Genomic DNA, 122,909 nt, shown 5'->3' with positions numbered 1-122,909 from the left:
ATGTTGAACGTTAAACTAATAATAGTTGAGTTTGCATGGAATTCTATGTATAATTTGTATGTTTTAATAGACTAAATTGAAATTTGGGAATATAATTTGAATGTTACACCTTTCAAAATAAAAACCATATATGCATTATTTTTAGCAACTTATTTTAAATATATACAGTTAAATAATTAATTAATATTTATTTTTAAATAAGTTTATGAACTAAATTTTTTAAACAGTATCAAAACATAAACATTTAATTATACTATAGTATCTGTATGCTCTCAATAGATAGATTTAAATAGCTATCTTCACTGAAAGTATTTTCAAAATTTATTAATAAATTTCAATTTTGTTATCCCTTTTATTCTAATCTTTCTATTTTTACTTTTAAATTAATTTTCCTTTTTATATAAATATTTTATAAATCATTAAGAAAGAAATTTAAGTCCATAACCATAATGTATAGATTGTATCGTAAATCTCAAATAAAATTTATTCCAAAATATTTACTTACATAGAGTTAGGAACGCCGAGGCTATACTAATAGTACTGGGCAACGCCAAGAAGAAGCAGCATTTATTCACGTTTTTATTTTAAATATTAAAAAAATAGCTTAAATAATTTATTGCAATCCCTTAATATCATTTAAAAAAAACCAATGTATCTGCTTTTCACTTATTGCAAGAATATTTACTAATACTACAAATTTCCTGTATGTGCACTTGAATTTGTTTTGTTTTGTTATATTCTTGTGGGTTTTGTGTCTTTTATATATATTTTTCAGTTGTAGATCTGTTATTTTATTTTATTTTTCCTTGTTTTAAGTGTGTATATGAATTGAAGTACACCAAGTATTTCATTCAATATATTTTGTATTGCTGGTAAAAAAAATGTTAAAATCATGCGTAGAAGAATGGAAGAAGGATTTTTTTTTTTTTTTTTAATGTAAACTATAGGTTTATTATGTGTGTGAGGATCCAATACTAAAATTAATGCGAAAAAGATTAAGAACTAACCTTTAATTTATGAGAATTTTTTTAATGTATTTTTTCGTTTCAAATCATCACTCTCTAAATTTTGGTAGTATAGTATAACGTAGAAAAGAATATATTTGATGACCCAAAGCATAAGACACTTATGAAACTTGCACTTATATAGTAGTCATCTGTCCATCACAAAGTAGTTGCCATAATAAATTGTTGTCAATTAGATGATTGACAAATGGATAATATCTTTGGAAATAATTGACCATGTGAAAATATCATATTATCTCACATATCACATATTTGGAAAATTTCCAACATTCTCCCACTTGATTCATTTATCCCATTATTAATCAATACAATAAAATTGATACAAGGATCATGGTGACAGTTTCTCCAAAAGTTAGTATGATCTCCTATGTATCACAATATATAGTTTCTCATCAAAGACTCTTAACTATAATGAATAAATCATATGTTTATTCGGGATCAAACGATATTTCTCAAAATAAACAAATATGTGTACAACAAAATGAGAAAAACTGAATAAAAGTTTTATTAAAGTAAAAAATAATGATTGTCATAACATGAAACCAACTCCCATTTACACTAAATTTCATTAATGGCATGCCTTTAGTTAAAAGATCGACAATCATCAACTCAGTGCTAACATGCTCAATGACCATTTAACACCTTTTCTTATGGCTAAATATTTAATGTCAATGTGCTTAATTTGATTTTCACTTCTATTATTCTTAGCCATAAATAACGCAACAAACTTATCACAATATAACTTCAATGACCTAGCAATTGAATCCACAACAGTAAACCTAGATATAAAACTCTTCAACTATATACCATGTGAGGTAGCCTCAAAACAAGAAACAAACTCAACCTCCATACTAGATACTGGAAGTAGCAGTCAAAAGGTCTGCTTTTTGCTGCTTCAAAATATAGCATCACTAGTAAGCATAAAAAATAACCAAATGTTGATTCTCTAGTATTAATGCCATTGATATATGAGCAAGAAATCCTTTAGTCTGGGAAGATATTTGGTTACCTTCTTTGCAGCTTTCTAGTGGTCAACACTTGGACTACTTTGATATCTTTCCAAAACTCTAACTGTGAAATGTCAGGTTTGGGGCAAACCTGAGCATACATTAGATTTTCAACAGCTGAAGCATATGAAACATTCTTCATCTGTTCTCGTTCAAGGTTATTTTCTGCTCCAATGTTGTAATCTAATTATTGTAAATACACTTTATAATCACTAGAAATTGTTGATTGATCCTTTGATCTTTGTTGGTCTTCTTAATGTTGCTTTACTACCTTGATGAGAAACTTGTTGTTCAACTGGTTCCTTAGCAACTTGATCTATCTCCAACAATTTGTGGAACTCGAATAACTAGTTGTCCAATATGCTCTTGAACCAAAGGAGCATGAATGACTACCAGTCTATCATTTGATTTAGAGGGTTGTACTTCATTATGATTATTTTGATTAAATCACTCCCACTAATCAAGTCATTTACAAGAAACTTTACATTCCTTGATTCAACAATTCTAGTGTTATGAGATGGACAATAAAACATTATAACCTTTGGACTTTTTAGTATATCCAATGAAATATCGACTAATAAATATTCTTAAGTTCTAGTTTCTTCTCTTGTGGGTTATAAAATGTCACTTTAGATGGGCATTTCCAAAGGCGTATGGTGTCATAAATTGGGTTTCTAACCTTTGAATAACTCAAAAGGTGTTCTTAAAACAACCTTGGTTAGAACTTGATCCACTATACACACAATCGTCTTAAGTGCTTCAATCCACAAGAATTTAGGAAGTTTTGCATAACTCCTCATGCTTCTTCTCACCATATCCATTAAAGTTTGATTTCTTCCTTTTGCCACACCATTCTGCTCCGAAGAACTAGGCATAGTGTATTGGGCAACAATCCTATGTTCTTGAAGAAATTTTGCAAATGGACAAGGTGTTTGTCCACTTATAGTGTATCTACCATAATACTCTCCACCTCTATCTGATCTCACAAACTTAATTTGCTTTCTACATTGTAACTCTACTTTAGCCTTAAAAACATTAAAGGCATATAAAGCTTCATCCTTATAATGAAGTAAGTGAAGATAAATGTATCGTGAGTAATCATCTATCAAGGTGATGAAGTATCTTGGATTACTTGCATCCATACTTTGACAACAAATATTTGTATGAATAATTTCTAGTAAGTTTGAACTCCTTTTAGCACCTTTTTTGGACTTGTTAGTTTACTTACCCTTAATGCAATCTACACAAGTTTCAAAATCAACAAAATATAAAGTACTAAGTACTTCATCATTTATTAATTGTTTGATTGTCTTAATGGAGATATGTTCCAATCTTCGGTGCCATAACATGAAGGAATTTTCATTCATAACACATTGTTTAACCCAACAGAAACATACATTGAACTATAAGCAGTGTAATTTGTAATTTAATTGAGTAAAAACCATCACATAGTTCATAAAAGCCAACAAACTTTCAATTTATTCAACAAAGTAAAACCATATTCCATAAAATTAAAAGAAACACCCAAAGGTGCAAATCTCAAAATGGAAATTAAATTTTTATAAAAACGAGAAACACAAAAAAGACCTTTTCTAAACACAAAATAAAATCACTATTAAAAACCAAATTGCATGTCCCGATAGCCTCCACATTTGCATACCCTATATGGTATTACAAACATGGATTGTAGTTCCAGAATCAATCCACAATGTGTGATGATTAATACTAGTCATATTAAACTCATCACAAACAGAAGCAAAATAATTACCTTTCTTCACTCGCCAATTCTTAAACTTTGCGCAATCCTTCCTCATGTGTCCCTTCTTTTACAAAAGAAACACTTGGACTCCTTCTTTATAACTGGCTTAGCAGACATCTTTCCATTCTCATTAACTTGATTCTTCTTATTCTTAAGAGAAGTAGTCAAGTTTACCATTTGACCTTCTTCCATTAGTAACCTTTCCTCTTCTTGAACACACATGGTCACTAATTCATTAATAGACCACTTATCCTTATATGTGTTATAAGGAATTTTAAAAGGAGCATATGGATGAGGCAAAGTATACAAAATATAATGTACTATAACGAAATCTGACATAGTAGCCTTTAAGGCCTTCAGTTGAGCTGTGACGCCCTGACTACTATATTAAATAATTATTATTTGATAAAAAAGATATGGAATTAAATTTTTTTTACCATAAGATTTTTCTTAAGAGAATATTAATAATAACATAACTTCATATTCATATATATATATATATATATATATATATATATATATATATATATATATATATAGTTTACATCTCTGTAATTGTTTATGAAATATTACAAAAATATATATTTGTATAATATTAAGAGTATTACATCAAAATAGAAGATTATCTATATTTTTAATATCTCCTAAAGATATTAATAGAAATTATCCATGAGTCAAACTTCAGAAGATCCACCAATAATATTCCGAACAACTCTCACTGAGCAGGTTCCTCTTCTGCTCATGCAACAGGTACATATGAAAGAAAAATATGAAAGGAGTGAGGTCTTTATAAGCCTTAAATATCAATCTTAATAAACTCAACAAACAATACAAACACTGGGGGCCTAGATTTGGATCTACAACCACAAAACTCGATCTTGTTTTACCAGACATATGAATCCATATTCCACTTCTGATGATCCATTATGAACATCAAAAGTTACTTTGAGAGTGATCAGGTAGTTGAGTATTTCTCATAAAACATTGGTACAATCATCATTATTTCTTTCTCAAGAATATTAGTCATTCATCGGCTCACAAAAGAGATATATACTCACTACCTAACATTGGCGATGTCGAGCGGGTATCGGATAGTCCTAAGTTTGGCCTATGAATATCCTAGTCCGGTGTGCTATTCTGAACTATCCAGATATTCACCTACTTGGTAAAACTTCCTTAGACCCCACCATGGTCCCTGCCTTTCATCCCGCAGTGTACCAAACTGTGACTTCCCAAATACAAACACTCTGACACTAGTTTAATCTCAACTTATTGAAATCAGACTTAACTCTTACTTAACTGACATATTCTTGGATATTTTCAAAGGTTATAAAATGTGATGACTATCAAATCATGTCATTGTATAAACTATACACAAAGAATATAAAACAACGATAAAATGTACATGCAATTTTCTTCTATCCAAGCTCACTGAATAAAATAATATTTACTTTCACTTCACATTTATTTTTGTTTTATAAAATTATAAAATAATGATAAAATAAGAATCAAAGCAAGAACTTTAAATAAATAATTAGATAAGGATTATAGCATTATAAATAAATATAATAACAAAAATATAAATTAAACGGGACCCGTGCGTAACTGAAAATATATTAATTGAAATAAATAAACAAGACCAATGCATAACTGGATATAAATAAAATAAAATAAATAAATAGGACCAGTGTGTAATTGAAGGTAAATAAAATAAAATAAATAAATAGGACCAGTGCGTAACTGGAGATAAATAAAATAAAATAAATAAATAGGACCAATGCGTAACTGGAGATAAATAAATAGGACCAGTGCATAACTGGAGATTAAATAAAATAAATAAATAAACAGGATCAGTGTATAATTAGATATTAAATAAAATAAATATAAGAGGATAATAAATGAAAATAAGTTAAATGAAAGTAAATAGAATAATATATGAGTCAAAATAAATAAAAGATTAATATAAAACCCATGAGTTTATCAAGATTAATATAAAAAGAGCTTAACCTCGCTCCCCCTTACCTTATTGATTGAATGGCACACTAATAATATTTGTAGATGATTAAGATCTCTTTGAATCTTTGCTCTAAACTTTTTTTCTCTCTCCTTTCTTTCTTCTCTCTTTCTCTCTCTTCTTTCTTTCTTTCTCTCTTTCTCACTTTCTTACCTTCTCACTTTTCTTCTTATCTTCTTATCTCTTCTTGTTCTTCTTTTTTTTTCTATATTTTTTTTACATACACCTATTTAATAAAATTTAAATTAATATTTTTTTACCTAATATTTTTTAATATATATATATATATATATGCATATTTTATTAGTTTTGTTTTCTTCTTATTGTTATTCTTAATAAGTAAAAACTACATCATGATATAATATATTTTTAATGTTTAAACTACATCATAATAAAATACGAAACATTAGTAAAAATAGAAAATTTTCTAAGTGTTTTATTTAAAATAAATAATACAATTTATTAAAAATATGGATGTTACATGAGCCACAATGTCTCTTATGCACATGATGTGATTATGTAACTCCCTTAATCTCAATGAACTCTAAAGATGAAAAATACATGATAATAGTGCTGGTAAGAGATTTATCATATGTGATGAATGGTTTATCATTAACCTTTAGTAAATCTCTCACATTGTCATGCTAATCAACAAAATCCCGAATACCATAAAAAAAGTTAGTCTTTATTAACATCACAAGGTGACAATTAATTAATCTCTCCCACTTTTCATAGAGATCAACAATATATTGAGTGCTGGCTGGTATAAGTAATAACCATGATTATAGTTTTCTAATAGCATAATCAATGTCCATCCAACCCAAAAGGAGAAGAACTTTTTCCTTCCAAAACTTATAATTATCTCCTTTCTAGTTTGGGAATACCATGATCATCATGATGGATATTAGAAATATTTACAGATTGAGAAACTGCAATTTTTTTTATAAAAACATGCTCATTATCATAATTTGAGACTATAACAAAATAATATTTTGTCAATGCAAACTTGTCTTAATAAATGAATCTTAGTGATATAAAACTTGAATGTGGGTCAAAGTCATACTCAACAGAACCAAATGCTATTATGTTTTACCGATACAAACATGTATTAATGAATGAATCTAGTGACATAAACTTGTCTGAGTTAAAGTCTTACTCAATTAGACCCACATCACCAAATGATAAAACAATTATACTATTATGTTATACCAATGTAAACATAAACATGCGTCTTAATGAATGAATCTAGTGACATAAAACTTGTTTGTGGGCTAAAAAGTCTTACTCAATTAGACTCACATCACCAAATGATAAAATTATGAACTATTATATTTTACCAATGTAAACACGCGTCTTAATGAATGAATCTAGTGACATAAAACATGCTGGTGGGCTAAATTCTTCCTCAATTCATATATAACCAAATGATAAAACTATTAGACTACGTTTCTTCTCTCTTAATCCTTATGGGCAAGCTGAGAAATATAATCCAATATTCCATTCTAATTAATCATAAAGATAAAGATGTAAGAAAATTCTTGTAGGTAAAAATTTATCCCATCACATATAATTAATTACAATTAATGTTTATTACGTGATTATAAATATCAATCAATCACAGATGTCGTGACCACTCTCTAATTCATTAAAAATATCCACCATTTAAACATTTGAAATAAATATTTGCATTAACACTGTTTATAATGCAACAAAAATAAATAATAATGTTCAAGTATTTAAATTAATCATACAACATATAATTTACATTATCCTCCTCTTATGGTGCAGTCAAGAAATGAATCTATAGCTTCACAAAATAATTGTGTCAAACCATATGATTTTATACTTTATCATTGGTTTCATAAAAAAACATATATTATGTACAATAGCTTATAGTACGTAGAAAATCTTATAGTACGTACAAAAATATATATTACAAACAAAAACTTATAGTACGTAGAAAACCTTATAGTATATACAAAAACTTATAGTACGTAGAAAATTTTATAATCTTATAGTACGTATAAAATCACTACAAGAAAAATGTAATTTATCTACAAATATTTACATACAAATTTAAATTTGTATGTAAAGTAGATATTACATACGAATTTGTAAAATTGAATTACATACGAAAAAATTTGTATATAACATAGAAAGAATTTGATGTGTTAGAACTCAACTTTTCTGACTTTTGGGAAAGATGACATCGGTAAATAATGATAAAGTATCCGTAAATAAGTAAAAGAAAATACCTCCTAATTTTATACACATATTTAAAATTAATTAATTATTAAAAATTAAAACCAAGTTTATTCTCGCATTCTAAATTTTGTTACTTATTCTAAAAGAAGAAACTCACATATCAGATAATAATAAGCTCCGAGAAGAAGCTTAAGAAGCTTAGTCACAGAGAAGAAGAAGTTCACTAGAAACCCTATTCTTCCTTCATCTCGCACTCACTCTCCATTCGTTCTCTGCCACTCACACTAACATAGAGGATCATTGATCCAACGACGAGGTCAAAACCCTAGCATCACCACTCATGCCTCCTCTGGATTGGCCCGACCCTGGGAGCACCTTCATTCAAGCTCGTTGTAGGTTACTTGACTTTTAGAGCTCGCACCCTTGCTGCTGCATCACAAAACTCTCACCCTACGACCACCACCATGTCTTCTCACCTCTAACGAGGGTAAACAACCCATTCAAATCATAAAATGGATTAGTGTTGTGGATAGATATAAAACCCATTTTTGCTCTACGTATATTTTGGATTTTGATTGAATTGAAGAGACACAATATGTGGTTTTGTTCTGTCCATTGAAGAGACACAAGAAGGGATTTCATTGAGGTCTATTTCTGCATAGGGTTTATAAAGTCCCTTCTTTACCTTACACTCCAGGTTTCTTTGCTTTACAATTACCAAACTTTTATGAATATCTATAGTTCTATCGGTTGAAAATAGAAAGACCTGGTTGCACTTGCTCTCCAAATATTTTAATTGTGCTATGAGTTGTGCCATTTGGGTCTCTTAGTTATTCATCACAAATGTGTAGATTTAGTTCCTATTTCCATTTAGCTAATTAATCTACTAGTTGCAATTATGTACTAGATGGTGCATTGAATCTGCCTAGACTACTCCCGAGGTTTGAGAAGCTTTTTTATCAATTTAGGTGACTTTAATTTCTACTACTAACCGCTATCTTAAAAACCTAGAGAATGTTTTGTAAAGAAGCATGGTGTGTTGTGGTTTTTTAAAGAAGCATACTTATTTATAAGTCTAAGTCTATGGAATAGATGTGAAGCATGTTTGTGTAAAGAAACATTAATTTTCTTGTATTTGTATCCGCAAGAAGCTAAGGACCTATTCAATGAGCCCTTGTTATCACTTTGTCATCAATAATTATTATATTATTATCCTATTATACTAATTACACTTAAATATATTTTTTCTATTTAACTTTGAAGTTCTATTAATTTATTATTATTTTTTATGCACATCACATCTGCATATAAGATTCGATTCCTCGTCGTGTGTTTTCAGTTATAGTGTACTGATAAGGAAGGAAAATTCAATTATACAAAGTGAAATTAACTCACTTTGATAATGAATAATTTATCAAAGATAAAATAATAATTGTAAATTTATCTCATAAAAATTCTTAAATACGAAAGATTTAAAATAATAAGTATTGGAAAGTTGTTTCCAAATAAATGTTCAATAACAGGTTTCTTAATTTTATTATTAAGTAAAATAAAATTTGTGGATATATATATTTTTTTTAATTTGCATAGGAATGAAAATGTAAGTTTGAAACTAAAATGAGAATTATTAAAAATGAAAAGTGGGTAGAGACAAGCATATGCAGGCAGATGCATTAGTGGTAGAAGGTCTGAATTTGAATGGGCTCGTGCAGGGTGAGGATAATAGATATCAGTAATTGGACATTGTTGGTAGAGGAAGAGATTTCTCATGTCTTATGTAATACATTGCAGTCTCATAATTGAGCCCGGTAGTGTAAGGTGAATCTAAGATGGGTTCTCATTAAATGTTCTCACCCTTTCACACTTCACCAATAATTCTAACACCTAATCTAAAATATATCACCAATACGTCACTGAGAATTACATACAGAACAATCGGTATGTAAATTATATACAAATTTTAATACTTACGAAAAATTTTGTATGTAAAGTTATCGATGTCTGGTTTATATACAAATTTGTTTTTGTATGTAATCTATAAATAATATCTAATTACATATGGATTTTGTTCATTACATACAGATTTTGTCCATAGAAAAAATCATTTTTTTGTAGTAAATGTTAGTTATAATACGTACAAAAACATACATTACGTACAAAAACTTATAGTACATATAAAATTTTATAGTACATGTAAAATCTTATAATACGTACAAAAACATATATTACATACAAAAACTTAGTTATAGTACGAAAGAAACTTTATAGTACATACAAAAACATATATTACGTACAAAAACTTATAGTATGTGCAAAATCTTATAATACGATCTTCTTCCGTCTTATATATAGGAGTTTATTTGATCAAAAGAGGTAAAAGGAACAATCATATGTCAATCCTTAATTAAGTCATGTAATTCAAATAGAAGCATTACTGAACCATCACATCATACACCATCGAATATTTAACAACGTTAAAATATAGATATAAAATAAAGTTATATAGTCCTCATTATTTTCACAAAATAAAATGTGTCTTTTTAATTTATCTTCAACCTCAAAATAATCAGCATACTCACTGTCCAAAAATGGTATCAATTGCCAGAAGCAAGTGACAGTGTTTTGCATTACATGAGTACACAAAACAAATCTCGAATTCCTAGAGTGATTCTGGCTAAGCGTCGAAGGGTCGCAATGTGATGCTCCTAGCTCTTTTATACCCATAACCCAAGGCCCAATAGTGGCGGTTGGGAATATGACTACATTTATTATTCTCAAGCCAATTTTTCCAAAACTGAAGGAAACACTCTTTTAGTTGTCAGTTTTCATTTTTAAAATATCTCTTTTTATTACCTTTCAAAATCAGTTTTATAAATTTATTAGATTTTCTCCACAAAGATAGGAAATAGAAAAAGCAGTTTATATATATAGAAATATACTTTACCAAATATCAGAAACGAAATTGGGGTTTTCCTTTTACGAGACAAACGAAACATTTTCCTTCCTCTTTTTCATTTTTTCTGGGCATTGAGAGTCTGCAGTTCCAACTCCTTCCACGAGTGCACGAGGGTAGGAGGTGTTGTGTTAACCTTGGGGAGCGAACGACGGTTTCACCTCGGCCATGCCGAAATTTTGCTTTCACGACAGTGGTTCTTCCACGACACAACTGTCTTGATTTCTGTCTTGATAATCTGTTGTATTGCTAACAATCTGCTGTTTTGATTTTTCTATTTTGCTAACAAGCGTCACCTCATCAATAGTGACACCTTCAACGCCGATAAAACTATGTTTCACGACATATTCAAACAAAAGGCAAAAGGTATTTAACCTTACTCTGATACCAGATGTAAAACTAATGCAAAAAGAAGGATTAAAGACTAACCTTCAATCATATTCTCACTATCATGAGAATCATTTAATGTGTTGTTTTATATATATATATATATATATATATATATATATATATATATATATATATATATATATATATATATTTGTTATGAATTAATGATTGTCCATTGATTTGATACATTTACTCATATGATTCATTACTCTTTATGGTAAATATTTGTATTAACTAAGTTGATTTGTTTCCTTTATGGATTACATATTGTATATATAAATAGTACTCTTCCTATCAATAATAATAGACAAGATGAGTTGCTCCCTATTCTCTCATTCTCTATTCTCTCTTATTTTTTCTCTTCTCTATTATCTGTCGTCATTCTCTATGTTATTAACTGTATTTCATAACACGTTATCAGCACGATGCTCCAACCAATTGAGGACTAGTGAAAGCTTTTTCTCTATAACGACAGTGTTATGCGTGTCTCAATCCAAGCTCTTTCTAATCCTTTCTCAAATTATAATTTTATCTTATATTCTTCCTCTTGTGATCAAAACTATTTAACTTTATCAATTTTCATCTTCGTCTTATTATTTTTATTTTTATTTTGACGGTGATTATTATTATTATTATTAATATAATTATTTTATGTGCTAGTTCTAAACACACGAAATGTTGCAAAATTTGGATTTGTGACCCTTGATAGGAAGAATTCCTTATATTGGATTTTAACTGTTGAAATATATTTAGATGCAATGGATATTGGGATACCATTAAATAAAGAAATAAAGCATCTAAGCAACATGACAAAAATATTGTGAAAAGAGATTTCACAAATATTGTGAATTTATTTCATGCCTATGTATGGCTGGCTGGACAAAGCAATAAAGCTTTTGATGAAAAATCATGAAATCCGCCTAATATGCTCCATTCCCAGAAGTGAATGCAGCAATCAATATTATGAATTTCTTTCATGCCTTTGTATGGCTGAACAAAGCAATGAGCTTTTGATAAAAAATCATGAAACCTGTCCAAATTGGTTCTGCTCCATTTCCAGAAGTGAATGCAGCAACATTTTATTTATATTTTCATGATCGATCATGATCTTGATTTTGGACATGGTTATAAAGAAAATTTTAAAGACACATTTTGTCACCAGAAGTGGCACGATAATGTAAAAAAAAGGAAAAGGAAAATGTGAAAATATTGACAAAAAGATGAAGGTATATATTATCATTACGATGGTAAAGGCCATTTGAATTGTACTTATTGTACACCAGAGCATCTTACAAATAATGAGAAGAACATAGAAACACACTTTGCTTATGAAGATGGTTATTCTGATTATGGTCATATGGATGCTACTCATCTTAATATTGTTATTTTCTTTGCTAAAGCAAATGAAAGCATTGATCACCTAATTGATTATGAGAGTGTTGAAAAAAAAAATCTCATATTGATATTTACGTTTATATGAAAAACGAATGTTTTGCACTAGTACCAAAAGATATGTGTCTTATTGATAGTGCAACAACTTATACAATTCTCAAGAGTAATAAATTTTTCTCTTGTTTGATAATGTGAGACATCGATGTTAGTATTATTTATAGTACTACAAATATATTTGAAGACTCTAAAAGAGCTACTATACTTCTACCAAGAAGTTGAATAGAAACTTATTAAGTTTCAATGATATTTGTCTAAATGGATATTATATTGAGACAAACAATGAAAAAGATATGAAATATCTTTATATCTCTATGATTGAGTTGAAAAAGAAAATGTATTGGAGAAATTATCAACATTCTCTTATAGTTTGTACTACAAGTTTATTAGTACAATTTAAATGCATGTCATGGTAAACCAGAAGTTTACAAATCAAAATGATTGCCTTATTTGGCATGATCAGTTATTATGATGCGAAAAAAAAAGGTTGAAAAACTCATGTGAACACGTTTGAAGCGTTGTAGACTTATTGGTTCCAAAGATAAAAACTCTTGAATGAGAAAGGAGGCTAATATGCAAAATAACCTAATCGAAAAGGTTGAAATCCCAAAAGATTCATTTGACATAATTAATGGTTCGGTTCCAGAAGAACCTCAGGTACCTGAAATGGTTGAAAATGATGAGATCTCAATAAATTATGTCATGAATCATATAATATGGAACCAAAATGAAGTTAACATTGACGAAAATTTTACTTATAACATAGCGATGAATGCTATGAATGACAATGAGGATCAATAAACAATGATCATTGAAGATTGTTGGCAAAGAAAAGATTGGCCAAAATGAAAATATGCAAAGAAGCATAATTATTTGTTTGCTAAACGAAAGGTTTTTGGACGTATAGTTCGCACTCCTGAAGTTGTGAAACCCATTGGGTACATATGGATTTTTGCGCAAAAATCAAATTAAAAATGATGAAATTGTTAGATACAAAGCATAATTGGATGCTCAAGGTTATTCACAAAACCTTGTATTGATTAGTGAAAAAACATGTTCACTAGTATTGGATGCAACAACATTGCAATATTCGATTATCCTAGTTGCACAACAAGGTTTGCATTTACATCTAATGGATGATGTTACAACCTATTCGTACGGTTCTTTTGAGAATCATATTTATATGAAAATCCCTGAAGGATTTTATTTGCCCAACAAGACAAATTCTAAAAAGGGTTATTCAATAAAATTGAACATGCTCTTTTATTGATTAAAGCAAGGATGTGTGTGGTATAACCATCTTATTGAGTTCTTATTAAAATAAGGATATGGAAATTATCCTTTTTGTCTTTGTATTTATATGAAAATATTAAAAATCAATTTTTCATAATTATTGTTTATGTAGATGACATAAACATCGTTGAAACTACTAATGAGCTCACAAGGCAATTGAAAGAATTTGAGATGAATGATCTTTGAAGGGCAAAGTCTTGTTTGAAATTAGAAATTGAGTATTTAAATAAAAGTATTTTTATACATCAAGAGGCTTATATGATTAAGGTGCTTAAAATGTTCTAAATGGACAAGTCATGTCTATTATGCACTCCAATAGTTGTGAGGTCGTTAGATGTTGATAAAGACTCTTCTTAGACCTCAAGAAAATGATGAAGATCTTCTTGGTCTAGAAGCACCATATCTTAGTGTCATAGAAACACTAATGTATCTTGCGAATTATACTCGATCTAATATTGCATTTGCTATAAATTTGTTAAGCAAGATATAATTCTTCAACTACAAGAAGAAAATGGTTTGGAGTAAAACATATACTTCGTTACTTTAAGGGTACTACGAATATGAGCTTATTCCATCCAAATGATTCAGATTCAGACCAATGGGTTATGGATATGCATGTTATTTTACATATTCTTACAATGTCACAATGGTTGATCACAAACAAGATGTTTGTTCACATGTGGTAGCACAATGGTTTCATGAAGGTATATGAAACAAACCATAGTAGCAACATCGTCTAATCATACAAAATTACGAGGAAAGTTGTGAATATGTTTGGTTAAGGTTTATAATTCAACATGTGCAAGAAACTTGTGACTATCCCCGAGAAAGATGGAATCAACAACCATATATGAAGACAATAGTGTATTGTTCAATTGAAAGGATGATATAGATATCCAAAAATTCGTTCATCTGAAAATATGACAAGTCTATTTGTAAAGTTTTTGCCAAGAAAAACTTTTGAGCAAATGACTCACAAATTCGGACTCTGTCACCTTAATGATGTAAGTTTACATGAGGGGGAGAAATAGAATATGTGATGAACAATATTGTATTAAAGAATACAGAATTTTGTACTCTTTTTCCTTCACTAGGTTTTTTATCCCAATGGATTTTTCCTAGTAAGGTTTTAACGAGGCACATTCTTTATCAATGGACACTCAAGGGGGAGTGTTATGAATTAATGATTGTCCATTGATTTGATACATTTACTCATATGATTCATTACTCTTTATGGTAAATATTTGTATTAACTAAGTTGATTTGTTTCCTTTATGGATTACATATTGTATCTATAAATAGGACTCTTTCTATCAATAATAATAGACAGATGAGTTGCTCCCTATTCTCTCATCCTCTATTCTCTCTTGTTTTTTCTCTTCTCTATTATTTGCCGTCATTCTCTATGTTATTAACTTTATTTCATAACAATATTGATATAAAAGTATCTAAAAGTTAATATCACTCCTATTATCAAAATCTAATTTAATCTTTATAAGAGTGAGATCTTAATATGAGATAAGATATTCATATAGAAAAAAAAAATTAAAAGTGAAAATATTATTATATACAACTTTATATTCATTTTAGTACTCTTCACTATGCTCTCTCTTCCTTCTTTTATTGAGAAATATCATACATTATATATTTTTATGATAGAGTACCTTATTTTATTATACTAACATCTCACTATTTTTTATCTTATAGTATAAATCCTTATCGGTATGACATATCTAGAGCTCAAAGTTAGCAAATGAAACTTATATTAGATGATGTATTCTCGTTTTTTCAATATTAAATATTTAAAAATAAATTATAATTATATAAATTATTACACAATTATACATTAATAAAATTTCAGGAAAATCCCAACCTCTATTAATTTTACAAAGCTTAATAATACAAGCTTGATAAAGTTGAAAAATACTTTTTAAAAATTATAGAAAAAATAAATATTCAAGTTTAATAATATTTCAAACATCTTTATACTTCCTTTATCTAAATTATAATGAAATATCTTTTTTCTTATACACTACTAAATATTATAATACACTAAGTAATAATAATGCAAATTTTAAGATATCAAATTAGTGAGAGGGTTGAGAAATAATGAATATTGTTACCACAAGTTTTTTAAGTGAAAAAAAGATTTAAGGATTAAAGAGAATAAAAAAAATAAATTTTTACATTATCATATGAATGAAGGGTTTACGTGAAGAATTGAAATTGGGAGTCAAATATTAAAACATTTTGTTAGGCCCAAAGGTGTGGAGGCCCCAAAAACTTTTAAAATTTAATGTATATATATTGGCAATTAATGAGGATTAAATTAAGTAAATTATTAATTTATTTTATAAAGTATAACATTTAATTTTAATAAATAACAATTAATAAATAGTTCAAGATAAAATTAAATATAATAAAGAATAAAAAACTTATTCAGATTTTTTCCTCTTGTCTTTTAAGTTACTTTCCGTTTGTTTACATCTTTCACCCCTCCCACATGTCATATTTTGTTTTTGAAAGAAAAAAAGTTAAATATAAACTATTTTTTTTTTCTCATTTTTCATTTATAATGTTTCATTTTTGAAAAAAAAGAAAGGAAGGTAAATCTCTCTTGTACTATCACTTAATACAGAAATATATTAGTTTCATTTTTTTTTATATCATGAGTATTTTGCATAATAATTTTTTTATAAATATTAAAGGAAAATTTAACTATTATGTGTTTTTTTATAACCTATCCTAAATTTTACTTAATTATCATATATTTTTCTTTTAGTAATTATTTTGGTCTTAATTAAATTCTGATAGTTTATTTTGTAATCTTTTAAAAGGGAATGTTAATTGGTGTCGATCAATATTTAATGTATAATTAATGATCCATGATTCCATGCATTTAGGTTGAAATCTGGAATAATTAACTTTATTAATTAAATTAATATAAATTCATGTTACAAATTTTCTAAAGAAAAAAAAGTATAATTTTTGTCTTTTATATTCACAATGGTCTACTAGCCCTAAAACAAACACTTTAAAATTTTTTAACGTCTCCACAAAGAACCAAGCAAAAATATCTCCCTAACGATTGAAGACAGTCTCTCAGTAAAAACTTGAATTGTGAAGGCTTGAAATCTTTAAAGGGTCGACTTTTAACTTTTGCAAAACAAAAAAAATTCAATTATGATTTAATTATTTTTTAATTATTTTTTTGTGTGCATCAAATAAATTATCAATTACAACTATATAATATTTAGGGAAATTTTTATCCTTTAAATGAAGTAAAACTACATTAATGATTATTGAGATCATAATTCATTTAATGTCATAATTAGATATGAACTTTGATAAACTCAATGTTTATTAATTATTCTTTATCGATGTACATGGGACACTAGTTAGCATGACTCTTTTTTTATATAAGTGTATCGATGAAGAATAAAATAATATATTATTTTTACAAATTGATAAAAAGAGAAACTACACATGAATATAAAAACAATAAAAGTTCAACTTTTTCACCTATTTTGGAACATGATATAAGAAAATGTCCTTAAATAAAAAATATCTAATGAGTCAAAGAAATAAAATTAGAAGAAAGAACTTATTTAAAATAGAGTGTATATCAAATAAAATTATTTTTCTAACTAGAAACATCAATAAAAAATAGCTGACAAATTCAATCTCACGGATGATAATTCAAGTATTTGAAGGAATAAAGACAAACATTTAAACTTATATAATTTCTTTTATAATTACAATTATATTAAATTATTTTTTTATTTTAATTGTATTATAGTCACAATAATTAAATACATAATTTTAAATATATTATTTTCACTTCCCAATATATATTCATTCCATTTTCACGTTCAATTAAAAAAATCAAATATTAAAAATATAAGTTTATTTGTCATTCGTATTAAAATATATATGTTTTTCTTTAGAAAAATTAATAAAAATATCATAAGAAGTTGTGATCCTAATAATTATTATATTTTTCATTATCTTATTATAATTAATTTTATCTTTCCATATTAATTAAATTAAAATTAATTATGTTATCTTAAACTGTTAAGTAACAGAAAGGAACAACCTTTTTTTTATCTTCTAGAAAAGTCGGCCATTAAAGAGGTGCAAACGTAATTGGACGGTAGTTCTCGTGTTTCCGTTTTTCATTTTGATAATTACTGTTTTAGCATAATAACATTTATATATTTTATTTCTAAACATATAAGCTAAAATTTAAGCGATCTTGAAGCATTGACGGTTTTAATACATTTTTTCAGTTATTTATACATTCTACATTCATATATACACGAATTTCAGTATCTATATTTGTTTTCTAAATTTATTTTCAAAATTAAATGATTATTTTATTAATTTTACTGATTATTTAAATTTATTTTTTTTAAAATTTAATATGTTTTAAATTTAACCATCTTCTAATTATAAAACTAAGTGTAAAATAAAAATATTTATAATAAAATTATAAAAAATATTTATAATTTCATAATTTTAATAATTTTTTTTAATAAAATAATAAATAAAATAAAGAAAAACAATATGGTTGCTTCAATCCATATACAAAAGTAGAAAGAAGAAAGAACAAAAGAAAATAGAAAAAGGAAAAAGAAAAAAAGTCCAAGAATCAACATCCTCATGTATACCTCTCCTCTAAAAGCAATCAAGAAAAAACTTCCTGCGATATGTTACAAACATACACTTTCATAAACAATAACAGAAGCTCAAATCTAACAATCCTAATAAAAATCTGAACTAGTCATAATTCTAATGACGATAATAATAATAATAATAATAATAATAATAATAATAATAATAATAATAATAATAATAATAATAATAATAATAATAATAATAGTAATAATAATAATAATAATAATAATAATTAGAGCGGTCAAAATGGGTTGGAATCCGTGAGTCAACCCGACTCACCACGGGTTTGGGTCAGGTTGGGTTGGAAATTTTTTATAAATTTCAATACAGGTTGATTTTTGACCCGGTTCACCTAGAACCCAGCTCAGTCGAGTTGAACACGTGCTGAGCTGGGTTGGCTTACCAACTCGCAATTAAAGGGTCACACAAGTATTTTTTGTTAAGTTGAACTTTGTGTTAGATTATTTTTTTTAGCCAACATATATATAATTTATATTTTTTGTGATTTTGATTTGTATTTGGATTGTATTAAAGTTTATTTAGATTTTAATTAGAATTATAATCTAGTTTTGACTCAAAAAATAAATAAAAAATTTTATTGTTCCATTCAAAGGAAAATAGAAAATTAAACACAAAGTCATTATTTTTTGTCATTTCTCACTTATTTTGTTCCATTCTTGATGGAAAAAAATATATAACTTTTTCTTGCCCCACTTGATAATTAAATATTCATTTCATAGTATAGTATTTTTTGTTTCACCTCATGAACCTTTTGTGTATTATTTCATAATAATAAAAAGTTAACTGGTAATTATATGTGTTTTCATGACCCATTATTAATTGTGACTTTATTATCATGCCCCTTAACATTTAATTAGATTATTAGATTATGATCGTTTATTTATATTTATGTCAATGTTTGGTAAGAATAGAGAAGTCAAACATATTTTACATGATTAATAACTTAATTTGTTTTATTTGTATTTTTCCTATTTCTATATCAGTTTGTAATGAAAATTATAAAAATAAAATTGTGAAATAAAATAAAAGATGAATTTCTTGCAGATAATATAATTATTTACATTTAAAAAGAAATAGTTAAAATTTTTAATTTTAATTCAATTATTAATGAGTTAGAAATTGGAAGAACGAAAGATATTTGTGATTTCTTTTATAGTTATATTTGTACTAAATTTTATCCTATTTTTGTTGTATTGGTAATAATTATTGATTAAATTTTAAATGTATTATTTTAGTTAGTCGAAAATTATTAATGAAGATTCATCACTGCTTTTTTTTTTTAGATAACAAATGATGATTGTAGGTTGTGACATAAGATAAATAAACTTTTGAGTAAGTACGTAGGATATGGAGAAAACTTTTATTGATGTAAATGTGGTGTTGAACAATGTTTCGTTCGAGCTAATTTGTTATTATAATTTTTATGTGATATTTGTTATGAAGAAATTTTAAATTATTAACTTATCTTTTTTGTAATTATGTTATGGTTTGTGTGTCATAATCATGTTTTTATGTGAAGCAGAAGATATAAAAAGTGAAAATTAAACTGGAATGAACTAGTGCAAAAGATATGTTATATATTTTAGTTTATATATAAATGTCTTTTCTTGTTTTTATAATCCATATAGATATTACTAAAGATGAAAACAAATAATTGAAAATACATAGAGAGAAAAAGAGATAAATAAATATTTCGTACATGCTTGTTTTTTTTATCAAAAGGTGTTACAGAAAGTAGTTAAAAATATTTTAACAATTTTTACACTAAGAAAATATTTAAATAGCAATCAATTTTAGAGACAAAAAATAATTGGTCATTATAGTGACTAATTTAGATACTAATTTATAAACTAAGAAGTATCGATCACTAAAATAGTTATGATTGTGAATAGAAAAGTATAACTAAAGTTTGTGAACTATATTTTAAATTGGTCTCTAATTAAGGATGACAAATAAACTCGCTCATGGGTATTGTCCGAATCCATTCCCATTTTGAGGAGAAATCTTCGCATTAACTGAGTATGTGTATGAATATCGAGAATCCCCGACTTTTTTCAATTGAGTATGAGAAATCCTCAACTTTTTCAATTGAATATGGGGAATCCTTGACTTTTTCAATTAGGTATGGGATGTACATATCCACCCCGTTCCCATACCTGCCATAATATCTGTCTCCGTCATATTCACATTCTCATTTAAATTATTAAAATATTCATAGTCAATTAAATAACCTTATATATATATATATATATATATATATATATATATATATATATATATATATATATATATATATATATATAATGACCGCGACTTAAGATTCAAGTATCGTTGAAAAGGAACGAACGGGGGGAATGACTACCTGTAATAAAGCACAGGCTAATACGAGCCGACCAGAACTTAGATTACCAGATCCTGGACACAATCTTCCTAGAGATGGAGAGCCCCGCCTTTTCTAGCCTCTCCTTCTTGCTGACCTAGCTCTTGTCTTAGTGACTCTTCTTCTTTTCTAGGTTTTTTTCTGATAAAAGAAAAAAGTCGATTTTTCATTTGCCAATGAATTGGATCCGCCCCGATTCGATCAATAATGGGATTCTTGGCTAGAAGAAAGGTTCTGTGACATGGACGCCCAACAAAACTCGGTCGGTTGGCCTACCTAACAGATGATAAGATTCCCGATCGATTGGATCGAATTTTGAAAAGTCTTTCTCATTATTCATGTTTATATTTTTATTTCTTCTAATTTTTTAGTTTTTTCATGAAATTCATTCGCATCTCCAATATATTTTTCATGTTGTCATAACATTTATGCAATTATGTTCAATTGATGTATGCCAATCAAATATTTTTTATGTCTCACATTTTAATATTTTTATTCATTTTTAATATTTTTCTTTATTGTATATTTTTCTTTTACGTGAGAATGTTTAACACTCTAAATTTGAGTATTCAATAGCATAAACTTTTCATTTGCTAGGTAATATAAAAAATTTATCTTCTTTACTCTATTATTATTAGTTTTTGTTTCATTTGAATAACTCTTTTGTTTCACTAAAACAATTTTCGTTATTTCTCAACCATTAACTATGTTGATATTTGAAAAATTTTCTTAGATCTTTAAGATATTTTTCGTCTTATCATAACTTTAATTATATATTTGTTTTTTTTTGTGCGATTTCATTAAATAATCTCTCAATTTGTTTTTAAGACACACATTTGATAATATTTAAATATTCTTATTTGTTGTTTATTTTTGTCATATAGAATACTATTTTGGTATATTTTATATAATTATTTTTTATTTTCTAACTCATTATCATACTATACTTTTGTCACTATAATTGTATAAGTAAATTTTATTTACTATAATATAATAATTAAATGTAATTGTCATGATTTTTTTTTATCACCATCCAACATATATTGAAGTTCTAAAGATACAAGATCTATATGTTAAAATTTTATTATTATTACAACTTTTACTAGTGTATAAAAAAGAGATTTATTAGAATTTAAACAAATAGAAGTAAACAAACATTTAAATATATTTTAGTTGAATATTTGTTTTCCTTTTATATTTTTTTTAAAATATTTTTAAATATTATCAACTAGGTTTCATTAATGTTTGTAGATTTAATAAATGTTTTAGTTCTCGTGAGATTTTATTTGATATTTTAATTTGAAAGGTATACAATTATAATTTTTTTTTCTAAATATTTGATATTGAAGAAAAAACCTTTATCTTAATATTGAATATTTGATAATATTATATTTCTTTTACCGTAATTTTTTATTATTTTATAAAATATAATTAATTAATATACAATAATTTTTTATTATTTTATAAAAATAGTGAATTAATATGGAAACCGTAAGAAAGCGGGTACGGGTATGAGTATAAGTATATATACCTGTTTCCTTATGGAGATGTGGATGAGATAAAAGTTTGATACCCATTATGTTTAAGTATATGAATGATGATGAATTTTTTATGTGGGAATGTGTATGAGAGAGCGAAACTTGTCCCCGCCCCGCACTGTTGTCATCCCTATCTCTAACATTAGTTAGCAAAGAAGTTGGTCATTAATATTAATTAGTGACTAATTTAGACATTAATTCATTTGACAACAAATTTTGGTAATTAATGTTAGTAATTAATTTAAAGTTTAATTCAAAAACTAACTATAATTTTTTTATAACATTGATTATATTATTGACAAATAATTTTTAGTTTATAAATTAATATATAAATTAATCACTATCGTGACCAATTATTTTTTTGTCTCCACTACATGATGTTATTTAAGGTTTTCTTTTTAGTGTTAGTATTTTAATTTTGGTTTTATTTCTTAAAAATCAATCAATGTATATTTTTTCTATCAAATTTACAGGGATGACTCTTCTATAATAATTCATGACATTAGTTGTTTGGGTATCAATTTCAGCAACACCTCACAAATGTATGGTTACTATTAGATATTAATAGAAGAGACTATATTTGTTTAAAAAACAAAAGTGAAATTAGAAGAATACCGAAATAAAATTGAAAATTATAAAAACTATCGAACCATCATAAGTACAAAAATAATTGTTCTTTAATATCTTTTTTTTTTTAAATAACAACTTAACGATCTTATTTTAATATATAATAAGAATATATATTAATGTTTTAAGTTAGAAGAGAGAAAAATATAATTAAAATTTGAATATAATTAATTGTACTTCTATGAATGAGTGTCAAAATATTAAAGTTTTACAGAAAACTGTTAAGATGAGTTTAATGAAGAAATATAAATGTTGGCAATAAATATTAATTAAATTTCTCTGCTTGTTAAATAAATAATCATAAATACAATGTTAAAAGAATTAGTTTTTATTAACAGTTTTAATGCATGCATTTATGTTTTCGAGAGACAATAATGATGCCATTAATTGAATTAAAAAAATTATTTAATTACCAGCTCAGTTATTTAAAGAAAATTTACCAAACTGACTGGACTGGATACAAGAAAAAAAAATGCTGGTAAGACTATTAAAAATGGACAATGATATTTTGACTACTAAATTTTGATAATTTCTTTTTATAATATGAGGTAATATCTTTTAAGCGATTTTGAAATATTGAAAATGAGAAAATACAAAGATGAAAAACCATTTAAAAAATGAACACCTACGATTATAAGAGAAAGTTATTTAAATTTAGTAATCAAAAATTTATTTTCCATTAAAAAGAAAAATAAAGAAAAAACATTTAACACGTATACACAGCTTCACATTTGAATTGTATATTACAGGCAAAACGATCAGCCCAATGGAAAACAAGAAACGTTCAAACTGCTGTTGTAAACAATGCAATAAGTGAAGCTTATTTTTAAATTAATATAACAATATAAATAAGAAAACAATTAAAGCTTGTAGGCTGTAAAGATGTAATGCTTTAATATTTGAATTTGTTTAAGATAAGTAATTAATGAAAAGATTAATTGTTTTCTTCTTTCCATTCATTGGAGGTGCATATATTGTTAAAAAGAAAAAGAAAATAAAGACAAGAAAAAAAAAATATTAGATTTAAATTGTAAAATTTAGTTAAATTCAACTCAATTGAAAAAAAAAAATCTCATTGTAATTTTTTAAAAAACTAGAGTCTGATATGAATTTTTTAAATTAATTTAAAAAATAATATAAAATATGTTAAGAAAATATTAAAAGAAAATTGGAAATTAGTTTGATGTGAAAAAAGATAATACGAGATATATTAATATGATATTAAATAGAAATTAAAAGTTAATCTGAACGTTTTTTTTGACAATGAATAAAGAAGAATGGGAAAAATGAGTTAAACAGAAAGAAAAACGAGTATCTGCATAGGAAAGAGAATTTGAATAAATTTTTGATCCAATAAAAATCGATGTTGGGCAACACTGCCCTGATCAATTCAGTATATAAATAAGGTTGTCTTCACTCTTCACTTCATAGTCTCAAAGGATACAAACCTTCTTCTCAGGACCCACCCACCTCTGCTTATCTACAGATCCATTTGGTATCCTCTTCTTCATCCCTCTCTCTCTCTTCTTTATACGTCATTTACTCTTGTCATGGGGTATTTTTTCTCTTTTTTTTTTCACCCTTTGATTCATGATTTCATTATTATTATTTTTTTTAAATGGTTTTTTTTTTGCACGTATGTGTTGTTTCAGACCTCACTTTTGCATGGTTTATTTTCATTGATCTTATCATTCCTCGTATCTTAAAGATCTGATTTTTTTTTATCCTTCCATGCATCGATGTCCTAAGCTTGGTATTTCAGGGCTTTCCGTTTGTAAAAAGTATTGTTTTAAACAAAGTAGTTTTTATTTCTCAGAGTTCAGTGGCCACTCCAATTCTTACATATTAAAATTCAATTTCAAAAATAAAATCAAGAAAGCAAACTACTTTTTAAGCCCTGTTCTTACTTTTTTTCTCTATTTTTTAATCCAAATTCACTTTTCCCCTTTTTAGTAAATCATAAATATATATATATATATATATATATATATATATATATATATATATTAAATGATGTGATTTTTATTTTTAAATAATAAAAGTAAAAAAGAGTGCACGTGAAATTGAGGAATATTTATAAAAATAAAATTATATTATGAATTCCATTTTCCAACTCCCATTCTTTATTTCTTATAGTTTATTCTTTATTTCTCGACGTGATTTATGGTGGGTCATTAATTCTTTAAGAGAAATGATAATAATTAATTAATGATTTACATTAAGTCACAGAAAATAAAGAATGAGAGTCAAAAGATAAAAGTGATAATATACTCCATCATAGGGCAGAACAAAACGTACATCTTTTGTACATCTCAACCGTGATTTTATGTTCCGGTCTTAAGAAATTACTGAAATGTGAGAAAAATGTTTTTCATAAATTTATAAGGAATAAACATTTACTTCCATTTACAGGAATGAAAAACCATATTTATCCATAGTTATGAATTTATTTACTAGAATTTATATCCAGTGATGCATTTACCATACCCTAAAATTTTCATTAGAATACACTGGTGGTTTACGTTTCCACTTACTGCAGAATAATATTTTCTTTTGACAGTAGAAACCGCACAACACAACCTGGTCCTTTCAATCTTTGGCATTCAGACGCAGATTTAGGAACAATGAATCCTCAAGGTAAGATAATCCGTTCCTCTTTGGAATACTTATTTGTTTGAAGCATTTATGTATGAGATGAGGATTTTGCAGAAGGTGACTCATCTGGAACGAGCCCTCATCTATCGATTGAACTCCTGGAGAAGCTGCTTCCTTCTTTTCTCCAGGCTACGGAAAATAGGCAAGGGTCTAGAGAGCTACCTTTGTTTCCCACTCCTAATCTTCCTCCTCGTGAAACTTTCGATGGAGTATTCGGATCCAACGTTCCGCTTTCTAGTTTCCATGGTGGAACTTCTCAAAATCCTTCCACCTATGTTGATCTGTCACTGAGGCTAGGCCCTCCCAATCAAGGTGCAGTAAGATCTCCAGCTATGAATTCATGTAACATTTTTGCTGCAAGAAATGCAATGCGAATGCAGGGCATGCATGGACAAAACAAGAGAGGGTTTCCTGACTATGGTTTTGGAGAACATCATGTGGGTAACATGGGTCAACTAGCACTGCTGGCCAAACGACGTGCTACTGAGTCTCAGATCAGTGCAAGCAACAATTTGAACGCATCACCACCATTTTCTCAGATGCAGCAACTATTTAACAGAACTGCACCAACTTCACCCGTTCAAGGTAGGTGCTGATCCCTTTTTCATGCAAGATATATATATATTTGCTTTCCTAATTTGCACTAGCTAATGGGTCTGCTGGCCCAACCAGGTTCTTTCTCTTCATTGCTCATCATCATCATTTTAAGATCTTTCCTTCATCTTTATGTTAGACTACACCATGCACTTTCAGCTGTATTTAAAAATTCTTATCACTGTTAATTGGAAATTAAGATTACTACTATCTCCTAATTAAAGATGCAAAATTTCTTACTGAAAGACTAGATCACATCGGTAAGTAGAAATAAATTCCTCTTTTGGAATGAAAATAGTAATAGTATAGTGATGCTTCTAGATTTTAGATGTGCTTGGTCATTATTATTTTTACCTAAGAAGATAATTTTCAGACACACGTAGGCACCACGCATAAGTTCCATTTACATGATGATTTTTCAATTCACACTGACATAAACGTATATAGATTACTTAGTGCGCATTTAATTTTTTATTTATGAGTCATAATTTTATTTCTAAAGACATTATTGATGTATTTTTAATGTATTAACATATATATAGAGAGAGAGTTGTAACGAAAATATATATAGAGAGATTTACTTATGTATGTATATAAGAATTAAATTTTTTAATTAATACATTTGACTTCATAATAGCTTTTAATGGGCTTTAAATTTTATTTGATAACTTAAAGTAAAAATTAATATATAAATAAATATATTATTATCATATTAGAATATTGAAAACATTTTCAAAAATTGTTCTTCGACAAAAATGGTTTTCAAAGTTTTTCGTTAATCTGAAAATTTTATGTTTTTTTATTACTTTATCTCTTCTGTTTATCCTTGCATCTAAATTGAATTTTAATATTTAAAAAAAAACATCAGTTGTTAAAAATAACGTTGGATATATAATATACATAAATCTAAAAAGAATTTATATGTTTAAAATATTTATTTACACTAATAAAATTGAAAAATAGAGTGAGAGCATAGTATTAGCATGACACGACATTACTTGTGTTATCCCCAATACTGATGTTCCTGTAGCGTCAACTAGACTGGTACCAGGTATATGTCAATTGTGAAAAGTCAAGGTTTTGATAACAGCATGTCAATTATTATTCTTTGTTAATAAAATCTAACCAAATAATAGACCTAACATCATGGGTTCCATTATAATCAATTTCAAAACCCTCAATATGGGTTCCATTATAATCATTGCATAGTTCCATGTAGCTTTACTAATCAATTTCAAAACCCTCAATATGATATACACTAGTGAATTAGCTGATACATATTACATACTATATTTTCTTTCTTAGCACTTACAGTAGGAGAAGGAGGTGTAAGAGACAAGGGAAAGGCAATTGAGTCATCATCATCATCATCATCAAGCCACTATCGCCCGATAGGGTTACCTGCTCAAGCTTACATGCAAGAGCGTCTCCAGCATCGTCCAATAGGTTATTCACCATCGTTTTACGACCTCACTCATGGACCACCACCTGTAACACCAGGCATCCCCATGATGCCAAAGCTATGCCCTTTTTTATTTGAGCAGAAACTTGACAACGAGAACACACAGAATGCTCAGAATGAGAACGCTCAGTTGCAGGCAGACACGCTTTTGAGTGACTCTGAGAGTGAGGAAGAGGAGGAGGAAACTGATGAGGAGGACCAAGAGGATGATGACCAAGATGGACAAACGGAGGATCTTCTTGATGATGAAGGAAAGTACATCATAGAACCTGTTGGGAATGGGTAAGTTCACATATTTTCTGTATTTGTATTTGTTTAGAAAACATTTGTGTTCATTTTTTTTTTTTGATATTTACTTCTGATCTTCTGTAGCTGGAGTCCTGCACATCGAGCACATGATGCCATTAATTATGTCATTCAAACCCAGTTCCGAGGTGTCTTCCATTCCTACGGCATTATCCCATTAGCTGATAGACAACAATGGTTTCGCGTGTTCAAGGTAATTTAGTTCTGTGAAGGATTTTACTCATTTATAGATTACAATATTTCTTTTATTCACACAGTGATTATTTCACTATGAATGTGTAGGAAAAATGCACTTGGGATGCTCGCCATGAGCAACATATCCAGATGAGATTTGAAGCACATTGCTCAAAACATCTCGGAGACATCCTTTCACAGGTGAGGAACACTAGGAAGAAGCCGCAGTGGATGAAAGTGGAAGATTGGATTGAGCTTCTGGCCTATTGGGATACCCCAAGCTTCAAGAACATTTCCGCCAGAAACCAGGCCAATCGGACCCCAAACAGAGGTATCACAGTCAACACTGGGGGCTACCAGGATTTTACTGATGTGGCCAAAGATTTGGTATGAATCTACTTACACGTTTTTTTAACGAAGTTTGTTTTGTTTTCCAATGTAGTAGTATTATATTTATACGCTAATAATCGTTTTTGTCGCCTTTCTTGTTTTGAAGGCCAAGAAGTTTGGTCGAGATCCCTACCCTGATGAGTTTTTCTTGGCTACAAACAAGTACAATTACCCAGGCCATTGGATGGATAGCTGCGCTGCGAAGACATATGTGAGTTATTTAAATTATATATATTATGTTGTTAAGAAAATATATTTTTGTTACAGATATATTAATTTTTGGTTTGAACAGGAGGAGTATCAGCTTCGTCTTTTAAAACGACAGTCCCAGGTTGGTGAGGCCTCCTCCTCCAGGGTAACACAGGAGACCAGGGTGGACATATTGAGTGAGGTTGCTAAGGGAAAAACCAGTGGTCATGTCTATGGCATTGCAGACAAAGCTGTGAATGTCCCTACTAAGGCGTCATCACTGACTCAAGAGTCTGGTGCTCCTCCTTCGCCCAGCGAAGCTTCTGAGGAGATAGATAAAGCTCATCAATAAGCTGCAAAAGCTTAGCAGCAAGCTATGAAAGCTCAAACGAATGCTGCGTTTGTTAACAATGATGAAAAATAAGGCTATAAAGGGGCTTAGGAGCATGCCATGCCCTAGTATGCGACAAATTTGGATATTATTTTACTGTTTTTACTTTTGATCATTTCGACTATTGAATATGTTTGGATGATAAGGATTTATCATGATATGGCTTTTTATTTATTTATATTTATTTTAAGTTATATATTATAAATTATAAATGATATAAATTAAATAGTTAGAAAATTATAGATTGCAGAAGATGTAAGAAGTACAGACATCAAATTTCCAAGGCCGAGGGTAGGCGAGAGGCACCGAGGCACCCTTTAAGGACCTATAAAACTAGAAAACCTAACCTCCATCACTACAACCCAAGAAACAAAACATAAGCAGCGACCAAAACAAAGTATAGAGGATTCCCACCAGCAAGATAAGGCTACCGAACTTCATATATGAGCCGCGTAGGCAGACATTGTAGTAGTTGAAAGGAATATATTTTGTAGTTGTGTGTTCTAGTCCAAAAGTTAGTATACATCGGTTTTACTTATAGATCCCATTTTACCCTGTAGAAAATGATAGTCACAACCACTTACGTAGAATATTCTAGATTTTTGCCTATCTAGATGCTATTAATTCTTTTTATTTTCTATCTTAGGCTTTTCTACATTATTCTAGAATTTGTATTTCACTTTAATATTCTTCTTTCACACAAATTTGGTAATTTTAAAGCATAGTGTGTAGTAGTTCAAACATTGGTCTTAGTAACACCTTTGTAAAAATATCTGTAATTTGGTCTTTTGTTGGGCAGTATTCGAGTCAAATCTTCATATTTGTCTCTACTTCTTAGATGAAATGATATTTGATTGTTATATGTTTTGTTCTACTATGATGCATTGAATTTTTCATCATTGCAATAGTTGATTTATTGTCACAGTTAATTATAGTAGGTCCACTTTGTTTTTCTCTCATATCTTTGAGTATCTTTTGAAGCCATATAGCTTGAATCGTTGCTTCAACAACAACCACGTATTCTGCTTTAGTTGTTGATTGTGCAATTGTGGCTTGCTTCTTTGACGCCCAAGAGAACATTTATGATCCAAGTGAGAAAGCATAACTTGAGGACCTCTTCGTGTAATCTACCTACCCTACCCAATCACTATTGATATAACCAAACAACCTTGGATTGCCTGTGCATTTATTCCATATGTCGTATTCTTTTGTTTCTTATAGATATCTTAAAATTTGTTTCCCTACATCAAGATGTATTTGACTTGGATTTTGCATGAACCTTGATAAAAGACTTGTAGCAAACATGATGTCTAGTTGTGTAGCTATCAAATAGAGTTGACTTCCAACTAGACTCCTATATCGATAGCTTCTAGTGCTCCATCCACCTTTTGTAGTTTCTCATTTGTCACTAGCGGTGAGCTTATAGTTTGCCTCCATACATAAAATTATTCATAAAATCTTATGTATATTTCTTTTGTGAGATGAATATTCCATCATTTCTCTTACTTACCTCTATACCAAGGAAATAACTCAGCAAGCCAAGATTAGTCATCTCAAAGGTTTTCATCATATCTTCTTTAAACTCCATCAACGTCTTTGTATTGGTTCCAGTGCATATAAGATCATTTACATATATAGAGAGAGAGTAAGAGGGTATACTGACCTTTGGTCTTGATGTATATTGTTGGCTCACTCCTACTCCTCCTGAGTCCTTGATCAACGAAATATTGGTCAATTTTGTTGTACCATGCAACGAGGAGCTTGTTTTAAGCCATATAAAGTTTCTTCAATCTCAACACTTTGCCTTATTGGAATTTATATCAATATCTCAATGGTTACTCTATATAGATCTCTTCTTCAAGGAAACCATTGAGGCATGTTGACTTGACGTCTGATTGGTAGATGTTCCATCCTTTTTGTATTGCAAGGGATATTAAAGCTCTTATTGTGTCTAGTCTTACGAGGACGCAAATGTTTCATTACAATCTACTCTTGGTTGTTGTGAATAACCCTTAGCTACCAACCTTGCCGTGTACAGTTCCATTGGGGTTTAACTTTGTTTTGAAGACCCATCTAACTCCAATGCTATCTTTATCTTTTGGACAATCTGCTAGCCCCCAAGTGTAGCTTTTTCTTTATTATCTTTATCTCTTCCTCTATTGCCTTGATCCATTTTTCTTGTTTTGCGGCTTCTTCAAAGCTTGCAGGCTTTAGTATGGTCAAGTTGCAAGATTCATATATGTTTGTTGGAGATTTGACTCGTCTCAGAGTGGATTCAAGTGATGATTCTTCTTGATCTTAATTTGATGTTGGAGTTGTAACAAATTATGGAGTTACAATGGTATCTTCTTGGCTTGTAATCGGTTGATTGTTGGGCATATTGTCTTCCTCTCAATTCGTTATTCTTCCTAGTTCCAAGTCACGCTTTTATCTACTTCAATGTCTCTGCTGATAGTTAGCTTTTTATCTGAAGATTGTGGATTCTATAACCTTTTGATTGTGTATTCTATCCCAAGAAGATACCTCGTACGATTTTGTCTTCTAGTTTGTGTCTCTTTTGGTCGAAAACATGAATATAGCAAACAAATCCAAATACTCCTAGATCTTTAGTTGATGGTTTTTTCCCATTCCATGCTTCGATTGAAGTCTTGTCTTGAACTGCTTGAGTAGAACATCTACTAAGTAGGTAGACTCTAGCGTAGATTGCTTTAATCCGGAATGTATTTGGTAGTCCTTTCTCTTTAAGCATTGATCTCACTATCTACATGGCTATGCGATTATTTCTTTCTGACACACCATTTTGTTGTAGAGCATATGTGACTGCAAGTTGTCGCTTATGCCTTCGTCTTCCCCATAGTTTGATTCTCAAGACAACTAAAGAGAGGAGAATTGATTCACCACTCACTAAAATCAATTCTCATCACCTTCCCCATAGTTTGATTCTCACCAAGCCTCTTTTGCCTTTGAAAAAAAAAAGGATTCTCATGGTTATAAACTGACAGGCTAGGGATTCCAACAACACGAAAGCACATCAAGCTTTTTCACCAACCAAAGCTACCCACCCCAACACATGAAAGACTCTCAAGATACATGCAGTGAAGCTACCAAAACCAACAGTCAAGTGTTTTTAATGCTGGAATTCAAATCTTCATCTACTCCATGGTCAATGAGGTCACGAATCTTCACTATTGCAGATGTCCACGACATGGCAGAAATCTCTACCGATTTCTTGCATGAGAGATGCAAAACACATTAATAGCAAAAGCGAGAATGCACGGTACAGTGAAAGTAATAAGTTAAAATAGAATTAAATAGAAGTAAAAGGAGGGTATCAATATAATTTCATGCATGATGATGTGCCTTTCTTCGCATATCTTTTCATTGGAGCAAATAACTCTTATTACAAAAAAAAACTTCATTAGTAATCAAATGTAGTGACCAAAAGTTGTTAGTCACTATAGTGACCAATTTAAAAAATAAAAATAATTGGTTACTAAAATAGTTATTATTATAAATAAAAAATTATAATTAGTCACAAAATTTGTTAGTAATTAATTAGAGACCAATTTAGAAACTAAGTCATTTTGGTAGCTAAAACCAATGTATCTAATTTGTAGTGACCAATTTCTTTTGGTAGCCAAAACCATGGTAGTTAATTTTAATGACCAATTTAGTAACCAACTATAATTTTTTATTCATAATAGTGACTATTTTAGTAACCAATAATTTTTTACTTTGTAAATTGGTGTCCAAATTGGTCACTATAATGACTAATAACTTTTAATCACTAAAATTAATTACTGAAGAAGTATTTTGTTGTAGTGTCTAGTTGTCCTCTCCCTCGCATTTCTTAGCCTGTAAATCCCCTCTAAATCTAATTGGTGGAAACAAACACAAATAGTCCTCGTTTTCGTTCTGCTTGAATAGTAAATAGATCAAAATAAAAATAGACTAAAGAAACCTGTAATAAAAAAGTTTAAGCATCTTTTATCTTTCTAAAACTACTTGAATAAAAAAAAAATTCAATCTCGCCAACCAATATCATGCACATTAATTACAAATATACACACACACACATATATATATATATATATATATATATATATATATATATATATATTCAAAATTATTACTTTCCCAAAATATTTTTACAATAGAGTTCATAAATTTCGAATTAAATCTCAAAGATATGCTTTATTATACTAACATCAAAAAGTGTATTCCACATTCTCAATTATGTTGTCCTAATATTTCTTAACATTCTACATATATTTCATGTTTGCTAAATTATAAATCAAAAGAGAGCAATATTTATTATTCTAAATTGAACCGTATTTTTCATAATACCGCGTTTCTTATTCTGTTGTCAATAAACAGTGTATAAAAGAAATTAACAAATAATTTCTAAAACAAAAAATAGGATGTTACATTGTTAAAGTTACAATTAACCGGCCAGTTTGATTTTCTAAAAAAACGGCACAAATATTTGAATTCGTAATAGTATATTTTACATGTATTAGTATATTTTCCTTTTTCGGGGAGCTTTATGTAATGATTGGTCAATTTCATGCATTGGAAGATAAAAGTTTGTATTTCCACTTTTAACAAGAAAAATATTGTTATTAACAGGGGTATAGTATGTAATAACTCTGTCAATTACTATTTTTTTAATTATCCATAAAAATTAAACACAGATAAAAACTTTTTAATCATATTTTTTATTTTAAAAATTAAAAAAAAAAACTTATATATTCAGTTTCACCACCATTTTCAAAGACACGTCACACGTCCAAATACAATAAATGCACTGTTTACTCTACTAATCAGATTGATTGATGAAAGATGAAAGCATCATTAAAAAATATTAAATATCAATTAATTTTAAAGATTAAAAAAATATTTGATATTATAATGACTAATTTAAATGTCAAATTATAAACTAAAAATTATGTATATTTATTTTTTTATAAATAAAAAATTATAACTATTTTATAAATTATACTTTAAAATAGTGTTTAACATTAATTATCAAATAATTAATATTGATTCTAAATTAAATTAATAACTAATTTAGACACTAATTTATCGTATCTAAAATATTATCTAAAATATTAGTAACTAATAATATTAAAAATCAATTTAGATTCAAATTCAATAAATAATTTTTTATTTATAATAAAAATTATTTTAAATATTAATAATTACTAGTTTATAAATTGGTATATAACTTAGTCACTATAATTAAATATTTTTTATTTTTAAAATTAGTTATTATTTAATGATTTTTTTAATGCATTTTGAATAGATGAGACATCATGATATTTCCTGAAATTTTATGTTTTCAAAATTTTAATATTTGTATATAATTTATTGATACTAATTTTTTATTGAAAATATTAATAAATAATTATATTTTAAAATCAAATAATATATAATTTTTAATTTATATAAACTCTATTTTATTATTAATTCATACTTTCACTCATTATATAAATATTCTATTTCTTTTTATATTCCTTATTATAGAAATAATCATATTAATTTTTATTTTAAACTAAAATATTTGAAATTATTTATTTGGTTGGTAGTATTTTTATCATATTTTAATTTAAGAAGCATAGATAATTGTATTTAGAAGAATTAATTAGGTTTTTTTTTGTATATAATTTTATTATGAATGATGTGAGAATTAAACTATTTTTTTATTGTGATAAACTGATGAACATTATATAAATGGTTGATAGTTTAATATTTTAGCACGCTAGCAAATATTTTCTTTTTCATATCATTGACCTGCCATACTCTGATTCTTGTGTATTTTTTCTTTCATTTGCTATTTTTAGTTTCTGAAACATAAATTGCGTGACGCTCCAACATTTTGATAAATTCAAATATATAGATACAAATGATAATAGCTGAGCTTTACTTTAACCTAAATTTTAAATTAACAAATATTTAGAATTTTTACAATGCAAAGGTTTTTAATTTTTGTATTTTATTGTAAAATTTTATCTATATAAAACTCTCCACTCTAAAATTTTAATTAAAGATTTTGATTGTTGTTGTCCTATCACATTTTCTTTTAGATATTGGAAGGATATTATATTTTCTTGATTTTTTTTTTTAAGTTTATCAATTCATACTAAAGTTTAAGGTCTTTTCTTCTTTTTTAGGTAATTTGCGTAGAAGAGACATTATCAATGTAAAGTTTAATATTTAGGAACTTATTTGGATTTCTAAAATTGTTAAGCAAAGTTTAGACACATTTTGTTGGAAATAGTCTAAGTGTGAGTCAAAAAGAGTTAAAGTTTCCATTGGATAGAAAAGACAAAGTTAAATACTATATAAGAATAAAGATCCATAACACCATTGTCTTAAGGTTTTGGAGTAAAAGTGATGTCAAAAGTCTTATATATGTAAGACTAGTGTCATATAACCATATAGAACCATAATCTCTCAGTATGACTATAACTATAACCATATACCATATATGAAAAAATATATATAACCCAACAGTGGTATCAGAGCCGATGGTCCGGAGTGAATGACCGCATAAACACATAACCATAACAAAAAAGGGGTCACCGAAGTGACTGACCGCATAACCATAACCAAAAAGGGATCACTCATACACCTAAAGGAAAATATATCATATGAAAAGAAAAAAAAAAGAAAAAAAAAACAAGGGACTCACCCTTGATGGGAGATTGTTGGGAATAGTCCAAGTGTGAGTCAAAAAGAGTCAAAGTCTCACATTGGATAGAAAAGATAAAGTTAAACACTATATAAGAATAAAAGCCCATAACACCATTGTTTTAAGGTTTTGAGGTAAAAGTGGTGTCAAAGGTCTTATATGTGTAAGACTAATGTCATATAACCATATAGAACTACACTCTCTCAATATTATTATAACTATAACCATATATGAACAAATATATATAACCCAAACAATTAAAGTAAGGAAAATTAACAATTACTTGTATTTATGAGTTACGCAGCCCTATGCATAGTCGAAATTCATTAGTTTTTAGATCAGCAGGTACTCCTACATATGAACCATATATAGAATATGCACTTAAAGATCACAATCGGATTTTCTCAAACTATCTTTTGGATAAATAGGTACTCCCGCATGCGCAACATGTCTAGACTACAAAGTTAATATATATATATATATATATATATATATATATATATATATATATATATATATATATATATATATATATATATATATATATATATATATATTCAGTAGTACTCCACTTGAATAATAATCTTGAAAATATTCTTTAATCTTCAAAGATTTCTTTTATCTTATAATCTTGGAAATATTCTTGAAATCTTTAGGATTTTTCTCATAATATGCAAAATATAAACCAAATACTTATCTTTTTCAATTTTATTAAATAAAACCTAAAATATCTAAAAAGATAATAATAAAATAACAATAAAAGATAAAAATAAAAAATAAAAACATGCTTTATAATTTAAAATATTATTTAATTTTAAGGGTATTAGGCATTGGTTTCAGTAATAATTGAAGCTTAATCCCCTTCTTTGTTTATTTTCCATTATTTATTCATGGTTTCATGCATCGATTATGGGAGAATCGAAGCATAATATGAAAATTTATGCTTCAGTTTATAATTGAAGTAAAAAAATCACCCTTTTACACCTCGTATGCATATGCTTCGGTTGTTGAACTGAAGTACAATGTCCAAAATAATCTGTGTCAAAATTCTTTTCTACACCGGTGATGATAAAAATAAACAAATAAAAATATTAAAAAGAAGTAAAGATTATTAGATGTATTTTAGAAACAATTTGATACACCATTGAACAAAATTACACAAAGGAAAACAAATCATATTTAAGGATACGATAAAATGAAAAAAACTTTGGAGATCTAAGAAAAATTTTCAGATATCGAATTTGTCGAACTATTGAGAAATAATGTTTTTTTTTTTTTGCAAAACAAAAGTTTTTCAATTAAAACAAAAGTTAAGGATCAAAGAGAATAAAGAAGATAACTTTTGTAAAATTACTTAGTAAATAAAGGGTTTATGATATTGAACAATTACAATTGAGAGTCAAATATTCTCATAGGAGAAAAATAAATAATAAATAAAAATATTAATAATGAGTAAAAATAATGAAATGAGAGACTTAAATTTTTTTTTTTATACCCAGTAATTGATAGTACACCATTGAACATAATCACACACAAGTTGTGATAGAAGATAAAGTACATTAGATATGTGAGTGAATTCTGTAGATATAGAACAAGCCAACCAATTAGAGTAAATTAGAAAAACTGCATTATGGAAACTATGGGAATAATTTTACAACAAGATTATAACACTATGAAAAGAACTTTCTATTATATAACTATTATCAACAACTCCATTGATTATCCTAGATGATGTAGAACTTTTCAAATTATGTTATTTTCATCAACACAACAAAAAAAAAATTATATACACACATATTAGTAACCATATATATATATATATATATATATATATATATATATATATATATATATATATATATATATATATATATGGTTACTAATATGTACATACCATCACTATCTAATTTCATATCCAATTGAAAAAATAATATTACTCATTTTTGTACTTGTATATGACAATCAAGAATTCTGGCATGTTTGAACAATATTCATAAAAATGAATTTATTTGTCATCTCTATTTTTGTATTTCGACAAACATGAAGAAACAACAGTTAGTTAAATTAAAATAAAATACCTCTTCAAACATTCAAATAGGCAAAAATAGAATTCATTTCAAATTCCAATTAATTTAGAAGTTATATCAAATTGTTTTTTTTTTCTCAACTCCCTTCAATTCAAATTATTTTTTTAATGAAAATCAAGTACATAGATAATAGTTTTGTTTGAAATTTAGAATACAAATAATTAGTTCAATGGAGATTAAAAAAATGTTCAACAACTTCTATAAAAAGTGTTTAAGGGGTAAAATTGAACTAATTTGTCAATTTTTGCTTCATCTATAATTTTATAAAAATGAATTAAGATAAACCAAGTGACCCACAAGTTAAGAGTTTTGACCTACCACTACAAAAAAAAAAAAAAAATCTTATTAGTGACCAAGTATGATGCGCCGATACTTTAACTGAGGTCACGTATCTGTGTCCAACACGTATCCGTATTCGATACTTTATGATACTTTATCGATACTTATTAGTGAAGTATCTAATTTGCAAAATCGTAGTACAATATAAGAAAATATTTGAATAATGATCAATTTTAGTAACAAAAATATTAGTCACTATATAGTGACCAATTTTAAGTATCAATTTAAAAACTAAAAATTATTGGTAACTAAAATAGTTTCAAAAAAAGTTATAATTAGTCTCTAAATTGATAATTAAAATAATTTTTATTATGAATTGATTTCTAAATTGGTCTCTAACATTAACTATCAAGATTTTGACTACCAAAATAAATGGTTTCTAAATTGGTCACTAACATTAGTTACAAAGGTTTTTTGGTTACCAAAATAATTAGTTTATAAATTGGTTTCTAATTAGGAAAATGGTCTCTAACATATTTTTTGTTACTAAAATTAGTCACTATTTAAGAGTTTTCATATAGTAGTACTTTTATGATGACAATAATTTATATTTTTTATGTAGATAACTTTAGTACATATAGTTTTAAGGTACTGTAACATGTATATATAGGTTGTAATTAAGCTTATTTATTAAGTCTCAAATGGAAGATGACGAAATTGGATGATTTTAAAAAATTGGGGTACTAAATTGAACCAAAAATTTAAATTGGGGTACTAAATTGAAAATAACTATTATACTGCCACGTGTCATGATTGTAAGCTGCCACGTGGCACGATGATAAACTGACATGTGGCCGTTTTTAAATTTTTTGAAAAAAAAATATTTTTTTTGATTTCTTTTTTTGAAAAAAATAAATAAAAAAAAAATAAAAATTTCATGGCTTGACACGTGTCCTGTACGAACACGGTGTTAACTCCAACTTAACGGAGATGACCAAATTGAATCTCTTTAGAAAATTGGGGTACCAAATTGAACATTCCTAAAGTTCGGGTACCAAATTGAACTTTCCGAAAAAGTTTGGGTACCAAATGTGTATTTATACCTAGTTTTAATTTGGATTAACACAATAACAATCATATATTTATTATGTTTTTAAGAATTCTTGTACCCATTTTTCAATATTCATATATTGCATATCTATCACGTATGGTGTCCTATTATTTCCAAAATAAACGTATCGACGTACGTGCATCATATTTAGAGATGGCAAATAAACTCGTCCCTGTTTTGACAGGGAATCCCCGCATTAACTGGGTATGGGTATGGGTATGGGGAATCCCCGACTTTTCAGTTGGGTATGAGGATAGGTATGGGGATGTACATATCTCCGCCATAATATCCGTCCCCGCCATATATCCATTCTCGTTTAAATTATTAAAATATTCACAATTAATTAAGTAACCTTATATATATATATATATATATATGTATATATGTATATGTATATATATATATATATATATATATATATATATATATATATATTCTATTTTTTATTTATTTTAATTATTTGGTTTGTCATGAAACTCATTCGCATCTCCAATATATTTTTTATCTTATCATAACCTTTATGTAATTATGTTAAAATGATGTATGTTAATTAAAAAAAATTTATGTCTCACATTTGAATATTTCTATTATTTTTTTAATATTTTTATTTATTATATATTTTCCTTTCACATGAGAATGTTTATACTCTCAATTTAAGGTAATATAAAAAAAATTTACTTATTATTATTATTATTATTAATTTTTGTTTAATTTGAAGAACTCTTTTGTTTCATTAAAATAATTTTCGTTATTTTTCAACCATTGAGTATATATGTTGATATTTGAAAAGTTTTCTTAGTTCTCTAAGATATTTTTCATCTTATCATACCTTAATTATACATTTGATTTTCTTTATGCGATTTCTTTCGATAGTCTCTCAAATTATTTTTAAAACACACATTTGTTAGTTTTTTAATATTTTTATTTATTGTTTTTATTTTCATCATGTAGAATAATATTTCGATATATTCTATCTAATTATTTTTTATTTTATAACTCATTATTAATCATACTATAATTTTTTTTACTTTAAATTATGTTTGAAGTGGTTAAAATTATATATATATATATATATATATATATATAATAATAATAATAATAATAATAATATTTAGGAATAGTATATGATAATTCACTACAAGAAAAACATGAAATAGTGATTGATTTAGTCAGTAACCCATATCAGTCACTATTTTTCGTCATTAGTGGTTTTAGTTGATTTATTTCTGAATCAATGATTAAATTAGTGACCGATTCAATGATCAAATCGGTACTTGATTTAGTGACCAATTTAATTACTAATTTATTTGTAATTTAATGACAAATTTTTTGGTCACTAATGATATTTCTATTTAATTTTAACCACTTCAAACATAATTTAATAATTAGTTCTCTAAGGTATTTTTCATCTTATCATACCTTAATTATACATTTGGTTTCCTTTGTGCGATTTCTTCAATAGTCTCTCAAATTATTTGTAAACACACATTTGTTAGTTTTTTAATATTTTTATTTATTGTTTATTTTCATTATGTAGAATAATATTTCAATATATTCTATCTAATTATTTGTTATTTTATAACTCATTATTAATCATACTGTAATTTTTACACTTTAATTGTATAAATAACTTTTATTTACTACAATATAAAAATTTAATGTAATTGCTATGAATATTTTTTTGGTCACTATCTAACATATATTGAAGTTCAAAAGATACAAAATCTATGTCAAAATTTTATTATTATGTTTATTCTTTGTTCTTTGTGTCATTTTGATCAAGTGATGTATTATCACTTTTATTAGTGTATAAAAAAGAGATTCATTAGAATTTAAAAAATTGAAGTAAACAAACATTTAAAATATATTTTAATTTGAATATTTGTTTTCCTTTTATATTTTTTTGAAATATTTTTTAATTTTATCAACTAAGTTAATCAATGTTGTAGTTTGCAAATTTAATAAATATTTTGGTTCTCATGAAATTTTATTTGGTATTCTAATTTAAAATGTAGACAATTATAATTTATTTCAAAGTATTTGATATGGAAGAAACAATCATCCTCCTAATATTGAATATTTGATAATATTATGTTTTCTTTACCGTAATTTTGTTCTTTTATAAAAATTAATATTGAAGTAGTTAGAACATGGGTACGAGTATGGGTATGAGATTATACCCGTTACCCGATGGGGATGAGGATGAGACAAAAGTTTGATACCCGTTGGGTTTGGGTATGGGGATGAGGATGAATTTTTTATGCGGATGGGTATGGGATAGCGAAACCCGTCCCCACCCTGCTCCGTTGCCATCCCTAATCATATTTGGTGACAAAAATTAATTAGTCACTATAATAACCAATTTAAATATTAATTTTTAAATAAAAATTATTGGTGACTAAAATAATTTTTAAATTATTCTCTAAATTATTGGTCACTAACATTAGATATCAAAGTTTTAGCTACCAAAAAAATTGGTCTCTAAATTTGTATTTAAATTTGTTACTAATAGGATAACTTTAGAAACTAATCTTTTTTTGTAAATAAAACCTTAGTAGCTAGTGACTAATTTAGAGACCAATTCATTATAGTGACAAATTTAGATATCAATTTCAAATTATTTTAGTTATCAATAATTTTTAGTTTATAAATTTGTATTTAGTCATACTTAATTATATAAAATTTAACTCTAATTAGATAAATTTATATAATTAAGTCGCTTAATTTGTAAATATTTATAATTTAAATTATCATATTATTATTATATATTACAAAATGGAAGAACTACATTCCAAAATACGAACCTTCATCTTGATTAATTGTGTAGGCGTCATTAAAGCCACTCACCCAGTTTTAAACAACGCATAAAGTCATAAATACAACTATTAATGCTTGTGTCAGTTACTATCAAACAGATTAAAAATAATATATTTAAAATTGTTTAATAAAAGAAGTAACTGAGTATATTTATTGCTTTCTCTCAATTATTCATCGACCATATTTTCCTGAAAAAAGAAACGAAGAATAGGGAGAAGTTAAACTCCCTTTCACAAACCACCAAATACAGAAAAGTTAACATGCAGCGGAAAGAGGGAGAAAGAAAGGTGACAGATGCTTCACATTTGTTCGTGAAGCCAACAACTTCATTTCCATATCAACGTAAGAAAGAGAATTTCTACAATAATCCAAACTCACACTCATCAATTCTCATTATAAATGGAAGTGGTCTCAGCCTTCACTCTTCACTCTTCACCCATACACAGTGAACAGAGCTGTCAACTTTTGCAGCAGATCTACTGGGTATCCTCTTCTCTCTATCCTTTTTGATATGCCATTTACTGTTCTATTGGATCTCTTTTCTCTTTTTTTCCCCTTTCATTCTCGATTTTGTTGACTCTTTTTTTTTTTCCTTTTCAAAATGGGTTTTGAGATGTTCATATGCATGCTTTATTTTCTGTTGATCTGGACATTCATCGTGTCGTGATTTTAAAGATCTGATTTTACTGATAAAAGAGCTGATAAAAAAAAATCCCTTCCTTTTAGTTTTTCTATTAATCGATTATGTGGGGTTTCCGATTGCCAATCATGTTTTTTAAAGCTTAAACTAAAGTTTTATCGCTTAGAGTAAAGGATAATATAGATCTATTATATATAGATCAAAGTCGTATTTCAAAAATAATAAAATTTAGATCAAACTACCCTGATTATTTTTTTATGCTTTTTGTTTTTCTTATCTATTTTTAAAGAGAAGTTCTCTTTTGTTTCAATCTAATATCTTAGAGATTTTAATTTTCTTTTTATAAATGATATGATTTTTTATATTTAAATAATAAAATTAAGTAAAAGAGACTCTATAAGATGGTGAATCAGGATTGCGCAATCTGACTCAATTTCCGAAGAGGGATTTTCTACTGTAGGAGAGAGAATAAATTTTATGTTTTGATTTTTACAAAAATTTAATAAAATGTAGTCATTGAATCATGACTACAGGGTTAAATGAGATTGGCTTATGATCTTATAAGTACATGGGTGAAAAATGTTTCTAATCCGAATGATCTAAAAAATTATGAAATTAAATTTGTCACATAAAAGTATTGTTGTCTAAATTGATACTTTTTTTTTATTTGATTACACAAACATTAAAGTTAAACCTGTCTGAATTACAGGTTTATAAATACGTGAATTTTATAAAATAATAATTATATTTTAAAATTAAAATTAAAAATAATATTGTATATTAAAACATATCAATATATTATATTTTTTTATATCAGATCATTAATGTGCTTTTAATGATATTGAAATAGAATTAGGGATGTCCAAAACAATATACTCGCGGGTATCCACGAATAAAACTCATAATATGTAGGAAATAAATATTTTAAGTGGACATGTGTAAGTAATGTGTATGAGTATTTTTTATTTTTGCATGTTAACGGGTCAGGTATGGGTATTATAGTATTCGTACTCATGGATACCCGTATCCGCTATACTCTAATTTAAATTAAAAGTAATTAAAAAAAAGTATGATTAAAACATTAACACATTGATTTTGATTAGTTTTAAAAAATCGTCATTTCTTTGCAAACTTTCATCAACACTATTTAAATGAGTTATTTACACTTTGTTTGAAATTTATGAATGTTATACATGATATTTTTATTTGAATGTATGGTTAAAATATGTCATTAAAAATTAAAATTTTCTTCTGTAAATACCGCGGATATATGTGGATATTAAAAAAATATACGAGTACCCGCATAACATATACCCAAAATGGGTACAAGACAAATATTTATCTAACGAGTAGGGTATCAAGGAGCTACTATGTGGGCACAGGTTTGGATCGAGTTGGGTTGAAATTTTTTTACAAATTTTAATAAGGTTAATTTTTGATCCTATCTACCTAGAACCCGGCTCACTCAGGTTAAATTTGTGATGAGCCAGGTTGACTCAACAACCTGCAAATAAAGGATCACACAAGTGTTTTTTTTATGTTGGGCTTTGCATTTTGGTTAGATTATGTTGTTTTTTTTAGCCAACACATTGATATATTTGTAATTTTGGTTTGTAGTTGGAGTTTAACATTCTTTTGAATTGCATTTGAATTCAGATTTATTTAGATTTTAATCAGAACTATAATTTAGCTTTTTTGACATTGAAGAAAAAAAGTTATATTTTTTGAATCAAGTGAGTCAGTGAGTCAACCCATTTAACCCACCAACCCGTGGTGAGTTGGACCGAGTTTGAATTTGTTTGGTTCGCTAATAAGTGAATCGAGTTAAATTAGTTTACTAAGTGACCAACCTGTGATGGATCGAACTAGATCGGGCTGATTACCCATTTTGATAGCAATGTTATAGGAAATATATTATTACTTGTGGCAAGAACATATTCTTCTTCATATAATTGTAGTTGGATATTTCTATCCATACGCTGCCTCACCTTCAATTATTATTCAAGTTAATTGAAGATCGATAAAAGATGCTCTCTTTATATATACCACATTTAATCATATTTATGATTATACTAAGAGCTCGAACTGGTGTTAAGAAGATTAAAAATACTTTCATTTGGGCATTGTAGTTTATAGGTTCGTTCGTCTAAAAATATATTTGTATATTCATTGTTTGTTACATACCACATTTTTGGTGAAATGTGTTGGGATATCATTTATCAGGTGGAAACGGATTCAAATTCCCTGTCCTTGTTTCTTAAGATTTTTTTAATTGGAGACATATCTCTTTGTAATTCAATTGATTATAGGACTGCGTATTAAATAAAGCTAATGTATCCATAGCTATTCTTATATTTACAGGAATTTAAAATATATTCAACTCATTTTCAGATTTTTTTTCCAGTGATGCATTTAAAATAGCTTTTTTATTTTGAATAGGATAAAATGATAGTATTTAAAATGCTTTGCAGTGCCACTTATAGCAGAATCGTCAAATAGGTTAAGAATTTTAATAGTATTTTCTTTGGACTCTTTATGCAGGTGTAGTAACTTTGAGAAGTTCATTTCGGGGCAATGAATCCTCCTGAAGGTGAAGTCATTCCTCTATCGAACATTTCTCTGTGAACACTCTTTAATAATTTGATGTTCTTTGTGTTGAAGGTGACGGCTCAGTTGGAGAAGCGAACGAAAACAACAAGAATGAGGAAGGGCTCCATGAAGAAGGGCTTGCTGAGACAGAAGTGAATCTCCCTGAAGAAGGAGACAACAACAACAACAACAACGATGTTCCTCTTCATGAAACCCTTAATGCTGTAGCACTGGATTCTAACATGTCCGCTTCAAGCTTCCACGTTGGAAGCAGCTCGAACACCGTGAACATTCCAAGAAAAAGAAACTTCGGTAGTTCTGGACATTTTTATCAGGGTGAAAGTTCAAACATGGGTCAACAGCAAGTGACAGGAGAGGCTAAAAGGCTTGCTACTGAGTCTGAGGGTGGAGCTAACAACAATGTGAGCCCACACAATGCAGGAACACCTATTCCACCTATTCCACCACCACCCAATGCCGGTGCTAACAGAAACGAGAATACTGATACCGGGAGAAGAGCTTCTTATGCTACACTACCAGGCCAAGCGAGTCTGTATTTCAACGGAGCTTCAACACATCCCGCTCAGCATCCTCTCCAACGCATAGGTTCTGTTCAGCCATTATCTTTTCAGGGTAGTGCATTCATGCGCAGTGCTACCTCCACTGTGAACAGCGTAACCGTGAGGACTACTCCTCCCACCCGCTGTCCACACCCAAGAGTTGATATTATAATTCCCTTTTATGAACATGGTAGCTCTTCAACCCGGCCTCCGCCACAGGCCACACCAAGAATCAACCATTCTGCTGCAGGAAACAGTTCTGCCACTCAGAACAATCAAAATTCTGCACTTCCACCCAATTTTATTTCTCCTGAATTGAGAGGAAGACTTCCATCTGAGGTACGCTCAATGCTTTTACCTTCTTAGCTAGCCCTAACTTTCACCCTCACCTGCATTTCTCAAGGTAACGATATAGTAAACAAAATAACTTTCACATATATATGAAAAACGAAAAATGAAGGTCAGGTTTTTCACTGAAGGTTTATAAATTATATATCGCAAACATGCAATTAACTTAATACCTCTTAGTTTATTTATCACTCTGTATTACTTACTATATCTGTATATATAGTTCTTTATTGTCATTCTTAAGGTGTTAAACTTTAGTGTCAATGCATGTTTATCCTGTTTATTACTGTTAAAATTCTTTCTGAATACAGTGAGATGATTTAGTCATAAATTCTCAGTGCAAATTATATATACTGCACTAATTTAAAGCGATATTTCGTCGATCCTAAGCAAAATAATGTATATATGACATACAGTTTGTGTGTGCTATTTTGACAAGGCATATTGAGTCCTTATGAAGGCTTATTATACTGAACTTCTAGATTCTCCAACAACTAGTCTTATATTTCTTTATTTATTTTTTCTATAAAATCCATGACAACAAAATTACACGATCGAGTTTCCTTAATTCAGCCAAGAAAATTTCTCGTATAATTAAATCAACCAAATTTTGATGCATTAAAGTCGTATATATATATATATATATATATATATATATATATATATATATATATATATATATATATATATATATATATATATATATATATATATATGTTGACTGATTATTACACATTTTGAACGTACTTTTAAATTGAAAACATTATCACTCTTTCACTTTGGCGGTTGCAGATTTTTTTGTTTGTTTGTTTACCGTATTAATGTATTTGGTAATTTTCTTAGCTTTCACTAGTAATTTTCATATATATATTTTTTTTCCATACAGGTTCAATCTATCTTGGATTCTCTGAGCAATGGCCGCGGTCTAATCTTTGAGGTAGATTTTCGCACTAATGTATCTGCATGCTCTTACAATTTTATAATGAATTTTCACAAATATACGATGGAACAAGTTTAACCTTAAGTATATCTTGTGTTAGAACATCTTATAATGATTTAACCGAGCCACCTTTCAAAACCAATTTGAATTATGGATGCTATAAACCTAACTTATCATAAAAATAAATAAATATTGTAGACTTGCTTTTTCATTTTTACACCATAATTTCTATCATTTTTGTTCTTTTCTCACGATATATTTATCTCATCTATCACATTCTGTTTCTACTGATTTTTTTTCTCTTTATTTTCTCTTTTTACTCCTCAAATGTGCATTGTATAGTATCCTGATGAGGTCATGAATATTCAATGTGTTCAGGGTTCATAATGTTATTCGATTTGCTTTTAATTTGTCACTTTTAATAATTGTAATTGAACAAAACATGTCTTATTTCTATATCTTCCGAGACTTGATGCTCCTTTACCATTCGTGTTACAGAAGTTTGAGGTAAGAAATGGAGTCATTATTATATCACGCTTTCTTTTTCTCATCTATTTTTAATCCCTTTTCTATTTTATCTCATGTCATATCTTCATTTTCATAACATATATTTCCCTCTTAATTTTTTTTCTTCTTCCTATTTATATATAGTTTACCATTCCTACATCATCATAGTATAGGTAGTAGCACTTCTCATTCCATAAAGTTTGTACCCCTGCTATTTTTCGCTATTCTTTTCAACCCATTTAGTCAAAGAAATTCGAAAATTAAAGTCACTTGTTATCTCAAAATATATTTTAATATTTTGGAATTTTTTTCGTGCTTCTTCAAATACTTCCATTTCGTACATACATCCATAATTTGCCTATTTTTAATAAATACATAAACAATTACTTTCTCCGTTACTTTCCTACTTGCTAAAGCCTTTGCTAAAAATCTCATACCTGCGGCCTATATGAAATTGGTCTGTGTTCTTCAATCCTTTGAATTCTCCTTCTTTAGCACCAAATAAACAAAGGGGAATCACTATTTTTCCACAATTCCTTTAAAATCTTCCAACACTTTTGAATAGCATTTTTTAAATTCTAGTTTGAGAGGAAGCAATGCATTTTCACTTATTTTCCTAGTGAGGAGTAGATTTCATTGTAGTTTAGAATAAAATATTTGGCACGATTATTGCTCTAAAAATTGTTATTTGAAGCAGATAGAGAACTCTGAACCATCTACGGCGGGACTAAGTCTCCAAACGATCATGCAGCACATGGAGCGTGAGACTTTGGTGGATGTTGATGGAGATGACCCAGTAGAACATCAAAAGAGATGCACCATCTGTTTGGTGAGTCCTGATACATTTCGACTCATAATTTTTTTTATCAGTAAAACCAAATTAAATTAATGAGATAATTATGTTACCTCAATCCATAAAAAAAAATATTAACATTTTATGGTGTCATCTCCCATATTAAATTTACTGTGTACAAATCTTATATTCTCATATATCACAAAAGTTAAAAATTATGAAAAAACATAATCAACTTCTAAAATCTTAAATCACTTTTAATCAAATACTAACAATGATTTTTTTTATGTATCAACCAGTTGATACTTCGTTCCTAGTCACATTTTGATTCATAGTTATTTGAAGAGATGAAACTCTTTAATGATACATGTGAACATAAATTTTTCCGTATCTCATTCTACCATCGTATTAACCAGTTAGAGCCTTGGATATAAATAGTATTTTTATCTGCTTAGGTCATTGTTTCCTTAACTCTCCTTTTGGTGGAAATTATTTTCATGTTCACATCTTTTAACCTTTCTTTTACAATTTTGTTTCCATCTATAGGAAGAATTTGAAAACGGATCGGAAATCGGGAAGATGCAGTTATGCGATCACAAGTTTCACTTTGATTGCATCAAACAGTGGCTCGTGCAGAAGAACCTTTGCCCCGTGTGCAGAAGAGTTGCATTGAACAGGCATCTGAACGGCCCAAACAGAGAATATGGTTATTTCTTTATCTAATGGTGTGTTTGGAACATATGGAATTAATCAGAATGGAAGAGAAGAAAGTTGAAATGGGTCGGAAGAAGAGACGGTTGTTTGGAAGAATATAATAATTATGAATAGATAGAATAAAGTGGATTCTATGCCTAAAACTTTCACCAAGTTTGATGCTGGAAAATGAACAAACCTTTTCATTCGTTTATATATGAAACATTTCATTATCAATGTTCAAATTTTACTTATTGATAAATTTGATATACATAACGTGGGCTGTGGTAGTTATTTTTTTATCTCACTTTTTTCACTGGTCTAGTTTCACTCATACTTATGTTTTGAAAAAACAGTTCCTTCGAACTATGTTACTAGCTCAAATATTCTGTAAAATTCTTTTAAAGCTATTTTTTTATTAACAAAGAATATATATTTTTAATAGAATACTTAAGGTATTCTAATCCATTTATACATACATATATATATATATATATATATATATATATATATATATATATATATATATATATATATATATATATAATGTTTCTGAATTGCATTAATAGTAGTACTATACGCAGTTATTTTGCTTCGATCTTATACTCTTGCTTTTCCTTAAACTGACATAGCTAAACTCCCGTTAGCTTTGTAGTACCTGGTTTGATACTTTGTTTAGACGATGATATTTTGATAAATTTTTTTAATAATCGGACAAAATTAGTTTTTAACGTACACCAAATTTTCTTTTTCTTTTTAAATCACATTAAATATTTCTTTTATCCATCAAGGTGTTACTATATTGTCAAAAATTTGAGGATAAAAGTTTGTCAAAAAATAATTTTTTCTTTGTTTTTACTAATCTTGTTTTTCTAGGTTTCCCGTGACATTTTTGCTCAGTTTCATGATCTCTACCACCACAATTCATCCTTTTTATATAGTTCACGTTTAAGTTCCTCCACAATCCATATTTAAAGTCTAAGACATTCTTCGTAATTCTTAATTTTCCACCCCTAATCTCTATTTTCCCTATTGTTAATAAAACCGAGTTAAACTTTTCAATGTAATTTTCCACTTTCATTCTTTGATTTACTTAAGTTCTTTTTAAACCGAATTTTGTTTGCAACTTATTTTTCTTCTCTTATATTCTTTACTACTAAACAACAAATTAAACAAATTTTTATTTTATTTTCATCTAAATGATCTCTTTTTCCTTAAAACTCTTTTTTTTTTTTTCATCTGCGTACCTTGTTTTTGATCTCCATTTTTTTCCTTCTAGTAAACAGATTGTAAGAGTAGAAATTTTGTCTGTTATGTGTCGGGATAAAATCAGTGAACTGTGTGGTAGATTGGATTTTCATTTCGCACACATTACACTTAATTCTATGAACACTATAAGAAAAATTTAAATTAATTTTCAAATATTAGTGTCAGTCAATTGCTACGTTATTAAAGTTAGGTAATACAACTTTAACACATGAAAAAGGTTAATTTTTTTTAATAAAGTTAAATAGCATAATATTTTTTTTAACTTTTTCAATAAATATTTTTTTTTGTGCTACTATAATAGAGTTTGTTTAACGTTGAATACTAATAGCCAATTTTAACCAGACAGAAATGGTACATTTTTTTTTTAAATATAAATTAGAAATTGTAAAAAAAAATTATTTTCTTAATAAATAAATATTTGTATTAGTTTCAGGGATTAGTGTTGACTTAGTTAATACTAATATAGTCCACTTAATGTTGAACATTGTTAGAGTCAACTTAATCAATGGTGATGCTAATTTTTTAAACTTTTTTAATAAATAAAAATATTGATGTCAGTGACTAGTGGTTATGTAAAACAAGCATTAAAAATAAATAAAATTAGCAATGCTAAGTTATATGTTATGAATTTGTGTGCTGCATTACAATGAATAGGAATCATTTCTTATTTTTAATGTAAAGATTTAAATTTAAAGATAGCAAATTCTATTACTCAAAATTTTTCTTTCATTTTCTATGTAAATTTTCTTATACTCATTCACACTTATAAATATTTTCATACTCATTTCTTTCGTTTAGATCTTTATACTCATCACCATAGACTAAAACTTTTTAAATGATGCCTACAAGTATCTCAAAATTCACTTAATAAGATCTTATCATTTAGAATTTAACATGAATTTGCTAACAATAGCTACAATATATATTATGTTAGATAGTTATAATCATTGCATACATCGCACAACCAACAAAGTTTGCATTGGAATCACATCCATATAAGTCAAATCCTTATTCCCTATAGAGATCGTTGATCAACTATTATAATGATAAGCCAGAGGAATGGAAACATGTTTTAAGTTTATGATACAAAACTTTTCAATACGTCTCCTCTCATGAGACAAATATAAATAATTCAACTCAAGTCGTCTAATAATCTTATTTCCAAACAGGTTTTTAAAAACTCCAACATCCTTCATCTCAAATTTATCATTCAACTCAACCTTGATTAAATTTATTTTAAAACCAAAAGTGACTTACTATGTTACTTATAAATTAAACTTACATACTAAACTTATTATGATAGTAAAATTTGATTTGTGTACTATGTTGATTTAATTAATAAACGGACGCCATAAATATTTTTTTATCAATGTGATTATCTACCTAAGGTGAAACATATAAAATGATTAAAAGATGAATTCCTAAGGTTATTTAAATGTCGTATTATGATGTAAAATTTTAACAGGTATTTTACTATGTTATATATACCAACGGTAAGCTTGCTAGTTAGGACAAGCTTTTATACAAGTCAAAAAGGATTTATACTCATCTTTCATATTTTAACTAGAGATCCTATCCTAGTCTACCAAAGTCTTTGACTCAATCTCTTTCCAAGCTATATCTAACAATGTTCTCAAGATACAAAGATCTTTTGGTATTGTTTTTGAAACAAAAATTATGACACAATTAATTAAAATAGAAAAGAAACTCTTGTAAACCAATTTACCCTTAAAGTTATTAAAAGAATTTGACCGAACAGTTGACTAACAAAGGAGAAAAATGCTGGTAAAAGATTGTTTAGAAGAAATAAAAGAGAAACAGCTTTTAACCTATAGGACTAAATATTTTATCGTTTGAAATTTAAAAAACAGAAAAATGAACGAGCTCAACGGACAACAAGGAAAAAAGTTTGCACCTTCTTCCTGTAAAGAAATATATAATTAAAAAAAACGCAGTTTTAATTGAATATAAAAAATACAGCAATAAATAAACTATTAATTGCTTGTAGTAGGAAGTTAAATTAAACATAATAAAAATAGTATATTTAAATTTATTTTACAGAAGAAATAAATGAATAAATTAATGATTTCTTTCTTTTCTCATTGACTGAATTTTCATGACGAAAAAAAACAAATTACAAAAGTTTATCAAACCAGCAAAGACTGAAACGTTGACAGGTAGCAGAGAGTGGGGAAAATTTGAGTGTGAAAGAAGAGTAGAAAGGTGACACGGGGATGGCTCTTGGCACAGTTTTTCAATTATGCTCTATGTCAGCACTCTTCAAATGCGTTTCTGAAACTAACGCGTTCCATTTCTATATAAGTGAGATCAACGTAACACAGAATTTATATAAATGAAGTTGTCTTAGCCTTCATTATTCAGTGTTCAAATCTGTCACAGTTCAGACATAGTGAGAGAAATTGCGTGACAGACCAACTGAACAAAGCTGTCATCTTTCGCTGCTCAGTGCCCTAGTTTCATCAGATCCAGTGGGTATATCCTCTTCTTCTCTCTCTCCTATTTTCTCTGTTGTTTTTTTTTTTTCGAAATGGGTTTATGATTTATGCATGGATCTATTTGTTTCAGACCACTTTTGCATGTTTTATTTTCGTTGATCTGAACATTCATCGTGTCTTAAAAGATCCGATTTTACTGACAGAAAAAAGATCGGATTTTTCAATTCTCTATAAACTGGTTTGCCCTAAGCGGTTTGGTATTTCAGGTTGATGGTTGAGGAAAATGCTTTATTAAAGCAAAATAAAACTTTACGGCAGGATAAAGGGTGCTCGAATTCTTATATATCTGTATTTCAAAAATAAAATTAAGATCTTATTACTCTTTTTTTTCAATTTTACCTTTTATTTTACTGATCTAATTTTTGAAAGAAATTCATTTTTTTTTCTTTAAGATAATATCTCAGTTAATTTTTTGTTAATTGTATACTTTTTAAAATTATAAAATTCAGAGTGAGTCTAGGATTTTAAATTAAGAATTTGGACAATTCGAGTTCAGTTCCATTTTTTCTGCGGTAGGAGAGACGAGGCATTTTTTATCTCAATTTTCAATTTTATGTTTCAGTTTTTACAAAATTAATAAAAACGTCAGAAGAAAAAATTTTGGTCATTCAATTAAAACTACAGGGTTAAACGAGATTGGAATATGTCCTTGTAAGAAAAAAGTTGGTATGTTATAAGTGAGGTTTGGATTATTACTATAGTCCGAATGATTGACCTCTTTTTGTGTCCTTAACATCGTGTGTGGGTGATATATATATATATATATATATATATATATATATATATATATATATATATATATATATATATATATATATATATATATATATGTGTGTGTGTGTGTGTGTGTGTTATATACTTTCGTGATTTTTTTTTATCAAAAAGGGACTATATTCTTCATATAAACATTTTGGTTGGGAATTTCTATCCATAACTTGTGCAAGCTTCAATTATTGTATTAGTAAATGAATGATTTGTAAATAGACGTCAAAATATATAGATATAGATATGTTTGTATTTATGTATATATAGATATATAAGGCAGATTTAGGCATAATTGTTATTACACTAATGACATTCACCAGAAACATTATGTGAAAACTTTACTTCATAGTTTTTTCTTAGTACTATAGTGTTATACGTGTATATATGTTAGTCACTTGAAACATTATGGGAAAACTTTACTTTATAGTTTTTTTCTAGAAGATGATTGATAGTATGTTGTTTGGGAATTTAGGTTTAGTGAGTATTGGGCCTTCAGAAGTGAATTTAGCGATGAACCCTCATGTTCAAGGTGACTCAGCCGGAGAAGGTAATGCAAGCAACCAAAATTACTATAGGCCCCGGCTTTCTAGTGAAACACAGGAGAGGGTACTTCCCTTATTTCCCCTCTTTGCCACTGAGGAAGCGTTTCCTCAGCTAGATATGAATCTCCCTCAACCAGGTGCCAACAACATTAGAGCCACAACTGATGTTCCATTTAATATTGTAGCACCGGAATCAAACATTTTTTCTTCAAGCTCCTCCCGTGCTGGAACTCCTCCAAATCCAATGGAAAATTTAGACTTGTGTCTGAACGTTGGCTTAAGCCGTAGTCACGGTGCAGCAATATCTTCTGCTGCGATTCCAAGTTCCAATCCTGCACGTAGCGTGCATGGGAGCAGCTTAAACTCAGTGAACATTCCAAGAAAAAGATCTGTCCCTGCTCATGGTTCTGGAGGACTTCATCTGGGTGAAAGTTCAAGCATGGGTCAAGGGACAGGAGAGGTCAAAAGACTTGCTACTGAGTCTCAGGTGAGAGGTAGCAACTATGTGAACCCGACACCACCATCACGTTCTGTGGTGCAACAACAGCATCAATTCCTCGGTGGCCGCCATGTTAATCCAAACAATGCAGGGACACCTTTTCCTCCACCCAGTACTCTTTCAATTGGGCTGACTAATACTGATGATGAAAGAAGAGGTTATCATGCTCCGATTCCGAGCCAAGCGAGTTTGCCTTTCAACGGAGCCTTATCACATTCCCAACTGTCTCCTCTCCAACCCTCACATTCCGTTCGGCCTCTATCTTTACTCAGTAGTTCATTCATGTCAAGTTCTGCCCCCAGCGTTAACAACCAAACATCCTCTCCGTGTCCTCACGCTAGAGTCGATAATATTAATATGATTCCATCTTATGAACATGGAAATGACATGTTTGGTCCGGTAGTTACATCCACTCATCGACCAAACAGGTTTTACTTTGATACTGATCCAGAGACTGCTAGAATGGCTCTTTTATATGGTCTCCCCCGTCAGTTCGGTGCCCCGGAATCGGAACCACTGCAATTTCTACCTGGAATTGCGGGCAATGGTGGCAGAGTTACTAATGCTGGAGCGAATACGTACCACCCTCTGAGTGCTACAGCATGGTTTCTTCCACAGGGCTCAGGAGGAATGAACCCTTCTGCTACAGCAAGTAGTTCTGGCACCCACAACCATCATAGGCCAGTACCACAAATTCCTTCTGTTGGAGCACTAAGAGGGTTTCCATCTGAGGTATTCTCAATTCCTTTTACCTTCACATAATTAAGTGATACAAATATTATTATTATTATTATTATTATTATTATTATTATTATTATTATTATATTGTAGTTGTTGTTATATCCATATATGAATGTGGGATCAATATGAACTTTGCTGATAATATTCATATATATTTTGGTGGCTTCAGTTGTAATTAAGAAAAAGGATCTGTCAATGTATGTATTTACATCCTATACTACAAAAATGCATTTGTCATACACTTCTAAATTCTTTTTATCACTTTTCTTATCACTGTATATTGCTTATATCTTTAGTTCATTATTTTTCTCTTTATAAGGTGTTGAATAGTGATGCATATGTCTATCCGTGTTATTATTGTTGAAGTTCTTTCTGAATATTGCGATCGAGATAATTTAGTTAAATTATCTTATTTCGTTGAACTTTCTTATTAAGTTCTTTGAATTTGTTGTGGACTTTGACAATATTTGTGGATGAGTTATGTGATGGAACGTAATGTAACATATTTTAATCGTACAAATTCATGCAATGGTTTGTAGCAATGTGGATCCTGTCGAAAACAATGCATACTTAGTTCGACTACGCCATTTTGATCAGATATAAGAGTCTAGGAACGGTCGTTGAAAAATTTGTAAATAGGAAAGATAAGAACATTAATCTCTTTTAACTAGTGTCATTTCTTTCACTTTTATATATACCCTCTCCATGACAACAGAAGGGCGCGATCGAGTTCCTTCAGTCCAAAACAATTCTTGCTCAATTAAAGTGAACAAAACTTTGATGCATTAAAGTGGTATACTTGTTTTATTACAAATTTTGAAGTATGTTTTAAGTTGCAAATTTTATGAGTCTTTGTGTCGCAGTTTGATGCACAAATTTTTGTTTGTTTACCATCATAATTTATTTGGTAACTAATTTAGCTGTCACCTAGTGAACTGTTTGGAATTCTATTTTTCATACAGTTTCGATTTCTCCTTCATTCTCTTAGAGATGGTCGCGGTGTGATCGAGGTAGATTTTCATGCTCTTACACTCAAGTTCTAAATATATATATATAGACGATGATGTCTTGTAATGATTTAAACTAGCAATTCTCTTAATTATAATTTCAATAATTTATGTTCTGAGAATAACTTTTGCAAAGTTGCAGCAACTTACGTTTAGTCTGAAAGGAAGCAATGCATTTTGAGGTCCTATCTAAAAAGTATTATTTGATGCAGATTGAGCACCCTCAAGCATTTGGAACGTCGCAAGCATTCACGGGACTGAGTCTGGAAACGATAATGCAGTTCATGGAGCGTGAGATTTTCTTGGTTGTTGATGGAGATGACTCAGAAGAAACTAAAGAAAAATGCCCCGTCTGTCTGGTCAGTGCTACTTCTTCATTCATTAGGTTTCCATAACTCTCTTATAGTTAGAGATGTCAAAATAGATTTCAACCAGTGAGTCAACTCGGCTCATCACGGATTCAAACCAGATTGGATTGAAAACAATTCAGTTTTTTTAAAGTGAGTTGAACTCAACCCGACTCATTTAACCCACAGGTTAAACGGATTCGAGCCGGTTTGAAGGTGGATTGACCCACTTAACCCACCAACATATTTTTACAATTTTTTTTAAACAATTATTTACTACTCCTAATTATATTGGTTCACAATTTCATATTTTTAAATGTTACAATGTTGTTCAATAATATTTGAATAGTTTGAATTTTTAATTAATTTGATTGTGAAGTTATATACGTTGATACTTTAATCTTTAACTATAATCTTTATAGTCAATTACTCAAGCAACCGTCTTACAAACAAATTTTTTTAATTAGCATGACAAAAATGTGTAGTTTTTTTTATATATATTTTGTTGAATAGCATGACAAAAAATGTGTACCATTAACAATGTTTTCTTAGACTATATGAACACTTTCTTGAAAACAATTCATATATTGGTGATGAGCATGATGAAGACATTGATTCTTGATTTTTCTATGATTGTCATCTCATATATTGCTTAAAAAATTATTTAAATATTTAAATACTTAAAAATAAATACATAAATAATTTTTTATGTGACTTGGTGAGTCAACCTACTAAACCCACCAATCTGTGGTGGGTTGAGTCGGATTATAAAATTTCTGACTCACCATAAAATGAGCCAGGTTGGATTCACATATTTTCAACGGACTCGTGATGAGAGTCAGATTGGCTCACTTTGACGTGTGTCTACTTATATTGCTGTATTAATTTTTCTTCTACAACGTGTTTTTCCTTCTATAGGAAGAATTTTGCAGGGGAGAGGATATTGGGAAGCTGCATTTGTGTGTGCACAAGTTTCACTTTGATTGCATTAAAGAGTGGCTCATGCAGAGGAATCTTTGCCCCGTTTGCAGAAGAACCGCGTTGGAAAGGCGTAATGACCGAAGAATGGTATATATACTTGAATAAGAATTCAGAAGAGAGAAATAGATATTATGAGCTTTTACTACTTCCTTTAATAAATAATCATCTTTACGGTAAGTATGGTCACATGGACACCTAAATAAAATTTACCATACTCCAAAAAGATATATATTATGTATGAACTTTTACAACTGAACAAATACTTTCCAACTTTTATATATTTGGTTCGTAGGATATATATATAATTTTAATTAATTACTTATTAGTTTTTATTTCAAATTGATTCTATCTATATCGCATTCCATATACTTGCTTAGGTAACATCTTAACCCGAAAGCCCCACAATTTGAAAAAGGAAACTCCGATATTAATCATGATAATTGTTTTAGTAAAAAGACAGAGATTTTAAGAAAGTGTAAAGAGGTTTGGAAAATATTTAAAATCTTTAATTTTTCTTTTTCTCTTGTATCGACAGAGGAGGGTGGTTAAGACTATTTATATATAACTTTAACGTTATTTATTTGCTTAAAATTACTTTTAACCGAATTATTTTAATTTTTATTAAAATTCATGGAGAAGTAACATTTTATTTTACCTCAAATGAGAAATTTTCATATTTAACCAAAATTATAACATTTTGAAATCAATTCTTTATTGATGATTTCAGTTATACTTCTAGATGAAGTTCATTAATTAGTACAAATTATATAATTAAAAACAATACTGCAACTAAATTATAACTCGCTCTTAAAACACCTAAACTTCTTTTTTTATCGGCAAATATATATATATATATATATATATATATATATATATATATATATATATATATAATAGAGTATTTGGAATACTCTAACCTTTATACACACATACATACAAGATTATTCAAATACATAATATAAATATATATGGAAGGCCTTAAAATTTGTACTTAAGCAAAAAGTCTAGTCTATGAAAGTTTTTCTTTTACAAAATAAAACTACCACAAACTATAGTATATAACCAAAACCTACCAAGAGGAGAACACAACACTATTGATCTACTAAGATACTAGAGCAGAACACAAATCCTCCCTTAAAAGCTCACTTCACAAAAATTGCCTTCTCTATAATGCTTGTAGAGAGTTTATCATCTTATTTAAACAACTACAACAACTTTCTTAATGATTCTAGCATGAATGATGTTGCGTCCATGAAAGGTATCTATAAGTGAGTCTTCCTTGGTAGAAACTGAACACTACACCTACAACAAAAGAAAGCACTCTAGACCACAAAATGTAGTTGATAAATCATAAATATCCCTTTACAACAAACATAATCTTCATTATCAAAGCATATGCTACTTATATGCCACTTGTTCAATGACATGTATAGATGGGATTGATAAGATCAACTTCTAATTTATGAGTTTTAATTGATAAAATTAAGTCATTTAATTAAAAGTATTTAATGAATGAAATGATAATAACTATTCTAAATAACATAAAAGAAAACAAATATTTAAATTTTATTGTATAAATAATATTTATGTTTTTGAATACATTAATAATTTATTATTCAATTATAATTTTATATTTTAAAAAAAATCATAAACATTTTTGTAATTTCATTTATTTATTTTTAAAAATTACGTATATTTATTTAATTTGGAAATTTCGTTTTATTTAAATTAATTAATTTAATTAATATCAAATATTGTTTTTATTCATTTTCATAAATTTAAGATATGTAAACAACCCAATCCGTTGATTAATTGTTCATGTGGTTGTTTGTTGGTAGAACTTAGTTCACATATTCGATTGTGTGTTTGACTATTTCTTAGCTCTAACTAAAAAAGCAAATGTGTTGGTTTATACACACAACAATAGATAGGAGTTAGATAAATTTTATATGCACAACACATGAACATGAGAGTAAAGTAGAACAATTTCTTGAATATGCAAAGATGAATGTTTCGAACAATAATGGAATATTCTATTGTCCATGTTAATTGTTTAAATGAGCGAAAACTACCCCTTGATATTTTGGTCTGGCTTGTCTAGCTTGATGGTCTATTTCTATTTTGTATTTATTTGTTTCTATTTTTTAAAATTAAATATAATTGAAAATATTATATTTTTTATATTATGTTTTTGTAAAGATATAAATATGCAACATTATTATAATTTAAATTATTAACACTTATAAATTAAGTTTCAATTATTAGTTATAATACAGTAATTTAACATGTAAATGTAATAATTATTTTAATTTATCCAATTAAAAGTATTAATTAATCAATTAAAAGCTTAGAAAATATTTATATGATTAAATATGTCTTAAATATTCATTTATAAGTATATATACAAACAAACTTTATAAATTAAATTTAAAAAGAAAAGTGGCAGGTCAACCTGCCAACCCGTCGGCACGCCCTATGGTGGGGTGGGTTGTCATTCCTAGTTTGTTTTCAGTAGTGAGCCAACCTATTCCAGCTCACTTTTGACGGGCCAAAATGGGTCAAATTAACTCGTTTTGTCACTTCTAAAATGTATAATAAAAGGTGATGATAGATGAAAATTATCTTAGAAATCTGAGAGAACTTTAGATATCAAATTAGTTGAACTATATGTAATGAAAATTGTTTTAACAAAACAAAAAGAGTTATTCAAATAAAACAAAAATTAAGAATAAAAGAATAAAGAACATAAATGTTCTATATAACCTAGTAAATAAATGGTTTATGCTATTAAACATTTAAATTGAAAGTTAAAAAATTCTCATGTGAGATAAATAAAAAATAAATAAAAGTATTAAAAAGGAGTTAAAATTATTCACATATAAGACATAAAAAAATATTTAATTACATTTATCATTTGAACATAACTTCACAAAGGTTCTAATAAAAGAGAAAATATCCTAAAGATGTGAATGGTTTCATGTAATTAATGTTTAAATTAATTATTAATAATTAATTAATAATCAATTTAGACATTAATTCATTTGGTAGTCAAAATTTTGATAACTAATGTTAGTGTCTAATTTAGAGTTTAATTGGTCACTAATTATAATTTTTTATTTATAATACCGACTATTCTAGAAACTAATAATTTTTAATTTATAATTTAGTATCTAAATTAATCATTATATAGTGATTAATTATTTTTTATTATTAAAATTGGTTGCTATTTAAAAGTTTTTTGTAATGTAATTTTTTTCTACAGCTGTCCACTTCAATTATAGACAAATATCACCGGATAAAAAGGAAGAAGCACCCAACGTTCAAGAGATGAATGAAATTAAAAAGAAAAAAAAACAGTTTCAAATGACTATAAAAAGAGCAGAAATAAATAAACTATTTAATGCTTGTAGGCAGTTATAATTAAAACAGATTAAAAATAATACAGCATTCATTATTAACTATGCATTAATAAATGTAATAAATGTTTTAACTTTAATACAATATTTATAAACATTTGTCTTTTCTTTTTTCTAATGTTACATTAATTAAAAATTAAATAAAAGATTAAACATATAAATAACAAAAGTTAAAAATGAATTTAAATAAAAATTTTAAAACACGACATTTTGAAAGAGGAGTGGAAAGAAAATATTCAAAACTCTTTAACAAAATAAATAAATGAGTATATTTACTATTTTCTTTTGAAAAAGAGGATTTAATGTTTACCATATTTTATTTATTGACTGCATGTTTTCTTGAAAAAAGAAATGAAGATTTTCAGCAAAATGTTCACAAAACTCCAAAGCCTAGCGGAGCAGAGTGGAAAAGGTGAGTGAAAGAGTGAGAGACAGGACGATGGCATCTGGATATTTTGTCGGTAGTTCCATCTGTCAGCATTCTTCATATGCGTTTCTCAAAATAATAGCTTCCATTCCATTCATGTAAAACCAACGTAAGAATCAGAATTCTATATATAATAACCCAAATTCTGCGTTTGCAACACAAACCTCTCTAGTTATGCTTAATCAAACAAACCTCACTCTTGATTATTCAGTTCAACTTTTCAACATTCAAAGAACTTCCTCCACAGACTAAGTGACGAAAAAAAGTCCATGGGTACCCTCTTCATTTCTTCCTCTTCTTTATACAGATCTCACTTATGCTGTTATAATGGGTCTCTTTTCTCCCTTATTTCCCCCTCTGATTGTTGGTTTTTTTCTCAAAAGATGGGTTTTTGATATGTGTGTTGATGTGTTATTTCAGATCACTCATGCATGCTTTATTTTCGTTGATCTGACCTTTAATGTCATAAGAGACCCATTTCTTTTTTTCTATTAACAGATTTGCCCTAACCGATTGGGTTTTTAGGGTTTTCGTTTGTCAAAAATGGTTTTTTGAAGCAAAATAATTTTTTATGGCTTAGAGTGCAAAGGGTACTCTAATTCTTATGGATCAAAATTGTATGTCCAAAATAATTATAGCATCAAGTATTCCTATTGATTTTTTGTTTTTAAGTTATGCTTTTATTTTACTCATCTATTTCTTAAGGGAAATTCTCATATATTTTTTTCGTTTTTACCATTATTACCCTTTTTTATAAATGATGTTATTTTTTAAGTTTAATTATTAAAATAATAAAGGAAAAATGAGTTGTAAATTAGGTGTTGGCACAATTTTGCTCGATCTCTGAGGAAGGATTTTTTGCAGCCGGAGAAAGAAGAAAACTTTAAACTCTCAAGTTAGATTTCGTAACTTTGAAGTCCAACAACGAAAAAAGGTACACCCACTTTTATTGTTAATTTACATGTATGATTATGAATTTTAATGTTAATTATTTAATGTATATAGAGCCTTTTTAATTATCTGCAATGCAAATTTTATTATGATCATGTTTGATTAATAATTCCTGCTTGCATGTTCTTTTAAGTAATAGTTAAGCCTTCTTCTATCTATGGTGTGTACAACAGTCAAAACGTTTTCCTTTTTTTAATTGTCAAAATGAGTCGGACTTCAAAAAACTTACGAAAATGTCAAGGTGGCACAATTTTGTGATGTAATCGGATCATATCAAGGTGTCATAACTTTAGTTTAAAATATTTTTAAAGTTGAAGTTGTAAGTTAGTATGAAAATTTGTTATATTATTTCAATATGAATATAAGTAATATTCGATTTTTTCAATTGGGTATGAAGATTGAGATGAATATGTATATATTCGTCTCGTTCATGTCTTGATAACCATCGTAATATTCATTCTCGTCCTCATTCACGTCTCCGTTTAAATTACTAAAATATTCATAATTTATTATATAATGAAAATAATTTTTAGTCCTTAATTTTATAACTTTTTTTCTTTTAGCTACATACTTTTTTTTCTCTTTTCTAATTGTTTGACTTACTATGAAATCAATTCACATTTCCAAGATATGTTCTATCCCGTTAAATTCTTTGTGCAATGATTTATGTAATATTTATACTCCAATAATATTTTTATTTATTATTTTTTTCACATGATAATGTTAATTCTCTATTTAAGTGTTCAATAGCATAAATTCTTCATTTACTAAATTTGTTATCTAAAAATTTTCTTAGATCTCTAATATATTTTTCATCTTATCATATATTATTAATTTTATATTTGTTTTTTTTTTTTGCGAATTCATTCTAAGATGTATCAAATTGTTTTGGGACACAAATTTGATTATTTTCACTTCTTTTTAATATTTTTATTTGTTTCTTATTTTCATGTAAAATAGTGTTTTGTAATTTTTATATAATTATTTTTATTTTCTAATTCATTATCACAAGTGTAATTATATAACTATAATTATATAAAAAAAATATTTACTAGCTATAATATAATAATTTAATGTCAGTGTCATAAATCTTGTTTATCATCATCTATCAGATACTATAGTTCAAAAGGTGAAAAATCTATGTTAATTATTATTAGTTTAATTTTTGTCTTTTGCGTAATTTCATTCAAGTGGTGTATTATAATGTGTACTAGTATATAAGAAAAATAATTATTAGAACTTAAAGAATGGGAGTAAAGAGAGACATTTAAAATATTTTTAAATTTGAATATCTATTTTCTTTTTGAAACTTTTAAAAATTATTGTTAAATTTTATCAAATTTTTTTCGTTAATGTTTACAAATTTAATAAATGTTAAGTTCTTATGAAAATTTATTCGGTACTTTAATTTGGAATGTATAAAATTATAATTTCTTTCTAAATATTTGATATTGAAGGAATGAGGATGTATCATTTCGATATTGAATATTTGATCATATTATGTTTTCGTTGCAAAAATTTTTATTTTATTTTAACAAAATTAATTAATTGATATTGAAATAGTAAGAAAGCGGGTATGCATATGAGTATTGATGTATACCCGTTATCCAATACAATGAGGATGAGACAAACATTTTATAACTCATGGGTTTGGGTATGAAAATAAGAATAAATTTTTCCTTTTTAGTTCACTTTTAGTAGAAGTCGTGATAAGTTGGCATTACTTGAGTTTAAAATGTTCTCACTTAAAACTACTTCAATTTTAAAGTTATTTTGAACTCAAATTGAAACTACTTCAATTGACATGACTTACCCACTTTCCTAATTTTTTCAAATTTGTTACATTTCATTAATTTTAAAAAATAATTGCACCAAAATAATGTTTTTCCAATGTAACATATTTAACTATTTTTTTTGTCGGCAAAAATATGTATACATATATAATATATAATATATAATATAGTATTTAGGGTACTTTGAGCCTTATAAACGTGTAACATATATAACTATGCCTGTTGATTCTCTCCTTATACAAATGATTATTGTAACCCGGTTATAGTACCCTTGTATTTTTACATTGCACTTCTGATATTATAATTGATGAAGTATAATATCCTCTAGATTAGGAAGATTCAAATTACAATCTTTCGAACGACTATTCTAGTTTGCAGCTTTTTCATTCATATGTATAAACATATCTGCAACATTCACAATGTGTTACATATATCATTATAAGTATTGAGATATAATTTATCACGTGGGCAAGGATAAAAATCACTTGTCCCCGTTCTTATGTTTATTACTGGAGGGCAACGATAAGCTAACAGGGAAAAACAACTATAGCCTCTCTTTTTTTTTCAATCATATAAAATTCCTCTTAGATTTTTGGTTTGATACCATAAATTGATAACAATTAAACATTGACTTCCATTTTCAGCAATTAAATAACAAATTTATCCAACATTATTCATATATTTACAAGACCTAAACTTATTAATTCTTTCCTTTCATATATATTATTCTGAAGAATAATGATATTTTGACTACTAAATTTTGATATTTTTTTTATAACATGAGGTGTCATCTTCTAAGTAGTTTTGAATATTGAAAATGAAAAAAAAAAATGAAAGACCATTTAAAAAATGACACTTAAAATTATAAGAAAAAGTTATCAAAATTTAGCAGTCAAAAAATTATTTTGGGTGACACCGCTGGGTGACACTGCTGAGTACATTGCCAGCAATGACAAATAATATTTGATCAGTGTTTTGAAATAATATTTTCTTATGTCTCTCACGCAGGTTTAGTGAGTGAGTACCTAGTTTTCATCACTGTCTTTCCGATCTTCGGTCTTCAGAAGTGAATTTAGCAACGATGAACCCTCATGGTGAGCTCATTCCTCTGTCGAACATTTATTTGTGAACACTCTTTAACTATTTGATGTCCATTTTGTTGAAGGTGGCTCAGCTGGAGAAGCTAATGCAAACAACCAAAATTATACGAGGCCTCACTTTTCTGGTCATTCACAGGAGATGCCACATCCCTTATTTCCCTACTTGGTTATGGACCGCACGTTTCCTCAGCCAGTATTGAATCTCCCTGAAGAAGGAGCCTACAACATTGGTGCCACAACTGATGTTCCACTTCAGGAAAACCCTAATGTTGTACCACCTGAGGAAGAAGATGTAGACAGGTATCTGAACTTTGACATGATCCCTGAGGTTGCAACAATATCTCCTGCCATGGATCCAAGTTCAAACATTGTTGCACTTGGCGTGAATGAAAGCGACTCAAACAGCGTCAACAACATATCAAGAAAAAGAAGCCTCCCTGAAAGTGCTTCTCGACAGATAGAGGAACCCAAAAGGCTTGATACTCGGTCTCAGGTGAGAGATACCCGCAATGTGATTCCACAGAGTGCAGGAACAACGATTCCATCAACCAACATGAGAGCTGACTCCATGGATAATACTAATCATACAACAGGTTCTCATGTTCAACCTTATACTTCAACACATTCCCTTCACTCATCTTTCCAACCCTCACACCCCGTTCAGCCTCCATCTTTTCACAGTACTCCATTCATGTCTAATCCTGCCTTGACCGTAAACACCATGACCGCCATGAATGCTCCTCACTCAATATCCTCTCCCTTTCCACACGCTGGAATGGATATTATAGCTCCAATTTATGAACGTGGGAGCTACATGTTTGGTCCGGTCGTAACATCAATGGGTAATTTTCCCACTTATCGACCAAACTGGTCTTACGTTGATACTGATAGAGATACTGCTAGAAGGAGTCTTGCTTTTGTTGTCCCCCATCCGTTCGAACCCCCGGAATTGCAAGCAGTGCAGTTACTGCCTGGAATTGTGGGCAATGGTGGCGGAGTTAGTATTGGTGGAGCGAATACTTACCACCCTCTGACTGATCATGCAAGCTCTTCAACTTGGTTTCCTCCACAGGGCTCAGGAGGAATGCACCATTTTGGTGCAGTAATTAGTCCTGCCACTCAGAATCTCCAGAGTCTTATGCAAACATCATCACCTGCAATTCCACCCATTTTCATTCATGAACCCGCTTTTCCGCTACCACAATTTCCTTCTGAGGAAACCAGAAGAGGACTTCCAAATGAGGTATTCAATCCTTATAATTACAAAAATCTGGTATTTTTCTTGCTAGCACTCCTTTTTAGGCTCAATTTATTCCCTGACTTGCATAATGGTAGTATTGAATATATGATAGTTGTCAAAATATATATATATCTATATATATGTAATGTGTGTATGGTATTATATCCATACTTCAGAAACATGCATTCGACATACATTCTTAATTCTTATCACCCTTCTTATCATAATAACTTACTATGCCTGTAGCTCTTTATTTTCAATCTTTAAGGTGTTAAATTGTATGATGCATGTTCATCCCTGTTATTATTGTTAAAACTCATTCCGAATGGTGTGAGAGGATTTAGTCATGAATCCTGAGTGGAAAATAATTGTTGTGGTGCCGTGTGTTTAGAAAGTAATCCTAGTCTTCCTATATATAGCATACGTTTTAGTAAGCTCACCACTTTCATTATGCATTTTCATATCTTTTCATAGAAAAAATATCTTTTCTTTTTAGTCAGAAAGAATTTAAATATTATAAGAGGCACGAGTATCAGCCATAGTTAGTTTGTAGTTAATATAGAAAGATTTAAAAAAAAACATTGAACTTAATTGTAAAATCTTCTATTGTACATATATTATATATAAGTTAAATTTCTCAAGTATTCTATGATAATTATATAGCTTTTTTAGCTGATAAAAAAAATTACAGATAATTTACCATTTTAATTTATTTGGTAACAAAATTTATCTTTCACTTAGTAAATTTTTTAATATATCTTTTTTGTTTCATACAGGTTCAATCTCTCCTTAATTCTTTAAGCGATGGTCAAGCTCTCAGGTTCGAGGTAGATTTTCGCACAACTCGACATCCTTTTGAATCTAATTTCAACCGATTTGTTGTAAAAAACTTACTATAAAATTAAATAAATTGGTAAACAAACTTTGCACACCTTTTTTTTTCAATTCTAAAGTATGCTTTCTATCCTTTTTCTTATTTTTCAATGACATGTTTTTCTCGTCAACCACTTGCTCATTCTACCTTTCTTTTCTTTGGGTTATTATACTTTAACACTTCAATTTTTCTCTTACACTCAACTCGATCATACCTTTATAAGTTATTATTTTATCATAATAATTTATTTTTATTATGTTAATATAATATTTTATTATAAAAGCCTATCGTCAAATAGATGTCGAAACAAGAGATGGTGTTAATTAATATTTTTTTTCTTTTTGTTTTTAATCCTCTGAGTGTGTATTATAATATATTAGTATCCTGATGAGGTAATTCTGCTTATAAATTCCCATCTTACTTTTATAATCATTGTAATTAAACATGTCTTATGTCTATATCTTATAGGAGTTGATGATTCTTGACTACTCACTTGTGTTACGTGCGTTTGAGGTATGAATATATTCATCCATTAATTTTCTCTTCTATTTCATCGTCACCTTTTCTTTTATCTAACTCTATACATTTTTCATCATATCTTCTACTTTCTCTCTTTTTTTTCTTTCTTCTTCCGTGTAATCTTCCAAAACTTTAGATAAACTTCGAAATTGAATTAGGCCTTGACTTTGGGGACGTTTATACCTCCAAATTGCCTCCTCAAATCTATCAAAATCAAACATCGTTTCATTGACCATCTCTGAAACTCCTCTTCCTTCTAGAATTGGTCTTTTTTCCATTTATTTTCCGAGAATAAACTTAAAAAGTTCATATACAAGTTATGTTTGGTATTTTCTTAAAGTCTAATCTGAAAGGAAGCAATGCATTTGCATTTGTTTTCCTAGTTAAGAGAAGATTTTCAATCTAGTTTAGAATAAAATATTTGGCTTGATTATTGTTCTAAAAAGTATTAATTGAGGCAGAGAGAGCACCCTGAACTATTTGAGACATCATCGCGATCCACTGGCCTGAGTCTTGAAACGATAACGCAATACATGGAGCGTGAAACTTTCTTGGTTGTTGATGGAGATGATTCAGAACAAAATAAAGAAAAATGCATCGTTTGTATGGTCAGTCATACTTTTTCATTCATTATTTCCATAACTCCTCTTGTATGGAATTTGTGTGCATGTTCACATCTTAGTGTTGTATTAATTTTTCTATTACAATGTTTATAGGAAGAATTTTGCAACGGAGAGGGTATTGGGAAGCTGCATTCTTGTGTGCACAAGTTTCACTTTGATTGCATCAAAACTTGGCTCAACCGCAAGAACGTTTGCCCCGTCTGCAGAAGAACTGGGTTGGAAACGCCTAATGACCAAAATGTAGAAGGTAAAGCTGCAGATGCAGCTGTGGTTCACGATGAAGGTCACAGTCAATAGTTCCTCACTGAAACTTCTAAAGACTGTGATTGCAGAGAGCGCGTATTTGATTCTTGATCACAAATGAGCTTAAACGCATGCAAGACTATTTTTTCTTTTCTTTTAATGGATTTTTTATGGTACTTGGACTTGGGATGATATTGGTGTAATGAAAGCACTTAAAGTAAACAATTTACGTAGCAGAGAAAAGTTCTTCTATTCCATGAATGAAGAATAGTAAGAAATCTCATAAAAAGAACGCTGCAATCCAGGACAAACTGTTTTCCAAAACAGAGGCACAACGTAACAAAGAGAAATGCAAAACAGAGAGAGAAGCAAAACGTAACAGACCAGAATAATATTCCCCCCCTCTCTCCTAACGGTTATTGCCTTTATACTAATGAATACCCCATTCAAAATCTTTCAGCCTGGTGCTTATTCTCTTGGATCGTGCGCCTTTGCCTCTCGTCATGCTTTTTGTGCCTCCCACCACGTGTCCATCCGTGAATTTTCCCTCTGACCCCACACGCGAGTCCACCTCTTGGGCTTTGGTATCCCTTTTCCTTACATTTCTCCCTCCATCGAAATTAACCTTGTCCTCAAGGTTAAAGTGAGGATAAGTTTGAGCAAGCACCGCATTATCTTCCCAAGTAGCATCAGCAGCTAACCCATCTTCCCACTGAATGAAGGATTGTGGAACTTGTTGATTCCCTTTGAGTATCACACGAGACTTTAGAACAGCAACAGGTTGAATGACAGGAGATACATCTGAGTCACAAATGGGCAATGGCACATAAGGCTGATCATGGTTTCCACGACACAATTTCAGCTGAGAAATGTGGAATACTGGATGAATTTTAGTTGAATCCGGAAGCTTCAATTTGTAAGCGACGTGTCCCACCTTCTGCATGACTTCAAAGGGACCAAAATATCTGAGACCAAGCTTTTGATTCTTCCTCAAAGCTAATGACTGCTATCGATAGGGTTGCAATTTAACCAAGACCAAATCACCCACTGCGAACTGCATATCTTGTCTTTTCTGATCAGCATACTTCTTTTGAATCTGTTGTGCTCTTTGCAAATTCGTTTTCAACTTTTGTAATAGGATGTCTCTTGTCAACCACTGTTCTTTCACAGAAATTGGATCATTAGCATTAGGGACATATTTCAATAACTGGGGAGGATCACGACCATACATAGCTTTAAAAGGTGTCATACAAGCACTTGTATGATAGGCTGTGTTATACCAATATTCTGCCCATGGCAGAAACTTGGACCATTCTCTTGGGGAATCAAAAGTAAAGCACCTGAGATACAGTTCCAAACACTTATTGAGGGCCTCAGATTGGCCATCCGATTGCGGGTGATATGCCGATGACATTTGCAATGTGGTGCCACTGAATTGCCACAAATATTTCCAAAATTGATTGGTGAACACTTTATCTCTATCCGATACAATGGATTTAGGAAATCCATGTAATTTCACTACATTTTTAAAGAAAACCTCTGCTACTACTTTGCTCGTGTAATCAGTTTTCAGTGGCATGAAATGAGCTGCCTTAGATAGTCTATCAACCACCACATAGATCACAGTGAAGCCATGAGATGAAGGTAGGCTAGTAATGAAATCCATGGCCAAATCTTCCCATATTGCATCCGGAATAGGTAAGGGTTGTAACAAACCCGAAGGTAAGGTAGTAGCACTTTTAGCCTGTTGACAAATCAAACACTGTTGGACGAAAGACGTGATGTCCTTATGCATGCATGGCCAATAAAATTGAGCCGAAATTCTAGCTAGCGTTCTAGCAAAACCAGCATGTCCGCCAATTAAGGAGCTATGAAACTCTTGTAATATGGTCTGTAACAGAGCATGGCCCACAGGTATCACAATTCTATTCTTCCAAAGTAACAAGCCTTGATTGATGGAGTAATGTGGTTTAGTGTTTGTATAGAACAAGAATCAAAGAGTCGTTTTAATTCTGTATCTTGTTGTTGAGCTTCCTTTAACGAGTTTAACAATTGAGAAATGGGTTGAGACCATGCCATGTGAAATGATCGCGAAAGAGAATCAGCTGCAACATTCTCTTTACCTGGTTTGTATTCAATCGTGAATTCGTGCCCCAGTAATTTGTGCAGCCATTTTTGCTGCTCAGGAGTTTGCAATTTTTGATCCATAATAGTCCTCAAGCTTTTCTGATCAGTTTTGATCACAAATTTATGCCCCAATAGGTAGTGCCGAAACTTGGCTACTGCTTCAGTTACTGCATAAAATTCCCGAACATAAGCAGATTGATTTTGCATGGAGGAAGTCATTTTCTTTGAGAAAAAAGCAATAGGATGCGAGTTCTGGCTTAAAACAGCACCAATACCTACCTCTGACGCATCAGTTTCCAATTCAAAGGGCAAGGAAAAATTCGGTAAAGCAAGTACAGGAGCTTGGGTTAAAGCCTCCTTTAATTTTGCAAAAGCCCGAGAAGTCTCCTCTTGCCAATGGAATTTATCTTTCTTTAAGAGCTCCGTTAATGGTCCCGCCAGAGCTGCATATCCCTTTATAAACCTTCGATAATAACCTGAAAGGCCCAAAAACCCTTTCAATTGTCTAACGTTTGTAGGAGCAGGCCAAGCCAATATAGCTTGTATCTTGCTGTTTTCCATAGCAATGCCTTTGCCAGAAACCGTGTGTCCTAAATATTCGACTTGGTGTTGACCAAACGAACACTTAGAGAGCTTGGCATAGAGCTTATTTTCGTGCAGCAACTGTAAGACCATCTCAAGGTGTTGTAAATGGGTCACCCAAGTGGGGCTATAGACCAATATATCATCAAAAAACACCAGAACACATTTTCTAGACAGCTTGTTAAACACCTCATTCATCAAACATTGAAAAGTTGCCGGGGCATTTGTTAACCCAAATGGCATAACCAGCCATTCATATAGACCCTGATGAGTACGGAAAGCGGTTTTATGCCTATCTTCCTCCTTTACTAAAATTTGATGATAGCCTGAGCGAAGATCCAATTTGGAAAAGTATTGGGCACCATGAAGCTCATCCATCAATTCATCAATTGTGGGAATAGGGAAGCTATCTTTCACTATTATAGCATTTAAGGCCCTATAATCTGTGCAAAACCTCCAAGTGCCATCTTTCTTTTTCACCAAAATGATAGGGGAAGAGAAGGGACTATTGCTTGGAACAATAATACCTTCCTGCAACATATCTTGGACCATTTTCTCAATCTGCTGTTTCTGACTAAAAGGATACCGATAGGATTTAACTTTAACAGGATTGGCACCCTGTATGAGAGGTATCGCATGATTGTGGGATCTAGGAGGAGGTAAAGCAGAGGGAACATCAAACACTTGTTGATATGTGTGCAGCAACAAGGCTATTTCTGGCTCCACATCAGTAGGCAGCTCGAGAAATTGATCTTGAAGGACTCTGGGAGACTGAATATGTACGGAATACATCTCTGCAATGGAATTAGTGGTATGCAGTCTTTTAAAATGATGAAATTGAGCCTGAGTAGGGAGCTTGATATGATCTCCATGTAGAGTAACAAATTGATCATTCAGCAAAAATTTCAATGTCAGGGTGCTATAGTCAGAAATATGGGCTCCCAAAGTGGCCAGCCATGACGCACCAAGGACTAAATCAGCTCCGGATATGGGAAGTAAGTATACTGGCAGCATTAAGGAATGTGATTGGATGGTGACCTCGAGATCTTTGATGAATCCTTCAACAACTAAAGTGCTACCATTACCTACCAAGACATTGAAATTATGTATTGGTTGGATCGACAAATTCAGATAATTGGCAATCCTTGGTTGTAGGAAGTTATCTGAACTCCCACTATCTAGAAGAATTTGAATAGGCAACCCATTGAGAATTCCTTGAAATCTCATTGTTCCAATCCCAGCAGAGCCCTTTAAGGCATTAAATGACAAATGGGGTTCACACACAGGTGGAATCTCATCCACTGCATCCTCAACAGAAGAGTTGGGTTGATCAGTAACATCATGTTCCTCCTCTAATTGCAGCCATAGGTACTGTTTATTGGGGCACCTATGAGAGGGAGTGAATTTCTCATCACACGTGAAGCATAGACCTTTCTCCCTTCGTAATTGCATTTCAGCGGGAGACATTTTTTTCACAGTAAAATTTTTGGAAGGATGTGTTGACGTAGGTTTAGGAAGTAAGGGTGGGAGGGTACTAGACTTAAGGGACTGGGAGGCTTGGCTAATATTTGTAGCTTGTGTTTGGGGTTTAGGATGGAATTTGTAACTTGTGTGTGATTTATGTCCATATTTTTCTTCATACAGTTTGGCTAATGAAACGCATCGCATTAATGTGGTCGGGGCCTGAGCTAAAACATCACGACGAATATCCTGTTGTAAGTCGCCAACAAAACAATCGAGCAATGCTTCACCGGTAACACCTTGCACACGGTTTGCAAGAGCTGTGAATTTCACGTAATAATCATGTACGGAGCCATCTTGAGTCAATTTAAACAAATCTGAACGGGGGCATTCATATGGTGAAGGGCCAAATTCAAGTTCAAGAGCACGAGTTAAAGCAATCCATGTGTGAAAAGGATTCGTTCGAGACTGCATTTGGAACCAAGGAACAACGTCCTTGTCCATGTGAACTGAAGCAATAAGTAGTCGTTGTTCATCCGGCGTTTTGTAATAATCAAAAAACTGCTCAGCTTTGAAAATCCATTGCAAAACATCTGAACCATCAAAGCGAGGAAAATCTAGTTTCACATTTCGAACCTGAAACGACGAGGACTGATGAGAAAGACGAGATCCCGATTCAAGAGCAGCAATGGACTTCAATACGTTGTCCATAGTCGTTTCCAGCGTTTCAAATCGTTTAGAGTCATCTTTATGTCGATCATTTAAGGTTGCGATTAAGGCCTGTAAGTGACGATCGGTTGCAGAAATTGACTCTGAAAGTTGCTTTACGTCAACAGTAACGTCCTTCAGACGTGATAACTCCATCGAAATCTCCTTCAAACGAGTGTTCTCTGCCATGATGCGATGAAAGCACCAATTGTAATGAAAGCACTTAAAGTAAACAATTTACGTAGCAGAGAAAAGTTCTTCTATTCCATGAATGAAGAATAGTAAGAAATCTCATAAAAAGAACGTTGCAATCCAGGACAAACTGTTTTCCAAAACAGAGGCACAACGTAACAAAGAGAAATGCAAAACAGAGAGAGAAGCAAAACGTAACAGACCAGAATAATATTCCCCCCCTCTCTCCTAATGGTTATTGCCTTTATACTAATGAATACCCCATTCAAAATCTTTCAGCCTGGTGCTTATTCTCTTGGATCGTGCGCCTTTGCCTCTCATCATGCTTTTTGTGCCTCCCACCACGTGTCCATCCGTGAATTTTCCCTCTGACCCCACACGCGAGTCCACCTCTTGGGCTTTGGTATCCCTTTTCCTTACAATTGGGCACAGTCATTCCAAGCTCCAACGGATAACTATTTGGTTGTTGCTTTGCAGTTTGCAATAATTTGTTCTGTACCAAAAGTATCGACTACTTTTAAGAGTCGTAGAAACTGGATTTGGTTGATTCTGGTAATAAATAACTGTGAACTGTTTTGAATTAGATCATTCGACACATGCACCTCTTTCTTCTCACAAAAGTTAACACTGTTTTTTCAGTTTGTGGTAGTTTAGAGGTGGTGATAGAACACTTAAAAATGGGATAGGCCTTGGTTTACTCATAAATCTAGAAAGTAAATTTTCAGCAAATGTAATCTCTCTTTTTCTATTTTTTTTTTCTTTTGAGATCATATTTTTCGAAAATGATCTTTTGTCGTTATTAAAAAAAAATTGTTTGCGTTGTATCGTGTACCAATAGCTACATGCCAACCCCAGTTTTTAGAGGATTGTATGTGAAGAAATGTGATGGGATAGTAGGTTCAAATCCAGTTAATTGGGCTTTAAATAGCTACGGGCCGCCCAAGCCCAATAATAGTGGCTTCCTTATTTCCTTCCGACGGTTGCTTTCTGCACCCCTCGAATTTCAACCTGCACCCATTTAATATGTGAAATATCAAAAGCCAGACCCTTCTTAGGGGTGCAAAAGCATAAGTAACCAAAGTCAATTTCTTCCTGCACCCCATCAATTACTTATGCTTTGCACTTCACGTGACTTCCTTGTTTTATTTTGAATCACCCCAGTAAGGCCTTCGTTGCATGCTACATAATTAGTACAGCCTCACCATTTTGTGAGATTTATATTTCATTCTATTAAATGCATGCTCAACTATGGCACCCTCCTTCATTGCTAATTAGACCCTCAAGATGTTGGTATTATTTATGTTAACCAAAAGGTCCCAAGGAAATAACAGATAACTACTTCTAATTCCTTTTACATACTTTAATAATTTAATAGAATAGAAGGAATCTTTTGTATGGGCATGCGGATCTACTGTGAGTTTGTACGGTGAAAGTGAGTTGGAGATAATCGCTGTTATGGCGCGTGGAACTGTGGGTAGTGTGAGCGAACCATACTTTGGATCCGAACCAGTTCACAATTCCCCATGTTATACGTCATATCCTTCCTTTCTAAAACCTTTGGTTCTTTTCTTTTCCATGGGTTTCTCAAACTAGCCACCTCCATTACCCGCTTTTACATTAACAAACACAAACATAAACACTTGCCTCTGCAACCCACACCCAATCCCCAACAATCCAAAAAGAAAAGTGCTAACGCTCCTTTGACCTTTTCTCTCCTTCCTTAAACCAAAACAATACAACATTATTTTCTACAAAACAAAAAGGGATAATAACATGTCTTCTTCCTCCTCTTCCACACAGGACCAAATCTCCCTTCCCCTTCCTCACACGCTTCTTCCTTCTCCCCTCACAACCCCCCAGGGTAACCACCCACGCAATCCCATCTCCATCTCCATGCTTGGCTTCTGCACCTCCAAAACTGCACTACGAGATGGGATCTCGGCCTACAAGGCTTCTTCCTCGCTGCCACTCAATACTCAGAACGAAACCGATGACTACGACTGCGAGAGTGAGGTGTTGCTTCCACTTTCTGATATTACTCGTTCTTGGATAATGTTTATATTATTCTTCTTATTATTAGTGTAGTTTTGTGGTGTGCTGTGTGTGGTTATTATATGAATATTCTGAATGTAGGAGGGTGAAGCGTTGGTAGAAGAGGTTCCAATTCCACCCAACTGCTTTCGTTCTGGGAGTTCATCCAAAAGAAGCAGAGCGGCGGAAGTTCATAACTTGTCTGAAAAGGTTTGAATTTTCTTCTCCTAATTACGTTGTAAAGTGGGGCGGGGCAGCTGCACTACACCTGCATTGCACCCCCTAATATAAGAAACCTCTTCACGTAACATGCTTGATGTAATGCCCAACCAAGGTTTTATGAATATTTATTTCATTAATTTAGTCTCCGAATTTGTCAAGGTTACAACAGTTTTGTCCTGTCAATTTTGTAAAGAAGTCAGTTCCCAAATGTAACAAAGAAAGGACTAATTTGTCAAGAATTTGCTAGATTCGGGTAAATGCAACTGCAGCTCCAATAAAATCATCTGCTTCTGCTACTATATGATGGCTATTTTTTGCGTGTTTGGGTTTGGGCTTTTGGTCATGGCTGAGTAATTTTCATTTCTGGCTTTTATGTCTGGTGCGGGGTTTGTTGAGAGCAGAGGAGGAGGAGTAGGATCAATGAGAAATTGAAGGCTTTGCAAAATCTAATTCCAAATTCCAACAAGGTACACTGGTTTCTTCTACAATATTTGATTAGCGAGCTGCAGGATTCATTGTTCTTTGACTGTGGAGGATTGTTGTGTGGCAGACTGATAAGGCTTCGATGCTTGATGAAGCTATTGAATACCTTAAACAGCTTCAGCTCCAAGTACAGGTCTGTTTCTCTTTCCGTGTCTTTCATTATTATTCCAATTCCTTTTCTTAGATTATTGAACATTCTTTCTTAGATTGCAATTACATGAAGTTACAAATCATGCGTAATGATATCTTAGTTATTTGTTTTTATGAGAAACGTTGGATACTTGTGTGATCATGTCTTGTTACTAGATATGATTGCAAGGTTTAGTATCACACTATTTTAAACCTTTGAATCTTGAGGTATGTCTGTAATAACAACTGGCATACATTATAAGAACTTTTGGAAAGGACTTTTATGGAATCTTGGGGAAGATACCTTTAATAACATCCTTAAAGGAACTGAAGAAATTGTGATGCATTTAGTTACTCGAACACATACTAAAATTGACGCTTTCACTATAAATTAGCTTGATTATAACTAATATTCAGTTAAAATAAGTCTATAGCTTTTAATCTCTATCATATCCCCAAATTTAAATATATATATATATATATATATATATATATATATATATATATATATATGTTTCTAACATGGTTTTATGCTGATAACAGATGCTGTCAATGAGAAATGGGTTGAGTTTGCATCCTATGTTGTTTCCAGAAGGTTTGCAACCCCCGCAATTTTCTCAGATGAGGATGGATTCAAGTGAAGAAAACAGGTGTATCCCTTCAAACACTACTACTACTCTCCCTATGCAGCAAGAAAACACCATACCCTATTCATCCAATTTGCGTAACAAAGAAATTGTGGCAGATCAGCCATCCATGCCCACCCCATCATATATATTCAACTCACAAACTTCCTTTAGATTGGAATCTCATATTCCTGACAATTTAACATCATTTCAACTCAGAGCTTTTTCTGAGGTTAGCTCACTTTTTACTTACACATTTAGTTAAAAGTATAAAGATATTCATTTTTACATTTTTCCCCTTTTAAATTACAAAACAGATATGCAGAGAAGACATACTGCAGCACCAACATTTAAACGCAAACCATTCAGATACCAATCCATTAGGTTGTTCTCAAGGTGATAATTTTTTCTTTCCAGAGAAATTATCGTAGCTGTTTCATTGGGAAATAACAATCTCGAACTAATTGAACTGTTCCCTCCTTACAAATTGAATTAGGCACATTGGCTACTGCATCATCAGTTTCCTTTGATGTCCAAAAATCTGCAGTTAAAGACAACAGCTCTTTGGGAAACTGCATCCCTGGAAGTGATCAATCTGAACTACTAGTCTTGAGAAATAGTGAGCCCAACATTATTCTGACCCAGCGGTTAAGTCGGTAATTGGAATGTTATGAACTGTAAATCTCAAAAGTTTTTAAATTGTTTTACTGGTATGAGATTTTATAAGACTGTAGATGGGGGCAAAACGCCGCAATGATAACTGGTAACAAGACTGAAAAATCAGATTTTAGTTTGAAGTTTCAGATTTTCATTGAAATTTGAATAGATTCCCAAAATAGAGTATAAAAGCACCAATGTGTAGGTATAATTTATTATTTAAATGTAAAATAAGTGTGCTAGAGAAAATAGTAAAATCAATGAAGTTATTCATTACACCGATTTTATCAAATTAGTAGGGGAGTTTTTCCGTGCACTTCCAAAAATTTCTTAAATTCTCACTTTGTCTTCCATTAGAAATAAATACATTTTTTTTTATCTCTAATTGTTCCACACCAAATTTTTTTTCTCTTATATCGACATTCCGATACTTTATTTTTATTTTTTAAATTTTTTTCCCGTTATGGATATCAATATTTAGTGATATATTTTTTTTATTTATAGAAGTCTGCATCCGGGGTTTGGTTTTGTTTTACAGATGTTACATTCGGTACTTTTTTATGTTAAGGATGTCAACATTTGGTGTTGTATTTTTTTTACGGATGTCAACATTCATAAATAAATAAAAAAATAAAAAAAAATAAAGTACCAGATATCGACATCTATAAAATAAAATCACTGAACATTTGTAGATGAAAAAATATATAATACCCGATATGGATATATATAATGGACAAAAAATTAAAAAAAGAAATAAAGTATTGGATGTTTACATATGTAAAACAAAATAAGGTATCAGTAGAAGAAAAAAACTTGGGGTTATGAACATCTGTAGAAGAAAAACAGTTGGGGTTATGACATTGTAGAAGAAAAAAACTTGGGGTTAGGTTAATTAGAGAGAAAAAAATGTATTTACTTTTAATTAAGAGTCAGCAAAGTAGAAATTAAAAAAAACTGGAGGAGGAGAAAAAAATATTTGGAGGTGCAAATAGAAACCCCCTTGGAAGGGTTCTAAACTTAAAATTGGGCTATATTTAATATTCTGCTGTTGAAATTTCTTTCAAGATCTGTTCCCTTTCCTTCTCATATGTTAACATGCAATTTCATATAACTTAACTTCAAACTAAAGCGACTTAAGATCTAAATTCGACAATACTTATATTATAACCCACAAACATATTTTACAAACAATCTTAACGGTTGAAGAAGAGTTCTTTCCTCTGACACTAAAGTCAGTTATCATAATAAAAGTGTGGATAATATTTGTAACTGTGACTCTTGTATTACACACTTCCTTTATAAGAATATTTATTTACATTTACTGAAATTCATAAAACTATAGAAAATAACCACTGAAATTCATAAATGATAATGTCTGCATATAATGAAATGGATCTATGTGAAGAATTTCTAAAATATTATTATTATTTCTATAAAGAACGGTATTTAATAAAAAATTGGAAAAAAGTTAATTATTTTCATTTACTTTTGAGCACTCTTTTATTTCTTGATATTCAAATGAACTTTGTTTCCTCCACTGCACGAATTTAAAGAATTTAAGACTTTTATGGAAACTGAAAACTACATGAGGTAAACATCCCCACCAATATATAGCAGTATTAAGAAGATAGATTCATAAAATTTTCTTAATACCTTCTATTAGAATTATAATATATATGCTGTGGTAGTGGTACCACTAATATATTTGGTTTTCTTGAATTTTAAGAGGTGTATAGATGAATAATAATAAATAAATAATAATTATTGGGTTAAAATAATGACTCTCTTGTATTCTCTGGTCTTGGGTTTATCATTGTTACAACCATCAGGAATGAGTATATAATGATGGATAGATATAATGGAAGGAAAGTAACAATGTACCGTGGGTTAAGGAAACAAATCTCTTAGTATTATTTACTGTTGTAAAAGAAAGAAATCTAGGAGAAAGGTTACTAATAAAAGCAACATACATAATATTATTTAGGTTAAAATACTTTTTTTTTTCCAATTTTCGTCAAGTTTTGTCAAATAAGTTCTAATTTCGGTTTTGTGTTCAAATAAATCTCAATTTTCGTTAATTTTGTTCAATTGGGTCTTTTTTTCTAACATCGTTTAAATCATTAACGGTCATGATCAGTGACTGTCACATGTTACTTCGTAGTTTTTATTTTATTTTATTTTATTTTATTTTTTTAAAATGTCCACGTGTCAACCTAGTAGCGTGCCATGTGTCAAAGTCAATGTTCTATATTCAATTTATTCCCTATATTTGTTATTTTTGTTCAATTTAGTCCTAATTTTGTTTAAAATTGACCAATTTTGTCCATATCGAAGATGTGACCAAATTTAATTTTTATATCAAAGTTATGATGATGTGAATTTTAATATAAAAATTAAATATGGTTTCAATTTAGAGAGAGACCAAATTGGTTCATGTTAACAAAAATTGAGACTAAATTGAACAAAAATAAAAAATATAGGGACCAAATTGAATATAAAATATTGACTTTGATATGTGGCACATTGTTGGGTTGACACGTGGACATTTAAAAAAAATTATAAAAAAATTATAAAAAAAAATTAAAAAAAATCATGAAGTGACACGTGACAATCATTGTTCATTGTCGTTAATGATTTAAACAGTGTTAGCAAAAAAAAAGACTCAATTGAACAAAATTGACAAAATTAGGACCTATTTGACACAAAACCAACATTAGAACTTATTTGACAAAGATTGGGACCAAAAAGGTATTTTAACCTATTATTTAGTATTGTAAAAGAAAGAAACCTAAGAGAAAGGTTGCTAATAAAAGCAAAATACATAGAATACGAAGAGACGATATAGAATAGAGACAAAATTCACACCCTTTCCTTGTGTTAATAAAATATAAGTTTAGAGTCAAAAAAAAAAGTTTTGTTCCACCCACGATCGGACCGCTAACGGATCACTCATTTATAGAATCACACATGAGATGTTTATACCTCGACGTGAGAGGGGTATGTTGGAAGTCCCACATGGATTAGAGATAAGACAATTTCTATATAAGTGGAGTGCAAACCTCACCTTACAAGCCAGTTTTGTGGAGTTGAGTTAAGCTTAAACTCCACTTCTAAATGCCATCTGATCCTTTTATCAAACTTCATGCCGACAAGGAAACTCTTCTACCAGATCCTTCTTCCTTTCGGTGTCTGATTGGACAATTACTTTACTTGACTAACACTAGACCTGATATTAGTCTTGTTGTCCAACAACTTAGCCAATTTGTCTCTTCTCTGCGTGAACCACATATGTAGCAGGCTTTACATATCATTTGGAACTTAAAACATGCTCATGACTATGGCCTTTTGTATAAATCCAACATCTCTCTTATTCAGACTTTTTCTGATTCTGATTGGACAACATGTGCCACTACCTGACTTGTTTCACGATCTTCTTCTGAGGCTGAGTATCGCACTTTTGCATCCCTGGCATATGAACTACAATGGATTCAATACCTTCTTCAGAATTTGCATTTTTCTGTTCTTACTCCTTACACTGTCTTTTGTGACAACAATTTCGCTATTCACATTGTCAAGAATCCCACTTTTCATGAAAAAACCAATCATATAGAACTTAGTTGTCACATTATTCGATAAAAGCTTGTTGATGACCTTATCCACCTTCTTCATGTTTCTTCTACAAAAGCTTGGGAACTTTGATGGCCTTGTTGATGTCACATTATATATCTTCTGCTTTTATTTATATTAATAGAAATATCATATATTTTATCCTCTTTTATTATTATGAAATATTTTGTTTTATTAGGTTTTATTTTTTCCTTTTATATGATGGAACATTATACTCTATATATTAAACAAGATTCTAATAAATCAGTAAGTAAATTCTCTTTGAGTTGTTTTAACCAAACACCCTTTGTATATATTTTTGTACACATTCTTTCTTCTCATAGTCTATAAATTAACACATGTGATCATGTGTCAGCTGTATCGATGTTTTTTTTCTACTATTAGCTTCCAATTTTATCCTTGTCTCCATTTCTGATATAATAACACAGTCTCAATTATAGCCAAAACGCAGTAGTAGAGATTACCAAATGTATTAAGAAACTTAAGAAAAAATTGCAAACATATATAGCATAAGGAGATAAATTAGTTGCGAAGTCAAAACCCAACATTGTATGTGGAATGGTATTAAAATAATATTAAACTATTAGAACATAAAGTAGGATAGTTAACCCAAAAGCTTAGGTTATTGCGATTTTTGTTACCCTTACTTCTTTAAGTTTCAATGTAGCATTGAGAGGGGTATATATATATATATATATATGTTGATAAAAGTCTTGTGGTCCGGTTGCAAAACTTGTACAAGGTAGTAAACATGTTGGTTAACAAGATAGGAATTAGATGTGGTTCCGTAAAATGAAAATTAAAAAGAAAGTAAGAATACCAAACTTATTAAGAACCTTGACTTGGAATTAAAAAAGAAAAATAAGCAAATAATGGTAAGGAGAGGCCCCATCTTCTAATACTGCAAATAATAAAGATGAAGAATTACAAATAGTTGAGAAAGAAAACTCGTTACATAATATTCAATACCAATAGTGAAAAATAAATTAATAAGATCATGAATATTTTAAAGTAATCTTGATTAAATCAACAGGATATAATTTTATTTATTTAGGTTTAATGCAAGTTGCAACAAAATAAAGTATAGATTAAGAGTTGATCATCTTTTAATCATTAAGCTTAATGCTAATTGTTTTGTTAAGTTACATAAGAAATTAGGGCTTATAAAAGGAATTTAGGTTTTTTTCATCTAAGAAATCAGGGTTTTGGATAAATTTGATGATTGATGTTGAAAGTCGAAATATTTTATTGAATATCAGAGAAAGATGTTAGTGAAGTCTCATACTTGAGGGGATTGTTAAGAGTGTGGGTCTAAGTCTCGTATTGTCTAAAAATGAAAAAGTATAGTACTATATAAGGATAAAGACCCATAAATTCAATGTCTTAAGATTTTTGATTGAGAATGATGTCCATGTCTTATATGGTTAGACTCAAGTTTCATAGGTATTATATCTCCCAAACGAACTTCTTCCTCTTTAAACCTATCCCTCAACCTATTTGTTTACTTATTTTTTCATATTTTAATTTCATAATTAATCTTAAAAATTACAAGCATTTTATATCAAAGTTTTATAGTTTAATTAGTATATATAGTAATAATTTGTTATTGCGCTAGTCTTTTAGAAAAAAAATATACTTAAACTTTTCATTTTATATTTGTACAATTTGCCATCTTTGTCAAAGTCTTAATAGTCAGAATATTAAATCAATCTTACTAAATTTATTAGTGAATTCAATTTAGATTTGATCTAATTCAAATTAGATTAAGAAAAATCCAAATCTAGTTTATTTAATTAAAATAGATATGAAGTATAGATTCAATGTATTTATTGAATTTAGATAGGATATAAATTGAATTTTGCAAAATCTCATTATTCATGACTACCTTAAAATTTAGATATAAGAGGAATAGATTTAGATATATTATATCAATAGTTACCGAACAAAGTTACGAAAAATCTATAAAATCATAATTCCCTCGTTATTCTCCAACTACTGCTCAGATATTAAATACTAATAAAAAATCACTTTATGATAGATAAATAGTGGATTAGAAAAGATTTCAAAGCTATTTATGTTAAAAATAAAAGAGAATAATAGTATTTTTCAACACTTTCTATAGTCCAACCAAAACATTTTCAAACAAAATTTCATGACTATTTAATCCGAAATGAAAATAAACTTATATTTCTTTGATTTGTTTTCATATTTAAAGTTAATAATAAAGGTTTTCAAATTTAAATTAATAATTTTAATAAATTTGTATGTCCATTAGATAAAATAATCTATACACACTATTGAAAAAATTCATATTTTCTGTCAATTTTATTTTAAATTTTTTTAGGAAATACTTATAAATTTTATTATGAAAAACAATTTGCAGAAAATTGGTGTCAATATTTTTTGTAAATTTTTTTGTATAAAACATTTTTCATAATAAATTTTGTAGAAAATACTTACTAATTTTATAATTGTGTAAAAAATAATTATTTACGAAGAAATTACTTGTCAATTAAGATTATTAAAAATAATAGCAGAAGATTTTTTTTTCTTACAAAGTTTTTAAATAATTTTGCAAGAAAAATATAATGTAATATAAAAAATAGTAATAGTAACATGTAAAATATGAATGATGAAATTATAGAACGAGAGTATCTCCTCAACGAGCTATAATAATACAGCCAACCAAACAATTAGAAATAAATGCTAGTACATATTTGTTGCATTTGTATCATTATCGAGTGTTTATTTTAGTCTTTATATTTAAAAAAAAAATGGATCTTTTAAGTTTCCATTCCTACAACTCCATCTCTTGAAAGGCACAATGAAGAATTTATGTTGTGCTGCGCCTACCCTTGACATTCTCCATTAAAGAACTGGAATTGAATGTAGGGCGTGTTTAATGCGATGAAAGGACCAAGCAACTCTGACACGAACCTAAAACTCCGAATTCAAAAAGCAAGAAAAAAATGCAAAGGAGATATAATCAATGCAATGGGGTATCAGAATTTAGAAAAAACAAGAAAAAAGTTTCAAACTTTACTCTATCTTCTAGTCTTTGGTGGTGCAAATCTTTTTCAAGTCTTTATCTTCTGATCACAACAAGTCGAAAAAGAAAACTAATCATTTTAACTTTTCTGTTTTCCATCTATTCAACTGTCTTCTTGTTAAGACGTCCCAATCCCTAACAAACGTTGCTCATAGTCAATTCAATACAACTTATTCTTTTCTTCTTAATTATTTGCCAAAAATTTTCTTTTTACCTAAATTTGACGGAAAACATGTTTACGTGTAGAATAAGGTTCAGGTTCAAAGTTTACTACAGCTAATAATATCATGCACTTTGGACAGTAAGGAGTCAGTTCTCGAGGGGTGAAAATGGCTTCACCTAAATCATATATTTGAAATATTGTTTGTTTTAAAAGTTATGTTTTATAACAGTTTTATTGTTAAAAGACATTTGGTAGAAGGAAGAATAAAGAAATATGTAAATTTTCTTAGGTCTTCACTTTGTGAAATTATTAGATATAGTAGAAATAATTTTTGTTTAATTTTAATTCATTTAACCATAATACTTTCTAACTTTTATTTTCTTAAATATTTTTTTCAAATACTAGTACAAGTAAATTTTTAGAGAAACCATGAGATTACAAATCCAAATTTGGAATTAATTTTTCGTTCTTTTGATTTGAAAAATTCTTGTTAAAACTATTCTGTTCAAATATTTCTACCTAGACTACTAGAATGAATACATTAGAAAAGAGTAGAATGTCCTAGAATGCATCTGAAATTGAAATAAATTATCATCTAAATGGTTTATAATTGTTAGTTGTATAAATAAAAATCTCTAACAATAATTAAAAATGGACTAAAATAAATAAATTTTAACTCTATATCGATTAAAACATTGGTTTTAAATTAAAAAAAAAAAAACACGAAAAGTGATCTTAACTAAATTTGAAAATGCTAAATATTTTTAATATTATTTTGGGAATAATGTATGCTTATTCTCAAGACCGGATACAACTTAGAGGCATCTAAGGATGTCTTTCTTTGAGGTATGGATTTGAGAGAGAATATGAAAATGAATTTGTTTGGATTTAAGTGAATGAATTTGTGTGTTTTTTTGAATGGATTTAGAGGATGAAGTGAGTGGATTTGGAAATAAGTTGTATGAAAGTTAGTAAAAGATTTGATTAATGTGATAGATAAAATAAATAGAATTAGAAAATTACCAAAATACCCTTGATGAAAAAAGAGAATGATTTTGTAATTTGATGTTATAAAAATAATTACAAATAATTAATACGAATTAAAAAAATAAAATTATATGAAATTTAAAAATAAAAAATTTAAATTTTTATGAATATAAAAAAATTATACAATTAAATTAAAAAAAAGTTATATAATTAAATTTCAAACAAAATTATACAAAAAAAGTTAAAAAAAAAACAACACACACGACACCGATTACGTAACCGGTATCACTTTCCTCTTTGCACAGGCACTGGTTACGTAATTGGTACCACACACACACAATGCATCCCGCACCGGTTATGTAATTGGTGCGCATCCATTCCATGAGCCCACATCCACCACCATGTTACTCCGTCACATCTACGACATTACTCTCCCACCACACCCCACCACGACCACCATCTTCCTCCCTCACCACCCACACCAGTCCCATTTTTCTACACTACTCATAAGCCCACACTACACACCGATGCATTCAATTCATGCACATCCCATATCTGTTTTTGTTGTTACAGTGAAGTAACACCACCACACCTTCAAACAAATTAAACAGCACGGTGGGTGGAGCAACTCACGTGTTTAAAAAATAAGGGCAAATCACTTCTAAATCATTTCAGTTTTGGATGAATGGATTAAACCTCCCATTTCGCAAATCCACGCTCGTAATTCACTCCATATCACATAAAAGGAACACGGTGAAAATATCAAATCCATCATCCCAAATGCACTTAAATAGTACCGTCGCACAAAACAAACAGTGCATTAAACTCAAGCCTATGCATAGCCACAAATTATACTTAAAAATAGATAAAGAGATAATTCACATAAAATAAAATACAAACTACTCATATTTCGAAACTAAGCTTGGATAGCTAACTGAACTTGACACACATAGAATATGATTAAGATATCTTATGAAAAATTTATTAATGACAAATTAACTAATAATGACCTAAAGATAAAAGCCATATTTACTTCTATTTTATCTCCATTATGATATTTTATCTCTACCCTCTATGACAGAAATCACACTGACCCAATTCACCAAAAATATGCAGAAAATGTCTCAAAAATCTTTGACCCCGGCATTCCACATCAAGAGAGAAAGACATGGGACAGAAAGGAAATATGTTTTTGACAAGCACTTGTACCGATTGACAAACACTTTATGATATTTTGATTATTAAAAAATTAATTTTTATATTTATAAAGAAAGAGAAAGATTAAAAAGAAATACATTCGATATCAAATATTTTTAAAAATTTATTGGTTATCACAATAATAATAGATAAAAAATAATAAAACCTTTCAACTTAAATAGAGAGAAAAAAGAAACATCAATCAATGGCTTATGAGAAGAACAACTGCAACCTTTTCAAAAACTGAACCTGTACACAAATCTTTAGACTAAAATGTGACTGAAACTTGTTGAGTTTAGGAATTTTACAGCATAATCTTGAAGAAAAGAAAAACAAAGAGCTTGAACAATCTAAAACTGTGTTTTTTATTTTTTCTTGAGGAGACCGAAGAGAAGAGGTTGAGGAAAGTAAGAACCTAGAAAGAATTTGTAAGGATGTGGAACTGATTTTCCCTTGCTGTTGTAGAGAAATCATAAAAAAGAGTGATGAAATAGAGGGGTGGAGTGGAGAGAAAGAGGAAGGAAACCAAGGAATAAAAAGAAAAAAAGCTTAATTACTCGAAATATACGCCATTTGGTTCTAAAATTTCAAAATGATATTTTGTTTCAATTTAGTACTCAAATTTGAAATTGTGCATTAATGTAGTACACTCTGTTAATTTTGTGCAAACGCAGTTAATGGTATCACGTGTCAACATTTGTTTTTTTTTTTTAATTTTTTTAATTCTTTTTTAATCTTTTAAAAAACAAATTTTTTTTTCACATGTCAAATTCTTGGTGTGACACATGGCATTGTCCGTGACATGTGGCAAGGTACATGACAAGTGTCATTGTCTTGATTTCAATCTAGTTCCCACATGTGTCTATTTGTTTCAATTTAACACCCATATATGTTTATTTGTTTTAATTTAGTACCCGCTCTATTTCTTTCAATTTTGTTCAATTTTCTTTTTCAAAATAGAGAAATATTATCTCTCTTTTAAGACAAAATTTATTATTTATATAAATATTGTCTCCATTTTAAGACAAAATTTACTATTTATATAAATGTTATATTGATATTTGTTACTAAAAATGACTTATAAAATTAAGTATTGAAATTTATATTAAAGTTAATGATAAAAGTCATGAATAACAAATTTATGTTTTGTTACATTAATATTTATTATACTCATGAATAACAAAGTGTTGGTAAATTTGTTATTCATGACTTTTATCACTAAACTTTAATATAAATTTCAATACTTAATCTTATAAGTCATTTTTAATAACAAATATAAATATAACATTTATATAAATAATAAATTTGGTCGGGAGACACAATATTTCTCTATTTTGAAAAAAAAAATTGAACATAATTAAAACAAATAGAGCGGGGACTAAATTGAAACAAATAAATATGAGTACTGGGAACAAATAGATACCTGAACTAATTTGAAATCAATGACACTTGGCAGGTACCTTATCACGTGGCAGTACCTTGTCTTAGAAGTACATTTTGTGAAACAGTCCTCCCTATCTGATAGAAAAGATCCCATAATCCTAAACCGATATTACCTGAGATCGGAAATCCCAAGTTTGTCTATGAAAAATATAACTAATTATATTAGTGTCGTTTGCAACAAAATAACGGAGTGTACTACATTGATGTACAATTTTGAATTTGGATAAACAAACTTAAAAGTGAGTACAATTTTAAAATTTTGGAAACAAACTGAATATATGATGAGTAATTAAGTAAAAAAAACAATTTAAAAAAAGTAATTGAAAAAGAAAATTTCAAGATACTGTCATCATATAACTTAACGGAAAGAACAATATCTCACAATTTTAAACAATATTAAAAATGAAAAAAAAATTAATTAAATATTTACTTTAAAAAACGAAAGTACTATATAAACTTTTTATATTTCATTCAATCTCTAAAGCCTTAAATATAATATTAGAAACATTATTATTTTGTTGATAATCTAAACTATTTTTACAGTGATAGTAACAGAGCGATGGTTGATTAGATTATATTTTGTAGAGTTATAAAACAAGATTCCTAAAGCTTTTTAACCTCTTTTTGGCTTTTGGCAGTGCAACGAACACTGCACTTGACCTCGAGAATACACAACAACTAACCAAGCTGCTTCTATCTGTCTTATTCAACCTTTCTCTGTTCTTGGTTCCTTCATCCAAGTTCAAAGTTCAAAGAGTCTGGGCTTAGACCAAGGACTTGCTTAGGAGTATTGTTCTAAGAAAGTATATGCCACTTTCTCTCTCCTCTCTCCGCCGCAGGTCCCCTTTTCGTGCGTGACGCTCACGCTTGCATTAGAACCAACTATATAAGTAGAACGCGCGCGAGGTGATAAACTAAAACAACGCAGGGCAACTAAAAACCGTAAACAGTAAAAACAGAGACCACACAAGGACTGATTCTCGCAGCAGAGAGTGCACGAGCGCGAGAACCCTAATGGAGGCGAAGGAGAACGGAGCGAACAAGAAGCCTTCCAGTGGCGCCATAGACGGACCTACGAATCCGATGGTTACGCCTCTGCTCACAGATCTCTATCAATTCACCATGGCTTACGCCTACTGGAAAGCTGGCAAGCATCAAGAACGTGCTGTGTCAGTATTCGTCGTTTTTTTGTTTTAGTTTGCGTTTTGTTTCCGATGAAGTGCATGTGAAATTGTGAATAATAGTTGTCGTTTTGTGCTTCTGCTGTGTTGAGAGCTTTCATTATCTTCTGTTGGGATTAGTGTTTGATTAATCTGTGGCTGCATAATGGTTATTCTTTTCGGCGTTTTAATCACTGTTTTAATTTTGGAATGCATGTGTGTGTTTGTGAGGAGATTGGATCGTGTTTCCTTTCAGGTTCGATTTGTATTTTCGGAAGAGTCCGTTCGGTGGAGAGTATACCGTCTTCGCTGGTTTGGAAGAGTGCATAAGATTCATAGCTAATTTCAAGCTCACTGAGGAGGAGATTGATTTTGTCAGGCAAAGTTTATCTTCCTCTTGTGAGGTAAAGTAAATTATGATACTTGTTATAAGTGTAACTTCCTTGTTTTGTTACTATGGTTAGTAGGATGGTTTAAGTGTAAAGATTTGAAGTTTCCTTATACCGGGAATTTAGGTGTAACATTATTTTCAATAATAGGAAATGATGTAGGTAAAAAGCAGAAATTTTATCCTTAATGTCAACTGTGTCAGAACTTTCAACTAGATATACTGGAATCTAACTTTAGGATATCTACAGGATAGAAAGAATTGAAGGTTTTTGTTTCTTTTTTAAAAACAGATTTGGGCCATGAAAATCTGAAATAATATGTCTGGTAGTTGGGTTTGCTTCAATTCTGTGGAAAATTTAATACTGCTTGCAGTTTTATTTAAATTCGCACTTCGAAATATTCTGACTTGTTAATAATAATCAATTAAATCTAGGATGGATTTTTTGACTATCTTAGAGGAGTTGACTGCTCTGATGTTGAGGTGTATGCTATTCCCGAGGGAACAGTTGTTTTCCCCAAGGTTCCCCTTATGAGAGTTGAAGGCCCAATTGCTGTGAGTACTTGCCCGCCATTAACTACCATACTTTAATAGTGATCTGCTTTCAAAGATGACCAATTTCTTAATTAAATTGACTGTCGTATTGTTCAGGTTGTTCAATTGTTGGAAACACCTTTTGTGAATCTAATTAATTATGCATCATTAGTTTCTACTAATGCTGCAAGGCATCGTCATGTTGCTGGAAAATCCAAAACTCTTCTGGAGTTTGGATTGCGAAGGGCTCAGGTTACGTAGTTTTTATTGTAGTAAATTTTGGGATAACTTAGCTTCTTTGATATTCATTAAAAGATTTTTTTTTTTTTAATTTAGGGGCCTGATGGTGGAATAGGAGCATCAAAGTACTGTTATATTGGTGGATTTGATGCAACAAGGTATTATCAATTATGCAATGTAGTTCTAGCATGGTTTTGCGACATGGTCTGTTAGTTTGTACATTGTAATTGGATCTAAACTAAATGTTTCCCATGTGCTAGACTTTTTTTTAGCATGATTCAAATAACTTTGGTAAATTCATGATCAAGGCCCCATTTTCTGTCACATAAATAACGCCATCAGGTTGCAAGCAATAACTTATGAGTGATTTTGAAAATTAATAAGTACGAGAGAACTTGAATGCAGGGAAAGGATTAAAATTTTAAATTACTTATTGATGTTCTTATATCAGTATTTCTTTGTTGTAGTTATTGTGATGAAACACTTTGGTTTGGATGGCCTAAAACCTTGAACTGACTTTAGCTCCATTTCATAGTGCAATGCAGAACTTGAAATTATTTATTATTATTATTTTTTTCTTACTGTTTTAAGTTTGATTGCATAGAGATGTTGGTTACAAAGTTTTGTAGATTGTTGTTGTGGAAAAAACCCATAGTTTGCTATTCCTTTTCAGTGTTATTTGCACTTCTACTTTTTTATCTTTTGTCATTGTAATCACCCTAGGAATATTGAAGTACTTAAAGTTAAGTACAACTGGATAGAGTAGACAAACAATAAAAATCATATTACTGAGAGATGGCCTACACAAGTTCCCTTGTACCCATTACTTATATGTGATAAGTGAAGTTATTGACCTGCAATTTAAGTTGATCAAGTCAGACTTTGTTTGCACAAAATGGTAAGATATGAGATTTTAATAACTCGAAAGTCACTCAGGTTTCATATTATAACCCTAGATTTCGGGGCATTGTGCTCAAATTGAATGATCAGGGAAAATTTGCATTTTTGGGGAAGGGGGAGGTTGGCTGTTTTATTTTAGTTTGGTGAATATTTTTGTTTCTGACTTTTTCTAAGCTTGATTCTTTCATAAACTGCCTTTTTCATGTGTCAATAGCAATGTTGCAGCTGGAAAGTTATTCGGGATACCGCTTCGTGGTACTCATTCCCATGCATTCGTTAGTTCTTACATGGTGCGTAACCAATTTACTGAATTTTGTGACATATTTGGTTAATGATCATGTAAACAATTTCTAATAAGTATGCTTGTTATTTGTAAAATATAATACATATCCCCTATGTAGATGAAAGAATATAGTTTCTGTTTAAATTTTTCCTTTCAACATGTCTAAAGGCACTAAATTGTATTTGATTGTTTGTTATAACAAAGATAGTTGGAAATTTGTCCCGGAAGAATACACTGATTAGTGGAGAGGCACTGCTATGTAGTTCAGTGTGAATATGGTTTTAAGTCATAACAATTAAAGTCATTTCAATTTGTTTATATGCATTTATGAATCTCATTTGAGATTACAAAAATGTAGGTCTAGGAAGATAAAACATTTACACTATGGATCAAGATTGGAGTGTGACAAGTGCAATTGTATAATTCAGAGGGATCATATGAAAGTTTTGTCCTATTCATTTTCCAAAATATTACGCAGTCAGATCAGATTCCATAGAGTCAAAGTTTGAGTTTTTGACTTTGACCATGAAACTATGAAACACCAAGGTAGGTCCCCTTAAAAAACAGTTGCCAAGTGCACAAAAGGCTCCCTGCCCGGGGATCTAGGGAGCGGAGTTGTTGCAGTCTTACCCTGCTGTTGTTTCCTGAATCTGTAATTTGTAGATCCCATTTTTTATAAATTTGGAGCTTTTGTCCAAAATCTGGCTTGTAATTTCTAGCCGCCTTTATATATTATTTATGTTTATTGTTTTATTGTAGTTTATATGCTTAAAGTAAATGAGGTACTTTCTGTTATTTTCGTTTGCTTACTCTTTTTTGTGTACATTTGTGCAGAACCTTGACGAGATATCAGACAAATCACTTCGCAGAAAAGATGGTTCAAGTACATGTGATGATTTTGTTATTGTGGTTCAAACATGGCTGAGCAAAATTCAGGTTCCATGATACAACATTTACATCCTTAATGTTGTTTTTCTGCCATAGTTGTGAATTATCTCCTGTTTATATTTTTTGGTGTGTTTATTTCTGCGGGGGAGCATGGTGTGTTCAGTCTCCACGCAAGGTTTTGGGTGGATTCATGTTTTATTCAAGCTTTGAGTCTAAGGTTTTTTATCATTAGTTGGCGTAGAAAGCATTCCCAGAATGATGTCATCCTAACAAAAAGGTTTGGGGTAACTGTGCTACACATGATTTTATTTTATGCGATTGACATACATGAATTATGGAGTGTTTTGATCCTTCACTGGACATTCTACACAGGAAAAAATTATTCTACATATGAAGTTTGAATATAATCATATAGCCTGGATAACCAGAAGATTAATACAATAGAACTTTATTGAATAGGTATACATCAAATAAAGTCATTCCTAATATGATATAGGTATATTAGATCTTGATTTTTTTAAAGATATCATTAATATATTATTTTATATTTCTATTGTTATTATTCTTCATATGTATTTTGGGCTTAGTCCATATTTTCTTTATTATAAATACAACTTCTATGTGTATTTTGAGATTAATCTCAAACTTAGTTTCACTATATTTAATAATTTTCATGTGTGCTAATGTTTTCCCCACTTTCTGAAAAAAAAAAAATGAATAAGCATTTCATGCCAATGCTTTAAGCCATCACTCCGTTATTTGTTTAGCATTTGCGCTCTTACAAAATCAAAGATGGATTTACCAGTGAATATACTTATATGTACCCTCTCTGCAGTTATCAAATGGTGTTTTTGGTGAGACCAATCAAAGCGAGTTGGCAGCATTCACATCGTATGCATTGGCATTTCCTGATAATTTTCTTGCCCTTGTAGATACATATGATGTAAGTATACTGATTTTCTAGTTCTTAAAATACCATCATTATATATAATCTATTTTACCTGGAAATGTCTGATGGTTATGGGTAAATCTTGTTTTCCCCTCATTTATGTCTTGTGAACTAGTTCTGGTTTTTCCATGAAGATGCTGTGATAAACAATAAAAGTGGAAACTGATACAAGCTAAAAACGAATCAGTTATGGTATCTTTTATCAATTTGACTTTGAGACGCAATTGATAGGTGATTTAGATAACTGGGAAGATGAGTGAATTGTCGTGTGCTTATAAATCTCTGCGTATGTATTGGAGGTAACCCAACCCTTAGTTGCCCTTGCTCCTAGGATATGCATAAACTTTAAGTTGCAAATTAGTCACATGAATTATCTCCTTTTATATTAAGATTTAGATTAGCTATGTATTTAACAGATGTGTGGATGGGTAGGTAGTGTTGTGCTCAATACTCAGAGACACTGATCACTGGTCAGTGTTCCTTCAGTTTTCAAATAGAGTATAACTCTACTGAATGGATCGTTCTTATGCAACAGAGGTACAAAGTCCAGGCTGGGTGAATAGTGTTGCAAATCATACCTAAGGTGCATAAGTGATGCCATACCTATTTTACTCTTGAATATTGCAACACATATTGCCCTCCAACTTCTGCCTGCCTATTATTTTATTGTATATGCTAACGTTGAAAGTTTGTTAAGCTTTGCAAATGTGCGAACTGCTATATCAGTCATTATGTCATGTCATTATATCAAATGACGGGTTTGCTTTTTTATGGGTTCATTCTGTATTTTTTGTTATGAGTTCAGCTATTTCTTTAGATCATTACATTTGCATTGGTTGACAGGTGATGAGAAGTGGAGTCCCTAACTTCTGTGCAGTTGCATTAGCTCTCAGTGATTTAGGGTATGTCAGGAAGTATTTCATGTTAATATTATATCCGGTTGTATCCCTAAGTTTTACACAAGTATGAATTTCTATTGTAGTTATTGTTCCCTTGTCCCTGTTGTTTCTTAGTTGGTAGGTATACAAAGTTTTGTTTTCTTTTCCAAATGAATGAATGAAAAATTATATCATGTGGTAGTATCTGCATAGATGTTCTGGGAGGAATTAATAGCAGTAGTAGCCACCAGTCTAGAAATATGGATGTAATGGCAATCCTCATTAGGATTTGATTAGGATGTACTGGATGCAATATCTAAACTCGTAGTTGCAGTTGGTTGGTATTTTTAGCATTAATGCAAAATTTTCCTGAAAATTTTATTAAATGGGCTTGCTTATGAATAATGTTTCCACAGTTATTAGAAGCACATTGCCCTGTTCTTGCTATTACATAATTTCTTTATGCAGACTGTGGTGTATATTGTTGCATGTATCTTGTTCGTTGAGAATCCTTTTTCCATGTGCTTGTATTATTTTTTTTTTCCTTTTGGCAAATAATGTTATATTATATGTATGCTATAATGTTATTTTCAAATTGAAGATTACACCAGCCTGTTAATTTACTGCAGATCTCTTCTTTCTCAGATCCTGTTCTATAATCAATAAATTGCACTCCCTCTGTTCTTTTTTATGTCTTAATTTTGAAAAAGAATTGTTTCTTTTTAGAATTTGAATAAAATTTATTTGTTTTTCCTATTATGCCCGTAACCCTTACATTAATTTTTAAATAATTTACACATGCATTTACAGTGTTAGATTGAGAGAGAACGGAGTAAAATAGAAAACTATACAACTATTTTATTAGAATCAAGAAAATTTATTGTATTTCTTAGTTCCGGGAAAAGAACCTTAAAAGACAAAAGGGAACTAAGGGAGTCATACCTTTGGCTTGAACTAGTCTCTTAGTACCCTCATGTTCATTCCCTTAAAAAAGTTATCATTTCCAAAGAATCACATAATTGCCATTCATTGCTGAGCCTTCATGATGTACCGTGCAGATACAAAGCAGTTGGTATTAGATTGGACTCTGGTGACCTTGCATATTTGTCTTGTGAGGTCAGGAAGTTCTTTCGCTCTATTGAGAAGGAATTTGGAGTGCCTGAATTTGGGAAGCTAGCAATCACTGCAAGTAATGACCTCAATGAGGAAACACTAGATGCTTTAAACAAACAGGTAATTATGTCAATGTAAACTGGAGCTTCTGATTTCTGAACTATTGATTCTCAATCAGTGTAACAATTGAGCAGTATCTGTGTTTGCTTTTCGGCGTAGATGTGTTCCCATTGAGTAATTTCAGTGTTACATAAAATTCTTTTATGGCTATTGCACATGATTTGTTGGTTTAAACTTTATACAGATTTTCATTATAAATTTCGCACATCTATTTACATCTACATATCTAGGCTTTTGGTGGAATTAATAAGTTCTCCTGTTATTTAAAATTGGATCTTCAAATGTAAGTTACTGACATGGTTGGATAGTTATTATAATATTTCCCCTCCTCTAATTAAAACAAAAAAAAATTGATTGAAAAAAGGGTACTTTAGTTATGTAATTTAGTAAGTTATAAGAAATGCGAGGAATATGAAACTTTGTTTATTTCACTAATACGGGTGTCCCTGAAAGATCTGTTATAATTTTGGAAAGTTTTGCCTTCAAAATTGCAGTTTTGTAGGATACATATGTTAGTTCTGTGGGCATGTAACTTTCCATATGGAAGTAACATGGTTTCCTACCATGATTGGGATACCATTAATTATTGAGTAACTGAGAATAGAAGTAACTTACATAACTTTACTCACTGAAGTCACAATCTTAATCTCTAAAAATTCGACAAACTCAGGTTAATTTAAACCAACTGAAGTTATCTAACCACAGGACCATGCGGCTGTTTATTGAAAGGGTAGCCATCACTGAGATTGAGGATTTATAATCAGAATTTTATAAAAACTTAGTAAATAAAAGAAGTTTAAAATTGTCAAGGCGTAGGAATACTTTAAATTATCTTATCTGCCCCCTTCACTGTGGTAAATTGCTACCAAGCCAGTGTTTGAAAGGAAAATCAGCATGTAGCTTTAGCCCCAGCTCAAATTCAAAAGCCCATAATAAATATGACAGTGACCAATGCTTAATATGGGTACTGCTAATTTATTGAATAGAAATTGTTAATAGATTTTTCTTCTCGTTGGGATAGAACATTTTCATATCATGGTGGAATCCATCAATAGGATTTTTCTATGTATTAATCTTTTCTGATGATGTGTTGAGGTTTAAAATGAAAACTCCGAGACTTTATATAAATTTACACAGAATATGTAGTTTCATTATCATAAATATTTTATTGTATGGCATTTTCTCTATAGGGTCATGAGGTTGATGCCTATGGAATTGGTACCTATCTGGTTACGTGTTACGCTCAAGCTGCATTAGGTGTTGTTTTCAAGCTGGTTGAAATAAATAATCAACCTCGTATCAAACTTTCTGAAGATGTGTCAAAGGTTTGATCATTCTAAACTGGACATGGTAGTGTAATCGTCTGATTAATATTTATTTTTTATATTTTCTGTTTCTTTGTCTGTATTTAGGTCTCTATTCCATGTAAGAAGCGATGCTATAGGTTGTATGGGAAAGAAGGTTATCCCCTGGTTGACATAATGACCGGAGAAAATGAGCCCCCTCCAAAGGTATTATTTCAATGTTTTCACCAGCATGCCAAGTTGGGATTCTGGTCAATGAGATTTCTTTTTTAGGACTGTCGCCTTGGAGTAGTAGTGTCAAGTCTGAAGAAACTGTCATGCTTTGGTTTAAGCATGTGTTGTATTATCTAAGCATTGAAGTGATTTTTCTTAGGTACAATGATGAAGTGCCTAAAACAGTCATGGGTTTCGTTGTGGGCGGATTAGATGACAAAACTGAATGCACACTTAGTAATGTAGAAGCAACTTTTGATAGAACCTCCAATATTGTTGTTCTGGAAAATTTGGCCATATTCAATTGCTATTCTTCACCCTTTTTGATAATATAAATCCAAATAATGGACCGACTACTTGGCAACATTCTCTCATTGCTCTTAGAATGTAAAGTTCCAGCGTCTTGGCTTGTCAATCTTGCTTCCAAGCGAGTTGGTTTTGCTAGTATAAAAATAAGGCCTAACAATTATTTTATCATCTTTGATTTGTAGGTGGGAGAAAGAATCCTGTGCCGACATCCCTTTCAAGAATCCAAGAGAGCATACGTTGTGCCACAGAAAGTTGAGGAGCTTTTAAGGTGTTACTGGCCTGGCAATTCAGGTGAGAAGAGAACTAATTATTAACTATCGTGGAGATCAGTAATAGCTTATGATATTATTATAAGAAATAATCTTTTAATATGAAGCTAAGCTAGTATGCTTATCAAAAAAATATGAAGCCGGTATGAAAGAGCTTCTGCAATTTAATTTATTTATAAATAAGTTTTAGGTTGAGGAAAATTATTTTTTTTCTTATTTTTCTTTTCTATAAATATTTACGGGATTGTAGCTTGTGAACCTGCCACTTCATTACTCATTTAAAACTACGAAAAGGAAGATATCCTTCCATCTGTAAATCTTGTGGTTGCAAAATGTATTATTTTATGAGTTCTTGAATGAAATGGTTATTTGTCATCTGAAAACTAGGTCGCACTCTAGCATTTATCTACAATTCATATATCAGTGCATTCTGCTCATGATCGTCGTTTTTTTGTTTTCTTTACCATCTTGGTAATTCTTTTTTGAAGATAAAAAGAAAGATACTTTACCAGCTCTGAGAGACATTAGAGACCGGTGCATCAAGCAACTGGAGATAATGCGACCTGACCACATGAGGAGACTTAACCCAACCCCATACAAGGTCAGTGTTAGTGCAAAGTTATACGACTTCATTCATTTCCTGTGGCTCAACGAGGCGCCAGTTGGGGAGCTACAGTAATAAGGCAAATAAGATGGCGAGCCTTGGGAAACCCTATGGGTATGGCAAAAGAAGAAAAAGTCGGAAGAAATTTCTTCATATGGTAATGTATTCTATGCGTTATGACTGTTTCCAAAATAAGTTATCTGTATATTTATAATGGTAGAACCATTATTCTTTCCAGGTCTTGATAATAATAAACCATCCTTATCTTTTATTTCAATGCTTTGCAATCTGATTATTTAGTTAAACTTCATACGCGCGCTCAACAAATCTATCAATCTCAATGTTTTTCTTCAAGGCGTTTTTGCTTACCGAATTTATGCACGTATCACAATTTATGAAAAGAAATCTTAAATAATCAGTCTATTACACCACTACTTTCTATCGCTTCGTACCATCACATAAAACTAGTGAGTTGGGTGAATAGGATTTAGATAAATATATTATTCAATTGACAACAATTCGATTAGTTTGAGTTTGACTGGATTTGATCTAATCGATAATGAAACTTAATATGATTAGATTGGATTAGATTGGATTGAGTCAACTTAATTCAATTTTAATATTATAATTTTAATTATTTATTTTATTATAATATAAACACGTCAAATTAAATAAAACATTGACAATATTATTGTACTTTAAAATTTTGGAGGGTTGATTTAAACAAATTTGGGAGATGTTTCCGTATTCTTTCATTACAAACCAATGATTGGGTTGAAAAAAATGTAATTATATTATGTGCTAAAGTTTCTTAAACCCCTTAATCTAGAGGCAATATAAGTTTGTACTCTCAAGCTTTCCTGTTAGGAGGTGAAAAAAAATCAGTGTTATCATGATAATTAAGACAAGTTAATCCATAAATTAGAAACAATTTGACACCCCTTGCACAAATAATACATTTAACAACCTTATTTATCGTATATAAAAAATCTCTCTACCATTTCTTCGTGTGTAAATTAAATAAAAATAGAAAGAATATATTTAGTTTCTTTTTTAAAATTACACACTTTCTAAACTCTAAATAATTGATTTGATTTGTGTGTGATACACATGACGCTATTGTGGTTCGTGAACTACAATTCTATAAACTAGTTCCTATTTAAATGTTACGAATGAGTTATTCTCTCTCATCTCCCTATTTTCAAATTTAAAATAATCAACAATAGAAAAATCAAAGAATAAGTGTTTTAACTTAAGATAAAAAAAAAATACACACTTAATTTTATAAGAAAAGACGAGATTAATATGATGGTTTTTGAAATTGTTTTCAAGCATTACATCTTACCCTATCAATTCCTTCTTTACGTGGTCCGATCTTTATAAATTGTTTAATTAAAGTGAAAGGATTTATCTTATTATCGAGTTTAACCTCATGAGTACATTTTCTTCACAAACGTGTAGGTCAAAATATGTTGGTGGTAGAAGAACCTGACCTAATCTATTAAAATAAGGATTAAATATGTTTTTGTTCCCTCAAGTTTTAGTAAATTTTGGAATTAGTCCCTCATCAAAACTTTATACAAATTTAGTCCCTCATCTTTCAAAATACGTGAATTTAGTCCTTTTAACCAAATTTTTTTAAGTTTATTTGACGTTTCAAACGCATTTCATGATAGTATTTAAGTTAACATTGAAACAAAAATGTGTTGAACAGTGTAAATAATTTAAATACTATCATGAAATGCGCTTGAAACGTCAAAAAAACTTAACAAAATTTGGTTAAAAAGACTAAATTCACGCATTTTGAAAGATGAATGACTAAATTGATCAAAAGTTTTGATGAGGGACTAATTCCAATTTTCGCTGAAACTTGAGGGACCAAAAACGTATTTAACCCTTAAAATAATGGTTACATAGGTTGAATTGACAAATCTATTTACTTGTTTTACAATACTAATATGATCAAAACACATGAACGAGTTTGACAGTTGTTTAAATTATAAAATCAAGCAAGAAATTGAAGAACCAGTGAACAATGCACTGAAGATATCTTACTTAATATTTACCTTGTAATAGGAAATGGTGCATAAGCTAAAGAGTTTTACACAAAATGATGGAGAACTATGTCCATGTAGTAGCTAGTTAGAAACCAGACATATATGTCATGAAACCTGACAACCGAAAATAGTACCCTTTGATAAAAAAATAAAAAAAATCCTCAAACGTTTCCATGGACTATAATCTTCCTCTAATGTATTTTGAAGATGCCTTTTCAATCTTTGTTATTATACAAACTTAGCAACCAGTTCTGAAAAATTAAGCAGTGTTATGTTAGTATGGTTTGATACAGTTTTAGCCAAATCAAGAAAGTGGTCATGTTACCCATAAAAATTTCAGCAACTTGAGAGGGGTGTCCACATGAAGTTCTTCCTCCGTCGGTGGCTCTGCTTTTTTTTCAACGGCGACTGGGGGAGCAGCCGCCGGTGGCGGTGGAGAAAGTACAGGCACATCACATTTTCCATATTCGGCATTTTCCTGCATATATTTATAACTTTTCCTTAAAACAATACATTCAATTTCTGGCTTATTATATTTTATCAATATTTCTAAATTTTAGAATATGTTATACTTTTCGATTTTAAAACCACTGCAACAAATATTTGTCATCATAGAAAATTATTTTGGTGTGAATATATCAACAAAGTTATAAGTTTGATTTTATTTCATTTTATTGGATGTGAGATAGAAAGAGAAGTTGGTAATGAACCTTGCAATAGGCAATGTTGTCACATCCGCATGTTAAGTGGCCATTGGCTATGTCAACAGCTTCAGGGGCTCCTCCTCCATCACTCCTCTTTTAACACATATATTATCAATGCAAGTATTTCCAGAAGACAATCAAATTAATTAAATGCAATATTAAAATAATTTAATACCATATAAAAGTCAATGGCAATGAAATTGGGCCACCGATTATCAGCAGCAGCATGACAAGTTTTCAGCATGTTAACTAACGGAGCCGAATTGTGAGCACAAGTCGAAGATGAATTAGCATTACTCAGAAAATAGTTCATCAAAACCAATGACCTTGATTTGGTGTTCATGGCTGGAGATTCTCCACGGTGTGGACAAGAACCATTAACCATTCCGCCATCTCCATCTGAAAATTAATCAAATTCCATATAAACAATCGTACGATTGGGGTTCAATATCCTCACTAAAAATTATGAAACTGACATTGGTTTTCTACAACGTATGTCCACTGATAAGCAATGCCTTCAGAAGATTCTTTAGATGATTTAGAGGTAAAAAGAAGTAAGCGTTGATTCTTCTGAACCATGTCATCGACGGTTGGCCATTCTTCACCGTCTTTGGGCATTCTGGAGAGTGGAAACAAGTAGTTGTTCAACCCAGCATCGTTAAAGACCTTTGAAATCCCCTGGGGAGATGACACGTAGTCTTCAATGAAGATGGTCACAATTTCCGACGGATTTGCTTCAAGAAATGCTTTAACGTCTTTAAGCACCTTTATAGCAGGTTTCTGGCATGCATGCATGCATGCAGAGAAGTTAGAAGAGATTCTACGTTTGACAACAAATTGTGCATAGGAAAGTTATGCTCTTACAAAGGACGTGGCTTCGTAACATTTGCCTCCGAAGGAGTGACACAACCATATGTCATCGTTAAATTCGTACATGTCTAACATAAGCCCACGAACTCCATTCTGTGCAGTGGAAATGAGAAGAAAAAGGAAATTACTTCCAAACATATATGTATTATTTTGAAGTAGTGTAAGTAAAGAATATAGTAAAAGAGAAGCAATAATGTTTCACAGCGAGTTGTTGGGCAACTGAGTCTTCCTGTGTTGTGGTGGTTATAATGATTGATCCTGAGTCCGATTTAACGCCAGATTGAGCAAATGAGTTATGAGTTGTGAGCCATGAATATCTGTTGAACGCCAAACCTTTCACCTAATAACTCCACAACAACATATTTACCACTCAATAATCCTTTCAATTACCATTAACAACACACACAATGCAAAGATACAATCATCTCTTAATTAAAAATGCAGTTTTTAATTCAAATTCACATGATAAATATTTATTAAAAAGGCAATTTGACCGAAAAAATTATATTAAAATTGAAAGAAATTATGAAAGTGGTTTGTACCTTGGAAGTAGGGATTATAGGTTGGGTCCTTACGCATCTAGAGCGGGTATTCCCATTTTCAGCGCATGTTCCACAATTAAGACCACCGTCACATTTCTTATCAGAGCCACAAGTTTCTCCCAGCTGTTATTCGCCAAGAAACTATTCAGAATCATCGTTAACGTTATTCAATAAGATTGCAAATGTAGGTGATATACTATATACTATATGCTTTAAATTAATTACTGCACAAATAATTAGGTATAGACCTTGAGGCAGGAGAAGCCATTAACGAGGGAAAGTGCCAAAAGAACTACCATTGTCACTTGCCTTTGATTCTGCATTAATGAAATTAGAAATTAAGAGATTCATTATTAAATGTAATTGAAAATGAGATGAAATATAAAAAATGCCTTCATGTTGACGGAGGTTTTCCACATTTTTGTTTGCGCTTGAGGGTTGAGAGACGATGAACATTGAGGATGTTATATCCCCGGTCTCTCTGCAATTCCCTCCTTCAACGATCCTTTTCAAAAAAAAAAATTCAGACCTTTTATGGTTTCATTTCATCAATTTATATATTCTGGACTCAGCACAAATGGATTCGTTGGGGGGAGAAAATGTAGGGAATTCGAGATATTGGATTTTAACTTTTAGTTTAGACAATTAAGCTTTCAAACAAAAAAATATATAGTTATATATATTCTTATATTTTGGTCGTTAAAACAAAAAATTATATTTTTTTATTTATTTATATAAATATAGTTTAAATTTGCAGGTTGTAATAATCACATTGTGCCGTGAATGGTGCATCAAATAGTAAATCAATAAAAAAACAATAAACTTTGAACCAATACAATAAAAAAGGACAAAAATACAAATATCTGTCAAAATATTGCTCTTTTCCTCGATGCATCAAAATCCAAGAACAAAATATTGCTCTTGTTTTAACTGTTGCGACACATTATGATAAATTTGATGAGTGGTGAGTATGTGTCGAAGTAATCAACATTTTCAAATTGTATGTAACTTTTGATGACGAGACGTGTCTTGTATGTTCAATATCACTATTAGCAGTATATTTTATATTATAAATAAACCTATTTACCTTCTATGAATTGAAAACCTTTAATATTATATTTTATATTGTTTAATGTTATGTATTGTTGTTGTCTTTAAGAGCGTTGATCATAGTTTTGAGTCATTCATCATTCACATGAAATTTATTTGAAACTAAAAAATAATTTTATATTAGGGGGATTAAGAAAATAATTTTAATTAAATTTAATAAATTAGAAAAAAATAGAAACTAAAATAAATTTTGACGTTAATTTATGTAAATAAAAAAAATAACAAAAAAAAATTAATATCGACATCGTTAGTTTAGTTATCTTTTACATTTTAAAGACTAAAAGAACTTCTTCTTTTTATTTCAGAGGAGTATAAGAAAAATTGACCAAAATTTTAAAAAATTAGACTCGTATTCAACCCATTCATAAATTATCTAAGTTTAGAACACTTTTGGTTCGAAAATAACAATAATTGGCTTGTTATTATTATCTTAAATTAATATTTGATGAGGAAATTAAATTAATTAAATGCGCGTGCATGACGGTATCAATTAAATGTGAGAATGCATGGTGTAGCATCTGATAGATATAACTAAACTAAGTCCAGTTTCGTCTACCATTAATTTCGTGCCACCGGGAAAAGCTTCGTAAACAGTAAAAAAAGGAGAAAAAAAAAAAAAAAAGCAATGGCCCCATCTGCCCCACCAAGTACGCTATCAAGATTCTGCTTACACCCTTTGCGCCAACATCACACCAACCTCACTCAAACTCTTCTTCACTACTCCACACTCTCTTTCTCTTTCTCTTTCTCTTCTTCACATCACATTCAACACACACACAGACGAGAGAGAGAGAAAAAAAAAACATGAAAGCCAACGACAACATGGCAGTACTGACCAAGACAGACTCCGAGGTTAGCAGCCTCTCCCAGTCCTCACCGCCCCGCTCTCCCCGCCGGCCCGTCTACTACGTCCAAAGCCCGTCCCGCGACTCCTCTCACGACGGCGAGAAGACCACCAACTCCTTCCACTCCAGCCCCCTCCAAAGCCCATTGGGCTCTCCGCCCCACTCCCACTCTAACTCCTCGCTGGGCCGCCACTCCCGTGAGTCCGCCTCCACCCGCTTCTCCGGCTCCCGCAAGAGCAGCTCCACCAACCGCAAGGGCCCATGGAGGCCCTGGAAGGACCACTTCCACGCCATCGAAGAAGAGGGTCTCCTCGACGCCCACGACAATGCCCACCATGGCTTCCCTCGTCGCTGCTATTTCCTCGCATTCATCTTCGCCTTCCTTCTTCTCTTCTCCTCTTTCTCTCTCATTCTCTGGGCCGCAAGTCGCCCCCAAAAACCTGCCATTTCACTCAAGGTTCATTCTTCTAAACACACACTTTCAGTTATTATATATATATATATATATATATATATATATATATATATATATATATATATATAATACATTTCACTTATTAACTCTCGCAAACCAATTCATGTGAAATCTTTCAGAGTATAACCTTCGATCAGTTCCTGATTCAAGCGGGTGCCGATGTGTCAGGAGTTGCCACCAGCTTGGTCTCCATGAATTCATCTGTGAAGTTGACGTTTCGCAACACAGCTACATTTTTCGGGGTCCATGTCACCTCCACTCCCCTGGATCTAAATTTTTATCAACTCACTCTTGCCACTGGAACTGTAAGTTCATAATTACTTTTTTTAACATAATCATTACACTTTGTGAATTTAATCGATTAACTTTGCAGATGCCAAAGTTCTATCAATCTAGGAAGAGCCAAAGATCTGTTAGAGTGATGGTGAAAGGGAGTCACATCCCACTGTACGGAGGGGGAGCGAACCTGAACACTGTGAACGGGGCACCGCTTGAACCGGTGCCGTTGACGTTGAGCGTGATGGTGCGGTCCAGGGCTTTCGTTTTGGGGAAATTGGTGAAACCCAAGTTCCACGAGAAGATTGAGTGCTCTCTGGTTTTGGATCCGAAGAAGATGGGCATGGCCATTTCGCTGGTCAAGAAGTGCACTTACCAGTAAGTCAACACCGTGATTAATTACTTAATAAATCAAACGTTAATATTTGTTTTCAAGGGTGTGGTTGGATGCAGTCGGTGCTTCAGTTTTCAACATCTTTAGTTGTGTATTTTCAATGCTGAAGATAAATTATTTCTATTTTTATTTTTATTTTTATTTTAGCTATCTCAGTTTCCCTTTTTTCTATTTTCCCCATATCTAATTATGTAACAGCAATACGTAGTTGCGGTAGCTGGAACAAGTAGCAAAATATTGAATTCATGAACTGATACTTTGGGCTACTTAAACCCCGAAAATGTAGTAGTTTAAGATTGGTGGGGTAAATATATGAATTAGTTTCTATATAAAATAATGTGGTTTATGATTTAAAGAATGATGGAAATACGCTTCGCACGTTACATAGTTCACATGTAAACTTTGTGGAAGCGGGAAAAATACCTGTAAGATTTCCCTTGATTTGTTAAAGAAGAAAGAGACAAAAGCTTAGATAGCACTATACATTATTATAATTTTTTTAAAGTGATTACGCTACAGTATAAAAGGCGTTTAGAATAATGTTTTTAATATTTGGCCGGTTATTGAAGTCACAAAATAGTATACCACGCTCCATTCATTTAACTAACCATTAAGAGAATTTATTTTTTCACTTTAGAATTCTAAATTCAGGTAATTGGAATTCTGAATTTTGTTTTTGCATGAGAATGTCAATTGGTCAAAATTCATAACTAAAATCCAAATTCTTATACAATTTGTACTTATTTTTTTATGAAAAACATTTTGAAAAAAAAAATATTGTTACTATATAAATTGAAATCGAACTCTTTTCTTTCATTTAATACTTTTACTCAAGACTTTTTTTTTACATTATAAGATTTATTTTTTGTTTTTTTATTTGATGAGTGATATAATGTCCATTATGACCCACTCCTATTGAAGATAAGATTGACTATTCATTCAAGAAATAGCACATCATCTCATAAAATTATATGATTCCCTCCATCTAAATATAAAAGGTTTTCATGAAGAAGATTTATCTAAATATATTCTATTTGATATGGATAGGAAAAAAATCGAACGATTTTCTTAAAAAAATAGACAAATCAAACCAAGCAAAGATGATATGGATCCCTCCCCTTACAGTTTTTCGCCAAATCTTACCATTTCTAAAGTAAATGAAGTTCTATCTAATTTTTCATTTTAATTCAAGAGTTATGATATGCGGATGCTCAAATAAAAAAGAAAAATGCAAGTGACTAACAAATTACAATCAACATAAATTGTGCATAAAATCTTTAACCATGTATAAATTTTAATGATATTTTATTTGTATGGGCCTAAGATGACCACCCAATTCATTGTAATGTAAATCTTTTTATATGATTTTGTAATTAAACACAATGTTGATTATGTCACTAATCCAATATGATGTTCGAGTTGGCAAATATTATATTCGGACCGTCACTGAGTCCCAAAAATTTGAAGATTTTCGTTATGTTGGTAGTTTATAAAAGAAATTTTGTATATCCTATGTTCAGGTGATCATGACATGTTGATAGTTTATAAAAGAAAATTTGTATATCTTTTTTCAGGTGATCTTGATATTTGATTATCACTACCCAATGGAATAAAAGATATTAAGGTCCTCTAAATTTTTGAAATATAGAGTTCAACATAGTTTGATTCTTGAAAAACACATTGAATTGTATTCAATATTTATTAATATTCTATCACAAATAAAATTGGGGTTTAGGGAATGAAATCATAAAATAAAAATTTGTGAAACAAATTTAGAAATCAAAACCAAATTAAGATAATTAATACAGATCAATCACACTTTCAAAGAACTAAACAATCTGAAATCATAATTTTTTTTTAAAGATTCAAATATAAGTTTTAACAATTAACTTATTCAATTAATTAATCAAGTCGGTTTATACAAATTAAATCACAATATCCTTTAATAGAATTCATATTTGGTTATCAAATCAAGATTTTATGTAACGTCCCAATTTAGTAGAATAATTCTAATTTATAGAACGTCTCATGTTTATAGTATAAAATAGAGCACCGCCATAAAGTATATTAGAATTAATCTTTTTACAGTTATCCCAAATAATACTGGAATGGAAGCCCAAAGACACAACACAATGTCATGAAAAGAATCTAGACACATATTAGATTAAATTGGAAATTTGCTCAAAGAGCAAGAAACTATAAGATTACAGTACATAAGGGGAAATGCTCAACAATGAACAATAAAGGATCTAGGAAGCCTAACTACATCGCAGTCTCCCCGCCAACATCACGATCACCAAGAGTCTCCACATTTGCTCCCACCAAGGATTTGGTGATCATCACAAAAGGAAAAAGCCAAAGAAGAGAACAGACACAAAGAGAAAGGGTAAGCTAGAGTAAAATATTTAACATGTTATTGAGCAAGTAGATTATAAAACAGGTTACAGGCAAGCAAAGCAGTAAGCACCCAAAACATGTGAAAGCAAACAATTAAAGGACTCTCTAACTCAATATCCGGATCATACTCTTGATATAGAATTCTAATGGAAGTATGCACTTGTGCTGGTTTCTAAACTTTGCAGAGTCCAGACGCAAGGGGTTATCACCCAACGACACACAAGGTTAATCCTCCAATGTCTTGGGCCCAATATGCTCCAAGACTAGGACCTCCTGCCACTCTCACCACATAAATCATTATGCTCTATGTGAGCATGAACAATTATTAGAGTTCAGGATACATTCCTTTATCTAGACATCTCCTATATCAAGGTATATACTAACCACCATCACCAAGAGTTTCCCTTGAAACTCCCTTGAAACTCTTATACCAACAATTTCCACATGCCATCCCAATCATTCAAGTGTCATACCAATCCACCACCAACCAAACAAGTCATGTGTTCCATTTCATACTCAACATAACAAGATTTCGTTTAATCTCATACTTTATAAATGTATACCATGACATACATATATAACAAAATAGTATTTATCCCAAATAAGTGAGTGTTAACATTTAAGTACCTGCAATTCTATACAATCAAGCACAACACACTATCATAATTCTTACACCAAAATTCCTAAGAAAATTTATTATCACAAAACCAAAATCACTATAGTAATGCGTGACACATTTCTCAAGCTACAGACATCTAATCGACGATCCAACCGATTAAACCACAAAATAACATGTTATGAACCAAATATCCAAATTTGAGCTCAATCCAACGGTTAATGAGTCGGGAAAGTCAATTTTACTAAAACTGCACATATTAGAAAAAGACAAAGTCGCCCAGCGACCCAGGGCACTCGCCCAACGACCAGAATACGAAAAATAACGTCAAATATCACAGTTTCATGAATATTTGAACCCTAACTTGGAAACACACCAAAAATTAACATTTTTTCCTATCTTGTCTCATATTCCACAAAACACTAATTACATAAAATAGAAATAACGTGAAACCCTAGCTTCCCTTACCTGGATAATGCTCGAAAACGATAGCAAACACTTAACAGAGAAACACCAAAGCTCCAGAAATCAAACAGCGAGCTGAAACGTGGATACAAAAACAAATACAGGGCATGATACAGGGCATGAGGATGAACCCTAACCCAAACCAACGTACCCCAAATGGTAAAAAGGGGAAGAAACGAAAAAGGAGTTTAAATACTCAACTTATTTGGAAGTAAAATGAACTTGGCTAGCTCGTAGAGGAACGTGAGTGAAACCCTAGCAGAGCTCCTGTTCCAAAAAGTAAAGGAAAGGACAGAACTGTTTTTAGAGATGAGACATAAAATGAGGATTAGGGGACTGGAAAGGAGTATTGGAGGTCCTCAAATGGGCTGGCCTTAGGTCCACAAAAAGGACAGACCCAAAACGCTTTAGAACTGAAAAAAATGGGACTTACATTTCATCCATTCATCTATTCTCAATTTGAATTCTAGTTTTAGAAACACAAATTGATATAAAAAAAAAAACTTAAAGAAAAAAAAAACTTGAAATGAAGAACGTTGGTACAAAACTCAATTTGTGTTAATTGATCTTTATTTTATGAATTGATCCTCAAATAATTAGTTTTCCATTATTCAAAGTAGAAATCATAGCAGAAGGATAATAGAAAAACATGAAAAGAAAAATATGAAAATAGAAAGAAAAGAGAGAAAAAAGAGAAAAACTAAAACACAGAAATTTGATAAATGATGTCTTCTGCTCTATTTGAGCACATTTAAGAATTACATAAGCTCTGAAAAGTGAAGCTCTTATTGTGAGCCTAATTATATTCAGTAGTTATGACATGATATAAATCTATAACAAAATTAAGCTATAAAAATTAAGTTAATATAATTTAATTATTTTGAGTGATATGTAAGAAGAAAAAATAATGAAAAATATTAAATAAGAAAAGTAGTTTAGAACACTAGGTTTGATTTTATTATTTTCACTAAATTTAAGGCCTCAAACGCTAAACATAATTGATTCTATTTGTTATTTGTTCATAATTTTAAAATGGAAAGAACAAGTAGATTAATCTTCTCACTCAACTAGTCCTTTAATTCATTTTAAATATTAATTAATAACTTGCGCTCATTATAAGAAACGATCAAATATAAGACTTATTGTAGTTTTTTTTTTTAAGATAACATTATAAATATAAACTTAAAAAATATATTTATCTTCAAAGATGGGATAATGCTACTCTTGGTATAGTGTTACTGTAAGACCCTAGAAAATGGCGTTTTAAAAGTGATAGTGATTTAAAAATAGTGAGACTCGACTACTTTAATATTAAAAGATTTTAGTATAAATAGAATTGTTATAAACGAGTTTCATTATTTTAAAACACACCATCTCTCTAGAAACCACTTTTCTAGAGTTCTCTGATTTTTCTCTAGAGGTTCTGTCTCTCTGGTCGTCTGATTGAAGAACCGAGACCGTAGGATTGATCCTCTCGGCGAGCTCTTCAAATTGGACCGATCAGTTTCTCCGTTCGGGTAAGTTGAGTTTCCGCTCTCTTTTCTAGTCTTTTCTGTTTTCTGTTACATGCAAGCCCTCTTCCGCTTGCATGCGACGTTTTAATCATCAGTATGAGTCTCTGTTGATCAGTGATCATAACGGTATGTCCTGATCGTTCTTGTGATGTTTCTATGTGTAGATAGAGCATCCTGTGGAGTTAGAGGTGTTGACGTTTTTAAGGCGTTGACATTTATAAAGTTGTCTAAACAGGATAACAGGTAAGGGAAGCTAACTGTTTTACTTGAATTTCATCTAGAAATCATTCTGATGACTTTGAATTGCATGATTGATTGTTGTATGAGTGCTTGAATTGTGTAATTAAGTGTATGCTTGGATTGTGCTAGATTTCTTTACTGTTGCATGTGAGAACAGATTGGGAATCTGGTATTTTCGCCTAAGCGAGCAGCTCTCGCCTGAGCGAAAACACCAGAAACTCATCCCCTGTTTCTGCGCGAGATCTCGCCTAGGCGAGCCAGTCTCGCTTGAGCGAGAGTCACTCTCGTCTAAGCGAGACAGCTTAGCCTGAGCGAGAATTCGCCCAGAGTTTGGGTTGTTCTCTGTTTCGAGCCTCGCTTAAGCGAGAATGACTCGCCTAAGCGAGAGAGCCCTTTTCGCCTGGGCGAGACCTTCTAGCTTGAGCGAGAACCTCTGCAACTGAGTGTTATTTCTCTGTTTCTAATGAATGAAGCTATGTTTAAATGTTAAAATGTGAACTTAGTTATGATATGCATGAATTGTTATGACTGGTAATATGTGGAGTGAAATTGCATGAAGTTGGAATATGAGAAGATGTAGTTGAATTAGGATTTCAAGGGAAATTCTAAGAGGAATGTTTTAGTGTATGTAAGGACATAAGGACTCCGTATGGGTTGGTATCCTGAAACTCCAATAATCATTCACGCTCAGATAGAGCATAATGGATTATGTCGTGAGGAGTAGCAGGAGGTCCTCGTCGTTGGACTTGATCCAGTCTAGACGTGGAGGGGACTTACCCTGGGAACGGTCGGGTGAATACTCCATGTGTCCAAACTCTGCAGAGTTTGGGAACCGTCACAGGTGCAAGCCACCCAGAGATCCAATGTCGCTTACATAATCCGGATATCGAGTCTAGAGTTACGTATATGTGTTGTGGTGGTCTATATGATTCTGGTGATAATGAGAAAAATTGCATGGTCTCTGTTTATAAATGAACTGCATGATTCCTTAATCAGATTAGCTTACCCTTGCTTGTTGTGTGTCTGTCTCGTGTTGTATGTTTTCCTTTTGCGATGATCACCTATTCGGTGGGAGCAGATGTGGTTACAGTGTCAAAGGCGCTTCTGGAGGATGAAGAGTCATCGTTTAAGTGTTGAGAAGGAGGTTTCCAGTGGGAGCTTTAGCAGTGGTCAGTTTAAGTATAGAGTTTATTAGTTTAGTTTAAGTGTATAAGCGATATATTTTTATAGTCATATCTTTTGTAAGACTGTATTAATATATTGTGTACACTGGATTATCTGTTTTGGAACTATGATGAAACTCTCTATTTTTATTAGCTTTAAGCTGCTGAAATTGGGATGTTACAGTTACAAATTCAAAAATTAATTAAAAGTGCATTAGGGTGTAAGAAAGGAAATAAAGTGTACTATATCGTACAAAGATAATTTGTGGGTCACAATAATGTGGCCCATCTTTCACATGGACATTGCTCCAAATCAGATCATTCTGAACCTTTTGTTTTCTTGTTTCTTTATTATGGCTAACATCTTTCTTCCAGCTCTACCCAGGGTGTATTTATTCACACACACCCCTTATTGAAGATTGAGTTTTTTTTTTTTTTTGTCTGTGGGTTTGGTTTTACAAATAACTTAGTTGCTAATATTATGATTCAATTGATAAGAAACCATATTTTTTCTTTTTTTTTTTAATTTTACTAGTAGAATTAAAAATAAAGAAATAAAAGAGTTACATTTTCCATCATGATTATAAACTATAATTCACTTTGGACAAAATGATTAAGCTTGGCCTGATTAGACAAGTTTTGTGTTTTCTTAAGCCAGATCATGACAAATAATAATAATCACAAAGCAAATGAATGAATAAATATTAACATCACTGATTGGAACATTTAGACTTACCAATAGCATAAGTATAGTTACTAATGATGATGTTTTATAAATATACGCATCATTAAATCGTAAAAGGTATTAATTTAGGGTTTATTAGAACGGATAATTAAATATACTTTCCAATATTTAATATATTAATTTGCGACAAACTATCCTCTTAAATAATTATTTAGAATATGAAATCACAAGAAATAAAGTTATGAAAAAATAAAATCGGTACAAGTAACTATATTATACCTCTTTTGTGTTTATTAATAATATTATATATCCCATACACTTCTCATTGTAGTTTAATATTGGACTGTTATTCGAGTAAAATATATTCTTGACTGAATTAAAAACTTGAAAAAAAAACATAATTAATTCATCTCTATCAGTTCTTGGGTGACTATGATTGAAATTACATGAAGAACATGCATGTGCTACACTTAGTATATTGTTACGAAATTGAGGAACACGAAAGAGAATAGTGATTAATGGTACAGAATTACATGGCCCATATTTCACATGGACCCTGTTCAAGAGCCTTCCAATTGGATCAATCTAAATACATTTTCTGATTATTGCTTTGTGGGCTACCATCTTTCTTTCAGCTCAAACTTATAGTAGCGCCCTTATTCATCTCCACACCTGCATGCTGTTTCTTCTTCATTTATTTTTCTTGCATGTGTGAATTGTAATTTCTGGATGCTGCTAAAACAAAGTTTTGAAGAATATAAACTGAATGAGTTTAATTTCTACTTATGCAAAAATCATAATTAGTATATTTTTAAAATAATTACTATAAAAGTCAGCAAAATTATCATACATAACCTATTTGTGATTAGATAACATGTAAAGACCATCCAAATCTCTGACTAATATTCTAAACACATGCTTAATCATTAAATTGAGTTTGGTTTACCAATGCATATTTGGCAAAATCAAGATTGAGTTTAGTTCCCAGATTATGATACTTGTAGAAGTTGAAAATATTTACTATAACATATTAAGTTAAAATACGATTTTTACAAAATGTAATACAAACACGCCCACCACACGCTTCACAAAAGAGCAGCCACAAATGCAGTGCTTCTCTTTCAATTTGGACGCAATAAAATCTCAAAAAGACAAAACGTGCAATGCATTTTAAATATTTGCCGCAACACATCGAACTTAGGTCCAAGTCCTAACTAACACAGTAGTGGTGGACAAGAAAATTTAAGCCAATTTAATAATAAATAATAATAATAATATTTTCATTCTAAAATTATACCCCTTCTTCGGCTCTTTTAAATGTTGGACTTTTAAGATTACAGTAATTAAAATTTTAACAACTATATCTTTATGTTTCTTTTTCATTTTTAAATTATTTAATTTATTCTTACAAAATCATAGAAAACAAATAAAAAAAAAGGGAAGGAGTAAATTTGGTTAATTCTTTACTTTTGTTCTAAAATTATAGTACTGTTTAAGTATCCAATGCTATGTAGTAAAGCACATTTTAGTGGCCACAAAAAATGGTGGCCATTGTTTATGATCCTCGAATACTTTGCTGTTGACCTTATTCTTTTATAAGCAAGGTTTAATTCTCCTTCTTGACTTCTGCTCTCTATTGTACCATTCTTGAAAGATTTTTCTAAATGACCAATATAAATGATGCATCCTACAAAACTCTGACAACACGCAGAGTGTTGTAATTTTCCCCTTTTCTTTTTCTGGTGTTGTATACGAAGGAACATGGGAGTTGTTATTTGACCTTTTACTTTTGGGTGGTATTGTTAAGATCTAATACAAGAAAATCTAGAATACTTTGATCTCACTCCTACGTCGCCCAAATGCTGTAACACTTTGTGTGAATTTGGTAATGGTCGATTCCTTTCTTTCCACCATACCTAATCTCTTAGGTGGAATGTATTCAATGGATTTAGAACAAATTTAGATGGTTTTGCACAACGGGATGATCGCTGTTTTTCCCAACACAACTTTGAATGTTAAACATTTCTGTTCATCGTCATAATAACATTGAGCACTATTAATTCCGTGTTTCTTCCAATTGCTGGAAGAGCTGTCTTCACGCTGGCACCATACGCTCTGTGAAGGCCCAGGTTCTCCCCTTACCTTTTCATTTCACACTAAACTTAAACCAACCAAGTCAAAGGAAACCACAATTAGAAAAAATAAAAATAAAAAAAATGCTCACCAACACCAAATCATTGAATTTTACTTGGCCATTCGCATCAAATTTGTCAAAGTGTTAAAAGCCAAAATTAAATAGAAGAAATTAGGGGTGTTTGACGCAGACCACACCGACCCAAAAGTTTTAAACTTCATTTACCCAATATTCTCTTTGACAACATGTAATCATGCCTTCAATAATCATGTCAACGCTTTTACAACCACGGGTTTGCGCCTCCCCCCATTCATAACATTACCTCCTAAAAGTTAAAACTTTAAACCCCTCATGAAACCAAATTCCCCAAATAGAAGGAAACAAAGAGATTAAACAAGTAATTTACTATAAAATCAGCCTCTGTACAACGCGCCACAACCGGCGCCAGTTAAAACTCTTCCATCAAGTCAGTTCACAAATCACAAATGTACGTATGTGTATCCTACCCAATTTACAAAAAATCAAATCAACCAATTCAGTATAATCAAAACCGAGATTGCGATCAACAATCTTCTAATTCCTATGCCAATTTCACCTAACACTACTCCAGTCATCTGATTCCGACCAATTCGCCGGCCGATCAACCGTTGATATCTGACGGAGCCGGTCCTCCGGCGAGCAGAAACCCTCCAAACGGGACTCGTCAAAATTCCACGGCGATTGAGATTCCGGCGAACTGGGAAGTGAAGAAGTCGCACTAGAAACCCAGTCGGGGAAATCGAAGTGACTTCTGGGCGATTCGTGGAGGCGCTTAAATGAAACAGTGTCATCAGAAACAAAAGGGTGTTTCAAAAGCATCTCTGCACTCCACCTCTTTCTAGGATCCTTAACAAAACACTTCTCGATAAAATCCTTCCCCTCTTTCGATAAATTCTCAGGTATCTCAGGAATCTCTTCTCCCACCCCAATTCGAAGCATCAACGACCACATACTCGACCCCTTCTCAACCTTCCACGCAGGCTTCCCGGTCACCATCTCCACAACGGCGCACCCCAGAGCCCATATATCCGCCGGCGACTCACACTCACCGTCGATCACTTGCTCCGGCGACATAAACAGCGGAGTCCCCCTGCATTCACTCTTCCTCTGTTTTCTCTCCCCTGCCTCCTTAGCCAGACCGAAATCCGCAATCTTGATTTCCCCGTCGTCGAATACGAGGATGTTTTGCAGCTTTATGTCGCAGTGGACAAACCCGTTTTGATGCACGTGATTCAAACCTTCCACGATGGACCTCGTGTAACGCCGAACCTCAGGCTCGGCAATCCGGCCACCGCAATTGTTTACCTTGTCTGCGAGACTCCCGGCAGCGGCGTATTCGAGGAACAAATTGTAGTACTCAACACCATTTTCGAAACTGTAGTCGTCTCCGAAGCAGCGAATGATCCTCGGACAAGAACCTAGGTGATCGAGCACGTGTTTCTCATTCTTGAGCCAAAACGAGGTGAGTGCCTGGGAGGACTTGACGGCGGTTAAAGACGGAAACTGAGAGGGATTGGTAGTCGGAATGACTAAACTAACGGTGGCGAAGCTTCCTCGACCGACGGCGTCTCCCCGAACCCAATCCATGTGTTGCAACTAACCTGTGAGGTGACTGTATAGGTGGTTTTGCTTTGTGGGAAAGAAAGAAAGAAAAGAGAGGTGAAGTAATGAGAATAGGAATAAGAAAGGAGTGCGAAGTGTTGGTTGGAAAGAATGAGCAAGGCTCTGTTTTATATATATATATATATATGGTGAAATATGGTTGATATTGAATGACCTAAGGCTTAAGGCGTCTGGTGAGATAAAGATATTTAAGAGAAAAAAAGTGGGAACGAAAATACTAAATATTCGTAGATGATTGAAGCACGTGATAGGCAAGGATATTTTCAGGCCAAGGGGTGTTTTCCAAAATTGGTGAACTAGCTCACCACACTTCTCAACGTGGTTGATGAGATGAACGTTTCCCAAAGATTTTATGACAGATATCACGCTGCTACGAAAGTGACCTCTAAATACGCCCCTCTAAATTCTACTAATAATATTATCATTATTTTTTTCTACACTAATTTTTTGATTTATCAGAGTATGGAACGTGTGATATGAGTAACTATGTCCTTTTACGCATCTTCTGCAGTCATATCAGAGTATCTAAGTGTATTGATAGTTTTTTTTTGTCCTAGTCATGCTTTTACACGCATGAGCTTCTAAATTATAGTTATTATATCGGCAGTGTGTTTTCCATTAATCATATGTTTGTTTTAGGAAGAAATTAATGGCCACCATCTTCAAAATATTCACTGCTTCCTACTCTCGATTTGTCGTCACTCAGTCTTATCCTTTGTATTACAAATTGCTAGGTAGTTGTTGCTCAAACTTAACAAATTCCTATCTCTCTATTTAAATATTCCTACCATTTGTTGGAATATTCTTCATCCAAGCTTTTTCGTCTCTTTTTTTAAAATAGGAAATTATGGACACTGAACATGTGACAACGATTTTTCATGTAAAGTAATATCTTCATGTGAGGAGTAAATTATTTTTTTGATATATGAGTAAATTAGATATTGTTTGTTGAAGTTTGAGAAGTTACGAAAATTTATACGCGACTATTACGCAACTTAACTATTGTTTTAAGATAACGTGGTAATTTTGTTTATGTGCGGATTCGCGCACATTATACAACATTAAATTAAGTATTTATAGTCCATGAAGCTTTACAACTCTTAACATAAATAAATATATTTCATTTGTTAAAATATTTTATTCCTGAGTACATTTTTCTCATTTAACACGCTTCATGATTTTTTTTTCAATAATTATGCAAAATTCAATATATAAATACAGTGGCGGAACTTAGACAAAAAATTTGGGAGTGCCAAATTATATTTTTTATTTTTTTAGTTAAGAAAAAACTCTTTATTCTCTCTTCATTTCTTCTACTTAAAACAAGCACACATAATAATAGAATTCAGAAAAATATGATTATCATTCATTATTATATCATGATACCAAACCATGAATACCATTTTAGATAAATCATTCGTACCTCATCAATCTGATTTGGTGACTATTGTGAAATTTGATGACACTTTTTCCGAATCGCGTTCTAATGAATTTTTTAATTCATTATATGTAACTCTAGAAACTTTAGAAATTTGTTTTTTATTGTCTTGAATTCTTGTTCTTCCTAAATCTCTCAAGTTTAGTTAACGTAGATGCAATTTTTTTACATGTTTATCACAAACTTTCCTCCTTCAAAAAAAGAATTAATTCTTTTACTATTTATCATAATTATTCTAATATAAATTTATCATCTCTCTTATATAAATTCAAAACTTTACAAAATTTACTATAGGTAGGAAAACACAAAATCCTTAAATTTCATAATTAAGAGTTATATTCTAACCTCCGTTTCTAATCTATCTTTTTGTAATTTTTTCTTCTCATACACTTTCATAATAACTTACATGATAAAAAAATTTTATAATAAAAACAAAACCCTAATTTTTTTATAAATAATATTTCCATTACATTTTTTATTTTATTTTTTATTATTATTTTCTATAATATAAATTTAATATAAATAATATATAATTATAATTTAAAAAATATATAAATATATATTAAAAAAATTCCAAAAAATTTTGGGGAGCCATAGCTCCCCTGTCCCTTTAAAGTTCCGCCGGTGTATAAATATATGGTATGAAAAAACAGTGTGATTGTTCTGCTGTAAATTATGGAGCAACACATCAAAGGAAACTTTTTATTTGATAATGTATCAAAACATACTTTTGTATTTCTATTAAAATCAAATCAGTGAAGCATATTTGATTACTTGTGTTCAGATTAAATCAATCTAAATTAGACAGCTCAATTGGGAAAGATGATAAAAATGTGCTGTAAACACTGTTACAAAAGAAGCACGTTTGGGATCTAAATAAAAGGTTCATGTTTGACGTTGGAAATTAAAATATAGAGACTGGATTTGTGCAATTACCAGCCGACACTCTCAAAAGATGCATCTATATATGAGTGGCTGGAAGTTGATTCGTTCAAACGTGTATTCAAGAATTAGAATTAAAGCACTAAAGTTACACGTGAAGATTGGATTTTGCACAATATATCAATATTTTATTTTTAATTTTGATTTAGTGTGTGATCTCACCAAATAAGATTATCTCCTAAAGTATAATATAAGTCTGAAATTATTTTATTAGCTATAATTGAATTTAATATATGTGTGTGTAATGTATGTGAGTTTGTTTTAAAAATTTAAGTGGACTGTGATAGTTTTGTTTAACTTGTTTCTTTGTCCTTTGCTCATTTAAACAAACCACACACTAGGATAACAAGAGTGTGTATGGTTCTAACAAGTCCAGGTTGGATCTGTCAAACATTTAACTCTCTTGAATAAAAAAAAACAATATAAGTTTTTGTTTATTTATTTAAAATATGTAAGTGGAACCTAGTTCATTCTCACGGAAATCAAGATTCATGTTTTTTAATTAACCTAGTCCTAATAGACTTTTATTAACTAACACTACTTTCTTTTTCTTCAATTACGAAAAATGATTTATAATTCCTTTATAATAAGGTTAAAAGTCATGAAATTGTATAGAGAAACATCTTTAAACACATAAAAAGTAAATTACTATAAAATTTATACCGATAAATTTCTTTACGTATATAAATTATATTTCATATTTACTTATGTATTAGAAAGTTGATTTTAATTATTAATATTAGTTAAACAAAATAAATTTAAAGACATTGACAATTAAAAGATCAAGATAGATGAATGATATTTATTTGAGATGGATGAATTACTAGTTATAAGAGCAGAGTAGGTGAAAGGAGAAGAAATTAATGTTGAAATTGATTGAAAAAAAAAAAAAAAAGTTAGCATGAATGCAGCATAGTATAGTGGTGGTACCTATAATAATGCCCTACGTGGTTGCCCTTATTGTCAATTTTTGAAAAAACGAAAGCTAAGATGACATGGAAACGTGTTTAGTGTGAAACCAACGACGACGACGTTTGACTGGAAGTGAATGCCTTCCCTTTGCCGCATGGGTTTTTAGTGGTACCCTAATAAATAACGAATACTACATACAAATACTATTACTTGCAAAATAATCAAATCCCAATACCACACCGACAACTTCCCCTAAATTTTGAGGAATTTCATGTACTCAACAAACCAAAGTAACAAAACTATCAAAGTCTAACAGGGTAAGGAATCCACAGCAACCAACTAAATGATTAAGTAATGTAATGTGCATCCCTTTCTCTTTGTTACTTCTCCTCATCCTTCTCATAAACTTATTCGATGCACATATTCAAACAAGAATTTGAAATCACAAAAGCTTCAAACAATTTTAGAAATTGAAAGTTTGAATTAAAATTTTGATTGAAAAAATATAATTTAACATTATACGTACTTCAGAAAAATTTAGATAGAAAAGTTTGGGAGAGTTTTCACCCTTTAAACATTTGTACACAAAATTGTTATGTTTTACCTTAATTGTTTATGGTTTTTTTCTAATTTTTGGGCTTTTCTAAGGAAAAATACGAAAAATATCACCTTCAACAAAAAAAATATTAACATAATAAGTTTGTAGATTTTTTTATATATTATTTATCTTGTTCATTTATATTTAATGTAAAACTCAAATCCACATTTGAAATTCTAAAAATCACTCATTCAAATACAAATTCCTTTAACATGAACACAATTCTCCTCAAGCAACAATAAGACTCGTTTATACAATCGTTCTTATCATAAAAGGACACACTTACATAAAACCATTGTTACAAAAAATTTTCATACAAGAATTCTTCAAATTCAAGCCTTTTCACCTACACATGTGTTCGATCAACATTCATCACAATATTTTGTTGGATTCTTGTGAGAGAAAACAACAAGAAGATTTAACATCAATGAGTCATGAACACACATATAATAGACTATGAGTGCACGTTCAACAAATACCTTAAGGTTATGTTTTTCTGGATTTTCTTTTTTATATATTGTTCAGCTTACATATTTTTATGGAATGTGAACCTTGAACTCACACTTGAGATTCTCACAATAAACGACTAAAAGATTAGATTAGAAGAAAAAAAAATATTAGGAAAGTAATGTAATACAACAAATAAGTAATGAAGAACCAAGTGTTTTTCTTATGCACTCACACAAGCATCTTTTTGCATTTGTTTCAAAAAACAAAAGGTTAATAAGAAAATCATATAAAAGAAAAAAAATACATTCTCAAATATAATTTTAAATTTCAAAAAGAGTTAGGACTCACACAATAAAGATGTGGTTTGTCGCCTCAAAACTTACATTCAAAAATTCTCAACAAACATATTATTATTCAACATGAAACCTTTCTAAATTAATTATAACCTTTCATACAATTTTTTTGACAAAATCTACAAACATTCTTATATAATTTTTTTGGCAACAATGGTAAATCATCTTGTGCAATTTTTCTAGCAAAAATTGCAAATCTTCTCATATAATGTTTCTAGATAAAATTGCGAATCTTCTCCTATAATTTTTCTAAACAAAACTATAAACTCTCTAGTGACATACAACTAATCAAGCCCCCTCATACACTTATTGAGTTGTGGTGATCACTTTCAAATAAATCCTTGACTTTTAGAATAGTATTTTTTTCTACTCCATTCTTCATATTACTCAACGTGGGACATTGATGAACACACACTTGAGAACCAACATATCCTCCTTTCACCAACAGTCTCACATATAAATAAGAAATCTTCATCGTCATACTTCACCCCTTGGCACCACAAGAAAATGCATATTTATCAACAAAAAATGATCGATGGAAAAAAACTTATTGGCAAAACAAAATTTACCAACAAATTTTAGAATTTTAATTACCATGGATATTTTTGTCGATTCATCGCTAATGGATTTGTAGGTTAAAATTATAAGCAAATTAGAACTTTTATTACCAAGCAAAAATATTCTTTGACAATTAATTTGTTAGTAAAATTCGTCAATCAAATTCATTGATAAAATCCACTAGTAATATATATTGTTTATTATTAACAAATATTTTTATCAATAAAATATGGGTCAAAGTTTCCACTTTGGACTTTGATCAT

General features: G+C 30.3%; 8 protein-coding genes and 2 pseudogenes across 9 annotated transcripts; 7 read left to right on the top strand and 3 right to left on the bottom strand.

Moving 5' to 3' along the window:
* Positions 1-2,030: 2,030 nt before the first annotated feature.
* On the bottom strand, positions 2,031-8,556 carry LOC146887934 (uncharacterized; annotated as a pseudogene).
* A 16,229-nt stretch (positions 8,557-24,785) lies between these two features.
* LOC114174917 (uncharacterized) lies at positions 24,786-29,657 on the top strand. The gene is made up of 8 exons (XM_028059649.2): positions 24,786-24,833; positions 25,899-25,975; positions 26,048-26,578; positions 27,893-28,331; positions 28,422-28,548; positions 28,638-28,916; positions 29,026-29,130; positions 29,212-29,657. The coding sequence occupies exons 2-8, from the start codon at positions 25,963-25,965 to the stop codon at positions 29,458-29,460; spliced, it is 1,743 nt and encodes a 580-aa protein (XP_027915450.1). The 5' UTR covers positions 24,786-24,833; positions 25,899-25,962; the 3' UTR covers positions 29,461-29,657.
* A 13,211-nt stretch (positions 29,658-42,868) lies between these two features.
* LOC114179757 (uncharacterized) lies at positions 42,869-49,864 on the top strand. The gene is made up of 6 exons (XM_028066204.2): positions 42,869-42,970; positions 45,669-45,717; positions 45,789-46,615; positions 47,511-47,561; positions 48,769-48,900; positions 49,411-49,864. The coding sequence occupies exons 2-6, from the start codon at positions 45,702-45,704 to the stop codon at positions 49,585-49,587; spliced, it is 1,203 nt and encodes a 400-aa protein (XP_027922005.1). The 5' UTR covers positions 42,869-42,970; positions 45,669-45,701; the 3' UTR covers positions 49,588-49,864.
* Positions 49,865-54,585: 4,721 nt separating this feature from the next.
* On the top strand, positions 54,586-58,502 carry LOC114174940 (uncharacterized). The gene is made up of 3 exons (XM_028059673.1): positions 54,586-55,880; positions 57,109-57,255; positions 58,162-58,502. Exons 1-3 carry the CDS (start codon positions 54,618-54,620, stop codon positions 58,327-58,329), a joined length of 1,578 nt encoding a protein of 525 aa, XP_027915474.1. The 5' UTR covers positions 54,586-54,617; the 3' UTR covers positions 58,330-58,502.
* A 7,390-nt stretch (positions 58,503-65,892) lies between these two features.
* Positions 65,893-69,643, top strand: LOC114175484 (uncharacterized). Its single transcript, XM_028060240.2, has 6 exons — positions 65,893-65,905; positions 65,977-67,154; positions 67,928-67,978; positions 68,494-68,538; positions 69,006-69,152; positions 69,261-69,643. The coding sequence occupies exons 1-6, from the start codon at positions 65,893-65,895 to the stop codon at positions 69,462-69,464; spliced, it is 1,638 nt and encodes a 545-aa protein (XP_027916041.1). The 3' UTR covers positions 69,465-69,643.
* A 6,397-nt stretch (positions 69,644-76,040) lies between these two features.
* LOC114177198 (transcription factor SPATULA-like) lies at positions 76,041-78,774 on the top strand. Its single transcript, XM_028062455.2, has 7 exons — positions 76,041-76,493; positions 76,614-76,721; positions 77,135-77,200; positions 77,284-77,349; positions 77,889-78,203; positions 78,289-78,367; positions 78,468-78,774. The coding sequence occupies exons 1-7, from the start codon at positions 76,254-76,256 to the stop codon at positions 78,629-78,631; spliced, it is 1,038 nt and encodes a 345-aa protein (XP_027918256.1). The 5' UTR covers positions 76,041-76,253; the 3' UTR covers positions 78,632-78,774.
* Positions 78,775-89,723: 10,949 nt separating this feature from the next.
* LOC114178569 (nicotinate phosphoribosyltransferase 2-like) lies at positions 89,724-99,523 on the top strand. The gene is made up of 14 exons (XM_028064562.2): positions 89,724-90,263; positions 90,511-90,658; positions 91,078-91,197; positions 91,294-91,428; positions 91,513-91,574; positions 92,531-92,606; positions 93,434-93,535; positions 94,323-94,430; positions 95,280-95,338; positions 96,373-96,547; positions 97,738-97,872; positions 97,960-98,058; positions 98,556-98,664; positions 99,131-99,523. The coding sequence occupies exons 1-14, from the start codon at positions 90,109-90,111 to the stop codon at positions 99,319-99,321; spliced, it is 1,674 nt and encodes a 557-aa protein (XP_027920363.1). The 5' UTR covers positions 89,724-90,108; the 3' UTR covers positions 99,322-99,523.
* Positions 99,524-101,292: 1,769 nt separating this feature from the next.
* LOC114174965 (PI-PLC X domain-containing protein At5g67130-like) lies at positions 101,293-103,952 on the bottom strand. Of its 2 annotated transcripts, none has more exons than XM_085671665.1 (10): positions 103,812-103,952; positions 103,668-103,736; positions 103,420-103,542; positions 103,080-103,217; positions 102,872-102,970; positions 102,484-102,787; positions 102,183-102,406; positions 102,014-102,100; positions 101,629-101,781; positions 101,293-101,554 (listed from the first exon to the last, which is right to left on the bottom strand). In XM_085671665.1, exons 1-10 carry the CDS (start codon positions 103,836-103,838, stop codon positions 101,519-101,521), a joined length of 1,260 nt encoding a protein of 419 aa, XP_085527791.1. In that variant the 5' UTR covers positions 103,839-103,952; the 3' UTR covers positions 101,293-101,518. The 2 variants fall into 2 exon arrangements, with proteins under 2 accessions (XP_085527791.1, XP_085527790.1); XM_085671664.1 differs by having other exon boundaries at positions 103,837-103,918.
* Positions 103,953-105,219: 1,267 nt separating this feature from the next.
* LOC114179097 (NDR1/HIN1-like protein 13) lies at positions 105,220-106,669 on the top strand. The gene is made up of 3 exons (XM_028065315.2): positions 105,220-105,831; positions 105,969-106,154; positions 106,223-106,669. Exons 1-3 carry the CDS (start codon positions 105,334-105,336, stop codon positions 106,505-106,507), a joined length of 969 nt encoding a protein of 322 aa, XP_027921116.1. The 5' UTR covers positions 105,220-105,333; the 3' UTR covers positions 106,508-106,669.
* Positions 106,670-116,122: 9,453 nt separating this feature from the next.
* LOC114179852 (mitogen-activated protein kinase kinase kinase 20 pseudogene) lies at positions 116,123-117,728 on the bottom strand (annotated as a pseudogene).
* Between the last annotated feature and the right edge of the window lie 5,181 nt (positions 117,729-122,909).

Source organism: Vigna unguiculata, chromosome 3 (genome assembly GCF_037176805.1).
Source record: "Vigna unguiculata cultivar grain cowpea cultivar isolate G323 ecotype 2 chromosome 3, ASM3717680v1, whole genome shotgun sequence".
Lineage (NCBI taxonomy): Eukaryota > Viridiplantae > Streptophyta > Magnoliopsida > Fabales > Fabaceae > Vigna > Vigna unguiculata.
This window is presented reverse-complemented; position numbering and strand designations above follow the sequence as displayed.

Bases quoted from the DNA above. Each gene is read 5' to 3' on its own strand.
- LOC114177198 (XM_028062455.2), top strand. From the start codon at position 76,254: ATGTCTTCTTCCTCCTCTTCCACACAGGACCAAATCTCCCTTCCCCTT. The intron at 76,494-76,613 runs GTGTTGCTTCCA...TTCTGAATGTAG, and splicing joins ACTACGACTGCGAGAGTGAG to GAGGGTGAAGCGTTGGTAGA. The intron at 78,204-78,288 runs GTTAGCTCACTT...ATTACAAAACAG, and splicing joins AACTCAGAGCTTTTTCTGAG to ATATGCAGAGAAGACATACT.
- LOC114174940 (XM_028059673.1), top strand. From the start codon at position 54,618: ATGAACCCTCATGTTCAAGGTGACTCAGCCGGAGAAGGTAATGCAAGC. The intron at 55,881-57,108 runs GTATTCTCAATT...TATTTGATGCAG, and splicing joins TAAGAGGGTTTCCATCTGAG to ATTGAGCACCCTCAAGCATT. The intron at 57,256-58,161 runs GTCAGTGCTACT...TTCCTTCTATAG, and splicing joins AAAAATGCCCCGTCTGTCTG to GAAGAATTTTGCAGGGGAGA.
- LOC114179097 (XM_028065315.2), top strand. From the start codon at position 105,334: ATGAAAGCCAACGACAACATGGCAGTACTGACCAAGACAGACTCCGAG. The intron at 105,832-105,968 runs GTTCATTCTTCT...GAAATCTTTCAG, and splicing joins AACCTGCCATTTCACTCAAG to AGTATAACCTTCGATCAGTT. The intron at 106,155-106,222 runs GTAAGTTCATAA...TTAACTTTGCAG, and splicing joins TCACTCTTGCCACTGGAACT to ATGCCAAAGTTCTATCAATC.
- LOC114178569 (XM_028064562.2), top strand. From the start codon at position 90,109: ATGGAGGCGAAGGAGAACGGAGCGAACAAGAAGCCTTCCAGTGGCGCC. The intron at 91,198-91,293 runs GTGAGTACTTGC...CGTATTGTTCAG, and splicing joins GAGTTGAAGGCCCAATTGCT to GTTGTTCAATTGTTGGAAAC. The intron at 93,536-94,322 runs GTTCCATGATAC...CCCTCTCTGCAG, and splicing joins CATGGCTGAGCAAAATTCAG to TTATCAAATGGTGTTTTTGG.
- LOC114175484 (XM_028060240.2), top strand. The intron at 67,155-67,927 runs GTATTCAATCCT...TGTTTCATACAG, and splicing joins GAAGAGGACTTCCAAATGAG to GTTCAATCTCTCCTTAATTC. The intron at 67,979-68,493 runs GTAGATTTTCGC...TATATCTTATAG, and splicing joins GTCAAGCTCTCAGGTTCGAG to GAGTTGATGATTCTTGACTA.
- LOC114174965 (XM_085671664.1), bottom strand. From the start codon at position 103,875: ATGTTCATCGTCTCTCAACCCTCAAGCGCAAACAAAAAT. The intron at 102,407-102,483 runs GTCAGTTTCATA...ATTAATTTTCAG, and splicing joins ATACGTTGTAGAAAACCAAT to ATGGAGATGGCGGAATGGTT. The intron at 101,555-101,628 runs GTAACATGACCA...TTAATTTTTCAG, and splicing joins AGTTGCTGAAATTTTTATGG to AACTGGTTGCTAAGTTTGTA.
- LOC114179757 (XM_028066204.2), top strand. The intron at 46,616-47,510 runs GTACGCTCAATG...TTTTCCATACAG, and splicing joins GAGGAAGACTTCCATCTGAG to GTTCAATCTATCTTGGATTC. The intron at 48,901-49,410 runs GTGAGTCCTGAT...TTCCATCTATAG, and splicing joins AGAGATGCACCATCTGTTTG to GAAGAATTTGAAAACGGATC.
- LOC114174917 (XM_028059649.2), top strand. The intron at 26,579-27,892 runs GTAGGTGCTGAT...TTTCTTTCTTAG, and splicing joins ACCAACTTCACCCGTTCAAG to CACTTACAGTAGGAGAAGGA. The intron at 29,131-29,211 runs GTGAGTTATTTA...TGGTTTGAACAG, and splicing joins GCTGCGCTGCGAAGACATAT to GAGGAGTATCAGCTTCGTCT.